This window comes from Aphidius gifuensis, linkage group LG1 (genome assembly GCF_014905175.1).
Source record: "Aphidius gifuensis isolate YNYX2018 linkage group LG1, ASM1490517v1, whole genome shotgun sequence".
NCBI classification, from domain to species: Eukaryota; Metazoa; Arthropoda; class Insecta; order Hymenoptera; family Braconidae; genus Aphidius; species Aphidius gifuensis.
In genome coordinates, this window is record NC_057788.1 from 19,492,468 (window position 1) to 19,632,289 (window position 139,822).

The 139,822-nt window shown below is 27.7% G+C and overlaps 23 protein-coding genes and 1 long non-coding RNA gene across 30 annotated transcripts; 11 read left to right on the forward strand and 13 right to left on the reverse strand.

The window, feature by feature from the left end:
* The first annotated feature begins 466 nt into the window (after nt 1–466).
* LOC122850663 (growth arrest-specific protein 1-like) lies at nt 467–7,437 on the forward strand. 2 transcript variants are annotated; one of them, XM_044149798.1, is made up of 5 exons: nt 467–797; nt 6,055–6,358; nt 6,437–6,660; nt 6,760–7,046; nt 7,363–7,437. In XM_044149798.1, the coding sequence occupies exons 2-5, from the start codon at nt 6,062–6,064 to the stop codon at nt 7,365–7,367; spliced, it is 813 nt and encodes a 270-aa protein (XP_044005733.1). In that variant the 5' UTR covers nt 467–797; nt 6,055–6,061; the 3' UTR covers nt 7,368–7,437. The 2 variants fall into 2 exon arrangements, with proteins under 2 accessions (XP_044005733.1, XP_044005741.1); XM_044149806.1 differs by having other exon boundaries at nt 6,449–6,660.
* Nucleotides 7,438–10,020: 2,583 nt separating this feature from the next.
* On the reverse strand, nt 10,021–12,809 carry LOC122850681. Its single transcript, XM_044149817.1, has 6 exons — nt 12,508–12,809; nt 12,308–12,433; nt 11,757–12,237; nt 11,169–11,601; nt 10,924–11,095; nt 10,021–10,842 (listed from the first exon to the last, which is right to left on the reverse strand). The coding sequence occupies exons 1-6, from the start codon at nt 12,652–12,654 to the stop codon at nt 10,729–10,731; spliced, it is 1,473 nt and encodes a 490-aa protein (XP_044005752.1). The 5' UTR covers nt 12,655–12,809; the 3' UTR covers nt 10,021–10,728.
* Nucleotides 12,810–13,219: 410 nt separating this feature from the next.
* Nucleotides 13,220–17,552, forward strand: LOC122850692 (serine/threonine-protein phosphatase 2A 65 kDa regulatory subunit A alpha isoform). Of its 2 annotated transcripts, none has more exons than XM_044149835.1 (5): nt 13,220–13,573; nt 13,811–14,002; nt 14,371–15,618; nt 15,700–15,943; nt 16,037–17,552. In XM_044149835.1, exons 1-5 carry the CDS (start codon nt 13,490–13,492, stop codon nt 16,039–16,041), a joined length of 1,773 nt encoding a protein of 590 aa, XP_044005770.1. In that variant the 5' UTR covers nt 13,220–13,489; the 3' UTR covers nt 16,042–17,552. The 2 variants fall into 2 exon arrangements, with proteins under 2 accessions (XP_044005770.1, XP_044005763.1); XM_044149828.1 differs by having other exon boundaries at nt 13,221–13,573; nt 16,032–17,552.
* Nucleotides 17,553–18,556: 1,004 nt separating this feature from the next.
* On the reverse strand, nt 18,557–19,687 carry LOC122860261. Its single transcript, XM_044163988.1, has 5 exons — nt 19,561–19,687; nt 19,338–19,406; nt 19,085–19,249; nt 18,819–18,978; nt 18,557–18,708 (listed from the first exon to the last, which is right to left on the reverse strand). Exons 1-5 carry the CDS (start codon nt 19,591–19,593, stop codon nt 18,557–18,559), a joined length of 579 nt encoding a protein of 192 aa, XP_044019923.1. The 5' UTR covers nt 19,594–19,687.
* A 1,074-nt stretch (nt 19,688–20,761) lies between these two features.
* LOC122860270 lies at nt 20,762–25,684 on the forward strand. The gene is given in 4 exon segments (XM_044163999.1): nt 20,762–21,008; nt 21,080–23,253; nt 23,413–24,261; nt 25,667–25,684. Coding segments are annotated over 3 exon segments (3,006 nt in total). The 5' UTR covers nt 20,762–21,008; nt 21,080–21,114.
* Nucleotides 25,685–26,836: 1,152 nt separating this feature from the next.
* Nucleotides 26,837–29,510, reverse strand: LOC122850709. The gene is made up of 3 exons (XM_044149845.1): nt 28,839–29,510; nt 28,291–28,724; nt 26,837–28,213 (listed from the first exon to the last, which is right to left on the reverse strand). The coding sequence occupies exons 1-3, from the start codon at nt 28,990–28,992 to the stop codon at nt 27,542–27,544; spliced, it is 1,260 nt and encodes a 419-aa protein (XP_044005780.1). The 5' UTR covers nt 28,993–29,510; the 3' UTR covers nt 26,837–27,541.
* A 90-nt stretch (nt 29,511–29,600) lies between these two features.
* On the forward strand, nt 29,601–31,501 carry LOC122850750 (transmembrane protein 53). 2 transcript variants are annotated; one of them, XM_044149859.1, is made up of 5 exons: nt 29,602–30,038; nt 30,107–30,314; nt 30,386–30,538; nt 30,620–30,745; nt 30,821–31,501. In XM_044149859.1, the coding sequence occupies exons 1-5, from the start codon at nt 29,833–29,835 to the stop codon at nt 31,112–31,114; spliced, it is 987 nt and encodes a 328-aa protein (XP_044005794.1). In that variant the 5' UTR covers nt 29,602–29,832; the 3' UTR covers nt 31,115–31,501. The 2 variants fall into 2 exon arrangements, with proteins under 2 accessions (XP_044005796.1, XP_044005794.1); XM_044149861.1 differs by lacking the exon at nt 30,620–30,745 and having other exon boundaries at nt 29,601–30,038; nt 30,821–31,188.
* LOC122850721 (ascorbate transporter, chloroplastic-like) lies at nt 31,464–33,712 on the reverse strand. The gene is made up of 8 exons (XM_044149854.1): nt 33,634–33,712; nt 33,216–33,563; nt 32,980–33,139; nt 32,794–32,906; nt 32,599–32,730; nt 32,331–32,538; nt 32,100–32,244; nt 31,464–32,039 (listed from the first exon to the last, which is right to left on the reverse strand). Exons 2-8 carry the CDS (start codon nt 33,405–33,407, stop codon nt 31,769–31,771), a joined length of 1,221 nt encoding a protein of 406 aa, XP_044005789.1. The 5' UTR covers nt 33,408–33,563; nt 33,634–33,712; the 3' UTR covers nt 31,464–31,768.
* Nucleotides 33,713–33,854: 142 nt separating this feature from the next.
* LOC122850734 (RISC-loading complex subunit tarbp2-like) lies at nt 33,855–35,649 on the reverse strand. The gene is made up of 3 exons (XM_044149858.1): nt 35,446–35,649; nt 34,865–35,244; nt 33,855–34,770 (listed from the first exon to the last, which is right to left on the reverse strand). The coding sequence occupies exons 2-3, from the start codon at nt 35,210–35,212 to the stop codon at nt 34,081–34,083; spliced, it is 1,038 nt and encodes a 345-aa protein (XP_044005793.1). The 5' UTR covers nt 35,213–35,244; nt 35,446–35,649; the 3' UTR covers nt 33,855–34,080.
* A 5,914-nt stretch (nt 35,650–41,563) lies between these two features.
* Nucleotides 41,564–43,634, reverse strand: LOC122850776 (N-acetylneuraminate lyase-like). Its single transcript, XM_044149862.1, has 8 exons — nt 43,464–43,634; nt 43,311–43,369; nt 43,122–43,195; nt 42,882–43,027; nt 42,646–42,814; nt 42,438–42,583; nt 42,037–42,208; nt 41,564–41,937 (listed from the first exon to the last, which is right to left on the reverse strand). Exons 1-8 carry the CDS (start codon nt 43,467–43,469, stop codon nt 41,783–41,785), a joined length of 927 nt encoding a protein of 308 aa, XP_044005797.1. The 5' UTR covers nt 43,470–43,634; the 3' UTR covers nt 41,564–41,782.
* An 11,569-nt stretch (nt 43,635–55,203) lies between these two features.
* Nucleotides 55,204–59,848, forward strand: LOC122850792 (erythroid differentiation-related factor 1). 2 transcript variants are annotated; one of them, XM_044149870.1, is made up of 3 exons: nt 55,204–55,535; nt 55,600–59,233; nt 59,406–59,848. In XM_044149870.1, the coding sequence occupies exons 2-3, from the start codon at nt 55,752–55,754 to the stop codon at nt 59,554–59,556; spliced, it is 3,633 nt and encodes a 1,210-aa protein (XP_044005805.1). In that variant the 5' UTR covers nt 55,204–55,535; nt 55,600–55,751; the 3' UTR covers nt 59,557–59,848. The 2 variants fall into 2 exon arrangements, with proteins under 2 accessions (XP_044005805.1, XP_044005798.1); XM_044149863.1 differs by having other exon boundaries at nt 55,218–59,233.
* Nucleotides 59,849–59,887: 39 nt separating this feature from the next.
* On the forward strand, nt 59,888–61,031 carry LOC122850812 (L-xylulose reductase). Its single transcript, XM_044149881.1, has 4 exons — nt 59,888–60,004; nt 60,076–60,505; nt 60,581–60,729; nt 60,825–61,031. The coding sequence occupies exons 1-4, from the start codon at nt 59,953–59,955 to the stop codon at nt 60,926–60,928; spliced, it is 735 nt and encodes a 244-aa protein (XP_044005816.1). The 5' UTR covers nt 59,888–59,952; the 3' UTR covers nt 60,929–61,031.
* Nucleotides 61,032–62,155: 1,124 nt separating this feature from the next.
* On the reverse strand, nt 62,156–66,905 carry LOC122850834 (neurotactin). Its single transcript, XM_044149899.1, has 3 exons — nt 66,702–66,905; nt 64,774–65,015; nt 62,156–64,359 (listed from the first exon to the last, which is right to left on the reverse strand). Exons 2-3 carry the CDS (start codon nt 64,996–64,998, stop codon nt 62,329–62,331), a joined length of 2,256 nt encoding a protein of 751 aa, XP_044005834.1. The 5' UTR covers nt 64,999–65,015; nt 66,702–66,905; the 3' UTR covers nt 62,156–62,328.
* A 366-nt stretch (nt 66,906–67,271) lies between these two features.
* Nucleotides 67,272–71,837, forward strand: LOC122850823 (TBC domain-containing protein kinase-like protein). The gene is made up of 3 exons (XM_044149889.1): nt 67,272–69,324; nt 69,402–69,952; nt 70,028–71,837. Exons 1-3 carry the CDS (start codon nt 67,545–67,547, stop codon nt 70,151–70,153), a joined length of 2,457 nt encoding a protein of 818 aa, XP_044005824.1. The 5' UTR covers nt 67,272–67,544; the 3' UTR covers nt 70,154–71,837.
* On the forward strand, nt 70,702–75,168 carry LOC122860279 (protein broad-minded-like; the record flags this gene model as incomplete). Its single annotated transcript, XM_044164013.1, has 6 exons — nt 70,702–72,661; nt 72,748–72,953; nt 73,017–73,427; nt 73,494–73,810; nt 74,526–74,919; nt 75,003–75,168. Coding segments are annotated over 6 exons (3,426 nt in total), but the record flags the coding sequence as incomplete, so codon positions are not given.
* On the reverse strand, nt 73,928–78,128 carry LOC122850846 (apoptosis-inducing factor 1, mitochondrial). 2 transcript variants are annotated; one of them, XR_006373666.1, is made up of 5 exons: nt 77,898–78,128; nt 76,124–77,605; nt 75,628–76,043; nt 75,346–75,555; nt 73,928–74,121 (listed from the first exon to the last, which is right to left on the reverse strand). XR_006373666.1 is itself a non-coding variant. In XM_044149909.1 (4 exons), exons 1-4 carry the CDS (start codon nt 77,992–77,994, stop codon nt 75,484–75,486), a joined length of 2,067 nt encoding a protein of 688 aa, XP_044005844.1. In that variant the 5' UTR covers nt 77,995–78,128; the 3' UTR covers nt 74,996–75,483. The 2 variants fall into 2 exon arrangements, 1 of the variants encoding a protein (XP_044005844.1); XM_044149909.1 differs by lacking the exon at nt 73,928–74,121 and having other exon boundaries at nt 74,996–75,555.
* Nucleotides 78,129–91,028: 12,900 nt separating this feature from the next.
* LOC122850857 (double-stranded RNA-binding protein Staufen homolog 2) lies at nt 91,029–96,197 on the reverse strand. 2 transcript variants are annotated; one of them, XM_044149923.1, is made up of 6 exons: nt 96,083–96,197; nt 95,567–95,650; nt 95,144–95,334; nt 92,385–94,079; nt 91,814–92,022; nt 91,029–91,741 (listed from the first exon to the last, which is right to left on the reverse strand). In XM_044149923.1, the coding sequence occupies exons 2-6, from the start codon at nt 95,620–95,622 to the stop codon at nt 91,487–91,489; spliced, it is 2,406 nt and encodes an 801-aa protein (XP_044005858.1). In that variant the 5' UTR covers nt 95,623–95,650; nt 96,083–96,197; the 3' UTR covers nt 91,029–91,486. The 2 variants fall into 2 exon arrangements, with proteins under 2 accessions (XP_044005858.1, XP_044005852.1); XM_044149917.1 differs by having other exon boundaries at nt 96,011–96,177.
* Nucleotides 96,198–96,360: 163 nt separating this feature from the next.
* LOC122850873 (integrator complex subunit 6-A) lies at nt 96,361–101,331 on the reverse strand. Its single transcript, XM_044149933.1, has 4 exons — nt 100,733–101,331; nt 100,557–100,634; nt 97,390–100,438; nt 96,361–97,309 (listed from the first exon to the last, which is right to left on the reverse strand). The coding sequence occupies exons 1-4, from the start codon at nt 100,847–100,849 to the stop codon at nt 97,122–97,124; spliced, it is 3,432 nt and encodes a 1,143-aa protein (XP_044005868.1). The 5' UTR covers nt 100,850–101,331; the 3' UTR covers nt 96,361–97,121.
* A 1,677-nt stretch (nt 101,332–103,008) lies between these two features.
* On the forward strand, nt 103,009–104,038 carry LOC122850883. The gene is made up of 3 exons (XR_006373667.1): nt 103,009–103,056; nt 103,182–103,292; nt 103,357–104,038. It is a non-coding gene; the product is annotated as an uncharacterized LOC122850883 (long non-coding RNA).
* A 929-nt stretch (nt 104,039–104,967) lies between these two features.
* LOC122850888 (transmembrane 9 superfamily member 4) lies at nt 104,968–108,317 on the forward strand. The gene is made up of 5 exons (XM_044149946.1): nt 104,968–105,203; nt 105,512–106,337; nt 106,404–107,040; nt 107,137–107,320; nt 107,394–108,317. Exons 1-5 carry the CDS (start codon nt 105,201–105,203, stop codon nt 107,631–107,633), a joined length of 1,890 nt encoding a protein of 629 aa, XP_044005881.1. The 5' UTR covers nt 104,968–105,200; the 3' UTR covers nt 107,634–108,317.
* On the reverse strand, nt 108,311–110,757 carry LOC122850896 (metallophosphoesterase 1). Its single transcript, XM_044149954.1, has 4 exons — nt 110,003–110,757; nt 109,761–109,906; nt 109,300–109,679; nt 108,311–109,233 (listed from the first exon to the last, which is right to left on the reverse strand). The coding sequence occupies exons 1-4, from the start codon at nt 110,111–110,113 to the stop codon at nt 108,722–108,724; spliced, it is 1,149 nt and encodes a 382-aa protein (XP_044005889.1). The 5' UTR covers nt 110,114–110,757; the 3' UTR covers nt 108,311–108,721.
* A 178-nt stretch (nt 110,758–110,935) lies between these two features.
* Nucleotides 110,936–111,896, forward strand: LOC122850915 (translocon-associated protein subunit delta). Its single transcript, XM_044149969.1, has 2 exons — nt 110,936–111,315; nt 111,464–111,896. The coding sequence occupies exons 1-2, from the start codon at nt 111,067–111,069 to the stop codon at nt 111,722–111,724; spliced, it is 510 nt and encodes a 169-aa protein (XP_044005904.1). The 5' UTR covers nt 110,936–111,066; the 3' UTR covers nt 111,725–111,896.
* A 3-nt stretch (nt 111,897–111,899) lies between these two features.
* Nucleotides 111,900–112,796, reverse strand: LOC122850906 (proteasome assembly chaperone 2). The gene is made up of 2 exons (XM_044149962.1): nt 112,400–112,796; nt 111,900–112,326 (listed from the first exon to the last, which is right to left on the reverse strand). Exons 1-2 carry the CDS (start codon nt 112,730–112,732, stop codon nt 111,922–111,924), a joined length of 738 nt encoding a protein of 245 aa, XP_044005897.1. The 5' UTR covers nt 112,733–112,796; the 3' UTR covers nt 111,900–111,921.
* A 3,509-nt stretch (nt 112,797–116,305) lies between these two features.
* Nucleotides 116,306–120,384, reverse strand: LOC122860281. The gene is made up of 5 exons (XM_044164026.1): nt 120,309–120,384; nt 119,974–120,236; nt 119,614–119,894; nt 119,412–119,535; nt 116,306–116,651 (listed from the first exon to the last, which is right to left on the reverse strand). Coding segments are annotated over exons 2-5 (753 nt in total). The 5' UTR covers nt 119,976–120,236; nt 120,309–120,384.
* Nucleotides 120,385–139,822: the final 19,438 nt, after the last annotated feature.

Below are 139,822 nucleotides of genomic sequence, written 5' to 3' on the forward strand. Positions count from 1 at the left end.
TTTTTTTTTAAATTATTTTGTATATTATTTTTTCAGTTTTTGTATATGGTAGAAGTTTTAGTTTGAGAGCCACGGGGACTTGTGCTTCAAACAGGGCATAAAAAGAAGTGGGGAGAATAAAGGGGACTTATCTGAAGGTCCATAGATGCATAAAAAAATGGAAGGTGGGGATAAAAGGACCTGATGGGATGCTGTAAAGAGTAAAAATAATATAAAATAAGTTAAAAAGAAATGCAAAGTCAGACAACGGGCTTTGGTTAAGTTGGAGCAAAGGGGATGGGGAATTGGGAAGTTGGTATGAGTGAGGAGGGTGAGTGTTTGTGCCTGGCTGGTATCTCAATCAGGCAGACTCGGGCCGCAGGTTGGGCTGCCCTGGACCCATGTTATGTTGATTTTTTTTGGTGGGGGTAAAAACCAAGTATACGAGGCCTTCGGCTTTGGAGCCGTCACAACTCAATTTCTCAGTTTCTCGGAGGCTGCGAGACTGTGCTGTACTCTCTTTATAATTTATTTTAGATATTCAACAAAAATAAATAAACAAAAAAACAATAATAACATAAAAAATCTTTTAATTATTTAATTATAATAAAATTATTAACATTAAAAACAAAAAAAAACTTTTATATATTACTTTTATATAATTTTAATAATCATTTATTTTGTTTTTTATTTGTTATTGAATAATTACTATTTTTTAATAGTTTAGCGTGAAATACATATAGTGGTTAAAGAGTGTTTAAGGTGGCTGGATAAACAATGTTATATTGGACTGAAATAAAATAATTTAAATAAAATCGGTAAGATAAAATAAACAAATTTTTGTCTTTTTTTTTTATTTATATATATATTTTATAAAAGCATGTTTACTGAGCTTGAATATTATTTCATTTATTCATAAATAAATACAAGACGGATGGTTATATGTATAAACTATAGTTATATATATATTATATATATATATTTTTTTTTTTTTCAAAAAACATTATGATTGCTTTAAACTTCCTTCCAGCCGTTGTATGTAATCACAACGATCCGTCACTGTCATTCGCGTCTTCGTGTATATACACATGATCAGTATGGTATTTCGTTTAGCTACTCGTGTAGCATCGATCAACAACCTTTTATCCATAAAACGTGATCATAATTTATCGATATAAACTCTTACATATAACTAAAAATAAATAAATATGAAACATGCGTCTGTCAGTTGATGTAGTCAGTTTTGAAAAAAAAAAAAATAAACATGTATATTATATTTTTGAATAATGTATAAAAAATCCCCACATATTTAGCTACTATTTTAATTTTAGTGAGTAGATTAAAAGATGACCTTGTATAGCATTAGATATATACTCCAAAAGCTTGCGTCATTAATATCTCATTCACATTATCAACCATATGTCATATACTATATTATTTATTTTTATTTTTCATTTTTGAAAAGCACTACAAAACACCTGTAAGACTAATGATGACCAGTGAAAATCACTTGTTGCCATCTAAGTTTATTTTAACGAAGTATTAGAGGATAATAATAGAATTTGAACAATAAATATTTTTTTTTTAAATAATAGATGCGTTACGAAAAAAAATATAAATACATGAACTTTGAGTCTCACAAATGTTGGTTAAATCGACAGTGTGGTTGAGTCAAGAGCTCGTTAGTGTAATATATACACGATATATTCAGTGGTCCATGGGATTTATGTTTTCTTGCGCTAATGAACTCGTGTGTGCCACACTCGAGAGAAAAAGACAAAATAAAATTGCTCTGCAACTTTTTCTTTTTTATTTATTTATTATTTTTCTCATTTTCTCTTCTTCTCATTATTATTATTATTATTATTATTTAGATTCATGTCTATTGATGATATACATATTCAACAAATTAAGATCACGAATGAAAAATAAAAATATTTAAATAAAATGTATATACAGTTTTAAGTCATGCAGAATATGGTAATTTAATTTATGTAAACTGGTTTTCATGACTAGCTGCATAGATGTATAAAATTGCATTCACCAATCATATTCTTATCAAGTTCTTTCACTTTTTCATATACGGAAGCGACGATTCATGGATATTTTTTTAAAAATATTCATTCAATTTTTCTATGGTAAAATGATTTCTCCGTAATTGGGACTTTTCGCAATATATTCAGAGTAAAATCACTGGATTTCCAGGAAATTTTTTTACCAAGGATATAGTTAATGAAAGTAAATTTTTTTATTGTCCCATGATTTGGTATAATTCAAACAAAAAACTACAACTTTATAATTTAATCAGCCTACGGAGATGTAGCTACGGAAAAAAATTTTCTAAATGAACTTCAATTCCTCGTCTTTGCAATAACAGGTTATTAAAATATAAAATTCAATGTTTTATTATAAAAAAAAAAAAAAAAAAAAAAAATATTAAGGAGAAGTTTAATGTAAAAAATAAACAAGTCATATTATAATCTTATTTTTTTTTAATTGGTTTTTCTTGGAAATCTACAAGATTATGTGCTTAATATATATTATATTGCAACAGAAAAAATTTTTTTTATATATTTTAATAGACATGTTATCTTAAATGATATAAAAAAATAATAAATTATGAAAAAGAGCAGTTGCGGTTATATATATATATACATACGGTTATACATATATACGCGACCACCTGCTTCATCTGCCATATTGCGACTATAAGCCAAAAAATAAGATCCAAATATTATGCCCAGTATACATATATAACTCGGATCTTAATATAGTATATATAATCTTTGGTAGAAATATTTATTTGGATTTTATTTATCAGCTCTCAACGCAATTGGAACTTCTGAAAAGTTGTGGAAAAATAATGTTTTTTTCACAAGAAAACTTCTATACAAGAAAAATATAATAATAATCTCCAGATTATTATTTGATCAATCTTATAATTGGATCGTTAAACATATAATAAAAAATATATAGTCAATAAAAAAAGCCAAGAGCTTAAAATTATATCATAAATGAAACAAAACAAAAACGGTTTGTCATTCAATGATGACCCGCATGGACCACTCATATATGAAAGCCTCATATATGTAGATATAATTTCACTCAGCTTCTTAGTTACACGAGGACCAATATTTACATATAGCACTAAACCCTCTACTCTAGTCAGAAAGAATATACAAAAAAAGAAATAACGAAAAAAAAAAAAAAACATACCAAAATTGTATATATATAAAAAAAAATGCAAAGTAGCAAAAAACTAAAAATAAATCAAAAAAAAAAAAAAAAAAAATTGTGTATATTGGAATGATGATGATGAAGAGTGTCATCGAGTTTGAAGATGTCTAAAATAATCAAGTTTAAATAAATAACTTCAAAATTGATCATAATAAAAACTTTAACACTTGAGTAAATTATATATATATTATTTTAAATTGTTTATAATATGTTAATCAATGATGAGTTCTGTCAAATTTAATATATTTTAATTTTTCAAATAAGATAATGTTTTTATAGACCCTTACACAGGAAATTTGATAGGACTTTTAATGCATGAGTAAGTTTTTAAGCTACCGTTCGAGTTATTAATTTACAGATTTAAAAAAAAAAAAAAAGAAAAAAAAAAACTTGGGGCCCTTTTTTTTATACAGAAAACCCGTTGGTAAAAATTCTCATTTTCTTTACATAATGATGGTCCCAAATTTTAAAACTGAAATATATATATATATAAGCAGACTTGGCAACCAGGGAGTAGGGACAGATGGTTTTCAAGGATCTCTGTTTCTTTTCATCCTCATTCTCATTTTTTATTCTTATATTTTATATATATATTTTTTATTCTATATAGTCTTAGGTTTATTTTTTTATTTCAATTTTAGATCTATCTTTATTCTATATCTCATTCTAGTCTTTACTCGATATTTTTTATTTTATCTTTTTTTTTATAGTTCCTTTTTTTTTTTTTGCTAAAAACACCATATAATTTATTGATAAATTTCGATGATTCTTAATTATTATGATTATTTTTAAATTTATTGTGATTTCTTAAAAGGAAATTCTTAAATCATCATGATGCAAATAGATGTATGACTTCCTTCTCTTTTGCGGCTCAGCACGTGGCTTTTGCAAGTTTTTTTTTTTTTTTTACAAATGAATGAACACAAACACAATCAACCGCAAAAGACACACACTCGAACTCGATATACTCTTCGATCAAAATCTCTCTTTCCAGTATTTTAATTTTTTTTTTTTTTTTTTAACTCTTTTTTACTCGGCAACTTAAATGAAGGTAAACACTTTAATGAATTCCAACACAGAAGACACTATAATTCGATCAAAATCTTTATTTTCAGTATTTCAATTAATTAATTAGATATTTAACTAATTCATTTCAATTGTTTTTTTTTATGTGTTATACCGTGTATATTTATGTATTTTTTTTTCTATCAAAATTGAATAAACGTAAATGCATTCGCACTAAAATTCCGGAAGTAAAATAACGCGATTGTCGAAAAAAAAAAAATAAATAACGTTTTTAATTTAAAATTCAACGAATAGATTGTAATGAGAAACGAAAATTGACCCATAATTTTGATATTAAATGTTCATACTATTTATACATGTATATATATATAAGTTATCGCAAGGCCAATAATATACAACTGATAATCCGAGAATTTTTCTTGGCATTTAAAACATCCGAGTGTCTTATTTATTTTATTCATTTTTTTATGCATTCATAAGTTATTAAATTACATCGGCATGCTTTCTCAAGTATATAATCCGATTAATTATAAAATCTAATTAGCATAAATTGACATTGAAGAAAGCTTTATTATATATGAAATGTCTTTTTCTTAATTATTTTTTCATCTATATGTGGTTTTTTTTTTTTTAATTTTTGTTTTATATTATATTTATTCGAGTCGGCTTGTTTTATATTTATATATATTTATACTCAATTTCATAACGTTATTTCATTGGCTAAATGATTTCCGAACAATTTAATATTCTAAGGTGTTTTTTAGGAAACGAATCACCAAACCGTTTCGTTCAAAATTACTATAGAAATTAACATGAAGTTATTTGAAATCATGAAACTGTTGGAAAAAAAAATTCTGTGATTTTTGGAAATCAGTTGGAATTATTGAAATCACGATCAGAAACACTTTAAATCTTGAAATAATAAAATCACACAAGTTACATTCATTTATGTCTCTACATTTCATATTGATTATATTGTTAACTATATAACTATAACTTGAAATCTTCAGAATCACAAGGTTCTGAAATCTTCACAAAATTCTTTGAAGACATAAAACCCCTTGGCTATAGCTATTTATATATATATCTATTAGAAAATTTTATGTGAAAGTTCCATCAACTTGTTGAAAGAAAAAAATTATTTACTATAGTAATATATATTATTATATTTATTTTTTAAAAATTTGAAGAAAAATCATGCAAGAGGAAAACCCACGCATCATCATTTTCGTATATATTAAAAAAGTTTGTCTACTTAAGTTAGCAATGGCACACTCTCAAATACTTTTATAAAAAATTACATCACAATGAAAAACTCCCCTTTTTTTCGAAAATGCGTGTAGAAAAAAAGATGAAATCTCAGAACTGATTGGATTCATTATAGTCTTGCCTGAATGATCTATTCGATCTTGCCAATCATCTCTTGGAAAAAAGTTTTTGAAACTTGATAATGCTTATATGATATTTTCGTTCAACCAATTTTCATTATTTAAATGTATTCCTAATACTTGTTAATAAATAAATTGCCAAAATTGTAAATCTTTAAAAGATATTTTTTAAAAATATTAATTCAATGAATGTTAAACAAATATGGTCATTGAATTGTTTGGATAATCAGCAATAGATTAAAAATATTTTTCAATAATAAAAAACGCCTCGTAAAAATTTATTCTAAAAAATGAAATAAAATTTTACGAGTATTAATAAAAAAAAACCGTTTCCCAATCATGTTTGGATATAACTTAAAATTCATTATCATAACTGTTAAATTATAAATTTATTTTAATATATTACTTTTAAAATTATTTACAGAAGAAGGATGTTTTTTCCTGGTGTTGAATGGACATTTATGTCTCTTGTTTTGTTGATTGTTGGTGCAACCCACGCAACAAATGATACAAATGATACAAATGATACAAATGATGCAAACAGTATATCAAAATGTGAAGATGCAAAGTATAAATGTGCCTTCAGAGGTGGATGTGGTAAGGCACTAACTAGCTACCTGCAATTTTGTGTAGCTGATTTACGTGGTGATATAACAACTTGTCCTGAATCATGTCAACATGCACTTATTGGTTTGACTAGTACAGAAGAAGGAAAAAAACTAATGACGGTAAAATTAAGATTATAAATATTAAATTATTAATATATTTTAAAATTAGAAAAATTTATATCATATTAATCAATGAAGTTAAAATTACAGTGTAAATGTAACCCAGGTGATACCATGTGTGAAAAATCAAAACAACAAGCTGAAGTTTGTAGATCACCAGTAACAGCTGCATTGAACAATACAAGGGTATCATGCAGAATAGCAACATCAATATGTAGTGCTGATGTAACTTGTTCAACTGCTTTATCTTATTATAATCTAAATTGTAGAAGTATGTTTAAAGGAAAAAAATGTTCTCATCGGTTAGTATCTTTATATATAAAATATAAATATTTTTAAATGTATCTATTTTATAATTGTAACTAATGTTATGTGATGTTTTTTTTATTTTTTAAAAACAGATGTCGTAATTCTATTGATATACTAATACGACAAGAAAAAGCAGAAAAATTAAATACATGTATTTGTGATGGTAATGAAGGTTATAATTGTAAAGGTATTCATAGAAATATGAATGTTCTTTGTTTTGGTAAGAAAAAAAATTATAATCGTAAAAAACCAATACAAAAAAAACAAAAAAACAAAGAGGTTAAACCAGTTAAAAAAACATATTATGCCAGTGGAAATGAAGCATTTTTTTTACGAATGGAATTACTACTTGGAGTTGTTCTTATATTTATTTTAAAAGGTAAATATATCAAAATATATTTACATGAATTAACATACTCAACACTTTTTTTTCTTTTTATTTTTTTTAATTTCCTTTTCTTACTTATAAAGAACAAAAATTCTTTGATGACAGTTGTAGAGTAGCAAAACAGTTTTATTGTATATCTTTGAGTTAAAAATAAATTATACTGCTGAAAAAGCTGGAGCTTTAAACCAAAAATAAATATGCGACGCTGCCATTTTTTACTGACTATTCAATAATTTTTTCTATTTTTTTTTTTAAAATAACAACTAACGAATTATTTAATTGATTAATTTTTATTTTTTCTTTTCAGACTGATAAATAATCGAAGAAAAAAAAATATAAACAGGATCCAAAAACCAAAGACTGTTCGGTGCAAAGTGACAAAGAAAAAAAAAATTGTTTTTTTTTTTAAATTGACAAATATTTAAAAAAAAAATCAATAATTTTGTTTAAAAGTATGTCGTACATAATCCCATGGATAAAATTGAAAAAAAGTTAAAAGAAATATATATTTCTACCCGTTAAAAACAAAAAAAAAAACAAAAATATCAAAAACAATGTACATTAAATGTATCATAGAATCATCTATTTGTTGGATTTTTTTTTTTGTTTTTTTTATTTTATAATTTTTTTCTATTATTAAGTGAATATAGTGGTGTTTGTGACTGCAGTTAATTATTTTCATTATTTTTTTTATTTAAAATGTTTGTGTGATGTAAATAAATGAATTTATTATTTGTATAAGAATAAAATGAAATAAAAAATAATATGGAAGTTGAAAAATATAAATTAAATAAAAAGTTTTTAAAATATTTTTTATTATTATAATTTAAATAAATAATTTGATAAGAATGGAATAATAAGTTTTTAAATATATTTTAGGCGCGAAAGAATGAATTGTATTTTATATGTCAAGTTGAAAATGCGAATGTTGGATGCAATGAAAAATAAGACGAGAACCAGACTAAGCCAGTGAGGATTTCTATTGAACATCAGCTGTTATTGTGGACCAACTTCTCATCTTGGCCACACACGTTCTCTTCTCTTCTTTTTACCATTTTAGTATCACATATATACTGTCTCACTTTCACAATATTAAATTTTATCATAACAAATCAGACTTTTAAGATTAAAAATACAAGTAGTTAACAAAAATGCAAATTTTATTTTTTTTAATTTTCAAAAACATAAATAAATAATCTTTTTACAAATTTTTTTTTTTTTAATCTTTACTTGAAATTTATTTTAAAATATTTATGAGTTTCTTAAAATTATCATGATTTAAATAAAAAGAAATTTGTAAAACAATCAAAAACTTTATTGTTTTGATAATAGCACACGATGTATTTAACCGTAACTAGATTTATTTCAGAAACTTGTTGATGTTTAAAAATAGAATATTCTAGTGGTAAGACCAAAAAATTTAAATATAGTCATAAAATAAATACCACATGATTTAAAAATAAACAAATTATAAAGTAAATATTTCATAAAATCTATTAGATTACAATTATATCTTTCAAATTTTGATTTTCTTATCTGAATATCGGTTGTTTTTTTTGTTGATGTTGTTGTTGATGATGATGATGATGATGATGATGATGATGATGATGATGATGAAGATGAAGAGTAGACACAAGGTAGATCGAGCCATACATATTGCCATGGTTGGGTCAAAATTGAATTTTGTAAAAGACGACGTTGGCTAAAGTGAGATAAAATTGTGTGGTGTTGGACCACACACAGTCAAGTTAAGTAATAGAGGATGGAAAATTGTGTCTTTATGTATCAAATAAAATAAAGAGAGCAATGTGGATGCTTGAAGATTTTTGAGGGCTGAAGAGAAACGAGGAAGGAGGGACCCGTAGGCTCCGTGCTGAGGACCACCCACCTTGATGGCAAGGCTCTCTCTAGCTCTATATATCGTCATCAACCATCCATGAAAAAACAAAAACCATCTTATTTTTTTTTACTTATTTTCAAACTGTATAACTATACCACGAATACAACTAATTTTCAAATTAAATTTTCCAATGATTTTTCATGACTATTTTTAATCTTCAAATTGTCTTTTTTCTTGTATAAAAGTATAAATATTTAACATATAAATTAATTTATTTAAATAAAATTTAGTTTATGGTCAATAACTTGTCAATAATTATTTTTAATTGATATAAATTTATAATAATAATTTTTTTTTTTTTTTTTATAATAATAATAAGTAAAATAAAAATTAAAAAATCATATTTAATTGAAGACAATTGAAAATAATGATGCAGCGATAAGTGGTTTGGTTTAAAAAATACAGCAAAATGACGAAGAGGAGGTAGTCGTAATTACTCAAGGGTACCTTGGTTTACCATCTCTGTCTTTTCATTATCAAAAACCAACTCTTAAAGATTTTGTATGAGAAGATGATGAAAAAAAAAAAAAAGTTTTTAAAAACAAGAAATAGCAAGAGAAAGAAAAAAGCAAGTTAGAATGAAAACACAAGAAAGTATAACCAAGCAAAAAAAAATGAACAACTTGTGTAGGAAGAAATCACTTGTTCTCTTATTATTATCATTATTTGTTTTCTTTTTTTTTTTTATCTTCTCTCTTCTGTTAATCTTGATTTGATGATCAATGAATACCTCTTTTACCTGTACGTCATTTTTTTTAGTTGTTTACTCTTTTGTATATAATTTCATATAGTAATAATGCCTGTGTCGGGTTTGCTTTTTATGTACCTCTTTGTGCAGTAGTACAGCTGCAACTCTCACCTGTTTTTTATTCTTATAAATGATTCATTTTGAAAATAGCATTATAACCACAGTCATTTAATCGATAATTCATAATCCAATATCATATTTATCAATCTAAATATCTATCTTTTTTTTCAATATTTACTAAGGATAATTAATTTTTAATTTACACATATTTAAAATTATTTTTAATTAATGATTTGAAAATTTCATCAAATTAAAACTTTTTTCAAAAAAATATTTTTTATTTTTTTTAATGATTGTGGTAATTAAAATTTATCATGTTTTTATTTATGTGAACAAAAAAAAAAATACATATATAATTTGTTAAATATTAAAAAGAATTAAAAAAAATTTTTTTTTTACTTGAAAATATTTCATTTAAAATACTTGATGTATCAATTAAAGAAATTTTGTTATTATTTTTAGTTACTTGATAATTGAATAAAAATTTAACAAATATATTTAATTAAATAACTAAACAGATAATTTTTAAAATAGTTGATATATTAATATTTAATTTTCTTGTTTAATAGAATTTTTATTTATTTATTTTTTTCTGTTATCTTATTACCCGGAGGTAATAAGATTTCGAAAGTCGGCTGAGGCCACCGGGAAACTGTCGGGGATAAATGACGACGCTGGACCCCCCAAACAGTTTGTCTCGTCTATATTTTTCAACCAAGAAAATAGTAATAGTACCTTCTGTTTAATCTACAACTCATTATTTTAAATCTCCCTACTCTCAACCTTTCACCAAGTATAGCAATAATGATCAGAAATAATTTATAAACTAGTTATCGTACTTTTGTTGTTTTCATTTTTCGTCTATTCATATTTACGGTATAATTACAATTTGTAGAATTTTTTTATCTTCAACAAAACAACTGGTAAGTGTTATTTTTTTCAAAAAATGTTAAAAAATATTTTTATTAAGGAGTTACGACATCATGCATCGCATATTTCCATGTCCAGGCTCGCGCAACTTCTTCAAATTTTTCACGATTATATGTGTACATTTCACCAATTTCTGGTTCCATACATACCTGAAATAAATCATCAAATAAAGATATTATATTTTTAATTTAAATTGATCATTACTGAGTTTTTAAAATAATTAATATTACCTGACAAAATGGATCTGTTAGAAGACTTTGAACACTTATCAAAACTTTTGATATTGTCAATGCAAGAGACCAATTGTGATGAATTGAATCAATTCCAACATCACCATGCCTTGAGACATTTGGATGAAGAATTTTAGTAAGAAATCTTACAACGGGTGGACACATTGGATAACTAGAATACAAAAAATAAATAAATGTAGAATAATTTATATGTTTTTATTATTTTTAAATAAATGTTAATTTACCTATAAGGAACTTGCAGGTACAAATAAAATAATCCACCTTCATAGGGACTACCAATTGGACCAGTTATTGTTGCTTGCCAATGACAAGACATTGCATCTAATGGTGATGCTTCAATACCCTCAGGTGGATCAATTCTCAATGCTTTAAGTTCAATATTAAGTCGATTTTTACGCCATGAATTTTCTTCCATATTTGCTGGTTTTGATCTCAAACACATTTGTGCTAAACATGTTCTACAAGGTGCTGATGAAGCTAAACGGTCATAAACTTTATACCAATTATCAACATGACCAATTGCCTTGTATAATGGCCATCTGAGTTTAGCTTGTTGTTGCCATTGTTGTGGTGGTATATGAGTCAATAATAAACCATACCATCTTCTGCAAACATTTGCAGCTGACCACAAACTAACATCATCCAAATGTGAAAAAACTACAAAAAAATAATTACTAATAATTTTTAAGTTATAAAAATCAAGTTTTTTTGTCACTAGTTGCTAAAAATATATTAACCAATAAAATGTTCAATAAGGCAAGCTCCATGTCCTTCAACTTGAGTGAATAGTTTATTTTAAAATATTGACTTACCAGCAAGAAGAACTTCAGGTGGTAATCTGTCAACTAGTCCAGGTTCATTAATTGGTTCATGCTCAATATGTTTATGATTAGTTAATATTTCTACTCTTTCAGCTAAATTTTTGGGCTTTGAAGGTTCTCCAAGATTACAAAAATCACGACAATTCCAATGTGGAGCTTCATTATCTCTATTTAATATACCATCATTTGGATTATCAACTGGACTTGAATGTGAATTATGTGGTAGTGATGGACCACTCTGATTATTGTTGATTTTTTTAATCCATTCATGTGGTTTTTTGTGATGTTCTGGTTGAGATTGTAAATTTTCATTTATTAAAACTTGTTGATGATGAATTGGAGAATCATGCTGGCCAGATGATGAAGATTCAACAAGAGGACGAACTTTTGGAGTTTGATTTATTCGACCCTCTCCCCAATTATAATATGGATCTGTTGGTTCATCATTTCCAGAATCTTCATCGTCTGTTTTCTATTTAAAGAGTATGATAACTATTTTAATTAACAAAATGTTTATTAAACTTTTGATTAATTTTATTTACCTCACTGAAGATTGGAAGTGCCCGAATACCAATATCATCAGGAAATAAAAATGCATGGCATGTTGCACAAACAGGTTCATCAAATGATGGTCCATAATATCCATTACAAATATAACAAGCATGGGTCTGAATAATAATTATGATTATATTTTTGATTAAAATTTTACATCAATTATTATTCATATGTTTGAATTACTTACAGAAAATTGAAATTCTGGACAAGGAATATCTTCAACAGGTTCAATATAATTTTCTGTCAAGTTTGACAATAACATAGTATCAATATTGTCTTCGATTTTTTCAGATTTTTCATTATTTAAAAACTCTTCAACTGTATCACCTGTCATTTTAATTTGAAATTATGATCTTTCTAATTTCTAATTTATTAACAATGTTTAAAATCAAGAACAAGTACACAATATTTTTTTTTTTTTTTTTGATCACCAAAGTATTTACAACAATAATAACACACACACTTTGTCTCACTTTGCTGTAAAATGTCCATTGACACACAAAAACAACATAGAGTGAAAAAATCACAAAATAACTGATAAATATTTGTAAGATGTCACTTCAACATGATTTAAAAAAAAATTATTTTCATCACTTTTGATTTGCTCCAAATTATATAATTATAAACAATAGTGTTTTTTTTTTTTACAATTAACAAAAAAAAAATCAATATATTCATATAATAATTATTCATATATTTAATTATCAATTTGATTATTTTTGAGCCGATAAGCTAGGAGTATTTTTTATCCGTTGAACATTTTCATGATATAACAATCTATTAAATATTTTGGTTCATGGAGAACCCAATACAAACTACCATGGAGGTTAAACTCCATGCAAACTACTCGCACATACACATGAAAAAAAAAAAAAAAAAATTGTCAAGTTCACTCACACATTCACACACATTTATAATCCAATGCATTTTTGATCACCGCTTGTTTCTGCTTGTTTCACTGTGATTAATCCGCAGCAACAACGTAGATTTTTTTTATACATTATCTTGTTAACAAAAAAAAGTTATAGGGTTGTGCCCTAGTATATAAGGCAATAAAAAATTATAAATATAAACAAATAAAATAATTAAAAAAAGTAATATTGTGCCCAGGGCTCATATTAAAACACAGAATAAATAATTTCGCTTGGATAAATTTGTGATTGAGCAAAATGGCAGCAGCCGACTCATCAACAGACGACAGTCTTTATCCGATTGCAGTTTTAATCGATGAATTGAAAAATGAAGATGTACAAGTAAGTACAATAATTATTTTTTTTATTTGTGAAATGTTACCAAAGTTTTTTATATTTGAAAAAAAAAAAAACAACTCGATCTTAGTCAGTAAGTGTTTGTAACAATGAGGTTACAACTGCGGCGGTTTTTTTTTTTTATTAATTTCATCATATCAGTTTATCGACAATTTGTTTAAAATGTAAATATTATAAACAATTAGTTTGATTACAATTAATGAATGTATTTTTATTTTATAGCTGCGATTGAATTCAATAAAAAAACTTTCAACGATTGCCCTGGCACTTGGTGCTGAACGTACTCGTAGTGAGTTGATGCCCTTTTTGACAGAAACAATTTATGATGAAGATGAAGTTTTATTGGCACTTGCTGAACAACTTGGTACATTCACACCACTTGTAGGTGGACCTGACCATGTTTATTGTTTATTGGTAAGTAGTATTTGAAAAAAAAAGATAATTGTTTAAATTGACTTTCAACAATTTAACATTATTGATTAGACTATAGCTTGATTAATTAATCAAAAATAAATACAAGCAAACTTTAGATTTGTCTTTCACGTGTTTAAATGCAACAACTAACATACTCACTTTAACATTAATTTGATTTTTTTTTTTTTATTACGTAAAATCAATCATCTATTTGAAAAAATATTATTTAAACGTCAAAAAAAAAAAAAAAAAACGAATAAAATATTACATTCAAGTAAACAAGTAAAGACAATAATCAAATTTTTGTTGTATTTATTTATATAATTTATTTATTTTCATAAATTGTAATTGAAATTAATATATTTTAGCCACCACTTGAAGCATTGGCAGCTGTTGAAGAAACAGTTGTACGTGACAAAGCAGTTGAATCATTACGGAATATTGCAAGTCAACACAGTCCAGCATATCTTGAAGACCATTTTGTTCCATTGGTACAACGTTTGGCATCTGGTGATTGGTTTACATCAAGAACATCAGCATGTGGTTTAATAAGTGTATGTTATCCACGTGTAAGTGCAGCAACAAAAGCTGAATTAAGAAATCATTTTCGTAATTTATGTCAAGATGATACACCAATGGTACGACGTTCAGCAGCATCAAAATTGGGAGAATTTGCAAAAGTTGTTGAAATCGAATATTTAAAATCTGATTTAATTCCAATGTTTGTTATACTTGCACAAGATGAACAAGATTCTGTTCGTTTATTAGCTGTTGATGCATGTGTTAGTATTGCAACATTATTACAACAAGAAGATGTTGAACAACTTGTTATGCCAACATTACGTCAATGTGCTGCTGATTCATCATGGCGTGTACGTTATATGGTTGCTGATAAATTTACAGATCTTCAAAAAGCAGTAGGTCCTGAAATAACTAAAACTGATCTTGTACCAGCATTTCAAGTTTTATTAAAAGATAATGAAGCTGAAGTTAGAGCAGCAGCAGCTGATAAAGTACGTGATTTTTGTCAAAATCTTGATCAATTTAGTCAAGAAAACATTATAATGACAAATGTATTACCATATGTTAAAGAACTTGTATCTGATCCAAATCAGCATGTTAAATCAGCACTTGCAAGTGTTATTATGGGTTTAAGTCCAATATTGGGAAAACACAATACAATTGAACATTTATTACCATTATTTCTCATGCAATTAAAAGATGAATGTCCAGAAGTACGTTTAAATATCATCAGTAATTTGGATTGTGTTAATGAAGTTATTGGTATACAACAATTATCACAATCATTATTACCAGCAATTGTTGAACTTGCTGAAGATTCAAAATGGCGTGTAAGACTTGCAATTATTGAATATATGCCATTATTAGCTGGTCAATTGGGTGTTGAATTTTTTGATGAAAAATTAAATTCACTATCAATGAATTGGCTTGTTGATCATGTTTATGCAATAAGAGAAGCTGCAACATTAAATTTAAAAAAATTGGTTGAAAAATTTGGACCAGAATGGGCGCAAAATACTATTATACCTAAAGTTTTAAATATGTCAAGAGATCAAAATTATTTACACAGAATGACGTGTCTTTTCTGTATCAATGTAAGTAAATTTCTATTCTTTTATTAAACATGTATTTTATATTTTTAACTATTTTTATAATATTTATTTTTTTAAATAAAGGTTCTTGCTGAAGTATGTGGTCCAGATATAACATCAAAAATCATGTTACCAACTGTTTTGGCAATGGCAATTGATAATGTTGCTAATGTAAGATTCAACGTTGCTAAAACACTTCAACGTATTGGACCATATCTAGAACAAAGTGCTGTTCAAACACAAGTTAAACCTGTACTTGATAAACTCAATACTGATACTGATGTTGATGTCAAATACTTTGCATCTGAAGCAATTGCTGGAATTGCAGGTAATAGCTTAGTTATTTTACTAAATAATTAAAAAAGTACAAGAACAATAATTAACTATCTTTTTTTTTATTTTATTTTATTTTTCAGCGTAGGTTGATCATGTCCTCGAGTGCATTTACCCCATCACTAAACATCTACCTACGTCATAAAATATAATTTTTAAAGAGTAAGTAAATTTGCAAGATGATATGAATTTTTTTTTTGTTTTTTTCCACGACGTCTGTATGACGACAATTTTAAAACACACATTAGGGGCAAGTAATATGCTGGGTAAATAAGAGAAAAAAACCAGGGTGAACAGTTTTTAAAAAATAAAAAACAGTACGTAGCCATTAAAAACTAGCTAATACTAATAACCAATATTTAAAAGAAAAGAACAAGATTAATTTCTGTTGTATTTGTATAACTATAATATTGTACTAAGATATATTTGCTTAAGACCATGTAACTTCATTATTAATAGTAAATACGTAAGCAACTGTCTTAAAACGTAAGAATGATTAATAAAAAAGAAAAAAAAACAATAAAAAATCTTTATGTCCTTCGACAAATTGATTTAAAAAAAAAAAAAATATTCTTTTTTTTTTGTTTTTTTTTTTTTTTAATTATATTCATAAATTTTTCCTGTAAAAAAGCAATGATAGAGAATAATCTTCATGTACACAAAATAAAAAAAAAAAAAAATTTTTTGGTTTTTTTTATTTATTTATTTTTTTATTAAAGATTATATTCATTAAGCTTTATCAGAAGAGTTTTTTTTTTTTTTTTTAATTATGGTGGTTAATTATTATTTAAATAATATTGAACAAATTATTTTTAAAAAAATTAAATACACATATGAAAATTTATAAAATTACTTAGAAATAATATTATTAAATTCTAATATTGTTAAATCAATATTGCAGCTATTATTTTTTGTTAATTTATTATCTTCTAAATTACTATCATTATTGAAAATTTTAAGTGAATTTATTTTTGCCCGATTGTAGATTTTCACAGTATGCAAACTCAGGCATCTAAAATAAAAAAATAATACAATATTTATATTTTAGTATTTTGAATAATATATATTGAAAACTAAAATGTGATTTAAAAAAAAATATACTTGAGACAAACGTAGATGACTAAAATTGCTGTTCCAACCACTAGTATACGAATGGCTCTTATTTCAACAATTTGATAAATAAACCAGGCTGCAAGTGATGATATAATTATTACCATGACAATATAAATTATACCGATCCAATGTTGTCTATTAAAACCATCATTCCAATTGAGCTTTGTTGAATGTTCAACATTGTAAATACAACCACAAACTTTGCATGTCAAGTTTTGCAAGTCTTCATTTATGCAACTCTATCGTTAAAAAATAAAATATATTTTAATAACTACTGTTTAATATTGACAAAATGTTTTGAGCAAATTACCTCAATTAGCCATCTACGAAGACAATCATGATGAACAACGCTGACATCGCCTCTGCAATTACATGGCTTAATAAGAGATCCAGTATTTTTTGTTTCATTATCATAACAAATCCAACAGTCCTTTTTTATTATTGGCGAATTTTGTTCTATACATTGTTCCTCAATGTTCTTCATTTTTATTTTTTTAATATACTTGAAATTAATCCACATAACATCGTAATAAAAGTATCTTCACTTTGGATTCATAACATTAAAAAATAAATAAAAATATTAGATTTGAATAATTTATAGAAACCGGATTTTATTATTAATAACTGTTTATTTATTTTTATTGTAAATTATTATGATGTATGTACCTGATATCACACAAGAAAATCACAATATACTTGAAATTAATTCATACATCATAATAATATCCAGTAGATATAAACAAGTAAATTTAAATTGATCAATTATAATGAAAAAAAAATAAAATTGAAATTGCTTTGTCATTCAATTTTATAAATGATTCCATCGAACAAAAATTAAACGACAATAAAATAAAACGACAGTAAAAATACTTGAAAAAGTTGTCCAATTTTTCATTTTTCAAATTGTGGTAAATTGACCTTTTTTTTTTTTATATAAAAAAAAATAATAATAAGTTTTCTTGTAAATGCTGTTATTGCTTAATTTTTTGAAGTAACTAGGTCACTCGCTGATTCATCAAAAATTTCAAATAAACATAAGTTGATAATGATAATTAAGAGTACTCGTTTCAAAAACAATCACCTAAAATATTTTTAAATTTAATTTAACCTTCATTATCTTCTCTGTTTTTGCTTTGAATGGTATTGAATAAATTAAACGAAAATATTTTAAATATAAAAGTAATAATTTTTTTTTTTTTTTTTATTTACAATGTTTTTATTTACATATCGTAGTTAATCAAGAAAAAGAATAAGTCAAAGTCATCTTCTTTCTTATATATGTATATATATCTATATTTTTTTTTGTTGATTGCTTACAACCTATTCTAAATATAATAATGAATTTTAAATTCACATTATGTTTGTTTTTATTTTTACTTGCTATTATCATATAATTTATAAATAAAAATAAAATATCAAATAGTTCATAAAATAATTAAAATTTTTATAATATATTATTAGTTAACAATTAAAATTAATTATACTATTTTTAATACTAATCACTTGTGATTATAGTTAGTTGATCAAGATATGCTTCATCTTCACTCAATTGATTTTTTTTTATTTGAATTTTTGTTGGTGAAGATTGATTCTTATAAACACGTGTGTAATAATTATAAACAACTAGAAAAACACATAATTGAATAGCTGAAATTGAAATTATAGAAAAAATAATTATATATTAAATTTTTAAATTAAAAATATTTTCAATAAAATTTATTGATTTGGTAAATAAAAATAAAATTTTTAAAACTTACCATAAGTTATTGTAGAAAGAGAAATATAATCAATCAAGTATGTTGTACTTTGTTCGTCATCAAATTGGATTTTAATTATCTTGATGATAGTTGCAGTAAAATTCAATACAAGCCATGATGTTCCACAACACAACCAAGGAACAATATATACCGATTTTTCCTGAAATGAATTTCAAATTATTTAAAATACTCATTCATCGATTTGTTTATTTCTTTTTTCTTTCCAAATAATGTTATATTTATTTTCAAATTAAATATTAACTTACAGTTGCAGCACCATACATTAATAATCCAGATACCAATGCAAATATATAAAAAATCAACATTCTTGGATTAAATGCTTCATTATTAAAATCCAGTCCTGATAATTCATATTGAACACCAAGAAATTCACTGCAGTCCAAATAAAAAATTCCAACAACCAGAGTAAGCTGAAAAATTTATTTAATACAAAATAAAAATTTATTATATTTATTGCAAAAAAAATAAAAAATAATAATAATATAAATTCCAACTTACAATTGAAAAAAATCCAATCAATATTGATCCAATTCGAAGACTAAAGTAAGAATCATCATTTTGGCTAGTCTAATAAAAGAAAAAAAATTAAGTTTTAATAATTAAAATCATTTTAATATTAATATGAGTATTTTAAAAGTTTTAAAGCAAAATGGCGTTTTTTTGATGAAAAAAAATTAACAATAAAAACATTTAAATTTTACAATTAAATTACACTGATTACCTTGTCAAGACTGAATCGTGAAGACGTAAACATTTTTATTAATTTATTAAAAAAATTATTTATAACAGAGAAAAAACTTTTTGAAAATGTTGAAAATTTCACTACAACACGTGTCAATTTATCGATCAAAAAGGTAGACGAGCACACCAAAGAATGAATGAGAGTATTGTGAAAATTGAGTTGGCCAGTGTGACTATGTATAGTGTCGCTGTAGGAAAACAACATTGCTTGATAAATTTTATTTTCACTATACTACTATTATTTTAAATACACTATCAAAATATTTGGAAGATAAAAATAAATTTGTTTGAGATAAATTATAAGTAATATTAATAAATTATAAGTTATAATAATTTGTTTTGTTTTTTAGCAATACAATCAACAATCATAAATACAATATCATAAATATTAGTAGTAAATATTAATAAAAAATAACTAAATTATATATTATTCTGTTTCATTGTCACTTGAGTGATACAATGGTATTTGTATTGCTTAATTTTCTTGAATATCTTGAGCCCAAATAAATCTGCCATCTCTTCAATACTTTCAAGTACTTACCTATAAAAATTAACAAAAAATGATTTTATATTTACATAATAATTAAATAGTAATAAAATCTACATAGCCAAGTTGTTGTTTAGTAAATTACTGGAAAACCAACTCAGAAGATATCTTACAACTGATCTAAATATCTAATCGCATTAAAGTAAAAGACAATGTCATATTAATCAATTAATTTATATAATAAAAGCTAAAAAATATTAACGTTATTTTTGAATAATGATTTGGTACAATTGGTGAATCATCATTTCTATAAATAACATAAGTCTAAAATATTTGGTATTTGTTGATAGATTTTTAATACGTATATTTATTATTCATATATATTTATAAACTATAACATAACATAAAGTATTGTTTGATGGTTTAAATTGGTTTTTATATTGAATATAGTTTTCATATTGCCACTATTATATTGAATTTATTATTTATCTTCCGGTAATTACCTTAAAAAAAAAAAACAAGGTTTTTTTTAAAATTATATTATTTGAAGCAAATTAGAAATGGATTTTCGAATTCAACTGATTCAAACTGAAGGTGCATGAGATATTATAGGCATGGAGACGGCAAATAAGTGCTAAAACCACGAAATTTTCCAATTTATAAGTTGTTACACATACATGCTTACATACTCATACGGCGCCTATCTTGATAGTTGATAATATTATAATTATGTCAAATTATGTACAAACTTAGCGTCCCACAGCGTCCCATGCAGTTTGGTAAATAAGTTCGCACCGCATATGTAAATAATATGCAAGAAGACTAGAGATCTCTTCTTCTATAAACAAATATAGTGATATCAATCTAAACATCTAAATTTGTGATTGTGTTTTTCTAATTAATGACTTACAACATTACATGTTAATAGCAAACAAAAACAGGTAAAGTAAAAAAAATTTAACTTAAAAGATTGTTATTCAAAACTTTAATTTAAAATTAATATTTTGATCAGGTTTTGTGTGACATAATCACAATACATCGTACACCATGGAATTATCACCATATCTTGAGGCGATCCAAAAAATACCAGGTAAGACACCTGGTGAAAAATATGAAGCACTGAATCGTATTGCCAAAAAGCTCATTGATGATGCAATGGAAATTGATGACAATTGTGTGAAAAATATTAATGTCAAGTGTACAGCTGAACTTCCAGAGTGTCTTGTGCCTATTGTTCAACTTGAGGTGGCTAAAATTCTTCATCAACCTGATGATATTGTGACTGCACTTAAATCTGATGATGCCTTTATCAATGATCGTGCACTCAAAGCCAAGTGGTTTTTTGATGGCAGCAATGAGAACATCACCAACAGTCAATACTTTAATAATTACATTTTTCCACATGTCTCATTGACTGTTCGCATTAAAATTATTAAAAACTTGGCAAAATATTTGATGTTGTCCAATAAACAAAGTGTTGCTGAAAATTTTTACATTGAATTAAAAGAACAATATGGTGAAGAATTAGTGAGACCACTTTGTTTTGCCTGTGGAGAAGACTTCATTCGTATTACTACTAATGAATGGAAAAAACCAGTCAGTGTTAATGAGCTTGAAATTATCTATCCACGTTTTCCAAATTTCGTTATTTCATTATTGAAAGAAAAACCATACAGAAAATTTTTACCCAAGATACTAAAAAAACATGCTGATAGTTTTGTTGATATTGTCATCAGATCAAGACCAAATTTAGTTGTCAAGTTGAGTAATAAAAAATGTGAATTATTGTTAAAAAATGCACGGAATGCTTTCTTGAACGATCCAAAACCCTTTATGCGTTTACTGTCTTTAAAATTTATAACGGCAAAGCTTAATAAATTGGAATTTCATCAATTTTATGAAAATCTATTTCCACAAAATTATAAAGAACTTTGTTTTACAACACTCTACCAATATTTAGAATACTATCCTGAAAAAGAAAAATTAGATCTTTTAATGTCAACATTTGAAAATCTTTATGGAATAAATTTTTTGGAGTGTGTTGATTCAATATCATTTCCATATTTATTAGAAAATTATGCTGATGTTTTCGTTGACAAGCTAAGTAACGAAAAATATGAATTATTTTTAAAAAATGTACTGAATGATTTTGGGACAAATCGAAAGCTCTTTGATCATTCTAAGTCTCTAGAATTGATTACATCAAAGCTCAATAGATTTGAATTTTATCAATTATTTAAACAATTTTTTCCACAAAAGTATGAAGAATTTCATTTTGAAATACTCTACAAATACTTGAAATACTATCCAACCGAAGAAAAATTAAGTTTTTGGATATCAACATTTGAAGATGTTTATGGACTAAGTTTGTTGGAGTGTACCGATTTGATATCACCACAATTATTACGATTGTTAAATCCTGAAGAGAGGATTAGAATCGCTAGAAAAAAAATCGAAAAAAATGATACATCACGTTACATTGAACGTTCATGGATATGTTATTTGCCAACAGATGAATCAATTCCATTGATAAAAGAAAAAATATCAAAAGAATCTGTTATTAATAATCGCTGTGTATATTTACAAGAGCTTATATACACATGTAGTGTCAACAAGGATAACGATGCTCTCCTCGATGTGTTGGAATACATATTCATGCGACACAAAAATGAGCAAAATCCAGTAATTCCAAATGTTTTAAGCAGACTACGTACTGATTTTGATGTTAAAAATTTACCAAAAGAACATTTAACTATTGTTGATCAATTTGTGATGTTTTTATATATAAAATATGAGCTTGAATCATGTGAAGATGTAAGTGAAAAATTAATTTGTGATTTAATATTCTCAAAATTAGAACATAATGAAGAATTCAATAGGTACATTGAACTTTATATTGAGCTTTATCGTAAAAATATTTCGAAACGTTATGATTGGAACATTCTTAAAGATTATCCTGATTACGAAAGAAAGTATTTGATTGCATGTATAGAGAACGTATGTAAGCAAAAAGACTTACCAGCATTTGTCAATACTCTGTTGCGTAGTATGTATGGTTTTAATCAAAGAAATGCCAAGGCTAACGTTCCATTAGAAAATTTCAGTATAAAAAATTATCCATTATTGTATAAAGTTGTAAAAAGTATTGTAACACGAGATCGTGAAACAGATAAACACTGGTACAAGGTTCGAACTGATAAGCTTTTAGAAGAAGGAGAAAATGATATTTTCTTAAGCTTGGTTGATACATCTGAGTCACCTGAAAAATCATCATCTGAGTCACCCGAAAAATCATCATCTGAGTCACGTGCAAAAATTGAGTTTAATAATTCAAATGTTATAAAATTATTACAAAAATCACCAGAAAAAATTATAAATAATTGGAGTAAATATCTTGAATTATGTAAAGATAGAATCACGACATGTAATCTTGCTCGTCGATTCCTTCGTTATACTAGATGGCACCAAGATTTACCCGTCATGTTTGCAAATCAATGTTTGAAAGAATTATAAATAAAAGAGAATGATGATAATCATAAAAATCTTTGTATTCTTGCAGTTTTGTATGAGGGTGCATCATATGAAAAATTATTTACACCTTTTATACCACAATCAAAAACACTTGATTTGTTATTCGGCAGCAATATAAGAGACGAGTATAGATTCAACTGTTCAATTTTATGGTCATTGAACATTGTCAATCCACCAGTATCATTCTCACCAATCTTTGAATTTTGTCAAGACGATTATGTCGATAAAGCTGTCAACACGTTAAACAACATTGGTCGTCGTGTGCCTGTTGACAAAGTCATAGAATTCTCCAAAACTCTTGTCAATCAAAAAGTATCTGTTAAAAAACATGGTATTAGATTATTTTGTCAAGTAGCCAGTCATGATCAAATTCAAGAAATAATGTTGCATCTGTGGAAGAAAGAAAAGCATATATCAATCCGTCATGTTTTATATAAAAAATTTTCCCAACTACTTATTGATACACCTTCTTCCCAAAGTTGGAGTATAATGCAAATTTGCATGGATGAGGTCAAGACTGAAGATCACTTTTGGGATAAAATTTTTGATGTCTCTGAGGTCCCTGATGATTTTTTCGAATGTTACATATCAAAATTGTTTGAGACAATCAAGAGAGTCGAAGAAACAGAAAATAATTTTGGACCATCGAAAAGTGAAGCATGTGTAAATTGTATTTTAAATGATAGCTTGTCTAGATCATGTCTATTTTCGGAAAATTTCCATCAGTATATTATTAAAAATTATTTGACTGATTTTACAAGACCAGAGTATTTTTTGTCTCCTAGCATTCGTAATTATATTATGAAGGGATACATTGCTGAGGCGAGCTGCCGTTAGGGCTATGTATGCGTGATCGTCAGCCCCCTCTCTCGCGAACGCGTATGTTCGCGCGTTTGTATATCCATATAAATACAAACAGTATACGCGCAATTTGTTGTTAAATTAATAACTCAGTAAATAATTAATAAAAATATCTGAAAATTTGTAAAAAACTTCTTGATATACTGCTCAACAATATTGCCACTGACAAGTTACTCAATTTTTAAATTTCTCCGACTCTTTTTTCATTCAAAGTTAGACAAATTGAATTTTTCCTCGACATTAAATAATCATATAATAAAAATCAAACAATATGAATAAATGAGTTTTTTTATTATACTGTTGCAATCGGTAGCTTATAATGAAGCTATACAGTCAAAATTTCAAGTCGATTTATTACTTTTTAAAGAAGTTGTCTCGAGTTATATGATTAAAAAAAAGTATTTTTTTCAAAAAAAAAAATTTCGTTTTTATTTTTTATCTCGTAAACTAATTATCATATAAAAAAGTTTATTTGGAGAAAAACATGTATTTTTTAATTTTATCGACGACTGTATTTTTTTTTTTTTTAATTTTTCAATTTTAATTTTTCTTAATTTCCACCCACAGCAACATAGCATTTTCTTGACTTCGAGCGCTCGACGTGTTATTGCATCCAGACCCTCAATTGTTGCCTCTTGAAAACAATATAAAATAACATATTTAAATAATAATTTAAACAAGTTTTCTTTTCTCATCAACAATGAAATTACTTTTATATTTGTTGTATGATTATATAAAATACATAAACGTTGTTTAATAAAAAACATTCTTTATTTAAGGTTGAAAGTAAATCGCATCGGTGGACGGAAATTTGGGCCTGAGAGGGTGCGCATCTACATATAATTATAAAAAATACTGGCAGGTTCTTGGACCGACGTGAACCTAGAACCGCCGTTCGTCTAAAAAAATCGTAGGTAGGCTGATTCGACGCGTCTTGAATTGTAGTTAATTGTAGTGGAAAGTGTTTTAATTGTAGTTAAAAAAATAAGGGTTAAATAAAGGGTTAAAAGTAAACTTTTTTAAAAATAGCCTTGCACAGTGCGTTGCAAAAGAAGGTCAAAAAGCTTCTGTTTGAATTGTAGTTAATTGTAGTGAAAAGGGTTTTAATTGTAGTTCAAAAAATACTTGTGAAAATTAAAAATTAAAATTTGAGCAAAACTATATTAATTTTCTAGTTATCTCTAACAGTCGTACATAATCTCTTTAGATGCGTCCTGAATTGTAGTTAATTGAAAGTGAAGGATTTTAATTGTAGTTCAAAAATAGAATAAATAAAGGGTTGACTTATCAACTTTTTTGAAAATAGTCTTAAGACATTGCAAATAGGTCGGATAGTTTCGTTTGGAATTGTAGTTAATTGTAGTGAAAAGGGTTTTAATTGTAGTTCAAAAAATACTTATGAAAAATTAAAATTAAAATTTCGGAGCAAAACTCATATTAATATTTCTAGTTATCTCTAAAAAATTGTACGTAGTCTCATTAGACGCGTCTTGAATTGTAGTTAATTGTAGTGGAAAGGATTTTAATTGTAGTTAAAAAAATATAGTCAAGTCCCCCAAGGTGCACCCTGAGTGTTCCGTAGGATTTTTTATTTTTTTTTTTGTTGTTTGATTTGTTTTTTCATTTTGTTGTAAAATAAATGACTTTTTTTTTCGTTTTGTTTTATTTTCTAATGGTGTTCATTTCTGTTGTTTAATAAAAAAAAAATAAACGACCGAAAAATTTCAAAAAAATAACGTAAAGTCTACAGATGAAGCGTCATCGATTGAAACATTGCCGAAGTCGATCTGTCAATAAAAAATTGGGCCTATCGAAAATGGAAATATTAAATCTAATAAGGCCCAAAAATTGAAAATAAATAATATTTCTTTGGGGAAAAAAAATATAAATTTCATTTAACATCAACTAATTCGGTTCGGCGTTTAAAATATCTTAAAACAAATTTGACATTACATTTGGTTTAATAAAAAAATAAACCAAAACTTCAAAAATATCGTAGAGTCTAAAGAGAAGCGTCGTCGATTGAATCATTGCCGGATCCGATCCGTCAATATTGAAATTGGGCCCTGTATAAAATGGCACTATCACAACTGATAAGGGCCAAAAATGGAAAATAAATACGATGATTACTTTTGGAAAAAAATAAACCCATGCTCTTCTAGAAGCCAATTCGATTCATAACTTTTATTTTTATCGCGAAATAACAAAAAGTCACACGAAAAGTGAAAACATAAGTGTCCTACGGAACACTAAAAATAGTGGGCAAAGAAATTGTAGGAATTTTAATATGAATTATTCTACAAAATTATTCTATTTTTTAACAATTAAACCCTTACCACTAACTACAATTCCAAACGAAGCTTCACTTCAAACAAAATTTATTAGGCATTATACATATTTATTTGATGTTTTTTGAATAATTAACAAAAAAACTAAGAAATCTCGTTAAATAAAAAAAATCAATCACTATACATGTGACAAGAAAAAAAAAACAAATATCAGACAAATATTTTTATAACAATAATAATAAGAATTCCTTTATTTACCTAACTTGTTCAGGAAAAAATGTAACTGGTTTGAGAACAAGTTGGGTTCAACTGATTACAAATTATAATATTATATTTTTATACAAATTACATATACATATTATGGTTACATATCGCAGAGCTTCCGAATTATTTTGTACATATTTTTTTCAAACAAGTTATATTTTATGGAATTGAATTTTTTCTTCAATTGTCCTATTAACCAATTATTTTCAGACATATATTTCTTGGCAATAGTTGATTTATTTATTATTGAAAATTTTAAAAATCAAGCTCTTTTAATTATTGATTTACGTTTTGCAAAAATATATGTAGATAGGTTTTGTCATATTAGAAACAATTATATAAACATTAACAAATCGATATTAAATTTTCCATTCAACATATTTTCTTCTTTCAAATTCAATTCCATATTTAAAAAAATAATTCATACTATCATTTAGATAATTATTAATTATCGATTATAGAATATATGATTTTTATAAACAATTATTAAAAATGTTATCAGCATCATGGGAAATTAATTTTTAATATTTTTAAATAAGTGAATGAACAACAAGATATTTTGATTTTGAAACTTTGGATTCACGATAAGCTTGAATAATTGAATCTCCTGTCCAAATATTAAGTACAACATTAATTGTACTTTTTTTTTTAATTTGATTTGCTCGCTCAAGAAGATAAACAGATGTTTTTGTTCCAGAAACAATTAATTTTTCAAGTTTTGGTGAATCAATAATAATAGGAATTATAATTAAGTCACTTATTTCATAAATGCCCATACAATTAAGTACTTTTAACTGATGAAACGGTCCAAAACGTAATTTTTTTTTAACACTATAAAGTCCTAATGTAGCGATCGACAATACTTCCAGTTTTTTAAGTTTTATTAACAGATTAACTCCATTAACTGTGATACTATCACAACCACTGACATTTAAATATTTTAAATTTTTTAAATTGTAGACAATTTCACTCAATAAACTATCATCTACTGTTAAACCTCCTTCATATTCTGGTTTCATGTTAAAAAAATCCAATTTTTCCAAATACTTTAGAAAAAAAATTTGTCTCATTTGTACGTTTTCTTTTATTGTACAATATCTTAGACTTAAATTTTTTAAATTTTTCATTTGGGATATATCACCGACTGTTTTCATATCAATATAAAAACCATTCATTGTCAATGAACGTAATGAATTAAAATTCTGTAAAATAAATAAATTTATATTTTTTTAGATATCATTAATAAACTTATTTTATAAATGTCAAATAATTAATTTACCTGGAATGATGGAACTTTGCCGGAATCGTTTCTTGCATCTAAATAAATATCTCTTATCGAACTTCCTAAACCACTAAAAAACTTGAATGCTGAATTATCAAACGTTGAAAAAATTTTTAATACTTCTAAATTTTTCATTCTTGAAAATACATCAACAAAATCATTTGGTAAATATGATGATAAATCAAGCTCAAGTGATAGAAGATGTGGACAATTACAACGAATAATATTCAGTACTGCTGAATTATAAAATTTACCAAATTTTATACTTTTTAAAAATTTTCCACAACGTATTATAACTCTTTGTAAATCTGTAAGTGTTGGTGGTTGTCCATTAAATTCAGTTTTAAGCATTATTGAACCATTGGTCAAATCAAGATGAGTATTATTTTGCCATATTTTTGTCATTGAAATGTTTTTCCAGCGTTTACAAACTGCAATAATAATAATAATAATAATAATAATAATAAAAATGAGTAAACTAAAAACAGTTTAAAAATTAAATAAACATATAATTATTTATTTATTTATATATTAATATAACATACCTTTTTCTGCTTCTACTTTTTCTCTTATTGGTAAATGGGTCAAAATCCTAACTAGACAACTATCATCAAGTTGATTAAAATTGACTGTTCTTGATGTTGAATTATTAATCAAGTTTAATACTGATGTATCACAAGTTTTTAATCGTTTATCCATTTTATTACTAATTATTAAATTAATAAATTTGTAATACTGACAATTTTTTAGAGTTAATACTTTAAAAGATTTAAGTTTTAACCTAGACACTGTTTGACCCACGTGTAGAAAACATGCCTCTCATGCTTTTTTTTTTTTTTTTTAACAGATAGTCGTTTTATACTCATGTTTTATACCCATGCTTTTATACTGCTTTTACTAAACGTCAGGTCATGTCAGGTTCGTGTGGGTATGCAAAACATACAAACAGGTGCTTCCAAGTTCCACATAATTTGAATAATAAAAGTATAATATTTTTAAAAGAATAAATATTGCGTATTATTGAAAAAAAAAGAAATGTAAAAATTAAACATGACTTTGAAAGAACAAAAATTTACTTTTTTTTTATTTTTCAAATACCAAAAAAAAAAAAAATATGATTGAATATTATATAGGTACCTAATTATTAAAATAAAAATAATAAAAAATTAAGTTTACAACTAAAAATATTTTTTTTTATTGAAAGTTTATTCACATCTGCGCATGAAACAATCAATAACAATTGAATATAGAAACGTGGGAAACACCGTATGGAAATATCGAATTCTAGTCATCTAAAAAAAAAAAATATATATATATATACTAGCTTATGTGCAACTGCAACTGCATGATAACTTGTACGCAAGCCCCAGCTACATAAGGAAGATAGTATTTTTTTTTGTTTCTTTTTTTTTGCTCAAGGCATTTGGTTAAATTATAAAAAACTACAAGTAAACATTCAGTAAAGTATTCGAAACGATTTGACCTGGAGCTTTTTTTTGCAATCATAACTCATCCAGCAATTTTAATTTATTGAGTGATATGGCTGATCAAGATGATCAGGATGAATTGGAGTTGGATTACCATTTAACGTTTCCAACATTTCAACAACCAGAATTTAAAAAAAAAGATAATGAATTTGTATTTATTTTTGAGGATAATGATAGACCAGTTATTGTGTTGCTAGGTTGGGCTGGATGTCAAGACAAATATCTTGCCAAATACAGTGCAATATATGAAGATAAAGGGTAAATAAAATAATTTTTCATATAGTATTCTACGATATGTTTTTATTATATTATTTTTATATTTTTAGTTACATTACACTGCGATATACGGCCCCTGTGAAATGTTTATTTTGGCGTCGTAATGAAATACCAAATATTGGCAAACGTTTGCTCCAGGTCATCTCGGATCGAAGCCTCGATCAACATCCAATATTTTTTCATGTGTTTAGCAACGGTGGAGCTTTTCTTTATCAACAAATAAGCCTTGCTATTGAACAATCTTACAAAAATACTAGAGTAAATAATTGTTTTTTCTTTGAAATTATAATTTAAAATTATAATTAGTAATTTATTTATTTTATTAACAGGTAAAAGGTGTTATTTTTGACAGTTCGCCCGGGGAAAGAAGAGTCACAGCATTATTTAAAGCAATTAGTGCCGTATTGGGTGGTAATCTAATGACAAACATTCCCATGTCACTTTTAATAACAATTTTTTTGTCTGTACTTTGGCTTTATGAGGTATTATTTGGATTATATTTATAATTATTATTTTATTTAATAAGTTAGTAATATCTATATATATAATAAATATCCAACAAGGTTTTTGCTCATGCATGGGGAATTGATCATCCAGTACGAACAAATCCAATTGCCCTCACCGAAGAACCACATTCCTGGCCTCAATTATTTCTATACTCAGATGTTGATACGTTAATACCCGCAACGGTATAAAAAATAAAAAATAAATTAATTATAAACAATATAGAAAATTAATTTATACATGTTTTAATATTTTTACAGGACGTTGAAAAATTTGCAATTCGCCGAGCAGAACGTGGTATCCATGTACAACTTGTGATGTTTCGTGATTCACCTCATGTTAAACACTATGCAACTTATCCAGATGTTTATGTTAATACTGTCTGTAATTTTATCAATGACTGTCTCTCGTTTGATAAAAAATCAAATAATAACAATGTAACAGACAAATGTAAATTTCAAGAAAGAATTTTGGGATTAACAAGACCAATTATTACAAAACGTGGTGTGGGCCAATTAATCTACCGTGAAGTTGATAGAGAAAAATTAAACTAAATATTAATATTATTATTAAATATTTAAAAAACAAATTTAAACAAACTCATTTACATCAATTTTATTTTGTGTAAATAAAAATTTTAAAAATTATGGGTTGATTTATTAAATTGTTAAGAAACAGTTTTTTTTTTTTTTTTTTTTAAATTTTCATCTCGGTGCTCAACGAGCTGGTCTCGTTATTATTAATTTTTAAATTTAATTGATGTAAAAGAATTTATATTTACCAGCTTAGAAATTTAAAAAAAAATCAAAATTAGAAAATATGAAAATCTGATTTGTGCTGAAAAATAATTAAATAATTATTTATTTGTGTTAAATATACCTAAATAAAAAAAAAATTAAATTCAGTTAAATGTAAAATAATAAAAGAAAAAAAAAAAAAAATATATATATATATATATTTGGTTTTCAATAATAATTTCTTTTTTTTTTCGTATTTACAGTAAGTTTTTTCATTCTTACATCATTTACAATTTTTTAATAACTTTTCATTCGAAATTAATATTATGCAATGATTATTTTATCACACGACTGAGAAAAAGTCTAATTAAAATTATTTTTAATTATTTAAAAAAATCATGATATGTCTGGTCATATAGCTCAAGTTAAAAAAAATATATTTTTCACTTGCCATTAAAATACTCTATTATTTTATACAATTGGCAATGCAGAACTGTGTCCCTGATAAATTATAGCACCCGTAAAATTAATAGCAGCTGCTAACGCAAATACTGGCATCCATCTACCACTTGATGCAGTTACTAATTCAGCAGTAAGTGGTCCACAAAGAATACCAGGAATTGTTGCAATTGTATTTGATATTGCAAATGTTATTCCTGCATGATTAGGTGCAACATCAGCATGATTACTTAAATGTCCAGCCGAATTACACGCACACAGACCCATTGAAATTGATACAAAACTAGATAAATATATAAATTTATTAAAAATATATAAATTAATAATCATCCATTTAACTTACATCACAGCCGAAAGTAAATTATTTACAGCACAAAATGCTAAAAGAAACAGTCCAGGTCCAATTAGACCAATATTTGTCATTAATCTTCTTACCGAAAGAATTGACCATCTTTTTTGAATTAAATTATCTGCACAATGTCCAGCAACTAGAAAAATCAAATGAAAAACAAAAAAAGATGATGATGATTTTGATAATTATAAATTATACATAAATATTTCGGCTGTTTCTTACCAATACCAACAAGAGAATTTACAATATATGGAAGAGCAGTAAGACTAAGACTTTCTTTATTTGCTGATAAATTTTTAGCTAAATATGTTGGTAACCATTGCATAATAATATAATTGCTCCAGTTCATTGCAAAATGGGCTATATACAATGACCAAAGTGGCCAATGATAAATCATTTCCATCCATCGAATATTTCTATTTTGTGATACCTAAAATAAAAAATATTAATATTCATTGTTATTATGATAGAAATAGATATGTATAAATACCTTTGGTACAAATAGCGGTATTTCATCTTGGGTACTTGATTCGTGATAAATTATCATCCAAAATAACGTCCAAATAATACCAAATGTACCAAATAAATAAAAACCAGTTTGCCATGCTATCCTAGGACATAGCTAAAAATAAATTTAAATAAGTTAAAACTTTGTATAACTAGCTTTATAATTAATTTAACTTACAATTGAGGCAAAAACTTGTCCAACAGATCCAGCAGCAACCAGGTAACCGAAAGCACGTGATCTTTCTTCAACTGGTACGCTGTGTGCGAATAAATGAAATATAACTGGTAAACCTAAAATTGAATTAAAAAAAAAGAATTTAATAATTATATTTCAATTTTGAGTTTTTTAGTTATTTTTATTTACCTAAGCCTTCACCAAGACCAAGAATAACTCTACAGGTAATTAATAGAGGAACTGAATGTGCTAAAAATGGAGTTATCACTGTACTTATTGACCAAAGTAGTACAGCAGACATCAATACTTTTTTACAACCAAATTTACTTGCTGTACATGCTCCAATAATCTTAAATAATAAAATAATAATTAACAAGTTATTTGAATATTATAATGTAATTGTAAAATTATTGATAATTGTATACCTGACTTGTAAAATATCCAAATGCAAATGCTGAATGAATCCATCCTTGTAAATGAAGACTCCAGTTGTATTCAGCTGACATTGGCACTATTGCTATTGGCATTATTAATCTATCAGCTGAATTTATAAAATTTGCTGCTGAACAAAGTGCAACAATTCGCGATGTGCGAGGAATCATTGATAATCTCGGCATTTTTTAAGTATAAATATTTTTTTTTTTTTTTTGCTTTCTTTGTATTATTTAATTGTTAAAAAATTTAATTTAAATTCAGTAAATACATTTATGAAAAAAAAACTTAACCTCTTTGTTATTTAAAATTATCCAATAATTTTAATAAATATTTTTAATCTGTTAAAAATAATTCTTTTAATCATCATTGACATTTCTTTTATAAATTAAAAAATTTTTTTTTTCATACCAAATTTTATTTACAATTATAATAAAAGTTTGTAAAAGTCTATTATTTTTGTGTCCACGCAAACAGACGTGACACTTTTGACGTGTCGACAAAAAAAAAAAAAATTATTTGTAGAGTTCTACATGTACATCTCTCTACTTCCACGTAAACTTGAAAAATATAATTTTAATAAATACATTGTAAAATATTTAATTGAAAATTAAAATATCAAATAATAAAAATATGTACATCATCAAATAGTCCTTTATTTAACATAAACCAAGGAAACTATGTCTTCTTGGAATAAACTTATAAGAAACAAATTATTTTTTCTTATGTTCAATTGAACTAAATGGATATTTACATTCATGTTTCCTTTACTTTAAAAAAGTTCCAACATAACACATAATAATTTAATTATTAATGAACATACTAAAATTATGTAAATTAATTAATACTTAATTCTAATTAAAAAAGTAATATTTGGAAAGTTTCGATGGCTCTTGAGCAAACTTGTATCAGTGCATCAAATGCATCATTTGAAACACTCAATTCAGTTATTGAAGGTATCGCATTGATATATAAACTAATCACAAATTTTTTATCTTCTCCTGTCATTATTGAAATATCTAATTCAAGTTCCATTTGTTCTAAAATTTTTTGCATTTCTTTAATACATTTTTGATTAAACTCCAAAGGATCTTGATAACTTTTACAATCAATTATTTTTATCAATTCATTGAGCTCATTATTGACTTGTTGTCGTAATTCAATTCCATAACGTTCTATCATTTTTTCATGATATTTAGAAATTGTTACACCAAGATTAGCTTTTCTTGATATTTTATTTTTTGATAATTCAAGAAAAAGTTTTTTTATTTTTTCATGAATTTGTGCAGTATCATCATTAACAGTAGATAAATCTGGAACTTCAGATATCTCAACAACATTACTACTTATATCTGATAATACATTGCCTATTTTTTCATACATTTTAAAGGCAGCATCGTGTTTTGCTTGTTTTTTTGTTGTTGCTGTACCTTCTTCTTTAAATCCTGATACTGTACATTGAACTGTAAATATTCTTGCATGAGGTGGTCCAATATCATTTATCACATCGTATATTGGTTCACTTAATTCATTTTCAGCACATAAATCCTATAAAATAAACAAAAAAATTATAAATTACATATTATGTTATAAATTATCTAATTGTTTATTGATAATGATTAATAACTGTTTTTTCATCTACCTGAAGTGCTCCAATTGCATTTAAAAATGGTTGAGATGGATCAACTATGTAAGATACAAATTGCGACTTTGGAGTTCTAACTGGTGAATCAGCTGGTGTTGGTGGTAATGCCAAAAATCCATTTGTATCAGCAATAAGTTCAAGCATTTTATTTGCAGCAATATGTTTTGCTGTTTTTTTACATCTTCCTGTACCTTTTGCTACCAAACCCTCACAAGCCACACTCCATGTAAATGTATTTTCATGTGTTCCACCACCATCATGAATAAGTTGATACTTTGGCACTTGACCTTTTTTCACCATCATCTCTTGGAGTATTGAAATAGGCGTTTTTGGTATTGCTGACATTGTGCTTGTAAACAGCAGTTACTTTTCACAATCTAAACAATAAAAATGGTCATTCAAAATTTATAAATAAACAAACCTAACCTAAAATTGATTAGCAATTATTATCTGTGATCATTATTCATCAATTTTAAGTTTGTTTGAAAAAAAAAAAACGTTCTCTAGTAAGGCGACTACTTGGTATTCATAAAAATAAACATTAATTTAATTTATTTTAATTGAAAAAAAAAAATTACTGTTTAATTTTGAGACTTGTCAGTTGTCACTTTTTGTAGTGAATATGAAATTTATCAATTTCTATAAATTTGTGTCATTTTTTGGTTTGAAATTGTTTATAGGTTACTTGTGAATTACTTTTATTAAATATAAAAGTATAATTATATGGTTTATTTATTTTGGTAAACTCAACCTGTGATAGGCAGAGATGGGCATGTATAAAACATGATGTTTTAAAATTTAAACTATGTTTAAAACATAGTATTAAACGTTTTAAACTAGCGGTGTAACTTGGAAATATCATTAAAAGGAACCAAGATGAATTACCATCCCGCAGTCCAATTCACAGGGCAAATTTTTTACAATTTAGGGCTTTTTTTTGCCGCTGATGGCGCTTGTAAAAATTTTTTTTATATAGATTTTACATACAAAAGCTTCACAAGCGCCGAGAGTGGTGAAAAAAAGCCCTAAATTGTAATGCCCAGCACCCGTATTCACAGGGCAAATTTTATACAATTTAGGGCTTTTTTTTGCCACTGATGGCGCTTATAAAATTTTTTTTATATAGATTTTACATATAAAAGCTCTACAAGCGCCACCGGTGGATGAAAAAAGCCCTAAATTGTAATGCCCTGTGAATACGGGTGCAGCACCTGTAGCCCAGGATGTTTAGGCTTTTTTTCCGATGGCGGCGCTTGGAACTTTTATATAGATTTTACATAGAAAAGCTTCACAAGTGCCACCATCGGAAAAAAGCCCCAATGAGAATATCCCTGAATACGGGTGCTGTGAATAGACTGCAGTAGATCGCAGTCCAATTTGCAGTGGTACTTTCACAATTTAGGGCTATTTTTTGCCGCTGATGGCGCTTGTAAAATTTTTTTTATATAGATTTTATATACAAAAGCTTCACAAGCGCCGTCAGTGGAGGAAAAAAGCCCTAAATTGTAATGCCCTGTGAATTGGACTGCTGCACTGTGCTGCACCCGTATTCGGTGGATGTTCTCTTTAGGGCGTTTTTTTCCGATGGTGGCGTTTGTGGAGCTTTTCTATGTGAAATCTATATAAAAAAAATTTTGTCAAGCGCCATCAGCGGAAAAAAAAAGCCCTAATGAGAACAATTTTGCCCCGTGAATACGGGTGCCGCACCCGTATTTACAGGGCAAATTTTATACAATTTAGGGCTTTTTTTGCCGCCAGTGGAAGAAATGAGCCCTAAATTGTAATGCCCTGTGAATACGGCACCCGTATTACAATTTAGGGCTTTTTTCATCCACGGGTAGCGCTTGTGGAGCTTTTATATGTAAAATCTATATAAAAAAAATTTTATAAGCGCCATCAGTGGCAAAAAAAGCCCTAAATTGTATAAAATTTGCACTGTGAATACGGGTACAGGTGCCGAAAAAGAGCTAAAGCGGTGTCTCCACGCTATAGAAATCTCATGCAAGTTCTTGCACGAAAAAATGGAACATGTCCCATTGGCTGCGATAGTCTTGCAAGGCTTTTAAAGGCTTATTTTTACCAAAATTCTAGTAATTATCTAGTGATTGATTATCTGCAACTATCGCAGCCAATGGGACATGTTCCATTTTTTCGTACAAGAACTTGCATGAGATTTCTATAGGTGTGTTCGTTCACTATTCACACCGAGCGTATGCACGGAGCGTATGCAAGGAAGCGCTAGAGTTTTGCGGTCATTTGAAGAAACTTTAGTAACTAAAATTTACTAAAACATTCGTTATTTTCAGTCATTGTGTTTATTTTGTTAATTTAATAATTTTTTCTCAGACGCAAGAACAAATTACCAATTAATAATAATGAAAGAGAGCGAAAGAACTGGAAAAAACGAATAGCAATAAATAAATAGTAAATTTTAGTTGCTAAAGTTTCTTCAAATGACCGCAAAACGCTAGCGCTTCCTTGCATACGCTCCGTGCATACGCTCGGTGTGAAAAGTGAACGAACACACCTTATGACTGCGTTCTTTGGCCAGTTTTTTTTCACGCATTCTGACCGCGCAGTTGCGCAGAAGTAGAGGAATGAAGTAAAATTTTTAAAGTATATGTATATGTGTGCGTTACACACACTTACAAACACTTGAAAACTCACGTGCTTTTTCACCTTTGCGCAAATGATGCGCTAAAAAAAAATTGACGATAGAACGCTGCCATTTCACATCAATTTCTTAAGCGGTGTCTCCACGCTATAAGCAGCGTTCTTTCGTCAATTTTTTTTTAGCGCATCATGACCACGCATTTGCGCAAAGGTGAAAAAGCCATATATTTAATACTACTATAGCTGTGTTCGATGGTCGTCTCGGCTCAGTTCCGTCTCACTTACGGCTCACTTATGGCGCTAGCGACGTACGGTTGTTTGAAGAACTACAAAGGCACAAAATCTCAATACAGGTGCCTATCTATATCATTACTGTATCAATGCCCCAATAAATATTGTTGATTGACGAAATGACGATTGTTGTTGTTGTTCGTTGTCGTTTCAAAATTTATTGTTATTTATTAAAACTTTAATTTTGTAATAACAAAATGAGTTCATAATATTATTTTGATTGTTTTCATCTATTTCCTATGTATAAAAGATAAAAAATTATTGTTCAATGGCACAGATAATAATTCTATCTCCAAAATTTGTATTTTCATTTTTATTTCTTTCATTCACTATTTGCTCTCACCTGAATCATATTTTCTATATTCATTTTGATTATATATTTATCAACTCATTGTAATAGATTATTATGATGACACTGTTTGCATAAAGTAAATAAACAATATTTATTGGGGCATTAATACAGTGATGATATAGATAAGCACCTGTATTGAGATTTTGTGCCTTTGTAGTTCTTCAAACAACCGTACGTCGCTAGCGCCATAAGTGAGCCGTAAGTGAGACGGAACTGAGCCGAGACGACCATCGAACACAGCTATTATTGCGCATCGCCTATGCTTTCCCATAAGTGGGCTGTGCGTATTCATTACGGTGCAGACAATCTCTCTGTCGCAGTCATACTCCTCGACAAAAAATTGTTGCGCATGTCCGAATATTCTGTTCGGTTCACACGTGTACACAATGAATTTGTGTGCGTCGCTGAATGTTTCCGAGCTCTGACTCAAATAATAATTCGGACATGTTAGTGTGTGTACACTGAAATATAATAAAACTGCACCCGTATTCACGGGGCAAAATTGTTCTCATTAGGGCTTTTTTTGTCCGCTGATGGCGCTTGACAAAATTTTTTTTATATAGATTTCACATAGAAAAGCTTCACAAACGCCACCATCGGAAAAAAAATGCCCTAATGAGAATATCCTCTGAATACGGGTGCTGGAAGCCGAACTTCGTGTCGCCGAGAGAGAAACTCAATGGTTGGGATGTTGTCCTTGTCGGTACAGTCACGTCAACTATAATTGGTTGAGACTACTGAAATATAATGTAACTTTTATACCGAGTAGTACTAGTTTGTTTTGACGTTGACTGTACAAGATTTAATGTGCGCATGCGTGAGTGAGAGGGAATGCCAACTAATGAATTGCTATCTCTAGCGACACTCCGTACATTGGCTAAGCATAGGAGTTCACCTTCCAGCACCCGTATTCACAGGGCAAATTTTATACAATTTAGGGCTTTTTTTTGCCACTGATGGCGCTTATAAAATTTTTTTTATATATAGATTTTACATACAAAAGCTCCACAAGCGCCGTCAGTGGAGGAAAAAAGCCCTAAATTGTAATGCCCTGTGAATTGGACTGCAGCTTTATTATATTTCAGTGTGTGTGTGACGCACACATATATACTTTAAAAATTTTACTTGATTCCTCTACTTCTGCGCAACTGCGCGGTCAGAATGCGTGAAAAAAAACTGGCCAAAGAACGCAGTAGGTGCTTTCTTTTGGGTGTTTATTTTTTTTCCTGTTTATTTTCACGCATGCGCAGTTAAATGCGCAGTCGGCAAAAAGTCAGATTGCAACAGCGTAGGACATAAGGAGCTGGATCAGCCATGTTTTAATTCTTATTTTTTAAGAATTATTTGTTTCGACGCCACTGCTCTCTCCTCAATTTTGCATGACACACACATGTGCATGATCATGCGCATTAAAGTGAAAAAAATAAATACACAAAAAAAAGCACCTAGTCACTACTTAAGACAAGGGGTACGTTCCAAAAATCCTTCGGAAGCCCAGAAGTTCAAGATTCTGATCATAGAAAATTTTTGATATTTTGTTGTGGTAGACATGATTTTTTTTCCATGAATTTTAATAGGTGCAAGCAGGTGCAAGTCAGAAAAATATTATTGTTTAATTATTATTAATAATTATAAAAATACTTTTAACAACTGTAATAAATAACAAAAGCAAGTGGCATGTATGCAATATGGCTAATTTTGTTGTTTGCAATCAACAGAAACCTCCAGTAACTTTTAAGTTTATTTTATTCCTAAATTTTTCTGTCTACTGCGCCGTTTCAGGGCTTCCGAGTGATTTTTGGAACGTCCCCAAGCAGTAGCTAAGGAAAAAATGTAGCTAGGGAGCGTTTGATACAATTCGATAGCTGGCCGAGGCCAAAAATCCGGCCGATTTTTTATCAAGGTTTATTTCAACATTACTCCAACACTACTCCATTATAATTTCAAATATTTGAATGGGTTTTTCTCATAGCGAGTTTTCGATTTATTAAGTTGTCTTTCTGTTGGCCCAGGCTGAGGCCCTCGAACGCTATCGAACGCTGCCCTAAAGAAAAGATGTGGCTAAGGAATTAATGTGACCAAAGGAATTATTTGGTAAGCAACATAAATTCCTTAGCTTTATCTTTTCCTTAGCTACGGCTTTTCCTTGGTATTTATGTATTCATTGAATCAATAAAATACATGTGATTTATTTTAATAAATATTAATATACCAAAGCCAAGCAGTATAGCTGAGAAAAAGATGTAGCTTAGCAATTAATCCCTGTTGGAAATAATTTCTCCGGAAATCCTCCGTAAAACTCCGGAACACTCCGGTTTTGGCGATTTTTTGACGAAAATGTTTTATTCGTTTATTATCTTTCATTTTACATAGTAACTCGAGTATTTTCAAAATGCTACGAGTTTTTTCATATTTTTTGAAAGTGAGCCAATTCCGGAATACTCCGGAGAAATTCGGAATAATCCGGAGAAATACGGAATAATCCGGAGCTTTCCCGGAGAATTCCTGAGAAATCATTTCCACCAGGGATGTAGCTCAAAAAAATTATATGGTAAAAATTTGGGCTTCTGAGTGATCACGTGAGTTTTATTCGTTCTATCCTGTTTTATACCCCTGGTGGAAATATATTGCCGCCATTTCTATGCCTTTTCTACACCATTTCTCCGCTTTTCTTTACTTTTTTCCGAAAATGTTCCACCCAGGGAAAAATCATCGATCAAACCAGATCTGACCATGCACATTCCAGAATAGGCCAGATAAGGATTATTGGGAATTTTCAATATGACTTGATTTGCCTAGATATGAATTGATCTAACTTGGTCTGGATAAAAATCTTCAAATTTAATGTGAATAATTTCGAATCATATGCTCGATTAAACGATTTGGTTTTTCTTCTTATAGTTTTAATGAAATATAATTAAGAATTCTATATTATTACGATAAATAATTGGCATCACTCGGACTTGAACTCAGTGCTTCTGATGTGAAATTCCAGAGCTTGACTTACTTAACCACAGCGGTGATTATGAGACATAAGAAAAATTTGTCTTCTAAAACATTCATTCACCCTCGATCTGGTTTTATCTGAGTGCAGACCAAGTTTTATCATATCAAATCTAGTCAGATCTAAAAAAATTAAGTTTGATCTGGTTAGATCTGGTCAGATAAGATTTGACAATTTTATTTGACAATTATTTTTTCCTGGGCGTGGTTGAAGAAATGGCGGACAAATTTCTCCAACCTTTTACCACCCAAAAATTATTTCGACTTTTCTCCAACCTTCTCCACCTAAAAATAATTTCTCTATTTTTCTACAATGATTGACCTTTCTCTACCTAAAATTTATTCTGACTTTTTTCCACCTAAAATTTAAACGAAACTTTTTCCATCATGAAACGATCACGGGAATTTTGTGGACCAAGTACTTTCGGTATATCAACTTTTTTGAAAACAAGTGTCTTCGAATTTTTATTTTTTTCAAAAGAAATAAACATCATCATGCTTTGGGTTATGTAACAATTAATAATAATTATATATAATAATTATTAGTCTTTTTTTTTTAGAAAAATTGAAAATTGAAAATATGCTTTATACCAGTAAATTTTTATTTTGTTAATAAAAAATGAAGTAACTTCATATAGAATGTCCAACCGATGAAATTAATTATTAACATTTGAAAATCCCAATGCTCGTAAATCTCGTTCGATCAATTCGATAGCTGTTGGACTTATCGATTGGATTGGAGGTCGAACTGGACCTGGATCAATAGGTGATAATCGAGCCATAATTGGTTTCATCGTCGCTACCCAGTGTCCTTAACAATTCAAACAATAAATAACTCTTATATCTATTATTATATTTCTAAGTTATCACTTTTATAAATAATAGAATCAAAAGAATTTGGAGCAGTTACCGTGTTTTGATATAGCAACCACAGCTTGTGATAACAAATCTTGAAATTTTTTGGCTTTTAAAAAATCACCTTGCATTCCTGCATCAATAATCTCAAGTCCAAGCTTGCTAAACATATTCACACTTGTCGGAATAAATGCCTTCATTCCGATCGCGCATCCTGCTGACATGATCTAATTAGAAAAAAAAAATCCTCGTAAAAACATTTTCTTGGATTTTCTCTGTAATTATTTTCATTACTTTATATGTTGGCTAGCTAGAAGACTATTGGGGCTTATATTGATGTTTCAGAGAAATACAGGAAAAAGCAAGCAAAGTATTGACTGAGAAATATTTTAACCAAGGGATAACATTATATATTAATTGTAATTATCTATTCATAGGAAAAATATTTCTTTATACTTGATCGCTTCCTAAGAAAATTGTAAATTTTCCATTATTAGCACGTAAAGCAGCCCCTCCTTCTTCCAAATTTGGACTTGTATATTTAATACCGACAAATGTTGGAACAGCATCTCCGATCTGCTCAAGAAATTGTCCCATTGGAACTAAAAAAATCAATAACTTATTAAACTTCCTAGTTTGATTATTTAATATTTATTTGACTTACTGTTTACTTTAGTAAACATAGGTATGTGATAGTATAAGAGTGGTGTTTTAGGAGCCGCATTTCCAACAATTTTTAAATAATCAATCAATTGTTTCGACTCCGTTGGTTTGTAGTACAATTCAGGAAGACAAAGTATAGATTCTGCATTTATTTTTTCTGCGTGTTTTGCCTGTAAAAAAAACGATATGGTTTCGTTTATTCAAAAATTCATCTTATTTATCTTAGAAATAACTTACAAGCTCAACAACGTCTGGTAACGATGCACCGCCAATTTGAATCATTAAGTGTTGTTTTGTAACTTTAACTGCTTCTGCCCAAGCCTCGGCAACCTGCTTCCGCTCTGTCACTGCCATTGACATGCCTTCTCCCGTGGTTCCATTAACTTTTTTTTAATAGACATGAAAATTATAAATAAGAAAACATTTAACACTCTTAATTATATTTATAACATTAATTTATACATGAATGATATATACCTAGAACGCCTTTGATACCATTGTCCAATAAATATTTTGCATATGCCGGTATTATTTTCAAATTAAGCTGAAAACTGTTTGAACAAGTGTTAACTTCTATATTAAAGAGATTTTTTTATTTAATTTTATAATACAGTTGACACTTGATAACTCAATGTCAACTACCATATTCATATAAAATAAAATTACCTTTCAGTGAACGGACTAAATACCGGTACACAAAAACCCTCAAAAAAGTATGATAAGCGCTAAAAAAAAAATCAATCATTACTATTATAAATATAATATTAGATGTAGTATTTGAATGTCTAGAATTAAAATTTAATTATTCTGAAATTATACCGGCATTATGTTGAGTATTATTTCTTTTAGTTGATCACACTGTTTCACCGTGTGACTGTATCAATATCAGCTGAATGCTCGAATGATTGTTGACTGATAAAATGATAAATTTTGTTTAATATATATAATAAATCTATCTAAATGTTAAAGATGAACGAACGACGTGTTCTTTTCGTTTATCTTATCTTTTGGCCATTTATTATTATTATTATTATTATTATTATTATTATTATTATTATTATTATTATTATTATTATTATTATTATTATTATTATTATTATTATTATTATTATTAATTACGTAATTATATTAAAAGTTTTACTATATACTTTTTTTAAAATAGATATAGCGCCATCGGCGGCCGCCTCCGTTAATCAAATGTCAATGATAAAAAAAAAAAATTGATGAAATTTTTTATAAAAAAAAATGAATTCACAAATAATATATGATGTCTATAAGACTGCATTAACTTGGCCTACTTATATATTTCATACATATATAACCTGGAAAAAACTTAAAAACTTACTATTCATCGAAAGAGTTTCGATGAATTTTTGTTTATTTTTACTGCCATTATATTAATTTGTACCTCAAAATTAAATTTACCCTTAAGGGTGAAGAAACGTATTTTTCCGGATTTATCCAAATTATTCTGGATTTTTCCGTAATTGGCTCACTTCGTAAAAATCCAGAAGAATTTCCGAAATTTTCGAATTACTTTCGAAATTTGGTAAAATGAAGAAAAAATAAATAAATCAAAGATTTTTATCAAAAATTAAATTTTTTTTATTCAATGAATCTAATCACCGTATAGCAGCTGGTCTGTGAACTTGGCCCCCCTAGTTTAAATAAAAAATTTATAGTGTTTTTTTGAATTCTTTTATGATAGTAGTTGATAGTAGTGAATCATTTTGTGATAGTAGTTCAACCATTAACTGAGAATACTTTTTTGAAAAAATGCCATCCCCCGATCAAAAATTTTTGAATTTTTTTTTCTAGTTTAATATCGTTAGTATATAGTTGATAGTAGTAAAATTTTGTTTGATATAAGTAGTTCAAAAATAAAAGTCTTGAAATTTTTTTTTTTATTTTATTTTTTTAGAATGTGTCGGAATTAATAACTTCTCTTTTAAAACTAGCTACTATTGATTGTAGTAATTTTTTTTTAATAGTAGTCTCATAAATTTGTTTAAAAGAATAATAAAAAAAAAAAAAAAAAATTTCAAAATAATTGAGGGTCCGGATTCTATAACATGCCGAGCGCTCAGAGGCCTATATAAAACGAACGTTGTTCAGGTTAAATTTACGAAAATTTCAAAATGATTTAAGGGAGTTCGAACGAAAAAAGTACAAACAAGAAATGTGACCTAGTGGGCCCCTCAATGCTATAGTAAAAATTTATAAAATTTTATGCGGCACCCTTCACTTTTTTCTGCGTAGACGGTCCTGTTTTCCACCAATACATGTGCGGTTGTGTGTATCAATATGCACACAAACATATTTTGTTACCTCCACTCCTTCACTCTTTGACTTTTTTTTTTTTTTTAAACAATGATTGTTTAACTTTCTAGCAGGTAACTTGAATTTTTTTTTATTCTATAATTATTCTAAGATTTTAAAGTTTCATACAGATAGTTTTTTATTTAGGTGTGAAGCCAAGAACACGGTAAAAATTTGATATATGTTGTTTTTTTTTAAACATTTTTCGACTTTCCCGTAAACGTACGACACGTTAAAAGCTGTTGAATTTAAACATTAATAACTCGCAGGTATAGGCTTCTGAAATTTTGGCATAAGATGGATAATTATTTCATCAACCTACTCTAAAAATTTAATAAAAAGTTAAAGATAATCGAGTGCTGTTCGAACTCCCTTAAAAAAAAAAAAAAAATACCTTCATGTGAAGAATCAAAAATGACATTCAAATAAATCATATTCAATTACAATTATTTAATAAATTAAAAAATAAAGTTTAATATTTTTTTTTTCGAAAAAAACATTATTTTTCCAGGTCTAACTCGTCATAACTTTGTTAATAATTAATGAATCGACTTGAAACTTGGGGAGCGTTCGATAGCTGGCCGAGGGCCTCAGCCTGGGCCAACAGAAAGACAACTTGATAAATCGAAAACTCACTATGAGAAAATCCCATTTGAATATTTGAAATTATAATGTAGCAGTGCTGACACTACGAACATATAAAATAAACCATGATGAAAAATTGGCCGGATTTTTGGCCTCGGCCAGCTATCGAACGCTCCCTTGGCATATAGTTTTGTTATAGCCTAGCGATAATAAAAGTAACTGAAAAAAATAATATTTACTTGCATTGTTTTTTTTTATTAATTTATTGAGTAATGCCGGTTGGAAAATACGTTTTTTGAACTTCAAGATAAAAAAGTGTTGAGAAAATTTTAGAATTTAAAAACTTGTCAGTGGCAACATTGTTCTTCTATATATCAAGAAGTTATTTCCAAATTTTCAATTTTTTTTTAGCAATAATTAACCAAGTTATTAATTAATTAACAAATTCTGAGCTGCCGCTGGATCGTAGGTCCGTCGTAAACGTATGCGCACTCTCCAGTCACTGTAAATATACTAATCTCTTGCGCATGCAAACATATAAATTGTGGCTTTATAATTTATAAGTAAACATGACATTGTTCTATGGAGTTTTATAGTATACCCTAGTGAAAATGATTTCTCCGATTTTCTTTGATTGTATCCGATACTCCGCCATTTCCCTCCGATATTTTTCAGTTTTTTTCCGATATTTCTCCGATTTTCTCAGCATTGCCCCGATTTTCTACGAATTTCTCCGCATATTGTTGAATAAAAATCGGAGTAAAACAAAAAACCATTATCTCGACTTGTTCCGATTTTCATCCGCCTTTTCTCCGATTTTCTCCGATTCTTTCCGAATTACTCTGGTTTCTAAAAATCGGAGACAATCAGAGAAAATTGAAGAAAGTCGGAGAAATCATTTTCATCAGAGTATTTTATAGAGTGGACCTCCATGCATTATTCATCAGAAATTTGGCCCCTGCAGTCCGATTCACAGAGCATTACAATTTAGGGTTTTTTTCCTCCACTGGCGGCGCTTGTAAAGCTTTCGTATATGAAATCTATATAAAAAAAATTTTACTTGCGCCATCAACGGCAACAAAAAGCCCTAAATTGTAAAAAATTTGCCCTGTGAATTAGACTGCTGCGCAAGGATGACACGCAAAATCGTGAAGCGTTTCACATTTTTTGTTTGTTATTATTTATCTAAGTTTTTTTATTATAAACTATTATTATAAAAATATTATAAACAAATTTTACTCTTATAATTTTATTGATTTATTATTATATTTGTTTTTCATCATTTGGGATAAATGACTTCTTGGCCGCAAGTAAGTTGCAACATTTTTGACATTTCTAACAAAGCCTGACCGTCATTTTTACCAGAATTCTAGTGATATCTAGTTTGTGTAAATTACATACGGAAAACAGTAAATTTGTATTCTTTCTCATCCCTGTTATAATGATAATAGTATTTACCCCGATAGCCAGCGGCGTACACTTTGCGTTCACGTTGAGGTCACGCCGTGCATGCATTATCGTGCCTTCATAGTGTATGCAGAGTGTATTCGTAAAATGTACGGCAGATGGAGCAGACACCATGAAGTTTACATGAGCTGCATTGTGGATCACGTAGTGCCTTGACCGTACTTCCTTCGCGAAGTAAAATTTAGATAAAACATTGGAAAATGTTTGGTTTGATTAATTCCTGACCGATTTACCAAAAATTATTTTATTATTCTATTTTTGGCAAATGTCTATGGAAATAATGTAAATTTGCAAAAAATTTTTTCGATTTATTATTTGCCGATAAAGCATTTAAAATTAATTCGTAGACTAGATAATTTTACAGTTATTTTATTTTCTAGTTAAAAAAATTATTAAGTCACATGTTTGTAAAAGTAATCTGAGCGAATTAATTTATTTGGAAACATTCTTTCCAAAGATACATTTGCCATAATGAATTAATAAGAATTATTTGCCATTCTAAATTATTTTTACAGCCATTTGACCAAATAATTTTCTTTTTAAACTAGAAAATAATGCTGTAAAAATATTCTAGTCTTTACGAAGTAATTTATTTGGCAATTCTTAGCTACATCATTTCTTTAGCTTCTGTTTTCCTTGGGATTTTGTTGTTAAAATAAATTTACATGTATTTATTTATAAAAAAAAAATGTGCGTCATGAGGGTAGTAGTTGATGAAAAGATAGCTAAGGAATTAATGTGACTAAGGAATAATTTCATTGAAACATAATTTTGGTCACCTTAATTCCTTAGCTAAGCATCTTTTTCTTATTATTGCTTTCTTGGACGATTGTATTTTTAAAAAATAACTTACATGTATTTTATTTATAAAAAATTAAAAGGTCAGGAAAAAGTAGAAGTGAAAGATGTTCTAAGTGAATTAATGTGACTATTAGGTTTGAAATATAATTTTGGCAACATTAATTTGTCACATTACTTAGCTACATCTTTTCACTGCTTTTCCTGGACATTTTGTTTTTCGAATTGTTATGTATTTTATTTATGTTAAAAATAAAAGGTCCGGGCTGAAAGCAGTAAAGGCGAAAAGATGTATTCAATATTGCCGTTAATGATTATTTTCAAGGAAATAATTATTAGTCACATTGAATTCTTAGTTGTTATCTTTTTCTTAGCTACTTTGCTGACATTTGTAAAATAAATTTACATGTATTTTATCTATAAATAAAAATGTCCAAGGAAAGCAGTAGCTAAAGAAAAGATGTAGTTGCGAATTAAGGTAAACTGTAAATATGTTTCAATGAAATTATTCCTTAGTCACACAATTCCTTAGTTATCTTTTTCTGAGTTTTTTTCTGACATTTATTTTAAAATAATTTACATGTAGACTTTTGAAAAAATAAAAAGTCCGAATGCAGTAGCTAGGAAAAGATGTGCTGGCGAATTATGACTAAGGAACAATAAGCCAAAAGAATTATTTCAGGAAATAATTATTGTCACATTACCTTAAGCTACATTTTTTCTTAGCTACTGTTTTTCTGGACCTTTTATTTTTTTATAAATAAATACATGGTTTAATACAATCGTCCAGTCGCTGGCGAAAAGATGTAAATATGAATTAATGACTGCAGGCTCAAGAATTATATTTCAAGGAATATTAGTTACATTACTCCTATTTTAGCTACTGCTTCTTCTGACCTTTTTTATTTATTTTATAAATAAAATACATGTAAATTTATTTTTTAAAAATACAAATGTCCAAGGAAAAGATGTAGCTAAGGAAAAGATGTAGCTAAGGAATTAATGTGACTAAGGAATAATTTCATTGAAACATAATTCTTTGGTCACCTTAATTTTATATCTTTTCCTTAGTTGTTGCTTTTCCTTGACATTTTTATTTATTTTATAAATAAAAATACATGTAAATTTATTTTTAAAAATACAAATGTCCAAGGAAAAGATGTAGCTATGAAAAGATGAAGCTAATGAATTAATTGATTAAGGAATAATTTCATTGAAACATAATTTTTTGTCACTTCCATCTTTAGTTTTTTCTTTTAGCTACTGCTTTTCCTTGGACATTTGTATTTTTTAAAAAATAAATTTACATGTATTTTATTTATAAAGAAAAAATAAAAAGGTCCGCTGAAAAGCAGTAGCTATGAAAAGATGGCTATGAATTAATGTGACTAATGAATTATTTCCTTGAAATATACCTTAAGAACATTATTTTTAGTTTACATTCCTTTAGTTATCTTTTTCTTACAGATTGTTTTTCCTTGACGATTGTATTTTTAAAATAAACTTTACATGTATTTTATTTATAAAAAAAATAAAAAGGTCCAAAAAAGCAGTAGCGATGAAAAATGTAGCTAAGGAATTATGTGACTAATGAATTATTTCCTTTAAATATAATTCTTTTGGCAACATTATTTCCTTAGTTTCCATTATATTAATTCTTAGTTTCTTTAGCTACTGCTTTTCCTTGGACCTTTTTAATTTTTTTTCATAAATAAAATACATGTAAATTTATTTTTTAAAAATACAAATGTCCAAGAAAAAGCAGTAGCTAAGGAAAAGATGTAGCTAAGAAATTAATGTGACTAAGGAATAATTTCATTGAAACATACTTGTTGTTTAGTTATCTTTTATTATTAAAGCTTTTCTTGGACATTTTTATTTATTTTATAGATAAAAAATACATGTAATTTATTTTTAAAATACAAAATGTCAATGAAAAGCAGTAGCTAAGGAAAAGATGTATAAGGAATTAATGCACTAATGAATTATTTCCTTTGAAATATACTTTTGGTAACATTAATTTTAGTTAATTTTTTCTAGTTACTGCTTTCCTTGACTTTTTTTTATTTTTCTTTATAAATAAAATACATGTAAATTCATTTTTTAAAAATACAAATGTCCAAGGAAAAGCAGTGAAGCATGGAAAAGATGTAGCTAAGAAATTATGTGACTATGAATTTATGTTGCCAAAGAATTATATTTCAAGGAAATAATTATTAGTCATGATTCTTTTAGCTACATCTTTTAGTTGGTTAAAGCTTATTTTGGACATTTTTATTTATTAAATAAATAATATAGATGTAAATTTATTTTTTAATAATACAAATGTCCAAGGAAAAGCAGTATAGAATAGATAAGATGAATGACTTTGATAAATAATATTATTTTTGATTTAGATCAATATGATTTTATTATTCCTAAATCAAAGAAAAATATTGTCTCGACCAAAAATTGTTTTGTTAAATAATAATTTAATCATTAAAGTTTTCTTTTGCCTATTTAATACCTTTTTATTATTGTTATATTATTATTGTTTTTTAAATCTATTTCAAAAGTTATTAAAATTACTTGCATTGAAAGCACGGTGAATACATATGCTATTGATTTATTGTAAATGCTCATAGGCTTCGTGTACACGCTGGACGCAGCGTGCAGTCAGATAGAGAATTTATAGACGTGACACAAAGTCAGCAATACTGACTACACGGTGTGTGCACGATGGCTACATTCAGTGCATGCACTGGCGTGTACAATAGTGCCTGCACCTTTGGCTATCGGGGTATATAGGGGAGAGTGGTCTAATATGAGCAGGGTGTTCAATATGAGCACCCTCCCTTTTTTCTAAATTAACAATAAATTATTATTTTTTTTTTTTGTTTAAATAATTATATTTTTATTGTTTTTTAACAAAAAGAACAATTTACCATCAAATTGACCTGTCAAAAATTTTTTTGGTTATGTTTCAACAAGTTTATTTTTTTTTTTATTTTAATTTTTTTTTTTCAACACAGATGGCATAAGCTCATCAATACATATTTTTTTCATCCATCAATTTGAAAAATTAAGATTGTATTCTATATTTTAATATTAAAATAATATTTTTTAACCATTAAAATGTTAATAATAATAGTAATTTTAATAATAATAGCAACTATAAACACTAAAAAAAAAACTGTACATTTTTAACACATTAAATTACACTATATTTTATATTGATATCGAATTATATTTTAAAATTAATATTTGGTTTTTAATTATTATTTCACTTTTGAACTATTAATATTTTAATATAGTTTAATAAATTAAATAATCAAATCATATAAAACAAATAACACTATATTCACTATCACATTTCATCACACTATCATTTTAACTATCACATTTGTCACACTAATTTTTTTTTAACTTATTATTTCATTTATGCAAGTATTGCAATACCATTGCTGTTTTAAATTTTCTTCAGGCACATTTCACACATTGTACATGTGCCCACAAGTCACATTTATCACATTGATCCATTTTCCAGTTGTGTTTAAATACAATTGTTCACATACAAGGCACTCAGCATCACTTTCTTTCTTCACTTCATCTTTTTCTGTTCTTTTCTTTTTGTCTTTTTTTTATATTTTTTTTCAATATTTTCTTTGTTTTTTTTCTTTCTCTTTTCTTCCAATCTGAGTTCTTTGATGTACTCTGCTGATGTGACAAGTACAGTCTGTCTTTGAGGTCGACTTCCTCTCACGATCTGCCAGGCCAACTCCAGTTTGATCAGTGTCCATAGAAATATTTAATTTTTGTTTTTTCCAATGGTATTTCTCTGATAAATGAAAGTGTTAGCCTTTATTATTTGGTGTACTTTCATCATCAGAATCATCATAATATGATGGACGACCTGACCAAAACAATGGACGGTTTGATGTACCAGTTGATGTACCAGTTGATGTACCAGTTGATGTACCAGTTGATATACCAGTTGATGTACCAGTTGATGTACCAGTTGATATACCAGTTGATGTACCAGTTGATGTTGATGTTGATGGTGTTGCAGATGCTTGTCGTTTGTCAGTTGATGATTTTTGCCTTAGTTTGTCGTTGCTGAGTTGATGATTGTGTGAGTTGATGAATGTTGTGAGAGAGTTGTTGATTGTGATGAGTTGATGATTGTTTTGAGTGAGTTGTTGATGATTGTGATGAGTTGATGAATGTTGCGAGTAGAGTTGTTGATTGTGGATGAGTTGATGATTGTTTTGAGTGAGTTGTTGATGATTGTGGATGAGTTGATGATTGTTTTGAGTGAGTTGTTGATTGTTGTGAGTGAATTGATGATTGTTGATGGATTGATGGTTGTCGTTGAGTGAGTGGACTGTTTGGTATTGCTGATGTTGATTGATGGTTGTCGTTGAGTGATTGCTGACTTAAACGAGGGTTTTCATCAACTGACAAACTGCTCATTGACCGGCTCAAAGTCTCAGCAGCTGGATTTGGTCGCTCAGACAACTCTGCTGGAGCAAAATCAGCTGCAGAAAATATGTCCCTGTTAAAAGGACATATTCCAGTTGCTCTGAATCCAGCTTTGATATTTTTTGGTGTAGCTGCTTTTTCAAGAGCAAGACTCATAATTCTTGCAATGTCTTTTTCGAGAAGTCTTCGTCCTGACCGTGTCATTTCAGTGGAAATTTCAGCATAGGCGTTGCTGACTGGCTTCATTATGCTTACATCCAGTGGCTGCAATCTGTGTGTTGTATGTGGAGGTAAGCATAAAATGGCCAAATGGTTGTCAGCAGCAAGCCTAGCCACTTTTAGATTCTTGGAGTGACTGACGTGTCCATCAAGTATCAGCAGAACTGGACTTTCTGCTGTTGGTCTTGTATACTTGATGAACCATTCAATCCAGTCACCAAACGTCTCAGTTGTCATCCATCCTCGTTCAGTGACTGTTCCCCAAGAACCTTCCATTGTACCAGCAATCAAGGATGGGTGCATTTTTTTCCTCCCAAAAATGAACATAAAGCAGTTCACCTGATGCTGATACACAGACGGTGATGGTTATGTATTCCTGTTCGAAGTCATTGTTGTCAGTTGATCTGATCGTCTTTGACCTTCAAACAAAGTATTTTGATGACGGTCTTGGGTCAACTGACTGACTAGTTTCGTCGATATTAAAATTCTATTTGGTGGAAATTTTGCAACAGCTTCACCATCATCAGCTCCAATATTTTGTTGTTGTTTCCAACAAGTCAAAAACAATTTACAACAACTTGGTTGAATCCTCTGGCTCGATATATCGACACAGACTCGGGCTTTCTAAGGACAAGATCAGGATGACGTGCCCGAAAACCTCGATACCAGTCCTTACCAGCTGACCCGGTCCAAGGAGTCACGATTTTATTTTTTTCGGCCACCACGTTAGCTAGTACTCGTGTCTGCTTGGATCCAAGCCCTCGTAGCTGTGCTTGAACCTTGATAATGTGGTCTTTAAATTCTTTTTCTTGGATAGGAGTGAAAATTGTTTGATAACTTCCTAAACCTGTAGAGCAACCAAAAACAAGAAAAAAAAAAAGAAGAAGTTAAAAAACTGGCAAATAAAACTAGCAATTTATTTAAAGATTGATACTAACTCATGTTTAAAATAAAAATATCAAAAAACATGATAATATTCCATCTTTATGTACATATAAAGTATTCTTGATTTATCAACAGTATCACCATTGTACCAGGTGGTTGTAAACTATTATACCACTAGGTACAATGGTAATAATGATGATAAATCATCTCTTATAATTATAACACATGGTAAAATGGTGATAATGATGATAAATCATCACTTATAATTATAGGTATAACACTTCAGGGTGGTGATACTGATGATAAGTCGTTAAAAGTACATTTATTACAAAATAAAACACTATCCAATTATTTTTTACAACTTGCTATCATGAGAATATAAAAATATTTTATTTATTGTATTGTTATTTTTCTAATAAATATCCTCATGATAGCAAAATGGTAAATATAATTGAATAGTGTTTTATTTTTGTAATAAATGTACTTTTATTCTTGACTTATCATCAGTATCACCATTGTGGCAAAAGTGTTATACCTATAATTATAAGTGATGATTTATCATCATTATCACCATTTTACCATGTGTTATAATTATAAGAGATGATTTATCATCATTATTACCATTGTGGCCTATGGTATATTGTTTAGTTGGTGAATCACTGGTATTAATGGTGATATTGTTGATAAGTCAAGACAGTACATATTTATCAGAGTAGTCAATACTATCTGTTTCATATTACCATTTGCTATCATGAGAATATTCACTAGAAAAAATAATAATACAATAAATAAAATATTTTTATATTCTCATGATAGCAAATGGTAATATAATTGGATAGTATTTTATCCTCTGATAAATGTACTTTTATTCTTGACTTATCAACAGTATCACCATTGTACCAGGTGGTTGTAAACTATTATGCCACTTGGTACAATGTTAATAATGTTGATAAATCAATAATGTTATGTAAGAATACATGTAACAGAAGATACAATATTATGTAGTTATAACACTGTTTGATATCATTATCACAATGATGATAAATAGAGGATAATATCTATCAGACAAAAAATAGTGTAAAAAACAAAATAAAAACAAGGAAATAGAGCATACCTTTTTCACACGCTAAAATTAAATCAGGATTCAATCTGTACATCTGTACTCGACGAGATAATGTTGATCTATCAATTCCATACCTTAAAGCGGTAGATTTAATCGATTTTTCATTATCAACAACATCAGTAATAGCTCTTGCCATTTGTACTGGATCCCAGTCTTGACGAGTTGTTGTTCTTTTGAAACGACCCATTTTTAATTTTCAAAAGAAGCAGAAATAAATAAAAAACCATACAACAACGCATGTAACAACAATTTACAACAAGAGTAACAATAAATAAAACGAGTAATGGAGGACAATTACAATAATTATTAATCAACGAATGAAAACAACGATTGTCAATCAACGAATGAAAATCCATTGAATCCCTAAATTTAAAATTAAAAAAAAAAAACAATGGAGCAGTTTGGTGTTTGGATTCATTCATATTTTTGCATCGTCGTGCCATCTGTGTTGAAAAAAAAAAATTAAAATAGAGAAAAAAAAAAAAAAATTGCTCATTTAATAAAGTTGTCAAAACATAACCAAAAAAATTTTTGACAGGTCAATTTGATGGTAAATTGTTCTTTTTGTTAAAAAACAATAAAAATATAATTATTTAAACAAAAAAAAAAAATAATAATTTATTGTTAATTTAGAAAAAAGGGAGGGTGCTCATATTGAACACCCTGCTCATATTAGACCACTCTCCCCTATATATAGCGAAAAAAAACAGCTGTTTATGATTTTTATATGAATGTACGAATCAGTGAAAAATTTGTACTAATATGTAGTGATTTGCAGTAAATAATGAAAATAAAAAAAACAATCAAAAATAAATTATAATTTTCATACTTCAAATTTTTATAAATATACATCACTCAATAATTTAAATTAATACTTAATATATGAAATTTTAATACTGTTCAGTTTTGCTGTGTATTAAAGAAGGATATTTTCCAGAAAATTCTAGAAGAGTCCTGCTTGGAATATTCTACAACATCAAAACAAAAGTGTGATGTCATTTTAAACAGAAAAGTAGTCTAAAAATATCAAACAAGTAAGTTGTAGTTACTCAAAAAAAAGCATTGTCAAGTTATTGAGTTATTGTTAATTATTTTTAGCGAAGATAAACAAAAAAAAAAAAAGTTAACTATTAATTTGATGAGATATATGAATATATAATATTATTGTTTAGACAAGTGTTGATAAAATTTCAATTCGTATACAGAAACCTGAGTGAATATATAATAGAGCTTGATATTTAAATATAAATATGAATCAATCAGACGATTATTTGTCAGATAACAGCAAAACCATGAAACCAGTTAAATCAACAGCAGTTGTTAAATATTCAGCAATACAAAAACCAGCAACATTTACACAATTACAATGTAATACAGATTTGAATCATCCACCAAGTAATTGGTTGAGTAGTTCAGCTGACAGTTATGGATTACAAAGTGTCTGGCTACAAAGTACTGGATTTTCAAGTTTTCGAATGGCTCATATGTTTCCAGATTGTGTTGGTGAAGTTGATGTTGTATCTGATGCTGAAAATATAAAAAAATTATTAAAAATACCTTATAGCCAAAGTGCTGTATCAATGATGGTACATAGAATTGAAAATACAATATTAATTGATGATTTTGATATACAAAAATATTTATTACGTCAAGCTGAAAGTGATTGGGAATGGTTAAAAAAATTTTTTTACGAACATATTATACATAATAATGATGATAAACAAAAAAAACGTCTTTTTTATAAACCAGCAAATACACGTGATTTATTACAACAAAAAAATCTTGTATCAAAATTTTTATATCATTCCTTAGTACAAAATTTGTCTGATAATGAAAAAGAAGAAATTAAAATTGATAATGATAAAACAAAAAATTGTGAATTAGATTTAAAAAATAAATGTTTAGAGCCTGTTTTACCAGAGCCAAATTTAGAAGATAATTTACCTGATCCAACAAAAAGTCGTAATTTTGCTCGTAATGTTGTTTGGACATTTGAAAATATACAAATGTTAATTGGTACAGATATGCCAATATTTGGTGGACAAACACATCCATGTATTAGTCTTAAACTTCGTGATATGAATAAACCAATAAATGTATTAACTGGAATTGATTATTGGCTTGATAATTTAATGTGTAATGTACCAGAAGTTATAATGTGTTATCATCTTGATGGTATTGTACAAAAATATGAGCTAATAAAAACTGAAGATTTGCCAAATTTAAATAATGCAAATTTTAGTCCAAAAGTAATACGTGATGTTGCCCAAAATATATTAAGTTTTTTAAAAAATAATGCAACAAAAGCTGGACATACATATTGGCTATTTAAAGGTAAAGATGATGATGTTGTTAAACTTTATGATTTAACTTCATTGTGCTCAGATACATCTGATGATAAAGAACAAAATCCATTTACTGTCCCAGTTGCAATGTTGTTATACAGAGTTGCTAGAAATATGAAATATTCATCAGATGGTAGTCAAGGACATTTGGGTACAATAAGAATATTATTAAAAAATTGTATACAATTATTAAATCGTGAAAAATATCCACAAATAGTAACATCAGCACATTATATGTTATCTGATCTTTATATACCAGCTGATACTGATCCAGCAAAACCCATTGTTGTTGAAAAACAAAAACAACAACAGCAACAACAACAAAAAGAAGATGATATTTGTCAACAAAATGAAAATGCTGAATATGAATTTGATGATATTAATAATTGTATGGAAAATGAAGGTAAAGCAAGTGCAACAATAAAATCATTAACATTAGCTTATTTAAAAGAAACAACTGAACGTAATGATTTTAAATATATACGACCACCACCAGTTAGTGGATCAATACCAGAACGTTGTCATGAAGCACTTGAACATGTTGTCAATGGTCTTGAATGTTTATCATATTTTCCAATAATTAATATTGAAGAAGGCAATTATAATAACAATAAATATAAAGAAGAAAAACAAAATACTGCAAAACCATTTGAAGCAATTCCTATGCCTTATTATACATTAAATAATAATAAAAATTCTTCAAATAATAATAAACAACAAACACCAACAAAAACATCAAAAAAACAACAAAAAAAAAAATTAAATAAAAAAAATAATGATGAATTAAGTGTTGTTGATACAAGTCCAAAAGCATTATTATGTAAACCAAAAGGTGAAGCTTTACCAACATGGCAAGCACCAAAAAAAAGTGATAATTTAAGTTGGAAATCACATTTAAAAACTTTACTTTATGAAAAAGCATCATTAATATTTGCTGTATTAGCTGAATATGAATATACAAAACAAAAATTTGGCTCATCATTAAAATATATACTTAAAGTATTAAAATGTCAAAAAATACTTGAAATTTTTTGTGGTTTAAAAAATGATAAATTAATAAGCTATTCATTGGGTAGAGCTGGTGATTGTTGTTTAATGATTGTTCAAGATTGGAAAAATATTGATAACCATCAAAAATTATTTACAACAAGTGATGAAGTTGAAGATAAAATAATTATTGAAATTTTAACAATTGAAAAAGATGATTTAGATATGAATGGTGCTGAATTACTTGATAGAGCATTAATAAGTATTGAAGAAAGTTTAATTGTAGCATATAAATGTTATGAAAAAGCGTTATCACTTGAACCAGCTGATATTGATAAAAAAAATTTATTACGAAGACTTGGTAATGTTCACAATGAATTGGGTGTATTATATATGAATCAAGCAAGTTTAAAATATCAACAAGAAACAAATAATGATGATGATGATAATGATAAAAATAAAATTGATAATAATGAAGATAATAAAAATGTTAATTCATTATTAACAAAATCATTAAAACATTTGGAGTATGGTGTTAAAGCATTTGAATCAGTTGAAGATGAAGCAAATTTAGCATTATTACATTCAAATACTGGTAGATTAATGCGTCTCTGCGCTCATATTAATGTTAATAAACAAACAGAAGAACGTCATTTTTATAATAAAGCATTACATAGTTATCAAAAAGCATTACAAATACTTGGTAATAGAAAAACAAATTCATCAATTTGGGATACTGTTAATTGGGATTTATCAACAACATTATTTACAATGGCAACATTATTACAAGATTATCCAATACCTGGTAATAAAACTGAAGATGAATTAGAAAAAGAAGTTGTTGAAATATTTCAAAAAGCATTAAAACATTGCGATACTGAAAATCCAGGACCAAGACAACCAGTTTATCAATTTCGTGCTGCAACAATACAACATCGTCTTGCATCACTTTATCATCGTGTTTATCGTGAACTTGATACTGATACTGATAATATTAAACGTAAAACAAGTCTACAATTATGTAAACTTTATTATGAAAAAGCATCAAAATTAATGTTTTCACTTGAACAACCAATCGAATATTTAACAATACAACTTGAAAGAGTTGCACTTGCTGAACAACAAGCACAAACGACTGGCTTATTTACAAGTAAATTAAAATCATATCAAAATGGACTTGATTTAATAATTCAATGTCAAGAAATACTTGAAATTATACTTGAAAAAAATAAAATAAATAAAAATCATGATAAAAAAGATGATGATACACAAAAAGACATTGATATTGATAATGAAACTGAAAAATTAATTCTTTTGATGGAACAAAGATTGCAATTTTTACTCAGATCATTAACAAAATTATGCCTTGGAAAAAATTCAATACCCAACAAAAAAAAAGAGTAAGTATTTTTATTTTTATAAATTAAATAGAACTTTTATTTACTTTTTTTACCGTTAAATCAATAATTTATCACTTGATATACCTCTCAATTTTTAATTCTTTTTTTAACTTGATACTTTTGATTCTTTTACATTTTTTTGAAATTATATTTTATTTTTTTTCTTTTTCAGATATGAAAATCTCGCTGAGGTTTATAAAAAATGTTACAGTCGAAGCTTAAGAACACCTGGAAGTCAAACTAATTCATCATTGCTTGAGCACATGATTCATTTGATTAAAGATATAAACTTACAACTCCAAAATTATCAAGAATCAGTATAAAATACAATTTTTTTTTTTTTTTTTTTTTCTATATGATAATAAGTTTACTTACTGTAAATATTTATAATTTACATATATATATTTATATTTATATCTAATAAGTGTTATTATAAAAAAGTGTTGCTTTAAAAGTGTACAAAAGTTCATTTTAAAAATAAAAATTAAAAAATAAAATTTAAGTTGTTAATCTCTTATGACGATAGTAAAGTTGGGGAGAAGTAGTGATGGCAAATAAAATGAGTTGTTAATCTCTTATGACGATAGTAAAGTTGGGGAGAAGTAGTGATGGCAACGAAGGTCACAGATGTTCATGAACATACACATACACCCAATGCAAAAAATTTAATTAATTCAGTACGCCTCAGATCTTCATTCAGTTATCATTTAAAATAAAAAATGAATATATGTTTTGAAGGCAAACGAATATTAGTCACCGGTGCCGGTCAAGGTAAATTAGTCGATAATCATATTAAATTAATATTAATAACTAATTTACAAATTTATTATTATTTATTCAAGGAATTGGCAGAGACTTGGCTCTTCGTCTTGCGAAGTATAAAGGAAAAGTATTTGCATTATCAAAAAGATTAGAATTTTTAAAAACACTTAAAAATGAAGATTCAACTATTGAAATAATATCAGTTGATTTAGTAGATTGGAATACAACAAGAACAGCTATTGAAAAAATTTTACCTATTGATATGTTAGTCAACAATGCTGGTGTAGCATGTCTTGGACCATTTTTAAAATTATCAGAGAAACAATTTGACTTAACAATGAATGTAAATGTCAAAGCGATATTCAATATTTCACAGATAATTTCTGGTGATATGATTGAAAGGAAAATTCACGGTAGTATTGTTAATGTTTCATCGCAAGCAAGCGTTGCGGCTTTAAAAGACCATTCAATTTATTGTGCTTCCAAGGGGGCTGTTGATATGTTGACTAAGTAAAAAATGATGATATTTTTTATTTAACCAAAGTTTTTCTTTTTATTTATGATTATTATAAATTTTTTATTTAGATCAATGGCTTTAGAACTTGGAGTCTACAATATACGAGTCAATTCCGTGAACCCAACTGTCGTTATGACTGCAATGGGACGACTTGGTTGGGATGATCCAAAAAAATCCCAAAGTATGCTTGATAAAATTCCACTTGGACGATTTGCTGGTAGTTTTATTTATCATTTTTAATACTCGCTTTTTTTTGTTCTTTTGATAAATGTATATATATATATATATGTATGTATTTTTTTGCCAATATAGAAGTTGATGAAGTTGTTGATGCTATAGTTTATCTCTTGAGTGATCGCAGCTCAATGATTACAGGAGTAGCATTACCTGTTGATGGAGGATTTTTAGCTACTTAAGAAAGATAGCTCAACACCAGATAAAAAATAAAAATTTGTTGTCGACTTTATAAATTATAAAAATAATAAAAATTAATTGTACTCTGAATAATTTCCAAATATTATGATTTTATCTTTTATCTAAAAAGTGAAGTAATAATTTTTATTTTTAATTAATACTTTTGTAATATAAATTATTAAATATTAATTTTCAAATACACAAGATTAAAAATATATAAATATATAAATTTATCTATGTATTTAATTCGACGTTTACAAATAGATTGTTTCGTCTAATTTTTTTTTTTAATAATTGACTTTTATAAATAACAAGCTTTTGCGTAGACATTTGTTTAGGTCAATTATTAATCAATTTTTTTTATGAATAGTTTTTTTTTAATTGTCAATCAGACGGTTGTCATGTTTAAGAATTCATGTGTAATAAGAATAAGTAAAACATCAGTCATTTTTTTTTTATTTCTTTTTTCAAAAACATTTTCTTTATTCATATGCTCTTTAAACTAATTACATTTTTTTCAGTGTTTTCAATTCGAATTAATTTACATCATATATATAAATGTATAAAATCTTAAAAATCTATACATATACAATTATGATGTACATGCGTTTATATAAATATTTAAAATATTTATATTAATATATTAATATTTAGGTATGAATATCTTTTTTTTTTTTTAAATGCATAATAATTATTCACACTGTGACTTATCATTTAAATCTAAATTATCACATTATCACACAAATAATATTTTTCTTTCTTTATTTATAATAATAATTGAAACTTTTCATAAATGACTGAGCTGATAGTAAATTAAATAAATAATAAACATAACTAATCATTTATTGTTTTTTTTTTCTTTCTTTTAGCTTAAAATTTATAATCACTGATTATTAATCAGTATTTTACGATTAATTATTGATTAATGATTATGAATACAAATAAATGGCAAGGTCATGACTATTTAATCATTACATGTATAAAATTTATAATATTAAATTTTTTTCCATTTTATTTAAATAATTTATTCGAATCGTAAATTTTCATAATAAATTTTTTTATATTTTTTTTATCATTACAGTGCCAATATTATTATGAAATTTTTTTATAAATATTTTTAGTATAAAAAATTTACTTTTATTTTTTATTTTTTAAACATTTAAATTTAAAAAAAAAAAAAAAAGTTGGTCTCATTCACCTTATCGTGTTTGAAAGTGTGAGTATGTCTATTTTTTTTTTTTTTTTTTCATGTATATATTTTTATTTACTGATTAATTGAAAATGGCTTCATGCCTTTTTCGGGCATTTAAGTAAAGTGAATGTGTACATTAAAAAAAAAAAAAAAAAAAATTACTCATTGAATTTTTTTAATTAAAAAATTCAAGGACAATTGAATGATTATTTAATCAATTCTAGCATATTTGGGCACAATATTTTTTTTAATCCAAAAATCACAATTTGGATATTCATACTCTGGAAGTACATCTTGTCCAACAACAATAACACGACGATTACGATTATCTGGATTACTTGAACTTGCTGCATCAATAATTCTATTATGCCATACAAATTGATTGAAAAACTGTTGTATAGCTGATTGATGTCTTTTTGCCTCTGGTGTTTTTAATATGTATGAGCCTAAAATTGCTGCAACATCACTGTCACTATCAGCGTGCATATTACCATCGCGTGCTTGTGTTGCAACATAAAATGATATATTCCTTGATAATACAGATGTTAAATTATAAAGTGGACATACAACACGAATATCAGATATCATTCCAGCAAGACCTTTTATTGTTGAATTATAACGTTTTAATGCTTCATCAGCAACACCAATTGTTCCTAATAATGATTCTTTAACAATTTTTTCAATTTGTAAATTATCCATTGTTATATTTGTATCTTTAAATCTTAATGGTATTGCTGAATGTGCTGTTGTACCAAAAACAATACGTATTTTTGATCCATCATTTTGTTTTAATGTATCATAAAGGTTTTCTTGTAATATAACACCATCTAAAACAAGCCATTCATGTTTTTTTTTATTATTATCATCATTATCTGATGCTTCTTGTGATTCAGGAAGTGTTGAATCAACTGCATACCAATTTGATGGTACTGCATCCATAATATCTTTTGTAGTTTTATTTCTAAGACACAATGCATCAGAACATCCTAATGTACGTAAAAATGGTTCAGCTAAATTTTCTGCTTCATATAGTTCCTTTGTTGGTAATACAATACTTGGACTTGATATCCATGCACGTGAAAATAATTCTGAACCTTTTGGATGTGCATGATTTATGACATTAATTAATTTTGATGCTGCTAATAAACTTGTAACAAGTGTACCACCGGCACGATGTCCCCAAACAGTTACAGCTGATCTATCACCACCAAAATGTTGTATATTTAATTGTACCCATTTTAATACAGCAACAATATCAGATAATCCATAATTACCAGATGTTGGTAAATGAGTTGATCTTGATAATGGTTTTGCTGCTAAAAAACCAAAAACACCCATACGAAAATTTGGTCTAACAAATACCATATCACGTACTTTTGAAAGTTTTGCTGATGGTTGTAATATACCAGGTGAACCACCACTCATTGTTTCAGCACCAATCATAATAACAACTGGTAATGGTGTATCATATCTAACTTGTGGTGTAAAGACATCGAGATAAAGACAATCTTCATTACCATATATTTTACCATTTGTATCACGTTGTATACACATATTAGATGAATTATAAGCAAGATATGTACCATTCCAACATTGTTGTATACGACGCATTGGTTCAGCTGGACGCCAGCGATTTGGTCCAATTGGTGGTACAGCATATGGTATACCACGAAATGCAAAACCACCATCTTCAAGAATACCTTGTACGCGTCCACAAAGTGTTACAGCTTCCATATATTTACCATCTTTTAATGGCATAATGGCAATTCTTTGTGGGCCAGTACATGCAATACTTATTATTATTATTCCTAGTAAAATTATACCAATAATAGCACCAGTTATAAAACGATTTCTTTTTGCTACCTCAATAAATTCATATAGTGGATAATTTTTCGATGGCTGTTGATCGTCATTATTATCAACATTACCATCTAAACGTACTGTTTCCATTCCATCATCATTTATTTGATTTTTATCATCAGTTGTAGGACTATCAAGTGTTTCCCCTGCACTTGCTAATCCAACTTTACCCATTTCAGCATCATTTTGTTGTTTATTACGTTTTAATGTTGGAAATGATGATACAGCTGTTACAATTGGTAGCCTTATAGCATTAAGAAGATTTAATTTACCATCTTTTTTAGTTTCATTTGTTGCTGATGTTGAGTTATTATCTTCTTTTGGAGTTAATGCCTCAGTTGCAGTGTCAGCAGTTGATTCAGATGTTTTTATACCATCTTCCTGTTGTAAAATATAAAAATAAAAAAGTTATATTTTATTTTTAGATTTTTTTAAAAGTATTTTTAAAAAATTTACAAATTTTATATTTTTCAAGTTATTTTAAAGTGAGAAGAAAGAGAAACAAAAATATAAACATCAATCATTATTTTAAATATTTTTTAATTTTTATATAAAATATATGTTATAAATTTAATTTCAAATAATGAAGTTAATGCATAAGTATGTGTGATAGTATATAAGAACGTGAATTTTACCCCGACAAATTGCAAAAAAAAAAAAATTTTTTTTTGAATCAAGTTAAAAAATAAAGAATGACGTCAAGCTTTGCAGCTGTCCATCGATCCGGTTTTATTTCAAATGTTCTCATTCAACTTAAAATGCATACGCATGTACTGTATAAACATAAGTGTGTACCTTGCCAAGCTCCTTGCTTTTTGTACGACAAAAACCAGGCATCTTTATTCCACCAATGGGAATTTTACGTTTAGGTTTTTGTTCTTCTCCTTCACTCTCAATGTTCAATGGTTCCATTTTTCCATGTAGTTCCATGTTTTCCTCGTTTAACATTTTTTCACGTTCTTCATCTGCAATTTCTTTTTTATCCATATTTGCTTCTTTATCTTGTACGGTCTGACTCATTTTTGTCGCTAATTTATCTGAGAAAGAAAAAAATACTCATTTATTAGTGGATATATTTTTTTTTTAAAACAATCAAGAGAAAGTGTATTTTGTTTTTTTTTTTTTTTGTTTAATATAAAATTTTGTTAGTTTTGTTAATAATGATAATTTAATAAAAATTTAGAAATTTTTTATTTTAATTAATTGAAATTGATTGAACAAAATTTTTAACAAAATATAATGTTTTTTGTTTTTTTCAATCATTTAATAACTTTAAATTGCAAATCATTTAAATTTTTTATTATTTCAATATATTTAAAATTTGATAAATATATTTAAATATAAAATTCAGTAAAAATTTTTACTATGAATAAATTAAAATAATATTTTTCTTGTGTCGTTTTATTTTTAAGTTTAACATTATTTAAATTAAATCATATTAGTGATATTATTATATAGTTTTAAGTACATTAAAAATTTATTGAAATAGAGGGTCTTCAAATTTTCAAGTGGTTTAGCATGTTTCTACAAAAAATAATATAAGTATATAAAATTAAAAAAAAAAAATACGTGAAATATGATAAGACTTAATGGGCGATATTTAAGGGCATTTATTTGTCTCTTTCTTTATTTGATGAATACCAGAATACCAGAATAGGGTATAAATAAAAAAAAAAAAAATAGACAGATGTCTACCACACGTGTTACAATATACCGTTTCTGTTAAACGACAAAACTTTAGGTACTTGGTAGTGCCTGGCTGTCAACCGACATGGGGGATGTAATGCAACTTTTTTTTTTTATTTATTTTTCCCCCCAATCGTCATCATTCACACGCCAAACAATACAGCCCCCAAATATTAATATGCCTAACTACCATTAATGTGTGTATTTGGATGTAGTCAAATGAAAAATATTCAAGCAAATATAGGAAATAACAAAAAAAAAAACTTGAGTAATAATCATAATGAAAATCATACGTAATAAAAAAAAACCGCATATAATGCGCTCACCACAAGGCGATACCCCCCGAAATACATATAACACCCTACAGGCTTCACAATCGATCGAAAAACTCCAACCCTCTTTGTCCCTCTTTCCCTCTTTGTATATATACTACACAATCTACCCTTGGTCATGAAATAAAAATAAGTAAATTTACAAGCGAAAAAAAATGCAAAAGCATTTTTAGAATTTTGTTTCCAAGCTGCATTTATTTTTTTTTTTGAAGTAAATATATGTGTATATATACCTATATATAAATTTTGGAGTAAATTAAAAAAATACAATTACTCAGGCATTATTTAATTTTTTTAATCTGAGTTTATATTGATTTAAATATTGTCTTTTTAATTTTCTAAATTGTAAATAAATACTGGTTATTGGGATTCAGAAAAATTGCAAGTTTTATTGTTTTGGAGTTGTTATCCGATGCCGGCGTCGCTAAGGCATGACACTTCCTGAACACTCCTCTTTTTTTATTTATAGATAATAAATAAATATTATTATTTAAACTTAAACAAAAATTTAATTCATGCATAAATTTTATTTTAACGTATAACAATATTTTTAATTTCAAATTTTTTCAACTATTTTCGAGTAATATAAAAATAATTTATAATAAAAAATAAATAAATAGACAATTAATTTTTGTACTCAAAATTTTCACTTGAATATTTAAAAAAAAAAAAAAAATTATTTGTATTATCAATTTTACTACATACCTTATTAATGAAAAAAAAAAAAAAAATCCGTGTGAATTGGAGTTCTCGGTTGTATGTTAATAATTTTGAAATTAAATTTTTCAAAGCACTTTTTTGGTAATGTAATTACATACAATTGATGTACAAAAGATATTAAAAAAATTTCAACAGACGATAAAATAAGAGCAATATTATTTACCAACTACGACGACGCAACTGTCTTGCTTCAAGTAGCTTTTTTTCAATATATATATATTTTTTTTGCCCCTTTATGGGTTTTGCCCCCCTTAGGCGAAAATCATTTAATACGCATGCGTACATCATTATATAGTTGGTAAAATTGCGAGTTTAAAAAAGCCATCCAAGCCATCGTTCGTTTTCGACAATCGAAATATCAAAATAAGTCAATTGATTAAATTAAATATTCAACCAATGTTTGCTGATAAGTATGTGTTAATATGTTTTTTTTTAAATATTATATAAAATACAAATAAACATCCCCTGAATTTTTAATATAAAAATAAGGGTAAATTGCAAGATTAATTTTAGAAAAAAATATATCAGGCTTGCCATTACAAAAAAAAAAAAAAAGAAGGTGTCATCCTACGAATGACAGGTTGTTGTTGTTTTTTTTTTCATTGTTTATAATTTAGATGATTTTTATCTTGTTAATAAACAAATGTATTTTGTTAAAGATGTGACAAAAAAATTTATAAACTTTAATTATTAATTATTTTCAAATAAATTTAAAAAAAAATATAATTCTGTTTAACCTAAAAGTTTGTGTTTTGATAACATCAAATGTCATAATTAAATTGGTATCTAAATAATCATTAATATTTGTTGAATTAAAATTAATTAATAATGCCAGCAATATTGGAAAGTGAAGAACGATGCCTTGGTGGAATGACATTTTTTGCTCAAAGTCATCCAACTGAATTATGTGGAAGTAATGGGTTACCATTAACACCAAATTCCATAACAATTTATGGTAAATCACAATTTTTAAAAACAATAAAACATGAAAATTTATCAACTTATTTAGATATTGTTAGAAGTAAGCATGAAAGAATTGTTGTTGTTGCTGAATACAGTGGTGAACAATTATCGAATAAGAAAAATTTAACAACAAATAATATTATAAATATTATTTATCAATGTTTAAATGGTTTATCATATATTCATAAACTTGGATTGGTACATCGTCATTTAAGTCCAGATAATATATTAATTAAAAATAATGAACAAGTACAATTATATAATTATGGATTTTATTTTATGACTGATTTTGGTAAAAATGTAACGTTTCCAATTGGTTATCCAAAATATACAGCACCAGAGGTTTTTTTATCATTAAATAACAAAATGAGTAGTTGTAAAGTTGATTCATGGACAATAGGTATTATTATTGTTGAATTAATATTAAATGAAAAAATATGGTCAAATTCAAAATTACCACAATGGCTATGGAAAAATTTAAGTATTTTACAAACTAAAACAAGTATATTTGAACGTCTTGCACGTGAATGTGATAAATATGATATATTTAAAAATACACAAGATAATATCAAAGAACTTATTAATTATTGTTTACAAATAAAACCATCAAAAAGAAAAACAGCTGAAGAATTATTAAAACTTTCAATATTTCAAGAATTAAATAAACAAAATTCACAATTACAATCTAATATTGATAATAAAAAAAGTATAATATCAAGAAAAATGGATGAATTATATTATCTTTGGAATCTTGCTGGTGGTGATATAATAATTGAATTAAAAAAACAAGGTTTAATTAGATCAAGACCACCAATATTATCAATACCAAATTTAGTTATATTATTAGGACAAATGTTTGGTCGACGTGATACTGCTGGTCTTTTAGATTTACGTGTTGTTAAAGTACAACTTGATACACTCAAATCACGTTTATCACATATATCATATATTGCAAATTGTCCAAGATTAACAAGTCAAATGCATGTTAAAGAACAAGATAATTTAACAGATAATGACGCTGAATTACCATTAATAATACGTGAAAGAGATACTGAATATCAATTTTACAGAATTGTATTATTTAATCGTTTATTACAAATTTATCCATTAACGCGAAATGCTATTATACGTGAAGCACATAAAGATATACCACCACTTGTTAGAGGTGATGTTTGGTCAGCATTATTAAATATTAATGGTGATATTTATAATCGTTATGATGTTATTGATAAAGAAACACCAACTCATACTGATAGACAAATTGAAGTTGATATACCAAGATGCCATCAGTACAGTGAATTATTATCATCTGGAACTGGCCATAAAAAATTACAAAGAATTTTAAAGGCATGGGTTAAAGATAATTCTCATTATGTTTATTGGCAAGGATTAGATTCATTAACAGCACCATTTATTTATCTTAATTTTAATAATGAAGCAAGAGCATTTGCTTGTTTATCAGCATTTATACCAAAATATTTACATAAATTTTTTCTCAAAGATAATAGTGCAATAATACAAGAATATTTAGCTAAATTTTCACAAATTATTGCATTTCATGATCCATATTTAGCTAATCATTTAAGTTCAATTAATTTTGTACCAGAATTATTTGCAATACCATGGTTTTTAACAATGTTTTCACGTAAGTTTTTAATTTATTGAAATAAAAAAAAAAAAAAAAAGAAATTTTTTTATTAATAATTATTTTTATTATTACAGATGTATTTCCACTTCATAAAATTTTACATCTTTGGGATAAATTATTACTTGGTGATTCATCATTTCCACTGATGGTTGGTCTTGCTATTCTAAAACAGCTTAGAGATTCACTATTAACCTCTGGATTCAATGAATGTATATTATTATTCTCAGATTTACCAGAAATTGATATTGAACTTTGTGTCAAAGATTCAATGATAATGTATCAAAATACACCATCAAGTATAACATACAGAAAATACCAATATGATCAATCAAAATCTGATGGATGGAAAGAACCAGATATTGGAACTGAAAAATTATCAAGAATAAGTGTTAATGATTTTATAAATATATATGAAAATATTGATGAAAAACTTGTTATTGTTGATATTAGAGATAATATACAATTTGAAAGAGGTGCTGTTCCAAAAAGTATTAATATACCATTTACAAATGTTCAATTGTCTCATATTGATATTGATAAACTTGGTCCACAAGCTAAAATATTACATGAACATAAAGGAAAAGTTGTTGTTATTATTGGACCACATGATCAAACAAATTCATTGGTTAATATACAATTTATAATTAATAATATTTAATAAATATTTTTCGAATTTATAAAACTTTTTTTTTTTTTTCAGTTTGCTGAATTTCTTATCAAGTGTGGAGTATCTGGAGTTTGTTCACTACAAGGTGGCATTTATGCTTTACGTTCAAAATGTCCAAATTTATTGATTCCCATGAGAGAAAACATTTATAACAATTAGATATATAATTATCAAATTTATAAAATATATAATAGATATATTATTTCTTTGTTTATTTTTAATATCGGTATATATGTAAAAAAAAAAAAAAAAATTATTGTGTACATAATTGTCTTATTAAAAAATTATGATTGTAAAAAAAAAAAAAAAATTTATATCATCAATACCAACATGAAAATAAAAAAAATCAACATTAATTACCATGACAACCATTTTTCAAAATAAATCAAAATAATCCAACAAGTAATAAGTAAAAAGTTGTCTAGTATATAAATAGTAACCTTGATTGACAAAAAGAAAAAAAAGAAATTAATTATAATCAATAAATTAAAAAAATAATAATGGCTGAAGAAATAAATTTACCATTTCGTAGATTAATGAAAAAATATTTAAAAGATAATTTAAGTGATTTAATTGTTGAAAAATTAGGTGATAATAATGTTGATGATCCGGTTTTGATAGCTGATGAAATGCTTAGACAAAAACAAAAATGTTAATTTAAAATTAATTTAGATTTATATGATAATAATATTGATGAAATATTATTGAATGATAATGATGATGATCATGAAATTGATACAAATGTTAAAAATAGTTTTGAATATTTTGAAAGTAGTAATGACGATGATGATGATGATGATGATGTTGGTGATGATGATTGGAATAAAAGTGATATACACTTTAATAAAAACATACATGAGCGTAATTTTTCAACAATTTTGGATAAAATATCAATTGATAAACCAGTTCATGTTAGACTTGCAGGTTTTGAGACATTATCAAAAATTGAATTTATCAATAATTGTAATAATGAAACATTTGAGCTACTTTTAAAATCACTTAGAGATGGTATATCTGATGATAAAAAACCAATTTTTGAAGCAAGTTTGAAAATTCATTCAAAATATTCAGACAGTTCACGATCACATGATATTTATACAAATTTAATAACATCATTAAAAAATGAATATAATATTAAAAAAAATTATGACAATTTACCAAATTTAAATACAGGTGTTAATTTTAAAATATATTTACATGAAAAATTAATAAGATTATTGTATTTAATAATAATGTATCAACGTGAAATATTAAAAATAACAAGAAGTACTGACAGAACAATTGATGAAATGATTGAACAGTTTATTGATATATTAACATGGAAAAATATAATAAATCAAAATAATAAAATAATGAGTATATTAAATTTAGTATCAATTATTGATCCACGTGGTATATGGTGTAAAAAATTAATTCATAGTATGACAACAAGAAAAAGTTTGATGCTTTCAATATCAAAAATACCAAATATTATTGATATAATATTTAACACTGTTAAAATTGGTTTAAAAGATTGTCATCAAAGTCAAATTGCATATTCAATAACCGATGAAACAATTTATGTAAGTGGTAATTGTGGTAATACATCATCTGTTTTTATATCTGGTGAAACAGTTGAAACAATAACATTTCTTCATTGTTTAAATATTGCATCACAAATTTGTATTTATTATCCAAATAATAAAACATCAGATATTACAATTGATTCATCAGCATTATTAATACCATCAACAAATGATTTTGCAATTGATTTGATAAATTTTTTAAATTCATTAGCAGTATCAACTGAAGCAAAATCAATATATAATGAATCATTTGAAGCATTAAAATTAATGTTACAACAACAATATATACAATGTGATTTAAAATTATTTCAAGCATCAATTTTACCACTTATTAATAAACCATCAAAAATTAATATAAATAATAATTTAACAGCATCACATACAATTGATATTATTGATTTTATTTTAGATTCAAAAGATGGTATTATATTTTTTTCAACACCATATTTACCAGAAACTAATCAATCCGTTATTCTTAAAAATTCAACAAATAATAATATTCAAATAAAAGAAAAAAAAATAATACCAGCTTGTTGTTTTCTTCAACATGCATCAGATTTATTGAGACAACCACTTGTTGTCATGAATGTGAATCATATTTTACGTGTACTCGATGTTATTGGAAAATTATGTCAAGTATTACCAAATTTAGAGCTAATTGCCCAAACAATTGAAGATTATTTTTATCCATCAATTGATTATTTTTATAGTAAAATTGATAAATATGCTGTTATACATGAAAATAAAACTCAAAATATTGATTCAGCTGTTAAAAAAATGCTTATGAAAATATCATCTTGGCCATTGGGTATATGGTTATTATCAGGACATGAATTAATATTTGAAGAACTTGTTAGAGCATCAATTAATCCATTACGATATTCATGGAAATCAAATGACATTGTTAGCTTTGTTATTTCATCATCATTTTTTGATCAAGCATTTAAAATTATTGCTGATCTTGTGCCTCATACTTTGTCAATGTTTTTAAATGAAGTATGCTGTAATATTGAAGATATACAATTATTTTTTGATCCTTGGAATTCAGAAAATGTTGAAAAATTTATTCATGTACTCTCACTAGTATCACTCAGTACAAAATGTAATTAAATATTTTTGATAAATTGAAAAAAATCAATTATTTAATTAAAAACAACAAAACTATAATCATTTTTGTTTGTTAATTAGGTTTTATGGTTTTTATGCTTGATAATGAAAAAGAAGAATCAAATTCAAGCGATGAAAGTATTGATCATCCTCAAAGTTTTTGTCAACTCATAGAATACTCATTAATTGATGATTCCCCATATCATTACTTCAGTCTCTTATCTTTGGAAGTCATGATATGGAATCTTGATATATTAGTTTATCTACTACATGCTTATGATCTCCAGGTAAAAAATTTCATTGAAATCAACATAATATAAATAATAATTAATAATAAAATTTAATTACAGTCAAAACTACTTGATCTTCAAGAAGCCAGTCAACTTGAGGTAACAAAATACATTGACAAAAATAAAGATGATGATAATAATGAAGAATATGAAGAAGAGCAAAAAATTGATATTGATGAAACTCATGTTGTTTATGTTGTTGATGAGTGCAGCTCTTTACGTCACAAAATATTATGTAAATCATATTATGTTCGTCAAAAACTTGATAAGCCTATGAAAAGTATTGAAAAAAATATGATTTTTTCATCATTTCCACCACCAGAAATGGACGATGAATGGCAAAGACCACGATCAATAACAGATCATTCAGAACTTGATGATGAACTTAGTAATATAATACCAGGTTTAAGAGATAGCAGTTGGATTGTGCAAATGAAAAAAGCTCATGAAAATTCACCTCAACCTATGAAGGTAAATAAAAAATGAATTATAAATTATTTATTAAATGATAAAATTATTATTTTTTAAATATTCAAGCATACAACTTTGATAAATTTATTGGAACAAATGAAACAAGCAATATCAACTGTCGAATGGGTTGATATATTTATATGGAAAGATTCATCATACACTTATTATTGGCTGCCTGAAGAAGATTATGGTCTTGATCTGGCTATACGTTACTTTGAGGATCAATGCAAAAATACTGGTGATCAATTTGTTGCTAAAAAACATTTAAAACACGTCTTTGAAACACTTCATGGTTTTATAAATTATGAAAAACCAGATACTTACGAAGCTTTTGATTGGTTTGTTTCTACAATATTTGTTATTTGTAATGGACAAATTGATACGTAAGTAAATGACAAATACGTTAAACATTTATTCAAAAATTTTTTTTTATTTTATCAATCAATTTTTTTATTATATAGATATTTATTATATTTTTTTCTTTACGTTTTCCATGATCCAAAATAAATTTTTAAAATTTTTAATCATCCTTTTACACTGCGTAATTTGTAAAAATCTTTTTTTTTCCAAACTGACAAAAACAAATCGAAAAGTTTCTAAAATTGTAAAATAAATTTTTGAAAAATATCTACAGTGAGTAGAAAACCCACTGTTTTAATAATTTTAGAAACTTTTGGAATGTGCTCTCAACGGTCTGCAAAAAAAAAAAATCATATCTGTAAAAATTGTCAACAAGTGGTAGTTTCTGTAAGAAATTTTTTAAATTTTTTTACGATAAAATATGGTTTAAAAAATTATTTTTATTTACAATTTGGTGAATTTAAAAAAAAAAAAGAAAATTGCGTCTCAGTGAGCCGTGAATCTCAATCTCAAAATAATCAAATATGATATTTATTGGAGACTCGAACTAACTCAAAATCATCATTGACAAGTTTCAGATTGAAAACTTGGTTTCATTTTAATTGATCTACCATTTATGATCAATTATCAATATTTCAATTTATCATCATAAACTTGTCATTTGATGATACGAGTTAATCACATTTCAGAATTCAATTTTCTAATTAATGAACTGTTTTTCTTTTTTTTAAATTAAAGATGCAAAGAGTTTGTAAGAAATTTTGTACATTATCCATCGGCAATGTACATGTGGCGTGAACTTGGTAATGCAATTGATAATTTAAACAATGAAAAATTAATAACACAATTTTTATTGTGTCAACATATTGAAACTGTTGTGAATCAAGAATTACCAAATGCGTGTTATGTTTTGAAAAGTAATTATGGTCTTCAATGGTGGATCATTTGCAATCAACTGTTAGGACAATGTTTTTGGGGAATTCTAGAATGGTCAGAAATACTGCATTTCTTTTCGATTTGCATAATGAATCCTCCAGATTATATTGTATATTATTGTGTTTCACTTTTAAAATATTGTGAACCACTGATCATGCAAGATGTTATTGAAAAAAAATCTTGGCCAGAAAATTTAGTGAGTTAATAAATTTTCGTTTTTTTTTTCTTATAAAAATAAATAAATTCAACTTGTTTTTTAATTATTAATTATATTTTCAGGATTTAAGTGGTTATCATTGTCATGAACACATGAACTTTATTGATCGTCTGGAAAAAAAATATCAAAACAATATTTTACCCTCATTAACCGGGAGAAAAGTAAATTCACTTGACAAAGAAACTGATGAATTTATGTAAAAAAAAAAAAAAAAAAAACTATTAATTCCCAACAATAATAATATTTTCTTTTCGTTATGTAAATTTGTGTAAAATAAAAAACTATTAATGTTCAACAACTAAATGAATAATAAAAAAATTATAATACCTTATCTTCGTTATATTTTTTTTTTTGTTTGTTTTTATTATCTAAAAATCAATGATTTCTCTCATTTTAAATGCTTACTTGAAAAAAATCAAAAGTAGAATTATCATTGTTGCATTCCTACAGATAACTTTTGTTTCATGGAAATATTATTTACATGTTTTTTACGTTTGCAATATATTGACCTTTCAAGTTCTAAACAAAAAGAACAAAAATCAATCAATCTTCGTGAATGGTAAAAAGTTTTGCTACTTCGTTGATTTCATCATATTTTGTGCCTCTAGCAAGAACCTATGAAAAATAAATTATTTAATAAAAAAATTAATAATAGAGAAAAATTAAAAAAAGTTTGTTGAATTTTACCTGTCGAGCAATAGACATTCGATTGAAAATATTCCACAAGACAATTCCAACAACAATGTCATCTCTGAGATAAAAAATAACCCCTTTTTCATAATCATCTTTATTTTGAATTGGTTTTGTAATATTATCTGAACAATCACGATTTTTTTTTTGGCCATTATTATTGTCTGAATTATTATTATCAATTGTATGAGATAATAATTCGGATTTATCACTTTTTTTGGTATTTTTATTACTCAATTCATTATCATTATTTAAATGTTTATTTTTTGTTTCTGATGATTTATTATTTTTATCATCAAGTTTAGCAAATACTCCAACAGTTGGAAGTAAAGAATCAACAATTCCAATTGCTTCATAACCGACTTCTGGTCCCAAATCAGACCAAAACATAGATTGATGAAGATAAGGCTTGCCTTTATTGAAAAATTAGTTACATAGTAAAAATTAATTATATAAATATAAAATAGATATATTTTTTTTTTGTTCAATTTACCTGCACCAGTCATATTTTCACCAGCAAGTCTACCAGAAATAACAGCATGATCATGATGCTCAACTCTTCTTCTACCAAGTTTAACATCATAAAAACATGCAGCATCACCAGCAACCCAAAGATTAGATCTTGCTTCAAGTTCAGCATTAACTAAAAATCCACCAATATTTTTATCAACTTCAAGATTTGAAGTTTTAGCAAGTTCAGTATTAGCATCAACACCAACAGCAATAATAACTTGATCAGCATTAATTTTTTTACCATCATTTAGTATTAAATTCATGTTACCACTATTTATTTCAATATCTTTAATTTCAGAATTAGCAATACATGTTACACCTTCCATTGTTGTTTTTTCAGTTGCCCATTTACTTAAATATTCTGGTAATATTTGTGACATAATATATTTTTCTTTATAAATTTGATATATTTTTTTTTTAGTATTTTCAAAATTTCTGGCGATTGAACATGCTAATTCAGAACCTAAAAAACCACCACCAATAATAACAATATTATTAATATTTGGATCATTTAATCTATTTTCAAGATCCAAAAAATTATCTTTTGTTCTAAATGCTATGACTTTTGATTTGATCTCATCATCAGCTGTTTCAAATATTGCAAGATTTTTAGGTGATGCACCAGTTGCAATAAGACATTTATCATATTTTATTTCATAACCATCATCCAGTATTGCTATTTTTTTTAATGGATCAATACGTTCAATTTTCCATCCAGTAGCAACAGCAACACCACCTTTATCTGAACTCATTAAACTTTCAACTTTTGTATAAAATTCTGGTGGTTCATAATAAAGACTTCTTTGTGTACCATTCCATTGTTTAAAATTTAATTCAGTTGCTAATTTCATATCTTTATTGTACCATAATTCTTTTGATAATGGTGGTCTCATATATGGATTATCTGATTCATCGGTTATAACAAGAACTTTTGCTTTTGGATCATGTGATTTAATTGATCTAAATGCTGAAAATGCAGCAGTACCACCACCAATTAATAAATATGGTATTTCTGGTGGTATTGATAATGAAGTTATTGGATAACGTATTTTTTCACCTTGTTTTTTTTTATATGATTCATTTTTTATTATACTTTTTTGTTTAACTGATTTATCAGATGATTCAGTAGTTTTTTTATTTTTATCATCACGTGTTAATGCATAAAAACCAACACCAGTTAAAGCAAGTGCTGCTAGTATATGTTTCCAATAATTTTCAAATATTGTATCATCTTTTGGTCCATTTGGTGGAATTTTACCACAATTTATTTCACAATCTGGTGGACAAGAATTATATTGTGCTGTTGGAATATCACATGCTGTTGTTGAACTTGGTTCTTCAATTGATGAAATTTTTTCATATTTTGGAGGTATACAATCTTCAGCTTTGAGTGTTGTTCCTGATGCTGGTTTTAAATCAGATTTTACAGTTTTTTTATCACTCGCATTTCTTGTACAGATTCCTATTTTCAAACATAAAAATAATTTGAGAAAACAAATACATGCAAACCGGCAAATACGATACGCATTATAATTATAAATAATATATACAATTGTTTGAAGGTTAGATAATTTTGAATCACGTGTAAATAAATAATAAACAATAATAAATAATTATAAAACAATATATAACTAATTTAATTACAAAAATTGATATTTTTTGAAAATTTATACTGATACAAAAACATCATGACAAAAAAAAAATAAAGGCATAGGTATATATTGTGTTATTGATGAGTATTTTTATTCACTTACTCCCAATGAATTTTTCTGACTGTTGATCAATGTAACCAGCATTGACTTGTCTCGTTATCTTCGACAATCGGCTTAAAACTCGATGACAATTCAACATTTTTTATAACTTTTATTTAACTCTATGATTTTTATTATTTTTAAGGTAAATTAAATATCACAAAAAAATGAATGAAAAAATACATAAACTATATCCCAGATAACCACTGCGTACCACTAGGAATTTGTATCAGCTATATACCGGTATCTTACTGGTACAGAATATTACAAAATGGCAGTGGATTTTACTACTAGTATAATACTAGTACAATACTGGTATAATATACTAGGAACTAGTAAAGCTATATTGCCGGTGAAATACCAGTACATATTACCAAGATGTTGCAGAGAATAAAAGAGAAGAAATTTACCTATAAAATACCGGTACACTGTAGCGGTATTGAATACCAGTATCATAACGGTATAATACCTGTCCTTTGTATAGACGCTAAGGATAGCGTTCTTTTAGCGTGATTATAGCTAGCGTACTCGTAGCTACCTCGAAATTTTTTTTCCGTAATTATTATCGATGTAATTTTAACCCCCTACAAAAATTTCATCCCTCTACGTCGTGTTCTAGGGGGTGAAATTAAGGTACACGTTTTAATAAAAACAAAAAAAAATTTATTTCTCCGAAACTACTCGTAGCTACCTTAAAAATTTTTTACCGTAATTGTTATCGATGTAATTCTAACCCCCTACCAAAATTTCATCCCCCTACATCGGTAAATCTACGGTAAAAAGATTTCGAGGTAGCTACGAGTATTTTCGGATAAATTAATTTTTCTTTATTTTTACTAAGATATCCTTTTTCTTATTTTATGACGCTGAAGGTGGCCGCCACTCTGGCCATCAAACGTAAATTGGACCTGAAAACAAAATTGGGCCTGTTTAATATTATCTGAATTAAGAGTCAACTAATTGAAAGCTAAAAAAAAAATATCAACCCCCAACATAGCGTTTTAGGGGGAGCCAGGGGGGACGGAAACATTAATTATTTTTTTTACTAACGTTAAAATGAAAATTGAGACATGAAAATATTATCTAAATTCAAAGTCCACTAATAAAAAGCTAAAAAAAAAAATTACGACCCTTAACATAGTTTTTTAGGGGTGAAAAGGGGTGAAAACGGATTCTAGACAATTTAATTTTTCTATCTTAAAATCGAAATTGGGGCATGAAAATATTATCTAAACTCAAAGTCCACTAATAAAAGCTAAAAAAATTACGACCTTAACATAGCGTTTTAGAAAGTGAAACCGCGGATTCTAGACAATTTATTTTTTTCTATCTTAAAATCAAAATTGGGGCATGAAAATATTATGTAAATCAATAGTTGAGTGATTGAAAGCAATAAAAATATCCCCAACATAGCGTTTTAGGAGGGCCAATTTACTTTTTTATTTTTTACTAACTTTAAAATGAAAATTGGAGCATGAAAATATTTTCTAAATTAAAAGTCAACTAATAAAAAGCTAAAAAAATAATTACAACCCCCAACATAGCGTTTGAGGGGGTGGTAGGGGGGATTAAAACTTTAAGTATTTTTTTTACTTACTTTAAAATGACAATTGGGGCATAAAAATATTTTCTACATTAGAAGTTAATTGATTAAAAGCTAAGAAAAAAACTACGACCCTCAACATAGCGTTTTAGGGGGTGAAAAGGGCTGAAAACGCGGATTCTAGACAATTTAATTTTTTTTTCTATCTTAAAATCAAAATTCGGGCATAAAAATATTATGTAAATTAATAGTCGACTGTTTAAAAGCAATAAAAAAAATATCAACCACCAACATAGCGTATTAGATGGGGCCAGGGGGGACGGAAACTTTAATTATTTTTTTACTAACTTTAAAATAGAAATTGGGGCAAAAAAGTATTATTAAAATCAATATAGAAGTAATAAAAAGGTAAAAAAAAAATTTCGACCCCTAACATAGCGTTTTAGAGGATAAAAAGGAGTGAAAACGCAGATTTCAGACAATTTATTTTTTAATATAGGAACAATAAAGAGCTTTTTTTTAGTCCCATATCAATTAAGATAATAATTTTTTGCCCCAATTTTCATTTAAAAGTATGTAAAAAAAGGTTCCATCCCCTCTACTACCCCCTAAAACGTTATGTTAGTGGTTGATATTTTTTTTTTATCTTTTAATTAGTTGACTTTTAATTTAGAAAATATTTTCATGACCCAATTTTCATTTCAAAGTAAGTAAAAAAAATAATTAAAGTTTTAATCCCCCTTACCACCCCCTAAAACGCTATGTTGGGGGTTGATTTTTTTTTCCTAGCTTTCTATTGTTCTCATATTAATTTAGATGATAACTGTTTGGTCCAATTTTTTTTTTAAAGTAAGTAAAAAAAATAATTAAAGTTTTAGTTCCCCCTACCACCCCCTAAAACGCTATGTTGAGGGTTAAAATTTTTTTCCTAGCTTTTTATTAGTCCCATATCAATCCAGATAATAATTTTTTGCCCCAATTTCCATTTTAAAGTATGTAAAAAAAATAATTAATGGTTCCAACCCCTCTACTACCCCCTAAAACGTTATGTTAGTGGTTGATATTTTTTTTTATCTTTTAATTAGTTGACTTTTAATTTAGAAAATATTTTCATGCCCCAATTTTTATTTTAAAGTAAGTAAAAAAAATAATTAAAGTTTTAATCCCCCTTACCACCCCCTAAAACGCTATGTTGGGGGTTGATATTTCTTTTTTAGCTTTTAATCAGTCGACTCTGAATTTAGATAATATTTTCATGTCCCAATTTTGTTTTTAGGATAGAAAAAAAAATTAAATTGTCTAGAATCCGCGTTTTCATCCCTCTTCACTCACTAAAACGCTATGTTAAGGGTCGTAGTTTTTTTTTTTAGCTTTTTATTAGTTGACTTTTAATTTAGAAAATATTTTCATGCCCCAATTTTGATTTTAGGATAGAAAAAAAAATTAAATTGTCTAGAATCCGCGTTTTTAGCCCTTTTCACCCCCTACAACGCCATGTTAAGGGTCGTAGTTTTTTTCTTAGCTTTTAATTAATTGACTTCTAATTTAGAAAATATTTTCATGCCCCAATTTTCATTTTAAAGTAAGTAAAAAAAATACTTAAAGTTTTAATCCCCCCTGCCACCCCCTCAAACGCTATGTTGGGGGTTGATATTTTTTTTTTAGCTTTTAATTAGTCGACTATCATTCTACATAATATTTTTATGGATTAATTTTGAGTTTAAGATAGAAAAAAAAATTAAATTGTCTAGAATCCACTTTTTCACCCCTTTTCACCCCCTAAAACGCTATGTTAAGGGTCGTAATTTTTTTTTTAGCTTTTTATTAGTGGACTTTGAATTTAGATAATATTTTCATGCCCCAATTTTTATTTTAAAGTTAGTAAAAAAAATTATTAAAGTTTCCGTCCCCCCTGGCCCCCCTAAAACGCTATGTTGGGGGTTGATTTCCTTTTTCTAGCTTTCTATTGTTCTAATATTAATTTAGATGATAACCGTTTGGTCCAATTTTCATTTTAAAGTAAGTAAAAAAAATACTTAAAGTTTTAATCCCCCCTACCACCTCCTCAAACGCTATGTTGGGGGTTGATATTTTTTTTTTAGCTTTTAATCAGTCGACTTTGAATTTAGATAATATTTTCATGTCTCAATTTTGATTTTAAGATAGAAAAAAAAATTAAATTGTCTAGAATCCGCGTTTTTTGCCTTTTTCACCCCCTAAAACGCTATGTTAAGGGTCGTAATTTTTTTTTTAGCTTTTTATTAGTGGACTTTGAATTTAGATAATATTTTCATGCCCCAATTTTTATTTCAAAGTTAGTAAAAAAAATAATTAAAGTTTTCGTCCCTCCTGGCCCCGCTATGTTGGGGGTTAATTTTTTCTTTCTAGCTTTGTATTGTTCTAATATTAATTTAGATGATAACCGTTTGGTCCAATTTTCGTTTTAAAGTAGTTAAACAATTATTTTCAAAAAATTTCTCGTGTTTACCCCCCTTTTGCCCCCTAAAACGCTATGTTAAGGGTTGATTTTTTTTATCTAGCTTTGTATTGTTTCAATACTAATTAGAAAATAATGGTTCAGTCCAATTTTCGTTCAAAAGTAGTTTAAAAATTAATTTACCGGTATACGCGTTTTCACCTTTTTTTTACCCCCTTAAACGCTATGCTGAGGGTAAATAATGTATTTCCAGGTTTTATCTACTTCGTTTATGATTTAGATAATAGATGAAGTAGTGAAACATGAGAACGAAGCAATTTTCGGTATTGTAAGCACGGGGCCCCTATACGTCCCTGACTATCCAGCGTTTGGCGGCCAGAGTGGCGGCCAGCTTTAGCGTCATCTTATTTTTACTACTCAGAATATGGTTTACAGTGCCTAAACTCATTAGGGTACTTTAAGGGAAATCGATTTTGCATAAGGTGCTTTCTTTTGTGTATTTATTTTTTTTCACTTTCATGCGCATGATCATGCACATGCGCCTGTCATGCAAACTTGTTGAGAGAACAGTGACGTCGAACAAATAATTTTTCAAAAATAAGAATCAAAACATGGCTGATCCAGCCCCTAATGTCCTACGCTGTTGCAAACTGGCTTTTGGCTGACTGCGCATTCAATCGCGCATGCGCGAAAATAAACAGGAAAAAAAATAAATACACAAAAGAAAGCACCTATTGTTACGTGAAACCCTAACAAAGTCTAGAAAAAAAACAAAAAAAGTTTCAGTTCGTGGCACCGGTTCTTCTACGCCCCTGATACAGACGCTAGCTCGGACACCAGCTTCAGCGTCATATTGTATTTTCGGTATTTTTTATTTATTCAATAAATAAAATACATGTCATTGTATTCAAAAAAAATAATAATGTCTAAAGAAAAGCAGTAGCTAAGGAATTACGGTGGCCAGAAAACTTATGTTTCAAGAAACATTAATTTCTTAGCTGCATCTTCTCCTTAGCAACTGCTCTTTTTCGGGGATTTTTATTCACTTAAATTGAAACTACATGTATTTTATTAATTGAATAAATAAAATATACCAAGGACAAGCAGTAGCTAAGGAAAAGTTGCAGCTGAGAAATTAATGTTGCTTAAAACATAATTTTTTTGGCAACTGTCATTCTTTAGCTACATCTTTTCTTTCGCTACACCTATAACCTACACCTACACCTACAACTGTAATTCCTTAGCTACACCTTTTCTTAGCTACTGCTTTCCCTTGGACTTTTTCTTATTGATTTAATTGATAGAATTTCCTTTTTGATAAATCACAAATTATTTATTATAAATTAAGAATATATCGTTAACAAAGTACCGGTAAAACACCAGTATATTGCTAGTATTATTTTTACTCTATATATATTAGTAAAATACCGGCATCATACCAGTAAACATTCCGTAGACAGCTTGTCATAAAAAGTCTGAGATTTTACCAGTATTTTACTGGTACGCTGTGACAGTACAGTATACCGGTATAATACCTGTTTATGCCGGTTGTATAATACTACTTTTCTACCACTTATATACCGGAAACATACCGGTATCATACCAGTATGTGGTTATCTGGGTAATCTTGATTGCTCTCTTTACATGTATGTATGTGTGTATGTATATATGCAACACCTGCAAAATAGCAGTGTTGTCAGTAGGGTTGTGAGTTTGGATTTTTTACCGGTTATTAATCGGATTTTTAACTGGATTTTTTTGACGGTAAAAAAAAAAATTTTTTTTTAAACTGTTTTTAACCACCGAAAGACAGAGCAAGACAGAGTCACAAACTTGCTCCAATTCATACTGCGCATCTTATATTAATTGCATTAATTTTATTTGTTAAATAAATAAAATACCACGGAAAAGCAGTAGCTAAGGAAAAGATGGAGCTAAGGAATTAATGTTGCTAACAAAATTATGTTTTAAGCAACATTAATTCTTTAGCTACATCTTTTCCTTAACTACTGCTTTTTCTTGGTATTTTATTTATTTAACAAATAAAATTAATGCAATTTACTTTAATAAATTAAAATACCAAGGTAAATAATTAATATAAATAAATTAATAAATAATAAAATTCTTTTGCAATAATAATTTAATTGCGAATATACTCATTAATTAGTATAATATAAAGAATAACCATTTATTAATCTGGTTAATAATAAAATTAATAATGATAAAATTAATAATAAAAAATTAGTTTATTAAATAATAAATTTAATAATAAATTGATAAATAAATTAATTATCAATTTATTAATATATCCACATGAAAGATGAAGTAAACTATTTGGCTCTGCGGTAAGCTTCGCCTTTTTTAGTTAAAAATGATTCTTTACCGGTAAAAAAATCCGGTTAAAAATGCTAAAAAAGTAAAACACCGGTAAAAAACTTTTATTAAACACCAAAAATGCGGAGCCCCAAACTTGCGCCGATTCAACTACGCACCTTATGCTCGTTAATTTTTTTTTTACTTTCTACTGCTTACTACAATTAATTTATTAATTTATTTTGCGATTAATTAATAAAAATTATTTCAGTTTAGTGCTAAGGAATCTATAAAGATTACTAATTACTTGATTTGGCTATACATCTTTTTCTTAGCAACATTTGCCATAATTAATTAAAAAGCTATTGTGACTAGTCTTCTTGAAAATGACTTTTTACCGGTAAAAAATCGGGTTAAAAATGCTAAAAAAATAAAACACCGGTAAATTAACAACTCTACGTCATTGCATATTTATATCCGGTTAAACTGTTTAACACTCATCATCGTGTAATCTTATATAAATTATTAATGGATGTAAAGTTTTTGTTTTTTTTATTTGATTACTTTTTTATTTTATTTTTGTTTTGTTTTATTGCACATAAATTTTTACGCACACATGCGTAATTTAAAAATTTTACCTGGGTACGTTCCAAAAATCTCTCGGAAGCCCGGAAACGGCGCAGTAGACGAAAAAATATAGGAATAAAACAAACTAAAATGTTACTGGAGGTTACTGTAGATTGTAAACAACAAAATTATCCATATTGCAATATGCCACTTGCTTTTGTTACTTATTACAGTTGTGAAAAGTATTTTTATAATTATTATTAATAATTAAACAATAATATTTTTTGGATTTGTACCTATAAAATTTCATAGAATAAAAATCATGTCTAACACAACAAAATATCAAAAACTTTCTATGATTGCAATTTTGAACTTCCGGGCTTCCGAGTGATTTTTGGAACGTCCCCTAATTCTTTGACTTCTGCGCTTCTGCGAGAAGAATTATCTGTTAACGCTTTCTTTTGGGTGTTTTGTTTTTTCCTGTTTATTTTCGCGCATGCGCAATTGAATGCGCAGTCAGCGAAACGTCAGTTTGCAACAGCGTAGGACATTGGGAACTGGATCAGCCATGTTTTAATTCTTTTTTTTGAAAAATTATTTGTTCGGCGCCACTGTTCTCTCAACAAGTTTGCATGACATCATGCGCATGAAAGTGAAAAAAAATAAATACACAAAAGAAAGCGCCTGTTCTCTCCTCATGTTTGCATAATATGCGCATGTGTATGATCATGCGCATTGAAGTGAAAAAAATAAACACCCAAAAGAATTCGCCGAATGGTTTATTTCTTTTCCAATTTATATATTATGCAAACATGAGAAGTGAACAATGGCGTCGAACAAATAAATAAAAAATAAGAATTAAAATATAGCTGAACCAGCTCCTCATGTACTATACGCTGTTGCAAACTGACCTTTTGCTGACTGCGCATTACACTACGCATGCGCAAAAATAAATAGGAAAAAATAAACATCCAAAAGAAAGCACCTACCGTGGGTTTTCACACATACGTAATTCAAAAATTTTACTAGATTTTTCGACTTCTGCGCAACTTTGCGGACATCAGTGCCCATCTAAATTGCTGGATTGAATCGCCGCCATCTTGAAGATCCGAAAAAATGAGAGTTTCTGAACATGCACATGCTCATATACTTGAGGAGAGAACAGTGGCGTCGAACAAATAATTCTTAAAAAATAAGAATTAAAATATGGCTAATCCAGCCCTTCATGTCCTACGCTGTTGCAAAGTGACTTTTTGCTGACTGCGCTTTCAACTGCGCCTGCGCGAAAATAAATAGGAAAAAAAATAAATACACAAAAGAAAGCACCTATTGTCTGCACCGTTTGAGGTGACAACGTTCCACTTATGGGAAAGCATAGGCGATGCGCAATATAGAAGTATTAAATATATGGCTGAACGGAACACTCTAGGAAACTCTCTAGGGTCCGTTCAGAAACTCTCATTTTTTCGGATCTTCAAGATGGCGGTGATTCAGACCAGAAATTTAGATGGGCACTGACGTCTGCCAACTTGAAGATCCGAAAAAATGGGAGTTTCTGAACGGACCCCTAGGAAAGCATCTAAAGGCTGCGTTCTTTGGCCAGTTTTTTTCACCCATTCTGACCGCGCAGTTGCGCAGAAGTAAAGAAATCAAGGGTACGTTCCAAAAATCATTCGGAAGCCCGGAAGTTCAAGATTGTGATCATAGAAAATTTTTGATATTTTGTTGTGGTGGACATGATTTTTTTTCCATGAATTTTAATAGGTGCAAATCAGAAAAATATTATTGTTTAATTATTATTAATTATTATAAAAATACTTTTCACAACTGTTACACACACTTACAAACATTTGAAAACTCACGTGCTTTTTCACCTTTGCGCAAATGCGTGGTCATGATGCGCTCCGTCTACAATAGGTGCTTTCTTTTGGGTGTTTTTTTTTTTTCTCCTGTTTATTTTTACGCATGCGTAGTTGAATGCGCAGTCAGTAAAAAGTCAGTTTGCAACAGCGTAGGACATAAGGGGCTGGATCAGCCATGTTTCAATTTTTATTTTTTAAGAATTATTTGTTCGACGCCACTGTTCTTCTCATGTTTGCATAATATGCGCATGTGCATGATCATGCGCATTAAAAGGTGCTTTCTTTTGGGTGTTTATTTTTTTCACTTCAATGCGCATGATCATACACATGCGCATATTATGCAAACATGAGGAGAGAACAGTGGCGTCGAACAAACAATTTTTAAAAAATAAGAATTAAAACATAGTTGATCCAGCCCCTCATGTACTACGCTGTTGCAAACTGACTTTTTGCTGACAACGCATTCAACTACGCATGCGCAAAAATAAATAGGAAAAAAAATAAACACCCAAAAGAAAGCACCTAGTGTGAAAAGTTTATAATTAATTACTCATCAATTGACCGATCAACATATGCATATAAAAATTTTTCGCGCAATTAATAAAACTCGCTTTCTAGTATATATGTGATTTTTTTCAAGACTTTTTCATTATTTTTTCTATCCGAAATCTCCATAAGAGCCAATGTTAAATAATGTTTTCAATAATTAAATACAAAAAATTCAACTGATCAACATAAAACCGTTGTATGTATTCAGAATAAAAAGATCTAACTGTGTACAAAATTTCAAAACATTCTCATTATATTTCAAATTAAAAGAGTAACATAATAAAATAATAATTTTTAAAACTTTTTTTATTTGAACAAAACAAGTAATATTCAAGATGTATTATTATTATATAAAATCACTATAATATATTCAATATTTTTTCCAATAACATTAAATGATTTAAATTGTATCATAAAATTTTATGTTTATAATTTTTTAATATTTCAATACATACATTGAAAATTATTTTACGAAAAAGAAAAAAAAAAAATGTATTAACTATTAATCAATTATTTCTGTAATCAAATATTAAATATTAATTAATAATAAAAATTTACTCAAAAAGTGTAATTTTTAAGTGGTCGAATTTTAAAAACGAAGGTATTTGACTTAGTAAAATATTCCAACCTCCACGAATAAAATCCTTTATAGTTAAACCCTTCAACAAAGAGTTTCCAATTTGTACAATATATTTATTTATAATTTCGGCTATATCCTTTTCAAATTCATCAACAATTTGGGGTGCTATTTCTTCGATTAGTAAACTCGCCATTTCAGATACAAATGTGTCATTATATAGTCCAATAGCATTAAACTAGAAAAAATAATATAAACTTTTAGTATACTTTTTTAATAAAAAATTGATAATAAAATACTTAATACTTACTCTTACAGGTAGTGCATGAATAGAAATGTTAGTTTCCATAGAATCGATACATACTTCAGGTGTAATAGAAACTTTGAAAACAGCATCAATAGAAAAATTTTGTATTGTAGCACTAAAATTTTAATAATAAAGGGTTTAATTATTCAATTAAAAAAAAAAACAAAACAAACATCCAACTCTGGATAGCTATTCTCGACATAATTATCTCCTGCAGTCCAATTCACAGGGCATTACAATTTAGGGCTTTTTTCCTCTACTGGTGGCGCTTGTAGAGCTTTTGTATGTGAAATCTATATAAAAAAAATTTGACAAGCGCCATTACCGGCAAAAAAAAGCCCTAAATTGTAAAAAATTTGCCCTGTGCATTGGACTGCTGTACCGGGGATAACATGAAAACGCTCGAAAGCGATATAGTCGTTTGATGGAAACCATTGAAAAAGATACAAATTAAGCCATAAATTAAGGTGAATTTCCACAAAATAGTTATCCCTGTCGCCGGTACAGGGGATAATTATGTCGAGAATAGCTATCCTGGTGAAAATATTTTTCCAAATTACTTTGTAATCTCTCCGTTTGATTTTTAGTTTGGTCAATTTTTGAGAATATAGGTAAAAATAATACTGAATAATTATATGGAAAAAATTCGGAAGAATATTGTCACCATATTACATGAAATAAAATAAATTAAAAATTAATACTAAAAATACTTTCTTAATTTTTCCATCCCCAAAAATATGAGCATCAATGCTGTTTGATCCATTGAGACTATAGAAGCTTTCGGCATAAATATTCGGAAAATCAAGTTTAAAACTTAACTGTTTAGATATTATTGATACTGATGAATGTTTCACAATATATCTTGATACTCCTTTTATTTTTAGATCTTTTAAATTGATATCTGCACTGAATTATTATCAATATTATTATTTTACTTTCGTGAAACGAAAAAAAAAAAAATTAATTTAACTTTAATATTAGTTTAAATTACATTACGTCTTGAACGTTGACATTCAATTTGAAATTATTTTTCAAAAAAGGATCTAGAATAGGAAAATCCAAAACTTCATTTTTTTTTTTTAATGCGTCTCTCAACGTGACATTTAAAAAATTATAAAATGTAGAGTCTATTTCATTCTGATCATAATCATCTAGAAATTAGAATTGTTTTTTAAATTTTCGTTTGTTTTTTCTTTCATCTACGAACATTATGTAGGTATATATATTTATAACTCACAATCTATTTCGTTATCGCTTAAACTTAGCCCGCGGCAAATTAGCGATATGAAAATGATGAATTGAAAATATTGCATATTTGATGACGTGCCAAAGGTTACCTGTTAATTATTTTTAATAATAATAAAAACGCTATTTATTTATTACAATAGTTTATTTGATACTTGATAATAACATGTTTAATTCAGGTCTTAAATGTTACTTGAATGTTGACTAATTTACATAACATTTAAAACATGAACAAATATCTATGATGATAATTAAGCATATGTTAGTGACCTTATATTGAGACATTAATATCAAATTGAAAAAAGCTAACTTCAAACAAAAACGTTTTTAAGTATTCCACTTTTTTCTTTTATTGCAAAAAAATAAATTCAATGTTATTTTTTTAATTCGTAAATACCTGTGTGGAATATCTGATGATTCTTTAATTTATTTTTGAATGATTTTACGGAAATTTATGCTCTTATTAAAACCCACGAATTTAAGTGTTATGAATTTAAAACTAAAATTTGATTTATACTCACCGGAGCCAAATGATTTGTATATTGTATCACTTTGCCACGTTCTGTGGAGCCAAGTTTAAAGACTAGATAAAAATATTCTGACTCATATTCTAAAAAACAGAAACAAACAAGAATTTTATCACATTAGGCAATCACACTAATGAAAAAAATTCATCAAATCGTCGAAAACAGTGTTTGACACAACTATAATAATCAAACAAAACTAAAAATTTTTATAGATTATTTTGACAATAATAACATGACCTAACAACTCAATATTTTTTTCAGTGGACTTTATTTATTTTTTATAACAAATAAAGTTGTTAATTTAATTTCTCAAATTTTTATTCTCTTATCTGGATTGAACTTTTTATATATATATATATATTATATAAAATGATTAAAATTAAACAAAATAATTGTCTGAATAAGTTTTATAGGCACAGGCAAATGAAATAAATAATTGAAAAATTTATTACTCATTTTTTTTTTTATTCGATTAGGCTTAGAATGATAAGATTCAATATGGACAACGTCGGGGACGAATTTCTAAAAATACACCTTTTTTTCTGCCAGAAAAATTAAAAAAATACTGCAGTTGGCAGGTGCATTGTAAGAAGTAATCGAAAAAAACAGAAAATTAATACATATGATAATAATAATAATAATAATAATAATAACATTAATGAACATAATAATAAAACCTAATTAACAGGTAACTGCGTTAAACGCTTATTGAATATCTCTGATTTTTTCGATTTATATACTCGTAAAAAAAAACCGACGTTATCCAAAATGTATTGTAATCTAAAACGATTATCATAATTCTTATCAAGTAACATTTCCCAACTTTATTTAAATTTTTTTTATTTAATTAATTTAATCACTGAAAACAACATTATGCAACATCGTTGAATAATGATAATTCATTTTTTTTTTTTTGTTTAATTAGGATTTAATTTTCATAATTTTATTACGAAGATGAAAATTTTTTTTGAATCCTTTCGAATGATCATAAGGCTTTGAGTGAGACAAATTAAATTTGTTTTTTGCCTCAAAATTATGATTTTTTTTTTCTTTTTTAAATCTTTTTCTTATAACTAAAATTTCATTTAACGATGTAAAACAAAAGAAAATGCAAAAATTAAATGGCGTATCTAAGCATTTAAAAATTAATTTTCATTTTTTATCATAAAAATTAATTTGGTTATTATTCTGTATTAATCGGTTGACGATCTTGTTTATAAAGTATAATCTAAAGTACGATATTATTAATTTCTTGTTTTTTTTTAAATAACTTTTTTTATTTTTTTAATGTTTCATGTGTTATCTCGCCCAGGCGGAATAAAACCAAATAATAAAATTAAATAAACTTAAATTAATTTAAAGAAAAAAAAATTATATATTACTTTCTATCAATAGAAAAACAAATTTGCTGATTTAAAAAAAAATCAGCTTCTTTTCTTCTCCGCGAGGGCAATAATACTGCGAGTAAATTCAACAGAATAAAAATAAAACCAGGAACATTGATGCCAAAGAAAAGATAATAATAATTTGCCATTTATACGATTGTGGCAAAATTTAAATAAAAAAAAACAAAAATCATAAAACGATATCATGTATATATGAAAAAGGAAGTGTACGGTTTTGAAGATTATTCTGGAAACTGACTTTTTTTTCATTATATTAAAATTATTTATCAATTGCTTGATTAAGCATATTTGTCTTTGTTTGAGTATTGATGTGAATGGCATCAGACGCATCATTTTTTTCTTGTTTATTATTTTGTGTACTTGTAACACTATCAAGGCCAAGTTTGCTCAGTGTACGAAGTGCTGTTCGTGCTGCTTGATCACGACTTGCACTGGTTGTTGGTCCATGTCCATGACAAACTTGAGGTGGATGAGTATTGAGTGAAACCAATGATAAAAATTCCTTGTGCACACCCTTAAAAATTTTATTAATAAATTTAAACTATTAATATTTAAATAATTAATTTTTTTAAGTCAGTATATTTACCTTTGGAAAATCGCTAAATTCAACTTGAAAATTCAATAGTTGAGCAAGATATGTTAATTGTTCTTTTGGTGATATACCCGGTGGACTAGTCTGTTGTTGTTCTCTGAGTTCCTCGGCTACTGCTTGAACACTTGGTCCACTGCTAATTTTACTATCTTGACCTCCATCAACGAGAAGAAGACCAGGAACTAATTGACGTCCTAATGATCCTTAATTATAGAAAAAAATCCGAAAATTAATATTAATATTTATGAGAGTTTAGATGAAATTATTTACAAAATAAAAATCTTATTGCAATTGAAAATAAATTGTTTTTAAATATTTATCAATTGGAGAAACTAATGAGAAAATTTAAAATTCGATTAATCAACAAGTATTAAAAATAATAAATAAAAAAAATAAATAATAAAATAATTAAACATTTTGTTTTGATTCTAAATTTTTAAGACGAAAAAAGAAAAAAAATCTAAAATATATGGTTTTTTTTTTCGTCCTCAAAAATATCTTCTAAAGACTATTTTTAATTTATATCTTTTTTGAAATTATTAAAAATGTAATTTATTTATGTTACCTCCATGTGATTGAGATTGTGACTCTTCACTCGTTTTCTCATCGTTCAAAAATGTAACTTTTCTTGGTTTACTTTCCCCACTTGTATTCGTTGAATTATCATTATCTGTTGTTTTTGTTTTAATTGCTGGTTTAGTTGGTTGTATTTGAGGTTTACTATATCCAAGTTGTGTTAATAATGCTTCAGCAGCTGCCCTTTTACCCATTTTTTTATTTGGTCCAATTCCAGTTGCTGAATACTGTCCAATTGATACTTCCATTAAAAATTCACGTTTACGTGGTGCACCTTTTTCTTCAAGTAATGTATAAATTGGTTCTTTTTCTCTTTTAGATTGTTGTATTTGAACTAACCGTGATATTGGATTAACACTATCTGATGTATCAGCTATAGACTTTGGTTCTTGATAATCTTTTATTAAATTTCTTGATTTTTTTTTAGTTGCTGGTGGTTTACGTTTCAAACGTATTGTTTTATTTTGTACTGTTATTGTAACTGGTGGTAATTTTTTAACTTTTTCAAGCATTAATTCAGCTGATTTTTTTTTTGATACTTTTTTTGATGAACCCTCACCAATTGTAATAGTATCACCGACAATACATTTTGTTGAAAATGTACGAATATGAGGTTTTCCAGTTTCTGATACAACTTCAAAACTCACTGATAAACCACGTTTTAATGCTGTTTCATGTACAAGTGATACTGGACTTTTGAGTTCTGAATTTTGTTCATCAATACCAGAACTACATGTTGATGAGCCATTTTCAGCTGATACACATGTTGTTGCTGTTGTTGTCGTTGTTGTTGTTGTTGACGTTGTTGTTGTTGTATCTTCAGGTAATGGTAGTTGACGTAGCTGTTCAAGGGCCCGACTTGCTGCATCGTGTCTTGCTGCTTGTGCTGTAACACCTTTACCAATAAATTCACGTTCACCAACAGTCAATGTAACTAAATATAATCCATCATTTTTTGGATAACTATTCATTGATCTAACTTGTTGATAATTTGGTGTAAATGATCTTTGATGATTTGGTAAATTACCGAAATTTTGTGGTATAAATAATTGTTGATTTGATGGTGCTTGTTTAAATGTATAAATTGTTGATTCACCACGTTTCATTGCAAGAGCATTCAATTCAACAGTTGGTGGTAAATGACTAGTATAATTACCAGATGTTGTTGATGATTTACCTGATGAATTAATACGCATACCACGTGGTTTTGGCGGTGGTTGTCTGTACCATGTTTTACTAAGTGCTTCTGTTGCTGCACTGTGTTGTGCTTTTTTTATACTTGCACCATCAGCAACATATTCTTCTTCACCAAGTTTTAACGTTACAGTAAAACGTTTTTTATGAGCTGGTCCTTGTTCGTTTGTTAACCTATATTGATGTTGAATTTTATTAAAACGTGCCAATTCATTAACTAAACACATTGGTGTTTTTTCTTTCATATTTGTTAAATCAATATTATTTATATTTGTTGAATTTCCATGATTTTTATTGGACGGACTTTGATCCCTTAATTGACGTTTATTAAGATTAATAGGAGATTCATTTAATGTTTTGCTTGGTTGGTGATTTTGATTTTGAATTTGTTGTTGTTGTTGGTGTTGTTGAGGTGGTACTTGCTGTTGATATTGAATAACAGTCTGACTGCCATCTCCTTGTCGATTCAAACCAACGTTTAACATTGTGCCTAGATCAAATATACATTCATTTTTCAGCTGTTAATTTTAAATTATTTGTTATTACTTTACCCTAGTAAATTTTTACTGTTAAAGCACTTATTAATTGTAGAAAAGCGTGAAATTACATCTACAGTATACAAAAAACAGTCACGTCTCTAATGCCAAAAATATGGATTTTTAAACTAGAATTTTTTTAAATTAACAGTCTAACATGACAAAATTATTATTGGCATTAAAGGAGCGATATTTGTTTTTGTTAAAAAAAAAAAAGTCAACAATACAAAGCAAAAATGCAATACTAAATAATGCTGATAGCAAGGAGATGAAAATGAAATGATGTGATGATATATTGTTTCAAAAATTTCAACTTAATTCGATAAATTTTGAAGAATAAATAAATAAATAAATAAAAATAAAATCAAAAATAAAAAAAAATCATAAAACAAAAATTAAAGATAGAATAAACCAAGCTTTGATCAAATTTTCCCAGAAAAAATAGAAGAGTTTTTTTTTAAAATGTTAAAACGAGTCTTTTTTTTCGTTCTTTGTTTGATTGATTGATTGTTTTTTTTCTAAAGAGTTAATGAACCGACCTTCGATACAACCGGTTGGTCCAAACAACTGATCCAAATTTTCCCAACAAAATTAAACAGAATCCAGGTTGAAAATAATAATATAAATTCCCAAGAAAAAAAAAAAAAAAAAAAAAATGAAAATAAAAATCATAATTGAAAAATAAATAAATCATACAAATTAGAAATCAAAGAAAATAAATAAATGATTAAACTTAAAAAAAAAAAAATCAAACTTCAATCAGAAAAATAAACAAAAATTCCTATTTTTGTCAATTAAAGATTATTTGTTACAACACCTTTCCTGGAATGTCAATAAATACAGGTGCCTATACTTGAGGATAACAATATTAAGATGCAAAAGTGTGATGCGATGAAAATAATTGTTGCATTACATGATATTATGGTAACATGAGTTTGTTTTTTTTTTTTTTTTTTTTTCATTTTTTGTTTGGTTTGATATCAAAAATCAATAACATGCATGAGTGTATGTAACGAACCATTTGGATTTTGTGGATTTTGAGTGATCATCATAGGCTGACGAGGACCAGAATTTTGCATATGATGCATTGGTTGATGGCTCATTGATATTATTTGCTGTGGTCCATGTATACCACGATGAAGATGCATATGTGCCTGGTGAGCTGGTATCATGTTTGACTGTGACATTTGTCGTGTCGAGTTGGCAATTCTAGTCATAAAAATTTTATGAACATTGTAAGTATGTCAAGTAAATTTGATAACAATTATTATCGAATTCGTTATTCTGCTCTAAATAAATTTTTATTATTAAAAAATAAATATGTAATTAGGATTATATTTAAAAAAAAAATACATCTAAGAAATAAAAATTTATTAATTTATTAAAATATAAATTTTAAGTATTAATAACCAAAAAATTTATTGACAAAAATTAGACGAACCTGTTTTGATCTCGTAGTTGATTTTGAATAGTGTGATGCTGATGCCGCAACATCATACGGATTACGGAATTATCTGTTATAAACCTGTAAACATACACTATTTTTAATAAATGATGAATAAAAAAAAAAACCGGGAATTGCAACTACACACACCACAAGAAAGAGACAAAAACAGAACAATGTCAATCGTAAAGAAAAAAAAAAAAATTAAATTAATATAAATTGTCATAGACCATTGATTAAAAATGATTTATAATTAATTTTAAATTATAAATAATCATAAAAGTAAATACTTTAATTGGTTAATAATAGTATATTTTATCATCAGAAATAAGATAATAAAAATTTTGTAAAAAATAAAAGATGGAATATGCCACAACCGTTATGATTACAACTGCATACTGTATTGAGTTTATTTAATTTTTTTATATAACTTAAACTTACAATTTTAATTTGATTATTAATGTGTATAACTTATTTAAATATAATAAATTTAATTCACACAATGCCACTCACAATAATAAATTAAATTTTATGTTTATTTAAGTTTTATTAAAAATTATCTTGTGTCAAACAGAAGAGAGAGAAGTAGGCATCACCGTTACAATCACATGCGGCCATTTTGATTATTAAATATTACTGTAATCCTTATGCTGAATTTACATGAAAAAATGTGTTCAATTAACGTCAATGATTGGCTTAAAAATTTAGGCGCATAAGTTGCTTATCTAATTAAATATTTTAAATTTCATTATATTAAAAAATAAAATATCAACACTTGAGCATCAAAATAGTTTTTGTTTTTTTATTTTTGTACAAATGAATCAATAAGTAATTCCAAAAACAAAATATAAAATTATTAGATTTATTATTTTATTTTTTTTTTAAATAAAAAACATCTCACTAGATTTAAAAAAAAAAACAATCTTTGTATAAATTATATACAATCTTTTAAAAATATTATACTGAAATTTAATATAACTAATTATTATTTACTTTTAACATGTTTTCTTTTATAGGTATATGTTATTCGGTAAAAATCGCACTTGGTGGATATATTTGTAGTATTTATTATAAACTATTAACAATAAAAAAAAAATTGTTGTCTCATTTTTTTAATGTATGAGATTTCATTTAATTACAAGCGTATAAAGCTATCAATACTTATTTTTATATAAAAGAAAAAAAATGAAAAAGAAGGAAAGAATGAAGATATTTTTTAAATAATGTATAGTTTAATAATAATAATAATATTTATAATAGATTAAAAATAATAATTACAATTTGAAAATCAATATTTTCATAAATATGTCTGCTCAACAATTCAATGTAACACTAACACTAATAATAATGTAATAATTTTTTTTTTTTTATCTAAAATAAAAATTTAAATTGTATATTTGTTTAATTGATTAATTAGTAACAAACAAAAAAAAAAAAAAAAAAAAAAACTGATATTTATAATTTCATTGTCGAATGTATTACTATTTGAAATCGATGATTTATTTTATACTATTTAAAAATGAAAAATAAAATAAATTTATTGAAGTTAATATTAGGATAATTCTTTCATGTTCATGACAATTTCGTTTTCTTGAACAGAGCTTAAATATTCTTCCAACAATTTTGCTAAATTTCTTCGTTTAAAACGAAGACTTTCTTTGACAATTTCACGAACAAAAGCAATTCGAATATCAAGAGTTCCTTTTACTTGATGAATATGTGAAAATAGAGTTGTATGATCTGAAAAAAAAGTAATATTAATATTTATTTCATCAAAACTAATTAATAAAAATAAAAATTATTAATTAATAAATATTTACTTGTTCCTTTTCGTCGTACTTCTTTGTGTACAAGTTCTCTTATTGATAAATTATGTTTTCTAACTTCTTCAAGTTCTTTTTTACTAAAAACTTGATCAACTTTTTTATGTTCTACATGATTACTCATCTTATTATCATTTTTTTCCTCCACATTAACATTGTTTTGATTTTTCATACAAACATCTTGAACAATATTATTAATATTATCATTAATTTGACAATCATTTTTTGGTAATGATGATGATATATTATTTACTGCAACACGTGGTATAATTGGTAAATCATTATGGTTATCATTGATTTCAACAGGTAGTGGTTCATATGCTGTTGTACTCGACATGCCAGTATCTGATAAACCATTTGTTAATTTATCAATGGTTATTGATGAATTTGTGAATGAATTTGTTGAGATGTTATCTGTATCAATAAGAATAGCTGGTGATACTGGTCTTGATGTCGTTGCTGTAGTTGTTGTAATTGTTATTGTTGTTGTTATTGCTGTTGTTGTTGCAACTGGTAGTGATAACGGTGGTGGTGTTAATGATGGCAATAGTGATGATGGTAATGTTGATAATGGTAATGGTGAAATAGGTGCTGGTAATAGTGGTGAAGATGTTGTTGATGATGATAATGGTGCTAATGATGATGCCACTGGTATTGTTATTGGTTCTGGTGATGGTATAGTTACTGATGACATTGGTGGTGATGAAGATATTGTAAATGCATTAATTTCTGGTGGAGGTAAAGTTGGACTTTTTGGTGCTGGAGTATCAGCTTGATTCCATGGTACTGGTGATGTTGATAAATTCAACAGTGTCAATGGTTTAACATTATTATTATATAATGGTCTACGTATAACAACTTCTTTTGGTATTGGTCCAGGTTTTCTTTTATTTGGTATTGATCTTGTTAATAATGGACTATTATTACCAATATTATCCAATGGTCTCTTCAAACTATTTTTATTTGGTATGTTTGATGTAAGAACACTTGATATTGGTATTGAATTTTGTCCTAAATTATTAACCATTTGATTATTACTGTTAATAACTGATGTTGAACCAGCATTTGTATTATTTATATTTAAGTTATTGTTATTGTTATTATTATTATTTGAATTTGATGATGATGGTGAACCAACAATATCCATATCAGCCTCATCAACCATCATTCTTTTATCAATTTTAAATGGATTACCAAACATATGCTGGCGTACTGGTACACTTTCAATTTCTCTCAATGGTGGAGTCATTTTTTTTAAATATTCTTGGTAATTACCCATTTGTGCAACAGGCATTGAATGTACATAATCATCATCCAATAATTTTGTATGTAATAAACCTGGTTGTAAAAAATTTGCTCGCATTCTAACAACTTGATCAAGTAAACTTTTTCTTGGTACATCAAATGCATTTCTATAACTATGGGCACCTTTTTGTTGTTGTTGATTTTTAACAAGACCAACAACAAAACCACCAAATTCATTTAATTGATCACGTAAACCCGTAAATTTATCTTGTAATAATGGATGTGATATAAGATCTTTTTTTAATGGTACTTTTGGTATAACACGTACACCCTCGGTTATTGTTGTTGTTGAACCATTAACATTTGCATTTGCTGTTGCAACTTGTTTTGATATAACTTCGTTGCATAATCTTTCAAATTCAAGTTTTGCTTGATTTTTAAGTCTTTTAAGATAATTCATAACACTGTAGGATAATGAATTATCAAGAGTATCTGGTACTAATGTTTGTGCTAATGGTGCTGCAGCACCCATTCTTAATAATGCCCTTCTAAGTGATATTGCATAATACGTTGGCATTGTTCTCATATAATTTGCAAATTGTGTACGCCATTCATTTGTTGGTTTTAATCTATGTACTTTAAATAATTCTTCAAGTAATGGTAATAAAACAGGATAATTATATGGCATTACAAATAAATTAACACATGTTAAATTTGTACTTGCTTTTAAATAACCAAATGGATGACCAACTTCACTTGATTTATATGAATTTGCAACAAATACTTGCCAGCATGTTGTTGGTTGTTTACGTGCTAATATAAATTGTGTTAATGGACTTGGTTCTAATTCATATTTATCAAATGGTAAATTTTCAATTACCATTGGCTCTTGACTTGTACAAGTAAATTTAACATTTGGATGAGCTGAACGTGGTGGTAATGAACTTGCACTTAAATCAGGCCAAAAACTTTCTGGTATTGGCCAAAAACCAACAGCAAAACCTTTTTGTGCTGAACGTGGTACATAAATTAAACGACGACATGAATGCCATGCTGTATTACCAACATTTGTAGGAGTAGGTAAATATTGTGATGTTCTTATACCATTTATTATTGTATTTGAGGAATTATCATCGTCATTATCACATATTTCATTATTACTTTGTAATTGTAACTGTAATTGTTGCTGTTGTAATTGCTGTTGTTGTTGTTGTTGTTGTTCTTGTTGTTCTTGAAGTGTTTGTGGTAAATCAGTACTAAGTGGTGGTGGATCTGGACCAATTTTTTCAAAATTAATAACAACACCTGATTGTACTTTTTGTACAAGTGAATCAATACACTGTAACATCATACGATTTGATGTTACACAGTATGAACGACCACCAGTTATTTCACACATTGCATCAATTGGTGATGTATCACTTGCAACTAAACCAATATCTCTGTCAATAGCTGGTGTACCAGATAACCGTAATACCAATGAAAATAATCTTTGATCCCATCTGAATGGTTCTTTTGTTAATTCAGAACCAAGTATTGGTGAATGCATTGGTAGTGTAAATTCTTGTTGTACACCACTTGATGTTGTATATTTTCCACCATCTGTTATTAATACAATAACTGATGGTTCCAAGTAAAATGGTGATCTACCTTGTCCATATGTATCAATACCAGTTTGCATACGATTTATATTTAAAACATCTAATGCATGTTTTAATGCTGCTCCCAATGTTGTTAGACCAACCCCTTGTAAATTTTTTAATTCATTCATAAATGTTGCTAAATTTTCTTTCCACCCTGCCTGAAATAATTTTTTTTTAAATAACAAATGTTAATTTAAGTTTTTTATAAATAAAATTGGACTGTTTTTATATGTCTCTAAATCTTTTTTTTTACTTTGATTGAATAAATATATTTACTTTTATGTTGTTTGGAGGATCCTCATAAGTCAGCAGCATGTATCTGTCACCCCGGCTCTCGGGTGATCTCTGTCTCATCTGATAAATAAATTATTGTGTATTTCAATAAGTAGTCAAGTAATGGAAAAATCCAAAGGATAAGTAATTAATCATTGGAATTGTTTTGGGTTGCTTACCTTGACAAAAGTTTCAACAGCACTTTTGGCTACATCAAGGAGGGTCGGTCGTCCTCCAGAATAAGCCCTCTGATTCATAGAAGCCGACGTGTCAATTAAAAACACAATTATAGTCATGTTGTATGTGTATCTATCCTATGTAGTTAATTTTTAATGTCTTTTTTTTGTGCTTTTTTTTCTGACCCTATTTCAATTACAACAATATTGGACCTTTATTAACCAAAACTATTTTATAATAACCTAAATATATAATGTCTTCAAATTTCACCCCTTAGGCGATTCAACCCTTTGTTTTTTTTTTAACTAAATATTTTTTATCGATATATATTTTTGATGAAAAAAATTAATTACAATCAAGAAAAATGCTTGAGTATATAAAGCCTGCACCAGCCTGCACATCTCTCTCCATTCTCCAAATCTCCAATGATTCTTGATGGTTTCAATAGATGGTGTATACTTATTACTTATGTATGCTTATGTATCTACTCTCTATCTAGTTATCTAGTCCAATTTAGTCGTTTTAATATTTGCAGCATTCAACAGCAACAAGCCATGAAGCCAACAACTGTCTGCAACTGTCGCGGCCAGTGTTGGGGTGCGTTCCGTGGCTATCCTGCACCCGTATTCACATTCTCAAGGGCTCAGTTAGGCTCATTTTATCCGGCCGTATTATACACCATATAATATTCCGTATTATACGGCTCTTATTTTCGGCGTCGTATACGTATTATACGTTTTATCCGGAAATCGATAAAAAAGAAATTGGTAAAAATGTACAAATAAAATACATGTAATTTATTTATTGGTTGTAATCAGTTAGCCGACAATTGACGGGCTGACATAAAATTAATGATTGTAATCGATTGTACTTTTAATTATTTGTAACCCCCCTCATTAATTGTAATTAATTAATATTGCACTTAGCCGACAAATTATAAGGACCAGCTGAAAAAATTAATTTATGATTGTATTTTATAGGAAATCATTTGTACATTCCAAATATATATTTGTAATGTTTGTCCCAGGTCAACTTTTTTAAAAATTAATTAAATAAAAATTTAAAATTAATTGCCTAATTAAAGTCCTACGGCGCATGCGCGTAGATTTTTTTTTCTATGGTAGGTGCTTTCTTTTGTGTATTTATTTTTTTTCACTTTAATGCGCATGATCATGCACATGCGTATGTCATGCAAAATTGAGGAAAGAGTAGTGGCGTCGAAACAAATAATCCTTAAAAAATAAGAATTAAAACATGGCTGATCCAGCTCCTTATGTCCTACGCTGTTGCAATCTGACTTTCTGCCGACTGCGCATTTAAATGCGCATGCGTGAAAATAAACAGGAAAAAAAAATAAACACCTAAAAGAAAGCACCTAATGTATCATTAGGTGCTTTCTTTTGTGTATTTATTTTTGTACACTCTAATGCGCATGATCATGCACATGCGCCTGTCATGCAAACTTGATGAAAGAACAGTGGCGTCAAACAAATAATTCTTGAAAAATAAAAATTGAAACATGAGGTGCTTTCTTTTGTGTATTTATTTTTTTTCACTTTCATGCGCATGATCATGCACATGCGCCTGTCATGCAAACTTGATGAGAGAGCAGTAGCGTCGAACAAATAATTCTTAAAAAATAAGAATTAAAACATGGCTGATCCAGCCCCTCATGTCCTACGCTGTTGCAAACTGACTTTTTGCTGACTGCGCATTCAATTGCGTATGCGTCAAAATAAACAGGAAAAAAAATAAATACACAAAAGAAAGCACCTATGGCTGATCCAGCCCCTCATGTCCTACGCTGTTGCAAACTGACTTTTTGCTGACTGCGCATTCGATTGCGCATGCGTGTAAATAAACAGGAAAAAAAATAAATACACAAAAAGAAAGCACCTAATTTTCGATAGATTGTTTGTAGGGTTTTCCGATGGCGGCGCTTGTGAACTTTTTATATAGATTTTACATAAAAAAGCTTCACAAGCGCCACCATCGGAAAAAAAACGCCCTAATGAGAACATCCTCTGAATACGGGTGCTGACAGTAGAGCTGTGAGTCGGTTAATAACCGCGGTCATCAACTGGTTAATAACAGGCGGTTAAAAATTTTTTGGTTTTTAACGCACAAAAAGCTGCGCGTACTTCATACTGCGTATGTATTATTTATTAATTTTCAACAACAAAAATATTAGTTTATTATAAATAATATTAACATTAAATATTATTTATTTGATGTCAAAAAAATATGAATAATTAAATTATATTAACAAAAATTCAATCGTAGTGTCAACTGAAAAATTTATGAATAAAAAAAGACAGTGAAAAAGGTAAACATCATAACAACTTTTATTTTTATTGTTATTAATATTTTGTTAAACATTTTTCTAAAAAATAAGTATTATCAGTGATAAATTTCAAATAATTATATGACAATCAATATTATAATTTGCAGTTGATGGGTATGTCAGATTCAGTCCAGAGAGACTTGATTATTGTAATAAGAAAAAGTAAGGTTAAACCCAGAGTTGACAGTCTACATTTTCGTTGTTGATATGTCATATATGTAAGTAAAAAAAGTAATTAAATTTAGTCCAAAGAGATTTAATAACAATCCATATATTTTATAGATACCAATTTTAACAATGAGTCGTTCTGAATCTGAGGTTTGAAAACATTTTAATGTTGTTGCAAATCCTGACTGCAAATACAAGACAGGAAGTTTTAAATATTGTGGAAAAAAATATGTTTCAAATGCTGGTAGAATGAAGAAGCATCTTGCTCAAGAATGTCAAAATTGTGATGATGAAATTTAAACAAATTTTATGCAATGATTGTGCCAAAAAATAAACTTGATGTCAGACAATCATCTGAGCAAGTTGTAGCACTAATTACAAAGAACAAAACAACTTAAAACAAAGGCTCAATTGACAAGTTTATTGGTACTAAAAAGTCCAAAGAAAATCATGATAAATTGAATGCTTCTTTTGCACGAGCAATATATGCCAGAGCTTAAATTAACATTATTGTACTTAAAAAAGGGTTACAAGTGTTAAATTTTAAAGTGCAAAGTACACCAAAAATTAATCATATGAATTTTAAAAACATATCTAGTTTTTAGTTGAGTTTGTCGTTTTTTTTTTTTCTTTGTTTTCTCATGAAAAAATTGCTTATTTTTTTGTTTTTTCCTTTTAATTTATTTTTTTTAAGGACATATTGCAAGTGCAAAATATTGACAAACTAATGTCACAATGAAAATAAAAAGCTTTATTAGTTTTCAACAAGTTCATGGTATAAAAAAATATAAAAAACGTTAACATAATATGGTATATTTTTAAATTTGTATTATTCTACTTGTTACAATATTATTGTATAATATTGAAAATATTATTAGTCTCAATTTTTCTTCCATTCATTGTTACTAATAAATATTATATGGTTATAGGTCTTATTGCTAATATTATTATTACCAATCATCATTGTTTTTTATATTTATTTTTATTTTCAGTATGTATCATTAAAATTTTTTTTTTTTAACCCGAATTTAATATAAATAACTCAAATATTATATTTTGTTTGTTTATAACAATTTATTTATTTATAATAATTTATTGTTTTTATTATTAATAATTAATTATATTAAACATTGAAATAAGTCTCTGATTTTGGACCTATCGTGAAGCTTTAAATTTTGCGCGTGCGTGTCGATGCCCCGCCCCCGTTTGGTTTTAAACCGGTTATTAACCGTCAAAAAAATAAATAGCCGGCTCTACATCTCAACGGCAGTCCAATTCACAGGGCAAATTTTTTACAATTTAGGGCTTTTTTTTGCCGGTGATGGCGCTTGTAAACTTTTTTTTACATAGATTTCACATACAAAAGCTCTACAAGCGCCGCCAGTGGAGGAAAAAAGCCCTAAATTGTAATGCCCTGTGAATTGGACTGCTGATACACTATAGCCACTATAGAAAAAAAAAATCTACGCGCATGCGCCGTAGGACTTTAATTAGGCACTTAATTTTAAATTTTTATTTAATTAATTTAAAAAAAAGTTGACCTCGGACAAACATTACAAATATATATTGCGTATAATATTGCAAAAATCCAAAAGAGCCCAACACTGTACGTACTTTAATTAATTACTAGTACGTACTACGTACCCTACGTACTGACTACCTATACGCTTTTACAGTATTATACCGGTAAGTTACCGAAATATTGTCATGTGAAACATGTTTTACACACATGTAGATAAAATACACAACAATGTATGTAAAACTTATGTAAATTCTTATTTCTTAGCGGCATTACTCATCAGCACTTAGAACTCTTAAAAGTACTGTAAAGCAAAGTAAATCTTTGTCTTGTGATAACAGTTATTACTGTTAATGGTGCATAATAGAAAGTTAACAAAACAACGTATAAAAAAAACTAGTCGGCGTGGCGTTAATTCGTCAAGAACAACGTCACAAAAATGGTAAGTTAAAAACAATAATCTGTCAGTCATCACAGTAAATACCACAAAAAATTTCTTATGAAAATTATATTGATTTTATTTTCCTTTTGTTGATTTTTGTTTCCTTAATATTCACAATACTGCAATTGATATTAATCATTTAAAATATTAAATTATAATGACATATCCTTGATGACAATTAACCAAACAATTACTCTCTTTAAATTATCATTATTTCAAGAAAAAAAAAAAATTTATCGTTCACTAATCCCATTTCACTTGTTGATTCGTTAAAAATCATAAAATTTATATGTAGGTATTTTTTTTAGGAACGATTAAAATTACTAACAGTAACAGTGATATCGTCATTGTTAATACAACAAATAAATTGTTTTTATGTGCCTGGTGTTGCTCCAGTTGAATTTAAAAATGGTCAAAAAATTGAAATAAAAGCTGTTAAAATGACAAGTACACATACACAATTACCATATGAATATTATTCATTACGTTTTTGTTTACCAAAAAATGGTTCATTTCAATATAAATCTGAAAATCTTGGTGAAGTATTACGTGGTGATAGAATTGTAAATACACCATATGATGTTGCTATGAAAGAGGATGTATCATGTCGTTTATTGTGTCATTCACGATCAAGTCCAATGACATGGAGTGAAGAAGATTCAAAACTTGTTATTGAAAGAATACAGCATGAATATACTGTACATTTATTAATTGATAATTTACCGATTGCAACAAGACAATTACATAAAGATGATAATCTCATTGTTTATCATGGTTATAGACTTGGTGGTATATTAAATGGTCTACCATATATTAATAATTATTTAAAACTTAAATTAAAATATCATAAACATGGTGAAAATGAATTTCGTGTTGTTGGCTTTGAAGTTGAGCCAAGATCAGTTGATTATACACAAATCGTTTTTGAAGATAATACATGTCATGTACCTGATAAGACAAATTTTCAATATGTTAATGAAAAAGGAACAAAATTATTATTTTTATATTCTGTTGAATGGACTAAATCAGACATAAGTTGGGCAAGTAGATGGGATATTTATCTTGGTATGAGTGATGTTGAAATTCATTGGTTTTCAATTGTCAATTCTTTGGTTGTTGTATTTTTTCTCTCAGGTAATTATTATAAATAATACAAATGTATGAATATAATTAATAGTATTTAAAATGTATAATTTATAGGAATTCTTACAATGATTATGGTAAGAACATTGAGACGTGATATTGCAAGATATAATGCTGGTGACTGTGATAGTTTAACTGGACTTGATGAATCAATTGAAGAAACTGGATGGAAATTAGTACATGGTGATGTTTTTCGCCCACCAACAAATTCACGTTTTTTTGCAGCTGTTATTGGAAGTGGAATACAAATTTTTTTTATGGCATTAATAACAATATTTTTCGCAATGTTGGGAATGTTATCCCCAGCAAGTCGTGGTGCACTTGCCACATGTGCAATATTTCTTTATGTATTTTCTGGTTTAATCGCTGGTTATTTTTCAGCAAGATTATACAAAACAATGAAAGGAAGAGAATGGAAACGTGCTGCTTTCTTAACAGCAACACTTTATCCTGGTATTGTTTTTGTAACATGTTTTTTTTTGAATTTTTTTATATGGGGTAAACATAGTTCTGGTGCTGTACCATTTGTAACAATGGTTGCATTATTATTTTTATGGTTTGGTATATCATTACCATTAGTTTATCTTGGTTACTTTTTTGGTTATCGTAAACAGCCATTTACACATCCAGTTAGAACAAATCAAATACCAAGACAAATTCCTGATCAATTGTGGTACATGAATCCAGTATTATGGTGAGTTTATTTAACATTTTGTTGTTTTTGTTAATTTTTAAATTGAAATATCTATACACAGTTGAAATGATTAAACAACTTTTTTTCGTTTTACAGTACATTGATGGCTGGAATTCTTCCATTTGGTGCAGTATTTATTGAATTATTATTCATTTTAACTGCTTTATGGGAAAATCAATTTTACTATCTTTTTGGTTTTCTATTTCTTGTTTTTTGTATTCTCGTCATTTCATGCTCACAAATATCAATTGTCATGGTGTACTTTCAATTATGTGGTGAAGTAAGTTTATATTTATTTTATTTTAAATATTTAATTTATCATTAAAACAACTTAAAATAATTTTAATTTATAGGATTACAGATGGTGGTGGAGAAGTTTTATTGCAAGTGGTGGATCAGCAGTTTACGTATTAGCATATTCAGTATTTTACTTTATGACTAAACTTGAAATAACTGAGCTTGTACCAACACTTCTCTATTTCGGCTATACTGCATTAATGGTACTCACATTCTGGTTATTAACTGGTACTATTGGATTTTTTGCAGCTTATGCATTTATCAGGAAAATTTATGCAGCTGTCAAAATTGACTAGTCAATGTATGTGTCTCAAAAAAGAAAAAAAAAAATTATTTTTATTTGTTTAAAAAATTATTGTCATATTCTGAAGAAACAAAAAAATTAGTTTCAACAGAAATAAAAATTCATTCAATCTCCATAGCATGTATGTTAATAAAATTATATTTTTCAATATAATTTTTTTTTTTTTTCTTTAATATTATTAATATTAATGAATTAGAAAAAAATCAAGAAATATAATAATTTGTATTTATTAATAAATAAAATTCATTGAATAATTTCGTATAAAAAAAAAAAAAAATTAGCTATTGGTACTTACTGATTTAGTTATCAATATCAAAAACTCAAAAAAAATAAAAAATAAAAAATGTCACGAGTAAAATTCAAAAAAGAAAAAATTAATTGGAATACAACAAATCATAAAATCATATTCTAATATAAGATTATAAAAAATAAATTATTTCTAAAAGTAGTTCTAGCGTTTAATTAAATTTTTTAGAATATCACGAATTTTATAACAATTAGGACATTTTTCAATTATTAATTTGACAATAATACTGCCCTATTTCGCCCGAACTATAAATAATTTATTTTAAGCAATATTTATAATTATTAAAAAAATTGAATTTCGTAGCATTTTGAATATAAAATATAAAAAAAAGCTAGTTAGTATTTTTAAACAATGTTATTATGTTGTGTTCAATAATCATATTAATTTAAACAATAAATCTTAAAAATCATATTTTAATAAAATCAATGTTTTTTCTTAGCTACATAAAAATCTCTTTATTTGTTACTAACGCTAGAACTACTGTAAATATTTATTTTATGTACAGCTTTTAATTATTATTATTATTATTATTATTATTATGGTACATGAAGTGATGAAAAAACATCAAGATTCCAATTGAATATCATTGCTGTTGTATTCAATAATTATAATATAAAATTTGATAATTAAATTATCATAAATAATTACCAAATGGATATGAATAATAAAATTGTTACTAAAATAAAAATAAATAAAATTAATTGTAAAAATTCATATAAAAACATAAAAAAAAACTATTTTATTTATTATTAAATATTTTATTTAACCCTGTATCACTGAAGTTTTAGCAAATGATAATGATTGATACGTTGTTTAATTTTTAAAACAACATAAAATAATATAAAAATACCTCCAAATATATAAATTTTAATGACTGTTGTTTCAAGTGGCATGTAACACTTTGATAATGCATAATTATTTGGAGTAAATATACCCATTAAATAAGATGGATTATTGATATTTCTCCAGCTGAATGATGGAATTGTAACTTCAAGAATATCTTGTCCATGCATCGTTCGACATCCATAGTGTGTATGACCATCAATAATAAGTCTAGGATTTAAAATGTCTAAAAGTTGCTCAGTTGCTTCTCTCGATAGACATTCCCATCGTTCACGAAATTTAATATCTTTTATATTATCAGGTGCTTGGTCTGACTCAGAACATAGTGCATCAGATTCACGATACATTGGATAATGTTGAAGTAATATTGGACGACTATAACGTTTTATTATATTATTATTTGAGCAATCATTTCCAATGCCTTTTGAACATTTTAATTGTTCTGTTGAAAAATTATGTATTAGTTATTATTTATAAAAGTTTCATAATATTAAAAATAATAACTTACTTGAAATTTTATTAATTGCAATTTCAGTTGGTTTACAAAGAAAACATCCATCACCCTCAAGTGCCATACTATTTACCAAAACAAAATGATTACCTCGTATTGTAAGTCTTTTACCGTTTTGTGCTTTCATTGATTCCATAAATCTTTTATTCAAATATGGTGTTATAACATAATGAAATCCCATATCATGATTACCAGCAACAACATAAATTTTTTTTTTATGTGGTACTTTAAATATTGAATTGAATCTTCGAACGTATTCATTGTATTCAGCAGCATTGACCCACGAACCCTCATCAAATACATCACCAAGAATAAATATTACATCTGGCTGATGAAGAGTTATTGCAGTTTGAAATGATCTGTACATTTGCCATTCTCTAAATGAAAGGAAATATTTTCATTATTTGTAAGATAAATTGATTCAATACTATTTTTTAATTAATTTTTTTTTTACCAACCTTCTGAGTTTATCAAACCAGTGTCCTTTTCTAGGACCCAATAAATGGGTATCAGCAAGAAACAATGCTTTTACAGGTTGTTCATCAGATTCTGGAGGAGCAATATTTGGATCTGTTTTGTCTGGATCTAAAGCTGGCCATCCACACTGGATATTTTAAAATTTATTTGCATAAAATAATATATCAATTATATAATCAAACATTTATAAATATCTATATATTAATAAATTTTCTAAAATTACCTGAGCAAGTGCAATGTAGTAGACAACATATTCACAAAAAAATAGTAAAAAAATTGAAGCAACAAATGCTTGAAATAAATAATGTTTACAAAAATTTTTTCTACCAAACATTTGTTAGTTTTTTATGACTACTTTGATTATGAAACTAGAAATCAAATGTGATTCTTTTAGTATGAATTTTTTGGACACATTGTCATTGTTGTTGTTATTATATTATTGTTATGTTGATATTTAGCTTGTTTATCAGATCACATGATAATTTGATGAGTTTTGACAAGTTTTGACCATGAGTAATAATGAATGAATCCCTCAGTTGCTGCGCGTGTGCGTGTTCATAGGCATTTTTATTTACTTTTTGAATTACTCATTTATTTTTAATTTTTAAATTCTTAACTAATAATAATTTAATAAAAGTTATATTATAAATTTATTATTATAAATTAGAAAACAATTTTTGGAAGTTATTTACAGAGTAGTATTTATTTATTTACTTATATACTCAATACTGATATTACTTTTAATGATTTAAAAATGATATTAGTCAATAAATTGTGTTATTTATTAACTTTGTGCTTTTAAAAATGAGCATAAACGTAATTATGACAGCCATGCTTACTCAATGGCATATTCCATAATACATATTTATTATGACTTATGAATTATGATAGATATGTAAATAATACAAAATAATAACAATACTTTGACCATGACCTTCTGAACAATTTTTCCCTGCACTTAAAAATTTTGTTTTTAGTGCATGACAGTGCGCAATGCGCAGACAGGATCATAGTTACTACTTCCAAAATTGAAAATGTGTAGCGTTGCTGTTGTTTGCCACTGTGGCTCCACGCATTTTAAAAATTTCGTGACGTGGCTTCAAATACGTGCAAATACACACACATCAAAAGTACAGATTATATATTTTTCTGTTCATCCAACAACATTGTATAAAATTTGTCTTCAACCAGGCAAGATTAATCAGAAGTTCTTTGCTCCAAAAAAAAAAAAAAAAACTTTAAATATTGAATTAAATTATATTTAGTTAACAAAATTCTAATAAAATAATGAAGTCATTCTCAGTTTTGTGTGCACTTCTCGTGTTTGTTTACGGTATTGCTGCTGAAACTTGTCTGAATCCCCAGGTGACATCCACATCATATGTCACTGAAGATGCAACAATATTAACAAATGTTGCATTTACAACTCAATTTACACTAAAATGCAGCAATGGTGTTAATGATATTTCACTTTATGCTGAATGTGAGGGAAAATCGCTGCCGGCTGTAAGACTCAGTGCTGACAATAAATATCAGGTTATTATTTTTAATATTTATCCGTCAACAGATGTATAAATAACTTACTAATTTTTTAACTGTAAAAAAAATGTTATTCTTGTGTGACAATTTGATGTACAACAAAGTATTGTTTAAAAAATTATTTGTTTATTTATTTTTTTTCCAGGTTTCTTGGACTGATGATGTCAAAAAAGCAAGATCTGGAGATTACATTGTTAAGTTGTACGATCAAGACAGTTATGCAGCAATCAGAAAAGCCATTCGTAATGGCGAAGATCCAGCAACAATTAAATCACTTGCTGTTGTCGTACTTAACAACCCAGGAGTCTATCAAGGACCTTGGATCAACTCAGAACTTCTTGCTGTTTTTCTTGCAATTGGTGTATCATACGTTGCATTTACAACAAAATCAAAACTCCTTGCTTAAATAGTTATTATCTAGTTTAATTTCATCATACGTATTTATAAAATGTGAAAAAACAAAAATTATAACTCATCAAGAAAAAAGACACATTGTGTTTGAATTAAAGTGTAAATAATTAACTTTTTTTGTTTTTTATTTCAAAAAAAAAATATATATATAGGTATATAAAGAATAATTTGACAATAGTGTTGTTTATTAATTTAATAAATGTCTGATGGTGCTGGATTGCCAAAGAGAAATTCCCATGATGATGGATATTTAGTTTGTTTAACAACAATATTTATCCAGCCTGATAAATATTTTATTAACCCAGTAGCATCTGGTACATTATCACCTTCTGAACAAAATACCAATAATATTGCTGATGGTATTTCATTTGTGATAAAAAAATCATAAAGTTTTTTAGCAAATCCACCACCTGGTATTGACAATTCTTCAGTATTTGTAAATGGATTTTTTTCAGTTTCCAATGGAAGCCAATTGAGTTCTTTGAATTTTTTACCATGATTTTTTTCAATAATTGGAGATACAATATAACGCATTGGCATCGTATGAATTTGAGCATCATTTCTTGTATGTGCCCATGCACTTGTTAATATTATAACCTGTTGATAATTTATTTAAAATAAATTCATATGAAAATTTATTAACTTTTTAAAATAATTTTAGATGACTTACTTTTTCAATTTTTTCCATTTGAACAAATTGCTTGACATCATTGAAAAATTTATTTAATCTTTTAACTGGTGGTGATCTGATTTGTATTGAAACAATTTTACTATCAGGATCATAATAAATATCACCTGATGTACAAACATCATTTGATTCTGTTGAATAAGGATCAGCACCAATTATCGGAATAAAACCAGAACTCAATACATAACCAATTTTTTTCATTTGTGTACTTGATATTAATATATCAATTGCCAATTGTCCAACATTACCAACTGCAACCGCTGGTAAAACTAGTGTATAACCAGTTAAATCAATTTTTTCTGATAATTTTAACATTTTATTAATTATTTTTATATTGTTTGAAAATTTAGCAAATCACTTATATAAATTCCAATATATATAAATATAATAACAATAGTTGACAGATTCACATATAAATATGAAAGTCCCTACAGCCGCAACTGGTTACATTTTGATTTTGACTAGTTAAAAATCTATCTAGTGATTAACTAAAGGATTGTTTGAAGCGGGATTTTTCGAAATTTTTTTTATACAAAGCATATAATAGAAAAAATATGATTATTTCAAATTACTTTTTTTACAAATATTAACCAATTATTGAGATTCAATCATATAAAAAATATGGTGCACTTCAGTAACCCAGTCATAAACACACTAACAATAATGACTATTTTTGGCAAAATAATGGAAATATCGATAGTTTTTGAATAAATTTTATTTATTACTTCTTTTTTTTACCATGTCATGATGTACTGTTTTTTAAAAACATGATATAACTCTAAAAGATAACCCCTGTTAACAAAAAAAAAAAATAATTAAAATATGCAGGGTGGGATGAAGGAATAATTTGAAGCACCAATTCATTCAAAAGCCCACATTATAATTATCAAAATTTTTTTTCTTGACGATACAGTAGATGTGTCGTCGAGAAAATATTATTTTTAAAAAAAGTGAATTTTTTTCTCTTTAAATTCAGAACATTTAAATTAAAACATGTAGGATCCCTGGTGAAAATGATTTCATTCGGCGCTTTTACGAGAACGAATCACTAGCTATTACAGAGCAAATTAAAATTACCCTGGTAACTCCGTTTTTGGCCCATTTCCTGAGAAATTACTCCAGCATGACTTCAATGACGGATAAATTACTCCAACATGAGATCAATGCTGGATTTTTGTCTTCTTCATTGTCTGAAATAATTTTCTTCATGCCGAAATAATTTTGCCGGTACTAATTTCATGCCAACGAAATTATTCCGGCATGAATCTCATGCCGGAAAACTTTCTCCGACAATTGGCCAAAAACGGAGTAATGCCGGAGTAATATTTCTACCAGAGTAATATTACAGAACCCCTAATTATAATATGAACCTATAAATAAGATAATAAAATATTAAAATAATTTATTAACAGTTTAGACACATTACTTTTACGTAAATTATCTTTTATTATTAATAATTTATATGATTTAAAAGCATAAGGTTATGATAGGTTAGGGAGCGAGCTGTCATACAGGCACACAAAACACAAGACCACCGCTAGCGTTAGTTTATGAAAACTTATTACCATTAAAATCAAAAGCAAATCAATAGCAAACCAATAGCTGCAAATCAGGAACAAAAAAAATTCATAAAAATTAATAAATGAATATTAATGTTAATTATTTTATGCCATTTTATTATTTTCATTATTATTTTTTAGTCATTTTAACTTAAAAAAAAATATATATAGAAAAAAAAAAAAGTACATCCAGTCTGCGCAGTAACCATTCCATAGCAAATCAAGAGCTAATCAAGAACGAATCCAGCGAACGTTTCAATTGCAAATCAAGAGCAAAAAAAAATCATAAAAATTAATAAATAAAATTATTATTTTTTTTTCTTAAATTCATTTATGTACTTGAATTTTTTTTCTTCGTTTGATCAGTAATTTTCTTGGATTATAAAAAATACGTCTTGAACCAGCTTACTTCTAAAATCTAGAACATTTTGTTATAATCCAAGACCTATTTGGTCATAAACCAAGAACTTACTTCTAAAAAATAAAAATTAGAACATTTTGTTATGAATCAAGAAATTTTTGTCATTATATTTGAGAACTTTTTTATTTAGTTTATAAGACGTATTTGTTATAATCAAAGACAATATTTTTATAATTCAAGAAATTTTTCGTTCTCTAATTAAGAAGTTTTTTATTTAATATAAGACAATTTTTCCATAATCCAAGAACTTTTTTGGAACTTTTTTGGAACCACAAAACTTCTGCATTTTGAAAGTTTGTTTTTTCAGTGTATGTCTTATGCGAAAGCAAAAAAAAAAAAAAAAATTTACTAATTTACAGTTTGTCAAAATGCCGATAAATATTATTGAATTGAATACAAATTATCGGATTACAGTCGGTGAAGTTTGGCTGATGACGAAAATCGTGATTGCAAAAGCGAGTTCGTCACAATATTCAATCGCGAATGATTAATTAACTCCGAAATTTACTTCACGATCGAAGTTTTTTACTGCTGAAGTAGTATTTGTGTGGGTACCCAGGGAAAAATCGGCAGATCAAATCAGATCAAACTTGATGTGCGCATAGATCAAATCTTATCGGACCAGATGTGACTAGATCAAACTTGATCTGGACTCAGATCATACTATATCTAACCAGATTAAACTTGATCTGTTTAGATCAAACGTGATCTGACTAGATCTAATCTGATAAAACTGGATCTGGGAAGAATCAGATCTGGAATATGCTAGATCAAGCCAGTAATGATTATTGGACAATTTCAGATCTGACTTGATCTGGATAAAAATTTATTAATTTAATAAAAATAATTTCAAATTAGTCAATGCTCGATTGAAGAATTTGGTTTTTCTTCTTATAGTTTTAATGAAATACAATTAAGAATTCTATATTTTTACGATAAATAATTGACATCACTCGAACCGCTGGTCAAATAAGATTCAATCTGGACGCAGATCAAGTTTGATCTGTACCTAGATCTGATCAGATCAAATCTTATCTGAGCCACATCAAATTAGATCAAATTAGATCTGGCTCAGATCAAATTAGATCTAATTTGATCTGATTTGATCTGACGATTTTTCTTTTGAGTTAGGAAATATGGGCTTAGCTTTAGTTATAGCCAAACGATCAATATCTACATTCCTTTTTTATTTTTTTTTCTAAGTCCATTTTTTTTTCTAAGTAAAAAATCTTGCGGCTAAGTAAAAAATTTGGCTGGTAAAATAATGTAGATATTATTTGTTTGGCTATAATTAAGGCTAAGTAAAAAATCTGGCGGCAAAGTAAAATATCTCGCGGCTAATAAAAAAATCTAGCTTTTTACGAAAAAAAATAACGTCCCTTATTTTGAAACTTGGCAAAACTAGATAGAATGTAAAGAGAACCGTGAATGGTAGAAAGGCCAGAATAGACGATAAGTCACGTCCCTCATCGTGGGGGCCACGGCACTGAATTCGGATATTCCAGGTAATTCATCAAGTCACTGGTTCGAAGCCTTGATTAATAATAAATTTAAAAATAAAAAATAGCTAGGCAGTCAAGAACTTAAAAATAAATAAATTGAAATAAAATCATAAAATATTTACTTTTTTTTCATTATTGCTGAGAAAGAAAACCCTACTTTTTACTGGTGAACATATAGTAAAAGTTACAATATATATAATGTATATAACATATGAAACATAGTAAGAATTAACTTCTTTTTTTAAAAAAAGATAATATACTTATTTTCTTCTCCGTGCAGACGGTCATTAGAAATCTTTTTAGAACAAGGATTCTTCATCTCAATTAATTCTCAGATAATAGGAAAATATTTCAAATAAATATTGATGACAATGACATTCCAAAGGTTATTTTCAAGATGAGTTTTTCAAACGGACTTTTCAACTTCAGGTATCGTGATATTCTCAGTATTCAAATCGTAATAAACTGATAGTGGATTCATGTACATGGTTAAATTTAACGGATATAATTTTAAAGAAATATATCCACCAGATGTACCATCAAGTTGTCCCTTGTGAAATAGTTCAATTCCCGTAATTGGCACGCTCGTTTCAGGTGCGACTTCTAAAAGATCAAAAAATGGAATAGTTGTTTGTGATGCGTCTTTAAACAAGTCTGATGCTCTAATAGAAATAAATTGATTTTCTTTAGAATCATGCAAATTTTTTTCAAATTTAAGTGGATCATCAGGATGATTTAAAATCAATTCAGGTCTGAAATGTGTAAATTAATCATTATTATTATATATACATTAGGGTGGTCCTTAAAAAGGCTATGGTGGAATTTGATCACTCTCACCCCCTCATTTAGTTAGAAATATATAAAAAAAAATTCTCTCAAATTTTCAGAATTTTTACTCAACATTAACCCGTGCCGCAAAAGCTTATTTTCTATTTTCGATTTCGGGATTTTTAGCAAGATTACGATATTCATAGAGACAAGATTTTATGAATAATATTAGAACGTCATTGCAAGCAAAAAATATTGGTCGCAACAGAACTTCGATATCTCGAATACTGTTCGAGGTATCGAAGAAACATGATATTGAATTTTTCTTTTCGTCATTTTTTTAGTAGATAAATAGTTTAGTAAAGAAAAAAATTTTGGAATCGATTTTATTAGTATTTTTTACGAGGAATATTGTGGTTCAAACAGAAATATCGTACCTTCAACTGTTTTCGAGATACTGAGCTTTGAAGGTAAAATATATCGAAATATATTACTAACTTTTCATTGATTTAATATTTTTAAATAATTATAAATTTAAAAAAAATCAATATTAATAATGATTCTAGTAAGATTTTTTACGGAGAAAAACAATAGTGATGATAAAAATTTAATATCTCTATCCATTTTCGAGACATCGATTATTGAAAATTAAAAATATCGATATATTTATAAGATGACGAGTTGTAACTAGAAAAAACTAGATTCCATAGTTATATTACAACTTGAATAAAAGGATATAACTTTCGTTTTTAATGAAATAATGTAAAAGCCAACTTGCAAGAGTTCATGATGGTGAAGCTGCCCCTTCCACATTTCTTTTCATAAGAGCCCACCAGATTGAGTGAGTGAGAGCTATGCTTCCCCACCATAAATTCTTGCCAGTCGGCCTTTAGCTGATGAAAAGATGAAGCTAAGGAAGCAATTATGCCGGTAAAATAACGTAGATTTTGTCCCTGGTGAAAATAATCTCTCCAGATTTACTCCGGATTTCTCATGATTTCTCCGGACTTACTCCGGGTTTTCTACGTAATTGAGACTTTCAGAGATATTTATGGAGTAATCTCCAGACTATTTCTATAATATCTCCGCATTTTTTCCGGAATTTTCGCTTTAAAAACAAACACAAAAAATCGGAAAAATCAATAAAGAAACTAGAAATAAGAGTTTACCTACGAAAAATAAAAAAGAAATTTTGTCTGAAAAAATCCGGAGAAAATGTGGAAAAACTCTGGAATAATATCTCCGGAAGTCTCAATCGCGTAGAAAATCCGGAGAGATTATTTCTACCAGGGGTGTGTTTGGTTATAATTAAGACTAAGTAAAAGATCTAGCGGCTAAGTGAAAAATCCAGGTGAGGAAAAGATGTAGCTAAAGAGAAGAACGTAGCGGGTAAAATAATGTAGATATTGTATGTTTAGCTATAATTAAGGGATATCCAGCACAAATCAAAAATACGGATAGAGTCTTGAAATTTTTTAAGTAGCTTAATGAAATAGTAATACACACGCTCAAATTTTATGATAATTTTCTTGTAGCTAATTACTAAGAAATTGATTAATAAAGTAGGCTACTTTTTTGGAGGTTATACATAGGTTCTTATGGAGAGCCCGGTTGAGTTTTTAGAAACCTGGTTAGCCATTTCACGAAAAATACGGCTAGCTTTATCAAAAACTAAGTATAGATAGAGGAAACAATAAGGAAACTTTTGATATAAAAATTAATAGGGCTTTGAGACCTTTTTATTTTACAATAAATAAAAATAAATTTTTGTCCTTGTCTAAATACTTAAGTGGAAGTGAGAAACAAGATTTTCTCCTTTTTTTTTTATCTCGTTCGCACTCATAGAAATATTATGTTTCTGAATGCCATCCGCAAGAGGTCTCTAGATATGCGCGGGTAACACCTTAAGGCTAAATAAATGATATAACAAAGGTCAAGATATAGCTGAGAAAAGATCTAGCGGCTATAAGGAAAACATTTTTCTTTATCCAAGTTGGAATATGACTTTGGAATCTAGTTTTTTCTAGTTACAACTCGTCATCTTATTAATATATCGATATTTTTAATTTTCAATAAACGATGTCTCGAAAATGGATAGAGATATTAAATTTTTATCATCACTATTGTTTTTCTCCGCAAGAAATCTTACTAGAATCATTATTAATATTGATTTTTTTTAAATTTATAATTATTTAAAAATATTAAATCAATGAAAAGTTAGTAATATATTTCGATATATTTTACCTTCAAAGCTCAGTATCTCGAAAACTGTGAAAGGTACGATATTTCTGTTTGCACCACAATATTCCTCGTAAAAAATACTAGTAAAATCGATTCCAAAATTTTTTTCTTTACTAAACTATTTATCTACTAAAAAAATGACGAAAAGAAAAATTTAATATCATGTTTCTTCGATACCTCGAAAAGTATTCGAGATATCGAAGTTCTGTTGCGACCAATATTTTTTGCTTGCAATGACGTTCTAATATTATTCATAAAATCTTGTCTCTATGAATATCGTAATCTTGCTAAAAATCCCGAAATCGAAAATAGAAAAAGCTTTTGCGGCACGGGTTAATGTTGAGTAAAAATTCTGAAAATTTGAGAGAATTTTTTTTTATATATTTCTAACCAAATGAGGGGGTGAGAGTGATTAAATTCCACCATAGCCTTTTTAAGGACCACCCTAATATACATAATCCAAACATTTTGATAATAATAAGTTTAATTTGAATTTTTATTACAGCTGTTCACATGATTGTTCTTTATATTTTCTTTCAGTAGTAACGTTTCCATGTTGATAATTAAAACCATCATATTTGGTTTCAAGTTTCAAAGAGTTGAAATTCTCATATTTGAATCTCACTCCTAAAAATAAACAATTTTCCATAATTACTTAAGTTATTATATATTCTTTCTTTCTTGTATTTTACAATTTTTATATACCAGTCAACAAATGTTCTTCATCAAAAGTTAGTTTTTGTAAACATATCTTTCTTGAATTAAGTTGATCTATCAAGATAAAATCTAAATATTCTTTTAATAAACTTGTTGTTCCATTCGTAAAAGATGCCACATTAGGAAAATTTCCATTATATTCAAATGTTGGAAGTGGAATCCATCTTTCAGTTTTTTTATCAACTCCTCCATAGGGCAAAAGATTACCTTCTCGAAGCTGAATGTGAATCATTCGATCTTTTGCAACAAGACGTGCACCAGTTGCTACCCTACAACCAAATAATCATGCATTAAATTATGTTTGAAATAAAAATATATACTGTTTAATACTTGAGGCGTATACTCAACATGTTATCACTTGTTTCAGACCAAAACAAACTTATAGCTCGGATCGTATCGTTCCTAGTGTGAATACTACCATCTAGGCAATCGCAATAAACCGGATAAAATTCATTGATCGTATAATATGGATGAGTCCCTATCACAACACGTGACAATTGAGTCGACTGACATGGATGACTTGTATCACCAAATATAATTTTATTAAACGTCACAAGATTTTCGATTTTTATCCAATAATAATTTTTAGTACTCGTTTGATCTTCTTCATTCTAAATAAGTTTTATTAAAATTATATTTCCACAATCATTATTTTTAAGATTCCAATCATATTTTCAACTTACTCGTTGACAATACTCGATACTCCGTGCTGTTTTACAATTCGAAATCCAACCAGGACAAATTTTATCATCGTTAACATTATGGTCTATGCAGTTGTTATGTAATCGACATAATTGGAAAGTATATGGTATTGTATCTTTGATTTTATTATAAAGCATAAAATTCTCTTTATCGAGTACAGTAGTGTATAACATATTGTTAAAAGATGCATATGTTTTATTACCTTAAAAAAACAACAACGTTTTTATTTTTTTCAAGTAAAACTTCTTTAAAAAAAAAAAAAATATAGTCAAGTCCTCCAAGTTGCACCCTAAGTGTTCCGTAGGATTTTTTTTTTTTAAATTTTTTTCTAACGTTCGATTTTTTTTTTATTTTTTAAGTTTTAAATTTTTTTAAACATGAAAAAAAAAAATAAACTATACAAAACTATTGGATCTAATAAGGCCCAAAAATAAAAAAAATACACTGGGAGAAATTTTAACTAAAAATTAAAATCATGGTTGAATAGAAATTACTATAGTACTTTGTAATTTTTGTTTTAATTCTGGGACTGGCCGCGAGAGTCGGAATTCTACAATAAAATTATGTAAAATGTGTAAAATGTCAAAAAATTGCTAGGTTATTTCAAGCCTCTATACATCGTTATCCATTGCAGATAGACATGGGGTTGAGTGAAGTTTATTATTGAAAATTCAATTCTAAACAATTTATGAAGAATTACTTTTTTTGATTAATCTCTTAGATCATGAGTTATGAGTTAATTAAATAAAGAACATACATGTTTAGTGAAAACAATAAAAATTATTATATGTTTGAATGAAAAATACTGCAAATAACTAAAAAAATGGATCTTTCTCGGTCGTTTGTGGCTTATTAATAATACTTTTTACTAGAGAATCTTATCATTTCGTCTATTTTATTGCATAATAAATCATATTCTTGTAATTTAAACAATTTTAATTAGTTTTTATTTTCTCGTAATGACCCCGGCAATAGTGCTTTTTTTGTCAGTTTGCAACACTGATCTTGACGCCATCTTAATATCTATTTCATGAATGTATGTGTGTGTATGCTGTGTAAAAGCTAAACATGGATGCTAAATTTTGCTAAATTTGTTGTTTAAATTTTCCCGCTTCAATGCGCTGTTGCCAGAGCCTCGATACTTGTTCTCATAAAATTGCTAAAAATCGTGTTTTTAGCTTATATTTTTATTAATTACGTGAGATTTAGTCTTATAAGCCCATTTCATCCTGATATCAAAAAATTCCTTATTTTTAGTGTTCCGTAGGACACTTATGTTTTCACTTTTCGTGTGACTTTTTGTTATTTCGCGATAAAAATAAAAGTTATGAATCGAATTGGCTTCTATGAAGGCCATTAGGTTCCATTTTTTTTCCCAAAAGCAATCATCGTATTTATTTTCAATTTTTGGCCCTTATCAGTTGTGATAGTGCCATTTTTCTACAGGGTCCAATTTCAAATATTGACGGATCGGATCCGGCAATGATTCAATCGACGACGCTTCATGGGTAGACTCTCCGATATTTTTTTGAATATTTTTGGTCGTTTATTTTTTTTTTTATTAAACAAAATGTAGTGTCAGAATTTGTTTTTGCAAGATATTTTTCGAACCGCCGAACCAAATTAGTTGATGTTAAATAAAATTTATGTTTTTTTTTTTTCCCAAAAGCAATCATCATATTTATTTTCAATTTTCAGCCCTTGTCAGTTGTGATAGCGCCATTTTTCTACAGGGCCCAATTTCAAAAATTGACGGATCGGATCCGGCAATTATTCAATCGACGACGCTTCATCTGTAGACTCTCCGATATTTTTTTGAAATTTTTTGGTCGTTTATTTTTTTTTTTATTAAACAAAATGTAGTGTCAGAATTTGTTTTTGCAAGATATTTTTTGAACCACCGAACCGAATTAGTTGATGTTAAATAATATTTATGTTTTTTTTTTTTCCCAAAAGCAATCATCATATTTATTTTCAATTTTCGGCCCTTATCAGTTGTGATAGTGCCATTTTTCTACAGGGCCCAATTTCAAAAATTGACGGATCGGATCCGGCAATTATTCAATCGACGACGCTTCATCTGTAGACTCTCCGATATTTTTTTGAAATTTTTTGGTCGTTTATTTTTTTTTTTATTAAACAAAATGTAGTGTCAGAATTTGTTTTTGCAAGATATTTTTTGAACCGCTGAACCGAAATAGTTGATGTTAAATGAAATTTATGTTTTTTTTTTTCCCAAAAGCAATCATCATATTTATTTTCAATTTTTGGGCCTTATCAGATGTGATAGTGCCATTTTTCGACAGGGCCCAATTTCAAATATTGACGGATCGGATCCGGCAATGATTCAATCGACGACGCTTCATCTGTAGACTTTACGATATTTTTTTGAAATTTTTCGGTCGTTTATTTTTTTTTTATTACACAAAATGTAGTGTCAGAATTTGTTTTTGCAAGATATTTTTTGAACCGCCGAACCGAATTAGTTGATGTTAAATGAAATTTATGTTTTTTTTTTTCCCAAAAGCAATTATCATATTTATTTTCAATTTTTGGGCCTTAATAGATTTAATATTTCCATTTTTCGATAGGGCTCAATTTCAAATATTGACAGATCGATTCCGGCAATGTTTCATTCGATGACGCTTCATCTGTAGACTTTACGTTATTTTTTTGAAATTTTTCAGTCGTTTATTTTTTTTTTTTATTAAATAACAGAAATAAACAACTCTAGAAAATAAAACAAAACTAAAAAAATAGTCATTTATTTTACAACAAAATGAAAAAACAAACAACAAAAAAAAAAATAAAAAATCCTACGGAACACTTAGGGTGCACCTTGGGGGACTTGACTATATTTTTTCTTTTATTATCTATTAGTTTTTGGGATAGGTGAGACCAAAACAAGTATTGTTTTGTTAAGTTCGTAGATATTTTCTAACACCTCCTCCCATAAGAGCCCATGTTTAACCTCTCTAAATTATGTCAACTTTGAATAATTATTAAAAAAAAAAAGTATTATAACATAAAAACTGAATCGACAAAAAGATGCATTATTATTTCATTTATCTAAATTATTAATTTCATGAGCCTCAGACTATTTTTCATTTTGGCAAGTTATACCTTAAATATATAATAAAAATTATCATGTACACATATAAAAGTTAGCATAGACTTAAATATTTTTTACTATATAGCTTTGTAAAAATTCTGTTTGTGGGGCGAAATAACACAAAGATGGCCGACCGATTGAACAAATGATTGAACTGTCATGTAATTTCAAGCATTTCTACAGCCTTATCTGTTGAAGCTAGGTATGGGGTTAAGCGAGGTTTATTATTGGTTATTTATTTGTAAACAATTTATCAAGAGTAACTTTTTTCTATTTAACAATTAGTTTTCGAGTTTTGAGCGTGTAAACAGAAAAGAAAAAATGTTGCCGGGAATGGATTGCTATTCTCCGTGAATCTAGCACAAACTGCCCAACTTAACACAAAAAATGTCCAACTTTTAAATAAAATTTATAATAAAATTTAGTAAATTCTAAAACCGGTAGTGGGTAAATTCTCAGCCTTCTAAAATTTACTTGTGAGTGTCGTGAATTTAGTCATTTTTTTAAACAGAAATTACAATAAAATTGTGTAAATTTTATGGCTTAGTAGTGTATATAGTCAATGGCCAGATTTTTTACATAATTTTATTGTAAAAATTATGTATCAATATACGAATAATTCTTATAAATGACGGGGGAACGCAGTTTTTACTATTTATTTTGTAATTTTTTCTTTTACGTTTGTAATTCTTAGTTAATATTTCTCTCAGTGTATCGTTTTGAATTCGTATTTTTTACGTTTTAAATTTTTTTGGAACATAAAAAAAAAAAAATACTCACAAAATTCTAATTCGGTTCACTGTAAAAAAAAAATAATTAGATTCACTATAAAAAAAGAATTATTTTTACTATTTTTTTTGGTACTCGGGGAGGTTTTCGAAGAAAGAATAACATGTACTATGCACTGTTAACTAGAAAAATACCTTGAACAAGTCTCGGTGATGTCAAGTATTTATAGCGTAATTTTTTCGGTCAAATAAATCATTAATTATATAAATAAAAAAAATTAAATTGTTCGAACAATTGTAAAGTATTTTTTTTTTAAATTATTAAATTTTTGGAAGTCTTAGTCAATGCTTGGCTAAGTATTGGTAGCCAAGTTTAAATTGGTGTCACTCCCCAGGCCTGGGTCAAGCATTGACCGATACTGGTAGCCAAGACTTGGCAACATTTTGCCAGGCTTAGGCCATTGCTTGGCCATGTTGTTTTCTCCTTCACGGAACATGACTTAACTTATGTCATGTCAATTGATTTACTCAATGTCCCTACCCGGCTTCCGTAGCGATGACATAACTCTAATTATGTCATAAAAATTAAATTTTTTTTTAAGGCGCTTTTCCGGGCAACAATTGGACATATGACCAGATCACTGTCAGCCAGCATTATTTTCATATATATGACACATGATTTCCAACCAATTTTACCTAGTCGCTTCCTGTCTGCAATAACATAACTTAACTTATGTCATGTAAATTAAGGTTGCTTACAAGGGACATAGTCGTACTATTATTTAGGCTTGGAGGACTCGTATACCACTACGTTTATTTTGTGGCCCCTCTTTAAAAATTTTGTTACGCTTTTGCCTTAAAAATCGTAGTGTGTGTGTAAACAGATAGGCACCAACACTATTCCAGCAAGCAAAATGGAAATCGTGAGACACTGTATTTTTTTATATACTACTACTACTACAGTGCATCATTGTGTATGTCACGTTGGTGTATAACAAACAGTGAAAAGTAAACAAGGAGAAGAGAGCAGTGTTGCCGGATCGCAATTCTCTCATGTCCTCTCGTTGCGAGAAAGACGAAAATTTCTAAATTTAACATTAAATATCTTTAAAAATCAACGTCAGAAAAAATTCAAATTTTTTTATCGTATTCGTCTTGTCGAGCACTACAATTTGATAGTAATTTGAAAATTTTTTAGTGAAAAACGAACTCGTTAAAAATAAAAATGTACGGTATATCAACTTATAGTCCTATTCTCGCGTATAAAAGTTGTCAACTTTGACATTAATTATTTCAAAAAAACGACGTCAGAAAAAATTGAAAAAAATTGAGAGTATAGATATTTATTTCATTTGAAAAATAAGCCAAAAAAAAAAAAAATTGAGTGACGATTTAATTATTTATAAGCAACCTTAAATTTTTACGGGACTAGTAATTTTTTGCTTAGCAATTTTTTTTGACTATTTATTTGTCACCCAATACTTATTTCGTATTCTATAGTTATGAAAGAATATTTTACGCGTAATGGCTGCCTTTCTGCGATGACATAAGTTAACTTATTTTATCACCCCTTTTAGCCGAATACCACCCCCAAACTTGACCATTGACGTGGCAGCCCAAAAAGTCAACCTTTCTGCGATGACATGACTTTTTGCGCGATGGAGGCTTGGACTACGGGGTTCAAACGCGGGTTTCTGGAGAGTGGAGTTGAACTCCGACGGTTTACCGAAATAGCCATTCAGGTATAAAACAGTAATGGAATCGAAAATGTCTATATATATTTATTCCCTTCTTCTTTCATGCTAACATAGTAAAACTAACTATACAGACCTAATAAAGTTCACCATTTGATATATATAATAACAACTAAGAATTGCATAACATATTTTAAAGGTTTCCATAGTATACAGTTTATTTCTCCAAATGTACGGTCATGGTTAATTTTAACACACAACATAGTGAAAAGTATTACATCTATGGTTGTTCGTAACATTGGTATAGTTAAGACTATCTATTGAACAATTAAAGTCTATACACGGATAGATTTTTTCTTTTTTTTTACTGAAAGAACACCGCGATTTTTACTATGGCCCACAGCAACTCGGAAACGTGGGGGAATCGTATTGAAATTCAATATGGGCCATAGCAATTTATGGCGGTCCATGATAGCGACGCATGCGCAATTAAAATAATCTATTTTTTTGAGTATGTAAAACACACTTAAATTGCACAAGGCACTTACAGTGTCATAAAGCATTTATTTAAAATTTAAAATTTAAAATTTAATTTTTTCTCTCTATTTATTTTTTTCATTATTTTTCTATAATATTTTTTCTATCATATTTTTCTATTACAAAATTTACTATCTACCTTTTCTTTGTATAAAATCTTTTTGTTTACATTTACTCAACATAATAAATATAAAATTCTAAATAAAATATTTCAAATAAAAATAAATCAATATTTTAATTTTCACAAAAGAAAAGAAAATTAAAATAAAATAAAAAAAAAGAAAATTTAAAATAGAAATATTCAGTCTTGCTTCGCTCGTATAACGAGCAACATTATTTTGTAAAATAAAAAAATAAATTTAACTTCCTAGTATTAAATTATATTCTGGTGAAATTATTTGGGTTTAACCCCACAAATTTTTCTCGATGAGCGCCGCCTAACGGCAATTTGAATTTTTAGCCTTGTACCATAGTAATTTTTGAAATGGCCATATGAAAAATTTATAAAGGCAATACTAAATATTGGAAATTGACGATGTAAATTTTGAAAAAGTGAATATTATTATTTAATAAGGCAAACAGTAAATTTTGCAATAGTTATAAATTTTTTTACCCTGCACCGTGCTTTCTCCCCCCTTCACGGGGGGGGGGGGCACAGTGCAGGGTAAATAGATAGTAATTATAATGGAATAGAAATCAAATGAATGCACAGATAACTTTTAGGCAATAATTTAATAACAGCAACAGCAATAATAATAATAATCATATTTTTACATGAACTTATTTTGACAAAACTTGACCTCAAAATTTGCAAAGAATAGATTAAAAAAAAAAAAACTGTAAGTTAAAAAAGTTACATATATCATTAAGTTTTTTTTTTTTTTATCAAAATTTCACTTATAAATTAAAATAAATTTACTTTTTAAATCCCATGAAAACTTCAATGGAAGTATAACACTACTGACTTTGAATAAAACACATTAAACATTTCGCCATTGAAATTTATTATACCACGTCTGTGCACGTCTGACAGAAAGTGTCGATTATCGACAAAGGCAGACAACAAAAAAACATCTGGATCTTCCGATGCGCAGATTAACTGACGCGCAGTTATTTGATTTTTTTTTTTACTATGGCCCATTTCAATTTTCACTGAACACATTGGAATATTGACTTTTGAATACTGCAGTCGATAACAACGATCATCGCGACAAGTAGCAGATAAAAAATTGCTATGGTGCATTGTAATTTTTAAATAAAGACATTTGAATTTTTTCAACATAACTATTGTAAAAAATACATTATGCACAGCAAGTTGAATGATGTGATCAAGCAAAAATTAGAAACTTATAAAAATTACTATGGTACATTGTAGTATTTGAAAAGATGCATAATAATTTTTTCAACTTAAATTTGTAAAGATTTCATGTTACGTTGCAGTTTTTATTTTATACAAAGTAAAAAATCGAAATCTTAAACATTGCTATGGTCCATTGCAATTTTTTAATCATCACATTGTTTTTTTTCGTAATATTTAATGTAAAAAATATATTAGTTGACCGATGTTTCTTGAATACTGTACACGTGGGACTAGGGATGTGAAAAAATTTTGTGACAGTCACATGACCGTTTTGTGACGCCGTCTGTGACGCGGGCAAAAATCGTGACCATTTTTATGACCCAACTTTTGTGACCAAATTTATGACGACTTATCGGCTGACCGTCAGTTTTACATCTAGTATGCCATCTATTGAATTTTTTCGTATTTTTTTTTTTTTATCAAAAAAAGAGACAGACGCACACACACAGACAGAGTTGAAAATCTTATAAATTATTGATAAACAATTATCTGTATTTGATAATTATCAATAAAAATTTATAAATATTTAATATTATTAACTGAATATCTAATTATTTATCACACACAGCAGTCTAACCAATAATCACCATATTGGTAACAAATATTTATTGTTCAATTGAATAAATTTATATTTGATATAAAAAAAAAAAAAAACAATAATAAATGCTAGACATTTAACATAAAATATTAAATTTAACCATTTAATAATTGAATAGCATTCAACAATTAAATATCAATTTAATAAATTTGCAATTAATATAGAAAAATAAAAACAATATTAAATTTTGGACATTTAACGAAAAATATGCATTTATTTTAGGGTAACATTCTGATCCGTTCCTGAACAGGATTCCTGATCCGGTTCTGATTTGAAATCAGGTTCCCTGATCCGGTTCTGATCAGAACCTTAACTGAATTTCCACTCGGGGCTGTTTAACAAAATTTGTCATGCTTCAAACAAAAAATGATAAACATACAGCAAAATTTGTTATGCTCCAAACAAAAATTGTTGAACATACAAGACAAACGAGAACAAACTAAATATAGTTTAATAATTTTTATTATTCCACATAACAAAAATTCTAAAACCATATTAAATTTTTTTTTTTCAATATTACGGAATAAATTTTCATTATGATAATTAAAAATAAGAAGAAAAATAATTGAGGCAAGAGAAATTAATTCAAATTACGATTCTTCGATATATTTTTCATATTTATTACCAAAGATTAAAATAAAAAATCTCTGTATTAAAATGACAGATTCAGGTTATGTTTGTCATTTTCATGAATCATATTTTATTGTTGATTTGATTTGTTATATATCAAGTTTTTTTAATTTATCTAGTTGCTCACAAATATTTTATAGTCTATAATTTAATTATTAAAATGTTATTAAAACCTGGCATTAATTAATTTATTTTTAAAATGTCAATCACACAAAAGCTCTCTGGTGGAAATATTCCATCGAATTTTCTACGAATTTTCACGAATTTCTACGAATCTATTCGAATTTTTATGAAATTGACCCATTCGAGAAAATAGTTACGGAGTTATTTCTCAATTTTTCTTCGAGTTTTTCGGCTTTCGGAGAAACTTATCCGATTGCTCGGGAATTTCTTTAAAAGCCAACTGTGTGTTAAAATAGTTCCAAAATTTTCTGTAAATGTTTCTCCGCGTTTTTTTAAGCTTTAGAGAAGTTGGACTATGATAGTACAAATAATTTATAGATTTTCTTTGAACATTTTTCTGAATTCATTTAGCTCTTCAGAGAAGCTTCTTCAATTGTTTGCGGACTTTAGAAGAACTATTATCAGAAATTTGTAAAAGGTTCGTTGAAATTCGTAGCAAGTTCGTTGAAGTTCGGAGAAAGTACGTTGGGATTCGTAAAAAAGTTGTAGAAAATCGCAGAAAATCGTCGAAAGCTCGTAGAAACATTTCCACCAGGAGAGTTTCGAAGGAATTCCTCTGAATCAATCTAGCCAACAAATATTCTTTATCGGATGGCATAATTCGACAAGAATCCTAAATATACGTCTTTTGAAGTTCAGAAAAATGGTTAAGAGTACGGAGAAACCTCCCGAAGATATTTTAGAACTTTTTTTCCACACGTATCAATCACATAAGATCTCGTAACTATTCGTAGAAAGTTCGTTGAAATTCGTAGAAATATTTCCGCTATGAATTATTTGGCAAAAAACCTTAAAATATCTCTTGAAGTTCAGACAAATGATCAAGAGTACGGAGAAACCTTCCGAAGATCCTGAGTGGAAATGTTGGTCCGATTCGGATCCCAATGTAACGCTGGTGGAGGTCCGGATCCGGTTATAATAAGGACCCCTTAGCAAAATCGGATTGCAAAATGCATATCCAGTATAGATCCGAATTTATACTTGAACCGAATCCGAATTTATACTTAAACCGGATCCGAATTTATATTCAAACCGGATCTGAATATATACTTAAACTGTATCCGAATTTATACTTAAACTGGATCCGAATTTATATTCAAATCAGGGAATTACCTTAGCCAAGCCTTACTGAATCCGGAGGTTAACTTTGAAAAAAAAACGAACTCCGATTGAAGTCTGGCGTCCTGATCGGATTTGGATCAGGATAGAGTGAGGAAAACTGGATCCAGTTTACCTGGGCAATACCGGATCCGATTCGGATCAAGAAAAAGTAACGAAATCGGATCCGGCTTACCTTAGTCGAACCTGACTGAACCCGGAGATAACTTTGAAAAAAAAAATAAACTCCGATTAAAGTCCGGCGTTCCGGATCCGATTCAGATCAAGACAGAGTGAGGAAAGCCGGATCCAATTCAAGTCCGGTTACCCAGATCCGATTCCGATCCAAAAAGAGGCAAGGAACCCAGATCCGGCTTATCTTCATATATTTAATACTACTAGTAGTATTAAATATATGCTTATCTTAGCCAAACCTGACAGAACCCGGATGTTGACTTTGAAAAAAAAATCACACTTAGATTTAAGTCCGGCTATCCGAGTCCCATTCGGATCAGGAAAGAGTAAGGAAAGCCGGACCCGGTTAGCCTTACCCATAACAGATCCGAAAAGGGTCAGGAAAACCGGATCCGGATTACCTAAGCCATACTGGATTCGATTTGGATCAGGTTCTGGCTGCCCGGATCTCATTTTCCGCTCCGGTATGTAATAAATAAATTAACAATTTTCATTAATTCTTCAGCAATATTTGCCATAAAAAATTGATATGGTTATGGAAAACATTGCTGAAAAAATAATTTAGATAACAAATCAATTTATTTGGCTATCAACGTTTGCCATATTTAATTAGTTAAATAGCTATTGGCAAATGTTGCTAAAGGAAGGAGATAACCAAAAAAATTAATTTATAATCTAGATTAATTTAACGTACAACGCTAGCAAAATTTGTGGGGCGGGGCCTAAATCCAGCTCCTATCCTTTAACACAGGAAATATTCATGCTTGACAACCCCAAAAAAATAATAAAAAATATTTTCAATTAGTTTTTTTTGTATGAAATCAATCATTATTTATATATATTTTAATCAGTATAATTATTTTATAGCATAAAGAATCATTTTTCCATAAAAAAAAATTTTATAATCGTATTTAAAAAAAAAACACTGAATTGTGTTCATTATGTTGTCAGACTGATGGTGATAAACAGTGAAAAACCTGATGAAATTCCATTTTTTTGTGGATAGTTCATATAATATACAGAAAATCTAATACGGGTTACCACAATAATATTGGTATCAAAAGAAACTTGATATTTTTTTTTATAATTCAGTAGTTTTTGGGAAATCTGTAACTCCATTTGACCACATTTGTTTATGTTCGAAATTATTTTGTTACATTTGCTCCCATAAGAGCCACGTATAGCCTCTCTAAAACAGGCAGACTTTAATAATTAATATATAAAAAAAACGAATACCAGTACCTCTAATTCTAAGGGCACATTAAGATGCATTAATATTTCATTTATCTAATCTCAAAACTTCATAACATCCTCATTCCATCAAGTTTATTAGCGTTGTACGTTAACAGCAATATTTTTTATATTAAGGCAGTATGTAAATCCCAAAGTAGGACGACTCTTTGGGTGCAAAGGGCACCCTAATAACCATAGTTCAAAAAAATAATAAGCGCTCCCTAATGTCTAAAATTTTTATACTTGACTGCCGCGTCTTTAGAAATATGAGTGTGGGCGGCCCGTATTTACACACACTAATCTACTTCAGCAGATTTTCAATGCTTCGCCCGGTACTTTTTGACTCTAAACTTTTGTCTTAAATAATTAATAACTTTCAAAATCCGTGGTAGAAATCAATGATTTTTTTTTTATTATTTTCGTAATTTAATGAAGTATAAGCTGTAGTAAAATGAAGGTTTTCTGTGAGAGCGTTTTTTCAATAGAAGGGAAAACGTGACAATGCTTCCTATGCGTGTGTAAAAAGTGCTAATTGTTGTCAACTTTGACCCTAATTATCTCACTTAAATCGTGGTAGAAAATTACAAAAAAAATTTGATAAAATAGATCTTTATTTCAATTAAAAAATAAGCCTTCTTTGATCAAAATCTGTGAGAGGGAATTTTTTTTCAATATTTTGACATACCGCCTTAAATTAGAATTGAGGGTCCGGATGCAATAACGACCTGCACGCTCGAAAAACGGTAAAAGTATTGGCGAATGGCTTGGACAATTCTTAATTTTCAAAGTTGTCAAAAAAAAATTAAAAAATATAGGCATGTAGGAAAAGTTAAAAGAAAAATATATTGCTTATATAGTTTTTTTTTTTTTTAATTATTTAAATTGAAAAAAATTAATTAAGAAAATTATTCCATCTCTGATTTTTTTCATTTTTCAATAATAATACGAGTATATCTCTTTTGTTTATCGATATAAAAAACTCTTGAAATTTTACCTATATATATATTTATTAACAAAGAATAATGAAACATGAAAATTTTTAGAAAGTAATGATATTATTTATTTATATTATTTATTTAATTTGTGTTAATAGAAAATTGAATCTTCTTATCTTTGACTCACCCGTTTAGCGAAGAAATTTGAAAATTTTAATAACTTCCAGCATAAAAAATGTTTATTTATATATATGTAGAATATATTTCTAAAACTTCAAAAATTTAAATTAATAATTAAAAAAGTTATTGAGTTAACAACAATAGAGCGCGGTCACATTAACTATTACGCGCGCAACAAAACGGCGGGTTGCCATCACTCATATTAGAACCTTCGATATGCGTGTCAAACGTCATCAAGATCAAAAAATTTCTTACTACAACCTTCTTACATCATTGACAAAACATTACATATAATAGCGCGCGAAGCGCGCTAATTGGTCTAGTTAATATAAAACACACAATAAAAATTAAATCGGGAATCGTATTTTTTAATACCGAATGGTACCGAATGATTATTTTAACGAGCGTCAATTGTCAATTCTACTATGCTAACATAATAAACATTAATTTACACATAGCACTTTGTATCTACAGTTTATTAAAAAAAAAAGATTTCGTTAGTACTTTCGATTATGTCTTCAGTAAAAAAAATCTTGTTCCATAGTTTGATTACAAATGATTTAATTTACTATGTGCCTTTATTAAAATATATAAAATAAATAATAAAAAATATAAAAAAAATATTTTATGTTACAAGGGCAGTGGGAATAATGTGTGAATTTCCAAAGCGTAAGAGGGGTAGTGCGCTTTTTAGAAATTCACACATTATTACCACTGTCCCTAGTAACATAAAATATGGTTCGTTACATGTGCCCAATCAGAGAGCCCGCTTACAACTAGGGATGTGCGATACCCAGGTAGGAATCGACGATTGGGACAAGCTTGTGTCAAGCTTGGATTCCAAGCGTGTGTCAAGCTTGGTAAGAGCCTGGAATGATAACCATGTATTTGCTTGTGTCAAGCTTCGAATCCAAGCTTGACACAAGCTTCGAATCCAAGCTTGACACAAGCTTTGAATCCAAGCTTGACACAGTCTTGCAAAAAAAATTATAAATAAATATAAATAACTATTATTATTAATTTATTATTTTTGACATTATTATTATTTACACGATCCAAGTTGAATTAACGATAATAATTTGAGCGAAAATAAACGGCGTACTGGGGGATCGATCCTAGGTCTCTCACGTGGAATTCCGATGCTCTATCACGTCAACCACCGGGGTATTCATAACAGACTCACAAAAAATTTTGATATGAATCAAAGATATATTCGAGACTTAATATACAGTCCTTGTAACAGATTGGCACGATACTCAAAACCTAATAATTGCTATTTGAAATTTCTATTTACACTCTACATATATGTAGATTTAAATATTATAATTTTTTTTTTTTTTAATTGAATATATGCACACGTCAAGTCTCTTGTCATGCTTGATAAAACGAGCTTGACACAAGGCTCGTGTGAAGCCGGGTAAAACAAAAAAGTACAGGCTTGACACAATTATAATGCCTGATGAATCTAAATAAATGTCATGTTTACGCTTGGTATACCAAGCTTGTGTCAAACTTAAAATCCAATCTTGTGTCAAACTTAAAATCCAATCTTGACACAAACTTGTAATCCAAGCTTGTGTCAAACTTAAAATCCAATCTTGACACAAGACTGATTTCCAAGGCTTTGTGTGAGCCTAGAGTCAGACCATCGTAACAGGCTCGACACAAACTTGGGACACAAGGTTTGGAAATCAAGCTTGTGCCAAGCCTGTTACAATCGTTACGGCTGGGCGATTCCTACCTGGGTAGTTGAAAAGAGACCGATAATAATATATCGGCGATATTAAAAAAATATTATATATCGGCCGATATATATTTTTTTAAACTATCGACATATCGATATATCGCCTAAAAAATATTATCGGTATTTATCATATAATATATCGTTGAAATAAAAATAACAATTTCTTTTTTTTTTTAATTAATATCTTATTATTATTAATTTATTATATTATATTAATAGAATTGAAATTTGATGTCAAAACTACAAATTCACAGTTGATGCTGTTTAAATATTTTTATCTTTTCCTTAGCTCTGCTTGTCCTTAGTCATTCATTTATTTAAAAAATAAAATACATGTCATTTATTTTTATTAATTTAGAAAACCAAGGACAAGCAGTAGCTAAGAAAAAGATGAAGCTAAGGAATTAATGTAGCCCAAAAAATTATGTGGAAATTAATTCATTAAAAATTATTATTTGGCAAAATAATAATTTTTAATAAATTAATTTCTCCAGAGAAATTGACATTTGGTAACATCTATTTTTATAGCCCTGTTATGAGTTAATATTTTTTTTTTTAACAGATAAAGCTATCAACAAATGGGCCAAGGAATGGATGTTGTCAAATGTTAATTTCTTTGGAGAAATTAATATTCTTAAAAAATTAACATTTCACAACATTAGCCCATTTGTTGATAGCTTTTATTTGTTTAAAAAAAAAATATTAACTCATGGCAATTGCAGGGCTAAGGAATGGATGTTATACCAAATGTCAGCTTCTCTGGAGAAATAAATTTATTAAAAATTATTATTCTGCCAAATAATAATTTTTAATGAATTAATTTCCACAAAATTTTTTAGGCTACATTAATTCCTTAGCTTCATCTTTTTCTTAGCTACTACTTGTCCTTGGTTTTCTAATTTATTTAAATAAATTATAGGAATAATTTTATTTGTGAAATAAATAAATAAAAACCAAGGAAAAGCAGCAGCTAAGGAATTTATGTGAGCAAAGAAATTAGGTGGTAAGCAACATTAATTTTTTCCCGAAATAACGTCATTAATACACATTAATAATTTTTTAGACATTTATTCATTTAACGAATGTTATTTTGTTTGTTTTAAACGATTTTTAATAATCAATAAAAAAAAATTTATGTCGGTAACAACAGTATTTTCTGAAAAAAATATCGGATATCAATATATCGGGGTCAAAAAATATCGGCGATAATATATCGATATATATCGATATAATATCGGCCATTAAATATATCGGTGACTATCGCACATCCCTACTCACAACTCATTTGGAGGGGAAACACTCGCCAAGGCTCGTGCTTGCCCCTCCAAATTCGTTGAGAGCACACTCTCTGAGTGGGCACTTGTAACGAAATATACTAATATCTTATCAAAAATCCGAAAACATCCACCGGTACTACAGTAGCATAGTAAAACATAATATTTTTTTCTCTCCGTGTGGACAGGCTTGAATTGTGTCCAAAAATTTTTTTTATTTTTGAATATGAAATTTTATTGCTGAATTATTCAAACTTACGTTTTTTCTTGTCTTTTGCATCACACCGTCGAATGACATTTTCAGTAGTTTTCATTTTATTTTGAAACAACTTGGTATATTGAATAATGTTTTTTATCCTTTGGTTTTTTATTTCTTGAAATTCATGAAGAAAACTGACTTTTTTATTTTTCCACATATATAAGTATGAAAATGCTATTGCAGCAAATCCTTTAACTTCTGTACAAATAATAAGTTTATAAAATGAAAATAATTGATAGTGTAGTGTCAGATCCTCGTCACAGAGTGTGTTGTTAGTTGACTGCATATACATAATTTAAAATTGAATGTTATTTTTATATTCAGTAAATTATCAAATAATCTAATAAAATATAAATAATATTTTTTGTTAAATATTTTACCTGCAATATTACACCATGCAGCTTGTCTAAGAAATTAGGCTTACTCTTTTTCCTTAGTTTGAAAAATTTTTTGCTCAACTCAAACAGAACTGATTGCGGATAATCACGATCATAAGATATCATTCGCTCAGTTTTGCTTTCAAAATCCCATGCTTTATTTTCCTTCAAGTATTTTCCCCATTTTTCACTTTCCACGTATAAAAAATAAATTCTATCAATGTGGTCATATATTTGATCCCATTGTTCTGAGTATACTTTTGGCGATATGTAATTTTCGAAATAAGCTTCGATATTGTAACGTTCCGAATTGAATTTTTCAAGAGTTGATATTGGGTCAGAAATGTTTTTATTTATTTGATCGATTGTGTCATACGGTGCTACTTGTTGTTCTACAGCCAGATAAATTGCTACTATACTTCCAACAGAGTTAATTGTCTCAATTGCAAGTTGAACGTATGATGCATGATGAATCCCGGAAATAGTCAGTAATATTAATACAATAAAAAAATATTTATAATGCATAATATTTTCAAAATTAATTCACAATAAAACCAGACTTTTTTTCTAAATTTTACCAAATTGTAATATGAAAGCACATAATCCATAAGATACTCATGTAAACATTATGAGTGCTATATACTATTTGAGAAGCTAATCGTTACTTCACTTTTTAGAACAATCACAAGACTAATATTTATTCAAGTTATCTGAAACTTTTATTTTAGATTACCTTGAAGTTTTTATTCAAGTCGAAATAATTACGTGTACCAATCGCACTGAGAACACAACGGGTGAACCGCACAAGTCCTAATATATTTCCCAATGGAATACAAAATATGTTGAAAATTTATATTGTCGTTCTGCTAAACAATGCGATAAATAATTCGTAAATTATAGAATGATGTTTGTATGGTTGCAAGTTTATTTTGTACAAAAAATAAAGTTGCAGTCATACAATTATCATTCTATAATTTTTTAAATATTTTATATGTATATTATTTATGACTTCATAAATAATATGTATATATAAAATATTTGAAAATGGTTGCCATAAGGCACGTTAATGATTAATTTCAAATGATTTTTATGTATAAAATCGTATTTGTTCATGATAAAACTTTATTTAGAATTTAGAAATAATCAAATTAAAATTTACAAGATTAATTTTCATGGAGATCACTTAATAAATAGTAGATATAAAAGCTTAAAATCATTTTATTTAGAAAAATTTTTGATAAGTAAGCGAAAATTCAAAAGTGTAAAAAGTATAGAATTAATTTTTTTCAGTATACATATATAGGATAGTTTAGTTCTAACTTTATTGATTATCCGAAAAAATAGACATTACTGACTGCCAACCGGAGTGGAAATTTTGGTCCGATTCAGATTCGATTCGGACCCGGTTTACCAGATCTGATTCGGATCCAAATGTATGCCGGTAAAGATCAGGATCGGATCAGGAAATGCGGATCCGGTTGTAATAAGGACCCCTTAGCAAAATCGGATTGCAAAATGCATATCCAGCATAGGTCCGAATTTATACTTAAACCAGATCCGAATTTATATTTAAACCATATCCGAATTTATACTTAAACCGGATCCGAATCGATACTTAAACCGAATCCGAATTTATACTCAAACCGGATCCGAATTTATACTTAAATCGGATCCGAATTTATACTTAAATCGGATCTGAATTTTGATTCAAAAAAAAAAAAAAAATATGTGCTTTTTTCAATTATTTTTTTCAACAATCATTATTAACAATATTTATATCTCAGAAAATTCAACCTAAACTAAACTAAAATTCCGGAACTTACGATCTATTATTAATATTTCCCAGTTAAAAAAATCTCATACACGGAAAAAAATTTATAGTCTTTATTACTATGTTTTATGATTAAATTTACTATACTTATAGTAAAGTTGGACAGCGGCAAAAGTATAATTAGATTTACTAGAAAGTACAGTTAAGGTTACTATACTGGTATGGTAATTAAAACTATACCGGTATAGTAAAACAAAAAAAAAATTTTATACAGATTTACTATACTGGTATAGTAAATTTAACTGTACTTATAGTATCTTTTACCATACAGTATAGTAAATTTATGCTTTTTTTTTAAAAAAATTAATTAAAAAATAAAAAAATATTTTAACAAAGTAAAACATTATAGTTTTAAAGGGAAAAAGGGCATAAATGCAAATTCATAAATTTTCGGGTTTTTCATCTAATTTTAAGGTTAAAAAAGAAGGAAGAAGGGCGTAACAACCTTCTACAAAGGATAAAGGGCGTATGTTCAGGGACTATATATTATTGAATCATGATCAACCTTGATTTTTAAAATTTTTTTTATAATCATGTATACTTTTGCGGATACTTTTTCCGTAAAATTGTAATTTTTTTCTTCAATCTATTCTATATAATTGTTAAAAGTTATCAAATATATTGTTTAATAAAAAAAACATTAACTTCACACATTGATATGATTAACAATGATAAATAAACATAAACATTGCACCTACACATGTAAAGATACCGTTTCATATATTATCACACGTACGTAACTACCGCAACTAAAAGTGGTCCAAGCTAGAGTGGGTATAAGCAGAGTGACGCCAACAGCGGGTTCAGGTCCGCCATATCGTGCTTTTTGTATGGAGTTGGTATAGGCACAGTGACGTCACTTCTGGGCACCTTTTTGCTATTGGCGTCACTCTGCTTATACCCACTCTAGTCAAAGCCTCGCAGCAGAGCTATCTACAGGCCGAAATAGAACTAATTCACCTTGTTGGTTTTTGTAGCGTTTTTGGCTCGATAGCCCCATTTAAGGAGGTTATACACAAATTACTCTTTTTTTAAAAAATATAATGAGAATGTTCTGAAATTTTGTATACAAGTAGATCTTTTCATTCTGAATACAACGGTATAATTATTTTCTTATGTTGATCGGTTAAATTTTTTGTAATTAATTATTGAAAATAATATTTAACATTGGCTCTTATGGAGATTTCAACCATTTTTTTCGGATAGAAAAAATGATGAAAAAGTCTTGAAAAAAATCACACATATACTAGAAACCGAGTTTTATTAATTGCGCGAAAAATTTTCATATGTTGATCGGTCAATTAATGAGAAATTAATTATAAACTTTACAAAAATTAGATGTGGCAACGTATGGCATGTTCAAACACACACATACCCGCAATCCCATATATTGTATACGGGGCGCAGGCGCTTTACACTTTATTATTTTACAGTGTAGCCAAGTTTCACTTGAGACTGTGACGTCAGAAGCTCCCCGCAACACCCGCAATGAATTTGTGTATAACCTCCTTAAATTCATCCTCCTGT

What these genes read in the sequence shown, in the direction of transcription:
- LOC122850663 (XM_044149798.1), top strand. Translation starts at nt 6,062, where the DNA reads ATGTTTTTTCCTGGTGTTGAATGGACATTTATGTCTCTTGTTTTGTTG. An exon ending in AAGGAAAAAAACTAATGACG is followed by an intron (nt 6,359 to 6,436) that starts GTAAAATTAAGA and finishes TAATCAATGAAG; the next exon opens with TTAAAATTACAGTGTAAATG. An exon ending in GGAAAAAAATGTTCTCATCG is followed by an intron (nt 6,661 to 6,759) that starts GTTAGTATCTTT and finishes TTTTAAAAACAG; the next exon opens with ATGTCGTAATTCTATTGATA.
- LOC122850681 (XM_044149817.1), bottom strand. Translation starts at nt 12,654, where the DNA reads ATGACAGGTGATACAGTTGAAGAGTTTTTAAATAATGAAAAATCTGAA. An exon ending in GTCCAGAATTTCAATTTTCT is followed by an intron (nt 12,434 to 12,507) that starts GTAAGTAATTCA and finishes ATTATTATTCAG; the next exon opens with ACCCATGCTTGTTATATTTG. An exon ending in TACCTGCAAGTTCCTTATAG is followed by an intron (nt 11,096 to 11,168) that starts GTAAATTAACAT and finishes TTTGTATTCTAG; the next exon opens with TTATCCAATGTGTCCACCCG.
- LOC122850692 (XM_044149835.1), top strand. Translation starts at nt 13,490, where the DNA reads ATGGCAGCAGCCGACTCATCAACAGACGACAGTCTTTATCCGATTGCA. An exon ending in ACCATGTTTATTGTTTATTG is followed by an intron (nt 14,003 to 14,370) that starts GTAAGTAGTATT and finishes AATATATTTTAG; the next exon opens with CCACCACTTGAAGCATTGGC. An exon ending in CGTGTCTTTTCTGTATCAAT is followed by an intron (nt 15,619 to 15,699) that starts GTAAGTAAATTT and finishes TTTTAAATAAAG; the next exon opens with GTTCTTGCTGAAGTATGTGG.
- LOC122860261 (XM_044163988.1), bottom strand. Translation starts at nt 19,593, where the DNA reads ATGTTTACGTCTTCACGATTCAGTCTTGACAAG. An exon ending in CACGATTCAGTCTTGACAAG is followed by an intron (nt 19,407 to 19,560) that starts GTAATCAGTGTA and finishes TTCTTTTATTAG; the next exon opens with ACTAGCCAAAATGATGATTC. An exon ending in TCTTTCTACAATAACTTATG is followed by an intron (nt 18,709 to 18,818) that starts GTAAGTTTTAAA and finishes TTTCAATTTCAG; the next exon opens with CTATTCAATTATGTGTTTTT.
- LOC122850709 (XM_044149845.1), bottom strand. Translation starts at nt 28,992, where the DNA reads ATGGATAAACGATTAAAAACTTGTGATACATCAGTATTAAACTTGATT. An exon ending in AAAAGTAGAAGCAGAAAAAG is followed by an intron (nt 28,725 to 28,838) that starts GTATGTTATATT and finishes TTATTATTGCAG; the next exon opens with TTTGTAAACGCTGGAAAAAC. An exon ending in GCAAAGTTCCATCATTCCAG is followed by an intron (nt 28,214 to 28,290) that starts GTAAATTAATTA and finishes TTTATTTTACAG; the next exon opens with AATTTTAATTCATTACGTTC.
- LOC122850750 (XM_044149859.1), top strand. Translation starts at nt 29,833, where the DNA reads ATGGCTGATCAAGATGATCAGGATGAATTGGAGTTGGATTACCATTTA. An exon ending in GCAATATATGAAGATAAAGG is followed by an intron (nt 30,039 to 30,106) that starts GTAAATAAAATA and finishes TTATATTTTTAG; the next exon opens with TTACATTACACTGCGATATA. An exon ending in AATCTTACAAAAATACTAGA is followed by an intron (nt 30,315 to 30,385) that starts GTAAATAATTGT and finishes TTTTATTAACAG; the next exon opens with GTAAAAGGTGTTATTTTTGA.
- LOC122850721 (XM_044149854.1), bottom strand. Translation starts at nt 33,407, where the DNA reads ATGCCGAGATTATCAATGATTCCTCGCACATCGCGAATTGTTGCACTT. An exon ending in TTGGATATTTTACAAGTCAG is followed by an intron (nt 33,140 to 33,215) that starts GTATACAATTAT and finishes TTATTATTTAAG; the next exon opens with ATTATTGGAGCATGTACAGC. An exon ending in AAATTCTCTTGTTGGTATTG is followed by an intron (nt 32,245 to 32,330) that starts GTAAGAAACAGC and finishes TGATTTTTCTAG; the next exon opens with TTGCTGGACATTGTGCAGAT.
- LOC122850734 (XM_044149858.1), bottom strand. Translation starts at nt 35,212, where the DNA reads ATGTCAGCAATACCAAAAACGCCTATTTCAATACTCCAAGAGATGATG. An exon ending in ATGCAATTGGAGCACTTCAG is followed by an intron (nt 34,771 to 34,864) that starts GTAGATGAAAAA and finishes TTTATTTTATAG; the next exon opens with GATTTATGTGCTGAAAATGA.
- LOC122850776 (XM_044149862.1), bottom strand. An exon ending in TTTTCTTAGGAAGCGATCAA is followed by an intron (nt 42,209 to 42,437) that starts GTATAAAGAAAT and finishes TTTTCTAATTAG; the next exon opens with ATCATGTCAGCAGGATGCGC. An exon ending in GGTTGCTATATCAAAACACG is followed by an intron (nt 41,938 to 42,036) that starts GTAACTGCTCCA and finishes TGAATTGTTAAG; the next exon opens with GACACTGGGTAGCGACGATG.
- LOC122850792 (XM_044149870.1), top strand. Translation starts at nt 55,752, where the DNA reads ATGAATCAATCAGACGATTATTTGTCAGATAACAGCAAAACCATGAAA. An exon ending in ATACCCAACAAAAAAAAAGA is followed by an intron (nt 59,234 to 59,405) that starts GTAAGTATTTTT and finishes TTTCTTTTTCAG; the next exon opens with ATATGAAAATCTCGCTGAGG.
- LOC122850812 (XM_044149881.1), top strand. Translation starts at nt 59,953, where the DNA reads ATGAATATATGTTTTGAAGGCAAACGAATATTAGTCACCGGTGCCGGT. An exon ending in GCTGTTGATATGTTGACTAA is followed by an intron (nt 60,506 to 60,580) that starts GTAAAAAATGAT and finishes TTTTTTATTTAG; the next exon opens with ATCAATGGCTTTAGAACTTG. An exon ending in TCCACTTGGACGATTTGCTG is followed by an intron (nt 60,730 to 60,824) that starts GTAGTTTTATTT and finishes TTGCCAATATAG; the next exon opens with AAGTTGATGAAGTTGTTGAT.
- LOC122850834 (XM_044149899.1), bottom strand. Translation starts at nt 64,998, where the DNA reads ATGAGTCAGACCGTACAAGATAAAGAAGCAAATATGGATAAAAAAGAA. An exon ending in AAAGCAAGGAGCTTGGCAAG is followed by an intron (nt 64,360 to 64,773) that starts GTACACACTTAT and finishes ATTTTACAACAG; the next exon opens with GAAGATGGTATAAAAACATC.
- LOC122850823 (XM_044149889.1), top strand. Translation starts at nt 67,545, where the DNA reads ATGCCAGCAATATTGGAAAGTGAAGAACGATGCCTTGGTGGAATGACA. An exon ending in GTTTTTAACAATGTTTTCAC is followed by an intron (nt 69,325 to 69,401) that starts GTAAGTTTTTAA and finishes TTATTATTACAG; the next exon opens with ATGTATTTCCACTTCATAAA. An exon ending in ATGATCAAACAAATTCATTG is followed by an intron (nt 69,953 to 70,027) that starts GTTAATATACAA and finishes TTTTTTTTTCAG; the next exon opens with TTTGCTGAATTTCTTATCAA.
- LOC122850846 (XM_044149909.1), bottom strand. Translation starts at nt 77,994, where the DNA reads ATGTTGAATTGTCATCGAGTTTTAAGCCGATTGTCGAAGATAACGAGA. An exon ending in GTCAGAAAAATTCATTGGGA is followed by an intron (nt 77,606 to 77,897) that starts GTAAGTGAATAA and finishes GTTTGAAAATAG; the next exon opens with GAATCTGTACAAGAAATGCG. An exon ending in GAATGTCTATTGCTCGACAG is followed by an intron (nt 75,556 to 75,627) that starts GTAAAATTCAAC and finishes TATTTTTCATAG; the next exon opens with GTTCTTGCTAGAGGCACAAA.
- LOC122850857 (XM_044149923.1), bottom strand. Translation starts at nt 95,622, where the DNA reads ATGATGTTGCGGCATCAGCATCACACTATTCAAAATCAACTACGAGAT. An exon ending in CAACTACGAGATCAAAACAG is followed by an intron (nt 95,335 to 95,566) that starts GTTCGTCTAATT and finishes TTTTATGACTAG; the next exon opens with AATTGCCAACTCGACACGAC. An exon ending in ACAATCTCAATCACATGGAG is followed by an intron (nt 92,023 to 92,384) that starts GTAACATAAATA and finishes TCTATAATTAAG; the next exon opens with GATCATTAGGACGTCAATTA.
- LOC122850873 (XM_044149933.1), bottom strand. Translation starts at nt 100,849, where the DNA reads ATGACTATAATTGTGTTTTTAATTGACACGTCGGCTTCTATGAATCAG. An exon ending in ATCCTCCAAACAACATAAAA is followed by an intron (nt 100,439 to 100,556) that starts GTAAATATATTT and finishes AAATTATTTCAG; the next exon opens with GCAGGGTGGAAAGAAAATTT. An exon ending in AGTACGACGAAAAGGAACAA is followed by an intron (nt 97,310 to 97,389) that starts GTAAATATTTAT and finishes CTTTTTTTTCAG; the next exon opens with ATCATACAACTCTATTTTCA.
- LOC122850888 (XM_044149946.1), top strand. An exon ending in TGTTGTATTTTTTCTCTCAG is followed by an intron (nt 106,338 to 106,403) that starts GTAATTATTATA and finishes TATAATTTATAG; the next exon opens with GAATTCTTACAATGATTATG. An exon ending in TACATGAATCCAGTATTATG is followed by an intron (nt 107,041 to 107,136) that starts GTGAGTTTATTT and finishes TTCGTTTTACAG; the next exon opens with TACATTGATGGCTGGAATTC.
- LOC122850896 (XM_044149954.1), bottom strand. Translation starts at nt 110,113, where the DNA reads ATGTTTGGTAGAAAAAATTTTTGTAAACATTATTTATTTCAAGCATTT. An exon ending in ACTACATTGCACTTGCTCAG is followed by an intron (nt 109,907 to 110,002) that starts GTAATTTTAGAA and finishes TAAAATATCCAG; the next exon opens with TGTGGATGGCCAGCTTTAGA. An exon ending in TGGTTTGATAAACTCAGAAG is followed by an intron (nt 109,680 to 109,760) that starts GTTGGTAAAAAA and finishes CCTTTCATTTAG; the next exon opens with AGAATGGCAAATGTACAGAT.
- LOC122850915 (XM_044149969.1), top strand. Translation starts at nt 111,067, where the DNA reads ATGAAGTCATTCTCAGTTTTGTGTGCACTTCTCGTGTTTGTTTACGGT. An exon ending in GTGCTGACAATAAATATCAG is followed by an intron (nt 111,316 to 111,463) that starts GTTATTATTTTT and finishes TTTTTTTTCCAG; the next exon opens with GTTTCTTGGACTGATGATGT.
- LOC122850906 (XM_044149962.1), bottom strand. Translation starts at nt 112,732, where the DNA reads ATGTTAAAATTATCAGAAAAAATTGATTTAACTGGTTATACACTAGTT. An exon ending in AAATGGAAAAAATTGAAAAA is followed by an intron (nt 112,327 to 112,399) that starts GTAAGTCATCTA and finishes AATTATCAACAG; the next exon opens with GTTATAATATTAACAAGTGC.
- LOC122860281 (XM_044164026.1), bottom strand. An exon ending in TGAAGAACATTTGTTGACTG is followed by an intron (nt 119,536 to 119,613) that starts GTATATAAAAAT and finishes GTTTATTTTTAG; the next exon opens with GAGTGAGATTCAAATATGAG. An exon ending in GAACAATCATGTGAACAGCT is followed by an intron (nt 116,652 to 119,411) that starts GTAATAAAAATT and finishes TACACATTTCAG; the next exon opens with ACCTGAATTGATTTTAAATC.